This window comes from Hyperoodon ampullatus, assembly GCF_949752795.1.
Source record: "Hyperoodon ampullatus genome assembly, chromosome: 4".
Classification (NCBI taxonomy): Eukaryota; Metazoa; Chordata; class Mammalia; order Artiodactyla; family Ziphiidae; genus Hyperoodon; species Hyperoodon ampullatus.
The window spans coordinates 126,675,210-126,819,388 of record NC_136917.1 but is presented as its reverse complement, the minus strand read 5'-3'; the positions used below and the strand labels follow the sequence as shown (position 1 = coordinate 126,819,388).

General features: G+C 37.8%; 2 protein-coding genes and 1 pseudogene across 6 annotated transcripts; 2 read left to right on the top strand and 1 right to left on the bottom strand.

The window, feature by feature from the left end:
- Window positions 1-60,767: 60,767 nt before the first annotated feature.
- Window positions 60,768-129,549, top strand: KIF2A (kinesin family member 2A; the record flags this gene model as incomplete). Of its 4 annotated transcripts, none has more annotated exons than XM_079702350.1 (21): window positions 60,768-60,831; window positions 95,246-95,340; window positions 95,731-95,850; window positions 103,864-103,918; window positions 104,903-104,968; window positions 105,588-105,688; window positions 107,456-107,551; window positions 109,423-109,477; window positions 109,858-110,020; window positions 112,529-112,619; window positions 112,719-112,782; window positions 113,355-113,446; window positions 113,810-113,952; window positions 114,265-114,469; window positions 115,212-115,322; window positions 116,352-116,419; window positions 119,741-119,854; window positions 120,880-121,030; window positions 124,249-124,350; window positions 126,811-126,946; window positions 129,426-129,549. In XM_079702350.1, 21 exons carry the CDS (start codon window positions 60,768-60,770, stop codon window positions 129,509-129,511), a joined length of 2,178 nt encoding a protein of 725 aa, XP_079558476.1. In that variant the 3' UTR covers window positions 129,512-129,549. The 4 variants fall into 4 exon arrangements, with proteins under 4 accessions (XP_079558476.1, XP_079558475.1, XP_079558478.1 ...); XM_079702349.1 differs by having other exon boundaries at window positions 104,903-105,025; XM_079702352.1 differs by lacking the exon at window positions 119,741-119,854.
- Window positions 98,730-101,851, top strand: LOC307052406 (poly(A) polymerase alpha-like; annotated as a pseudogene). Its single transcript has 4 exons — window positions 98,730-99,626; window positions 99,835-100,162; window positions 100,392-101,275; window positions 101,615-101,851. The product of its transcript is annotated as a poly(A) polymerase alpha-like (transcript).
- Window positions 129,550-132,287: 2,738 nt separating the features above from the next.
- DIMT1 (DIM1 rRNA methyltransferase and ribosome maturation factor) lies at window positions 132,288-143,473 on the bottom strand. The gene is made up of 12 exons (XM_079703457.1): window positions 143,334-143,473; window positions 142,902-142,975; window positions 141,673-141,759; window positions 139,854-139,915; window positions 139,676-139,769; window positions 139,537-139,586; window positions 137,552-137,675; window positions 137,323-137,415; window positions 136,395-136,459; window positions 135,691-135,754; window positions 134,352-134,458; window positions 132,288-132,827 (listed from the first exon to the last, which is right to left on the bottom strand). The coding sequence occupies exons 1-12, from the start codon at window positions 143,410-143,412 to the stop codon at window positions 132,785-132,787; spliced, it is 942 nt and encodes a 313-aa protein (XP_079559583.1). The 5' UTR covers window positions 143,413-143,473; the 3' UTR covers window positions 132,288-132,784.
- Between the last annotated feature and the right edge of the window lie 706 nt (window positions 143,474-144,179).

Genomic DNA, 144,179 nt, shown 5'->3' with positions numbered 1-144,179 from the left:
TGGTTATCACTTGATGGCAGGTAGGACTGTGGTCAGCATAGGCAGAGGTCAATGCATGGCCAACTTGACGAAAACCTGAGTCACAAATCTGGCCTGAACAGAATCAAGAAACAGACCAATGCCCAAGGTAGGCACCATTAGGAAGACCTAAAAAAATCCTAGAAATAAGACATGCTACATGATTTCTTTAAAAAAAATATCAGGAGGAAAAGGTAAAAAGTTAAAAGGATGCTGGTGATGGCTGTACAATAATGTGAATGTACTTAATGTCACTGAACTGTACACTTAAAAATGGTTAAAATTGCAAATTGTATTGTATGTATATTTTTACCACAGTTTTTGAAAAATCATGAGGTAACTCATGTTGACCTAGTTCTCTCTACCTCAGAGGCAGACCCTTCTGGGTCAAAAAGAATCCAAATCTGTTAAAGCAGTGGTTGGGGTGAAATAGGGGAAATGTACCCTCCTAAGGGGACATTTTGTAATTTTGTGGATGTTTCTGAGTCACACAATGAATAGGGTATAACTGGCCAAGGTCCTGGGATTAGCGATATCCAACAATCTGTGAGTCAGTCACACAAAGAGCCGTCCATATCAGAGATGAGCTTTGAATGTCCTTCCTAGGTGAAAAACCTGTTTACAAAGATCTGAGCCTAAAACATAACTTTATTTTACACATAAAACACAGAATATTTTTGAATAGTTTTAAATGCACTGTATTTTCTAGGAATGCAACTACCACATAAATGCAAGGAAGATTGGATATTGTCTCATTCATAACTTCACTCAGAATTATTTATCATTTGAAAAAATCACTTCACCAACGATGGTGCCATGTGTGGTATTTGAATCATTAATACAACATTCCAGTATCAGTCTGCATTTGTAGCTGTCACAGTCACAATGATTCTATAAGTGCCAGCATCTGACTACAATGCATGTTTCTTTATTATAAATTACATTCTTTAATTTCTCCTTTATGTTATACTTAGGCCACCATCCTGTAAAATTATGTGTGGGATTAGATTATATTATCTATTCATTTTATTATAGAATAAAAGATATTTGCAATAGAAAATGGGTGCTGAGACTGCTGAGATGTATCTACATCTGGCCAAGATGTCTTGGCATTCAAAAACATGAGTGATTTTCCAAACACTTTGGGGGAACCTGCTGTCTGAACATAGACTACCACTTTATCATTGGCCTCCAATATCCCTTTTGTGCTGGATCAAGAATCTAGCCTTGGGCTTCCCTGGTGGCGCAGTGGTTGAGAGTCCGCCTGCCAATGCAGGGTACACGGGTTTGTGCCCCGGTCCGGGAAGATCCCCCATGCCATGGAGCGGCTGGGCCCATGAGCCATGACCACTCAGCCTGCGCGTCCGGAGCCTGTGCTCCGCAACGGGAGAGGCCACAACAGTGAGAGGCCCGTGTACCACAAAAAAAAAAAAAGAATCTAGCCTTGTTCAGACAAGCCAGAAATATCTTTTCCACTAGTGTGCAACATCTTCATTGGGGAAGAAGAATTTCGGGTATTTGACTACTAGAGGCCTGACGAGGGTACCTAGCACAGAGTGTAGTTAGTAAGAATTCTCAGGAAGAGGACAATGATCAGCCAAAAAAAGAGTATACAATATGTTGTCTGGCCCCAAGGATTGCTTCTAAATTAAGCAAAAACATTAAAAGATGTATGCAAAAGATTCATTGTACACTATCGAAAGGAAGTTGAACTTAACTACGATTGCAATTATTCACAAGGTTGATCAGCTCCTAGATCATTTTGAAGAGTTGATCACATTTTTTATGCTCCTTGGGGAAACATTGAGACAATCATTAAAGCAAAGGAATCTCATTGGGAAACACGGTCTCTGTCCTTACTGAAAACAGAGGGTGACTCAACTCACAGATAGTTTCCACACTTGCTTTTAATGGCCATACCAATTTCCTTTATAATTATTTTCCTCTGATACATATTTACATCAGTTTATTTTCCTTCATGACATTTAATTCACTTGAGAATTAAAGAGGACATTATATATTTCTTTCAGAGCACTTTAAAAACAACTCTTCTTTGTACAACCATTTTATAAAAGCAAAGCATGCCTAAACTTGAAAGTGTATACACCAAAATGTTACAAGTCATTCTAAGATTGTATTTGGGTAACAGCAATAATTTTTTGTACGTGTCTGTCTGTATTTTCTAAATTTTCTGCAAATATATCTCTTTTGCAATAAAAAAATAAGCCTTATCAAAATAAATAAATACATTTAACTTTTATTGACAGCCAATATTTTCTCTGGGGCTCTCGTATTTTTTCTAAGGCAACAATAAACTAAGCAACTAGAATAGGAGGTAAAAAAGCTAAGCTCATTTTCTTTAATAGTTACTCTTGGCCATCATTATCCAAGCTCATCACCCCCAAATTCCAAACTATTCCCCAGGATCCCTTTCTCATGAATGGTATCACCCAGCTAGCTGCTCAAGTGAGAATTCTTTTCCTTTACCCCCAGATCCACGTGCCCACTTCTGTCTAATGGTTTCTCCCTAATAGCTCCCAATCTAACCCTCTCCTGCCCCATTCCTATCTTCTTGCCCCATGACTGCAGCAAGCCTTCTAACTCCCCTCCCCACCTCCAGTCTTGTCCTGACCCAGACTTGCCCACATTGCTGTCCTAGTGAGCTTTTTAAAATTCTGGGCTGGTCGTAGCATTCCCTGCTTATACTCCTTCCTATGCTTCCACAGCCTTCAGGTAAAGGGATAAACAAAGCCCTTCAGATTTGGAGCTTACTTATCCCTCCAGCCCCATCTCTCACCACTCTTCTATTAAGAATCTTCCTACCATAATGAGCTATTACTATCCTTCCAACATGAACTGCTCTCTCACACCCCTCTTCCTTTGAACACATGGATTCTTTTTTTTTTTTTTTTTTGCGGTACGCAGGCCTCTCACTGTTGTGGCCTCTCCCACTGCGGAGCACAGGCTCTGGACGCGCAGGCCCAGCGGCCATGGCTCAAGGGCCCAGCCACTCCGCGGCACGTGGGATCTTCCCAGACCGGGGCACGAACCTGTGTGCCCTGCATCAGCAGGCGGACTCTCAACCACTGCGCCACCAGGGAAGCCCTGAACACATGGATTCTTCTGCTTGGTCCACCCTTCCCAGTCCGCTGACTGACTTACTCTTCAGACCTTCAAAATGCATGACTATCCTTTACTACCCTGTGAAGCACCTTCTGGCCACAAGCTCTATGCAGGGGAGCTTAAACCACAAGCTCATCTTTTGTAATAGAAATCACAGACTCTAGAGTGAAACAAGCCTGGTTCTGTTCTGCCACTGCCTGTCAAGACTGTGATTTGGGCAAGGTCTTTTAAACACCAAGGCTTAGCTTCCTCATCAATAAATGAGGATAAAATTACAATCTTGTAAGGCTGTTCTGAGAGCAAATGTGATAGTGTATATAAAGGGCAAATAAGCTCATCCCACGTTTTATCTGAGTTTCTTTATATTCTGCTATGTGTATTTCTTAAGCAAATCCTCTTACTTCCTTTTTTAGGACGCAGCAGGATGGATATAAATAAATGGATTGTGAAATTGTGAAACTCCTGCTCACCCTTCAGAACTCAGATTGTGTTACCTCCTCCAGGAAGTCTTCCTGAACCACCTTCACCCTCTCTGCCTGAGTCTCACTTAGATGATCTCCTGTATACTCACATATCATCTCTGCACAACTCTATAATCACAAGGCAAAACAATGACTTGCTTCCTTGGCTACCTTTTCCATTTGCTTTCCTTAAGGGAAAAGATAGCATCTTACTTTACTTGGCATCAGCAGATCCAGAGCAGTGCCTGACACATACCAAGCCCTCAACAAATGCTTGTTGAAGAAATGAATAAATGGCTAGTCACAACTCATGCCTCGTACAAACCAATTAATTCCCTTTAGACACTTCCATAGGTAATATCCTGGGACAGTTCTGAAATTTTTGAAAATCTTTGAAGGGTCTCCAGCCCTCCTACCAGGGGAAGATGTGTTTCATGTTGACACCTATGCTCTTTTCATGCCATTCACCCAAAGAAGGCCTACTTCTCCTTGCAACTGTGGCTTTGATTTTGGTGCCACTGAAAACCTTTCCCCTTCCATAAATCCTTTTTCAAATTCTTCCAGTTCACTGTGATCTTTCATCCTTCGAATTCCTTTAACATCTAGGGTCTATAACCATTAATCCAACAATCAACATGTACTGCTAAACACCTCTTTTATATTGCTGAACTCAACTGTTATTTTCCTTCACTATTATAGTTTAACTTTCTTAAGTTTATTTCTTGTTCCGCCAACAAGGAGAGTGTATTCCTTGAAGCAGCTGCCAAATCTTGCTCATTGTGGCCTTTCCTGCAGTGTTTTGCATGTGTGTGCCCACAGATGTTTCTTAATCGACTTGAAGACAGGAGACTCTATTTAAGAAGCTAGTCTCTGTTTGCCAGTTCCCACTGATCCCCGACTCCCTGACTCCCTCAATCCATCCTCTGCCTTTTTCTGCCCTTTCTCTGAGGGAAGCTAACACCTTCCAACTTTCTCACCAGGGCTCCTTTGCCTTTTGGCTTCCATTTGTTTTCAGCCAATAGGAGGCACAGTCAGGAGACCACTGATAGGAGGACAGAGTGGTAAGGAATTTCTTTTCTTTCTTGGCCAGTTCTGTAGTGTTTGAGTCCTTCTAAGACCATGGCTTCTCTAGGGCTGACCCTCTTCAAAGGTTCTACCTCTCACATGGGCTCCCATAACATCATTTCCACCCTTTATTTCAGGCCTGATACCTTAACATCCTTTCTTGATTCCCTTAACCTTGACCACACTTCAGTAAATAATCCCTTCATTGAGATCTCTTCAAACCCCTAGTGTTTTGTTTCTTGCATAGGAGATTTCAGTATAGTTGGGGTAAGACTGTGGTAACCTTGTAAGTTATCATCCAAACCAGGACACTTTTGAGAGTGAAAGGGGCACTATTATTAATTACGCCATGCCAACAGGTATAAATCAGAGCTGCCTCAGGCCACCTGGAATGAATGGAGATCCTAGGTAAATCAGACATGTAAAAAGAGAACTGTTATAATGAAGAGATAAAACATTTCTGAAAGAGATATTATTACAGGATAGCATAAGATAAGTGCCAAAGGGTGGAACAGACTTTCAGTGCTACAGCCATTCCAAGAAAAGAGAGATCATTTCTCCTAGGGGAAGACATCTGAGTTCAGTGTGGTGCTCAGCACTCCTTCTCCAACTAAATGAAGTCACGCAATCCATGTATGCTTGGCCAGTTTTGTAGGTTTTCTCCAAGAAATTTCATTCCCAGTTTAGACCCATCTCCTTCCCCCACACATACCCAGCATAACTCTCACCATTTCTTTTTGTTGCTCAGCTCTGGGTTTTTAGGGAAAGCAGATAATTTAAATTTTAGTCAATTATTCCTTTTTTAAAAACATCAAATGCTTTCCTGATTCAGCTATAAAACACGTATGTTATTTTTGATTCTTTAAAAATCATCTTTTAGCTTCATTTTGCAAACATATATGAGAAGTGACTTATAAGCTTTACTTGCAAACTCAAGCATTCTTACTAAAAATAACATAAAGCCTAATAAGTAACCAAGGAATGTTTTTAATGTATGTGTGTATATTTTGCCTCTCTAAGCAAAGGATTGGACAATTAACAAATACTCTAAAACCTTATCACCCTCAGCAAAGGGCATCCAGACTCATTGTTCCCCCAATTCTAGCTGATTCAAAGCCACTTGGCAAGGAAGTGTTTCTAATCCTCATGTTGCTAGTAGAAGCAAGTTGCTATGAGCCCCAGTGTGTGACTTCAGGCTTGCCAAATCACTGCTTTGTTAGGCATTTCATATTAATGAGAATAGTTCATAAAAACACTCATACCTCTACCCAGGAGCAGAGAGGACGATGCAGGTTAGTAGCAAGAGTTTCTTTTCTCCTACTTCCCAACCAGCACAGGCTGGTTGGAATTAGACTGGTGAAAAATGGGGCTTGAAGAGAGCCCTCCTGAGAGATTCAGAAAGGGTCCTACAAGACCAAGACAAACAGGAGAGGAAAGCAGTAACTGGAGGTAAAGAACAGGCGCAGACTTTTGAAGGAAATGGTATATATTGATGCAGATGGGTGGGAGTAAAGAGAGAAAGTCACTGAAGAGATGTAAGAGATAGAATAGTCACATGGCAGCTTCTCATTCCACGCTGGTAAGCCATTAAGATCTGAAGGGAGCAGTGCACATAGAGCAATTTTAGCAGGATGCAAGTTTCAGGCGTGAGACAAGAAAATGCCGCAGTGTGCCTTTGATAGCAGAAAAATTAGAACTGACCTAAGTGGTTTTACAGATTTGTTCCATTTCAGGTCCCATTCAAATTCTTTTAAAACACTTTCAGCCTTCTGCTCACCTCATCATCAGGGAAGATCTCCAGTTGCTGTGCTGATGGATAGAGAACTTCTCTCTCTCCTGGTGCTCAGTACCTGTCATATTCTGTAGGAGGAAACTCCCTGATGAGAATATTCTGGGTCCATATGGAGTGTAACATTCTATCAGCCTGTGAATTTTAAAAACCACCCTAAGGCTCAAAATTAATCCTTCAATTATGGGCCATTGCCTGCTGTGCTTTGCATGCATTATGTGAAATGGATTATAACTAATTTTTCAAAGTTAGCAGATTGTTATTTACCCATATGTTGACAATCAGTTTGAAGAGGCAGAGACTGTGTGTCAGCTACTCCATGAAAAACACTACACCTACTCAAAAGTCCTCATTAGCAACATGTAGATTATTAGCCAATGTAGATCATTAGCCAATGTAGACTGGCTTTTCTTTTCAAAACTATGTTAAAATAATTTTATATTGCATTTAAAATTACCTATAATAATAGTTTTTTAAAATTATCTATATAAATAATTTTATAACACATATTATATAGCTATAGAAATCTATATTAAAAATATACAATAAGGACTTCCCTGGGGGATGCAGCTTAACTTCCCTGACTAAGAATCTGCCTGCCAATGCAGGGGACACAGGTTCGATCCCTGGTCCGGGAAGATCCCACATGTCGCAGAGCAACTAAGCCTGCGAGCCACAACTACTGAGACCGCATGCCACAACTACTGAAGCCCACGCACCTAGAGCCCGTGCTCTGCAACAAGAGTAGTCGCCGCAATGAGAAGCCCACGCACAGCAACGGAGAGCGTAGCCCCTGCTCACTACAACTAGAGAAAGCCTGCATGCAGCAATGAAGACCCAATGCAACCAAAAAATATATATATATACATATACAATAAATAATAAAGTATATAAGGTATACGTTATTATATATAAATGTCATAATATCTAGAAATAATTTATATTATATAATATATAAATATAATAAAGCATATACTATAAAATTATCTGAAAATAATTTTATATTACATATAATTTATATATCAATAATTTTGTTATAGATAATTTTTAAAGTAAAAGCCAATGTAAATTCTGCTAATCTGTGTGTGTGTGATACATAGTATTGATAAAAACCTTTTCTAAAATGTGCCAAGAGTTGACATGGTAAAATGTCAATATGTGCATGTGCATTTTACAAATCTACCATTACAATGGTTCATTGAAAAGTAAGTACTTTTTTTTTTTTTTTTGCGGTACACGGGCCTCTCACTGTTGTGGCCTCTCCCGCTGTGGAGCACAGGCTCCGGACGTGCAGGCCCAGCGGCCATGGCCCACGGGCCCAACCGCTCCGCGGCATGTGGGATCCTCCCGGACCGGGGCACGAACCCATGTCCCCTACATCGGCAGGCGGACTCTCAACCATTGCGCCACCAGGGAAGCCCAAGTAAGTACATTTTTAAACAACTTCATTTCCATTCATCTCACAAACACATTATGAAGCCTACTATGTGATAGGCACTATGCTATATATCCTGATATAAACTCTTATAAAGTATAACCCCTGTTCTCAAAGAGTTTTGTAGACCAGTTTGAATGAACAAATCCCTTCACAATATGATAAATGCCTTGATAGATATGTGCTCAGGTGTGAGGGGAGAAGGGTCTGGGAAGAACTTTCCAAAAGTGGTCTCAGCAGGAGCTGAGTTTTGAAGGATGGGGAAGAGCCAGTTGAAGAGGATAAGGGGGAACAGAAAGCATATTCCTTTTTTTTTTTTTTTACATCTTTATTGGATTATAATTGCTATACAATGGTGTGTTAGTTTCTGCACTACAACAAAGTGAATCAGTTATACATATACACACGTTCCCATATCTCTTCCCTCTTGCGTCTCCCTCCCTCCCACCCTCCCTATCCCACCCCTCCAGGCAGTCACAAAGCAAGCACCGAGCTGATCTCCCTGTGCTATGTGGCTGCTTCCCACTAGCTATCTATTTCACGTTTGGTAGTGTATATAGGTCCATGCCTCTCTCTCGCTTTGTCACAGCTTACCCTTCCCCCTCCCCATATCCTCAAGTCTATTCTCTAGTATGTCTGTGTCTTTATTCCTGTCTTACCCCTAGGTTCTTCATGACATTTTTTTTCTTAGATTCCATATATATGTGTTAGCATACGGTATTTGTCTTTCTCTTTCTGACTTACTTCATGCTGTACTACAGACCCTAGGTCCATCCACCTCATTACAAGTAGCTCAATTTCGTTTCTTTTTATGGCTGAGTAATATTCCATTGTATATATGTACCACATCTTCTTTATCCATTCATTCGATGATGGACACTTAGGTTGTTTCCATCTCCTGGCTATTGTAAATAGAGCTGCAATGAACATTTTGGTACATGATTCTTTTTGAATTATGGTTTTCTCAGGGTATATGCCCAGTAGTGGGATTGCTGGGTCATATGGCAGAGGGCAGAAGGAACCGCATCTTGCTAAGGCACCAGAACGTGGCTCTGACTGATGTGTTTATCCCCAGGGCTCAGGGTAGACCCTGAAAAATGACTGACAATGAGACTAGATAGATAAGGCCCATATCATTAAGGACCTTGTGTGTTAAGCTGGCAGCCATGAGATTTTCAGCAGTGACATAGCTTGATCAGATGGTAGAGAAAAAAAGGATGGGTTTAAGGAGAAGGGCTATAGGACTATCTATATTGGAGACTTTAAGCCACCCATGGAAGAGAGGATAAAAGACAGTGGAAAGAAAGAGGTGAAATGACTCAAGTTGATTAGAAGGGAGAATCTAAGGTCTCAGGACTGCTTGGATATGGAGAGATTCTGGGAGGAAGTCTAGGTTGTTTCCCATATTTCAAGCTAAGATCACAGGGTGAGTAGCGGTACTATTCATGGATACAGGACTATTGGAGGATGAATGTGTTGCCATTGTTCATTATTTACATTTTGGGGTGTTTTGGAAGGAAGGATGTGGAGATAAAACATTCCATTCGGGGTATTTTTGTTTGGGGAAATTATATGGCTCTGGAGCTCAGCGACAAGGCCTGAATCATAAACTCGAAAATGGACATAACCAGCGTCTAAGCAGATGTTGAAGTCATGTGATAAGTGTTCTGGGAAAAGTGACTAGAAAAGCAAAGGCCAAGAACAGAATCTTGGGGTACAGCATCATAAAGCAGGCAGCAAGCACCAATTATAATGGAACAGTCAGAAGTATGTTTTTTTCTTTTAAATGAAAGGGAAAAGGTTTAAGGACAGAGGGGCTTAGAGAGTCAGATGCTACAATGAAGTCGAGAAAGGTTTTTTTTTTTAAAGAGTACTGTTTTAGCAATGCATTTCAGTATGTTGAGAAACATTAAATTTCTGGTATCTAACTAATTGATAAATTTTAATGTGTCAATTTAATAATGAAAGTCATCAATGGACTTTTAACTCAACATACAGTCTACTTCCAAACAATGGCTGAAAGATCATCCCCCCAGAAGTAGAACTGTTTTAAGGTGATTCACTTTATATGGTGTCACAGGCTGGGTTCTCTACAAGCAGATGCTGAGAAATGCAGGGATGGAATCTGGGATGTAAGGTGTTTATGAGAGATCAGCACTGAAAGGAAGGGGAAGGAGGAAGGTTGAGCAGAGGGAGAGCTCTAGAGGGAGACTTGCCCCGCAGAGTCTCCCATACCAGGCTGAGTGCTGGGTCTTTGTACCCCTCTTCACTCAGTCCCTGGAATGGCATGGCATCATGAGGTTGTCTCTACAGCTGAGGCAGATCCTGAAGGAGCAAACGGCTGGAGTGCCCTCCCACAGCTGGGCAACAAGCCCTTCCCTGAAGGAAATCTGGGCACATTTGTTCCAACCTCACATAGCTTGCAGCATCTTTGGCCAAACATGTGAAGCAGAGCCTCATCCAGCTATAATTACGGGTACTTGAAGTAGCCAACTATTAGCTCTTTGTCTCTTTTTGGCATTATAAAGCCATTTCTCTGTCATTACTAATATGAAACAATTTTTGATAGTAAAAGACATTAAATTATGGTCCTATTACATTGTTATGTGGGTATAAAAGTCTAGACTGGACAAGAATGTCATAATTACATTTATTTTTGAAATTAAGTACTGGATATATTTTATATTGAAGAAAATAAATTGAAGTATAAGACAATAAGGCAGTTGAGCTGTTCCAATAATATTTAAAATAAAGTTGAGGGGAAAATCATTTAATAAACACTTTACCAAAAATGCTCTGTAATTGGACAGCCCTGAGAAAATAGAATGAGGCAATCATATATGGTTTTATATTGCATTTATACCACTTGACATCTCCCCCTTTGCAAAATAAATTTCCTCTGTACCAGCTGTAATTAGGCGCTGAGATAAAGCTGCCTTAATATTCTGCATATTTGATCAGAGCTGCCAGCAGCTGTCAGATCACTGGCTGTGTTCTCATGTACAATGAAAACATCAAAGACATCTGTGGTTTGCCCTAAAATTAGTGCCAGAATTGGCCTCTCTCCTTTATTGTGTAACCAGATTGACTGTTTGCATAACTAACAAGGGAACCTCCAGACATTGCTTCTGGGTCTGTGAAGGAAAACAACCAAAGGAAGACTCTGGAAAGTGGCCAATATGTCCTTGTGCCCAGTGTAAGACTTCAGTGTCTGGTGTTTAGAGTCACAAAGACCTCGGGTTCAGACCTCAGTACTTACTACTTACTTGTGACTTTAGTCAAGTTATATAAACTCTCTCAGCCATAATGTCTTCCCTGGTAAAATGGGAATGATAATAGAACCTACTTCATAGGATTGTTTTGAAGAACAATGAAGATAACTTATGTAAAGCACTTAGCATATGCCCAGGGCTTAGTGAGCACTCACTGACATTAGCCATCTTCATTCCTTCATCTAGTGCCTTTTCAAGAAATAATAAATGCAGTGGCTTTGAAACATTCATTTGTACTGATAAGACAAAAGTACGAAAAGAGCTCTCCATTAAGTTTAAAATCATGAATACATAACACACACGCTCACAGTTGTCTTCAGAATTTCTAAAAGTTATGGAAACCTCTTGAAGCTTTCCCTAACAAACAATGGAAGTCCTTTTACAATTTTGTGACAGAGTCTAAACAAGACCTTTCATTTCCTTCTTAGAACCATGCACTTTCTATCAAGACACTGCCATCAGGTGATTTGTGGGGACTTTTCTTAGGAAAGTATCAGATAGTTGGCTTTTAACTGCAAGTAACAGAAAGCTTGACTCGACTGCCTTAAACAATGAACATTTATTATATCACATAAGACAGGCAGCCCCAGGGCTGCTCCATTCAATTGCTCAGGGTCCCATGAAGGATGCAAGTACTTCCCAGCTCTGTTCTCTACCATTCTCTCATGTTGACTTTGTCTTCAGTCTAGTTGCCTCATGGTTGCAAGATGGCTGCCATATATGAATAATTATATCTGTTCTTCCAGTGCCTCTTTTTAAGAAGAAGGAAACCTGTCTCCGAAACTTCCCTGCCAGTGTCTCCTCAAATCTCAGTGGCTCAGAACTGAATCACATAGCTATTCCTAAACCAATCAGTAGCAATAGAAACAGAATTACCAAGACTGGCTTCATGAAGCGCAAGGTAGAGTGGAAGAAGATAAATTACCTACAAAAATTGGGGTTTTATAATAAAAGACGAAGGTGGAATATGTGTTTATCTCCTACAGTATCTGTACAGTATATAACTGTATATAGCTATTTCAGAGCTGAAAATCAAAATTCTGCTTTTCTCCCAGTCTTCCAGAAAGTACTACACCAAAAAATAAAATAAAATAAGACACCTAGTGTACTCCAGCAAGACACCCAGACACCTATCCCTGCAGTCCTCCAATATTTAAAATTAGAGCTATCAAATGTTCTCCTCCCTCAGCCTCTGAGTTCAATACTGGGGTTCCTTACTCTCCCAGGTTGTTAACCTGGGAGAGTAAGGAACCCCAGATAGGTAGCTTAATGTCAAATCAGCCTTTCCAATTGTTCTTTGACCATGTCAATGACCCAGCATTTACCTCTACAGCACAGTCCTTTCTGGGCATCCCAGAACCCTCCTACTAACAAATTGATTTTATGTCTTTGAATCCCAGCCTGCCTATGACTGGGAGTTAACACTGCCACCAGATCTTTCCAAAGCTGAGAGCCTATGGAAAATGTATGCCATTGACAGAAACATGTCTTATAAAGACACCATTTTCAAAGGCATGTGGTTGATCTAAAAAAGCACCAGAATCACTTGTCATCACTGCACTTGTCAGCTAGGTTTGCATGTGTTCCCAGTCTGATAAGAATATCTATAAGAATTAACTTGGGATTTTATTAAAGGTAATTATAGGATTAATTGAGAATCCAGCCCACACTGAGAAAATAAGACCCATGTACAATTTGCAATATAGTCATTTTAAAAATATATATATATATACACGCACATTTAGAATTCCAATTTTAACTTCCATTTTTTTCTCACTAGGATTTAATAAATCCTTCTGGCAGATGTTGAGTAGGGAATGGAATCTGCTCTGGTCTAGTTCTCTTTTCCTTTATGTATTTGATGAGTTTCTGCTGATTATTTCTTCTTTAAAGACATGATTACCTTCTTGAATTGTACTGGCCAGTACTGACTGTGGAAAATAATCAATCAATTCCTGCTTTTGGTTGTCTATATTTTCTTCTGAATTTTGAACAAATTCAGACAAAGTGTTCCTCAGTTGATTTCTAAAAAATCTTTGCTTTTCACCAAGACACTTCTGCAAAATGTCTGCTACTAGTGAGCTGCTATGTTGGGATTGTTTCTCTATCTATTCATTCAGTCCTACAGCTCTTAGTGCTTTGAGGGCTCTCTGCCCCTAACGCACTATTCTATCTGTGTTATGATGATAGGATTACTTCTAAAGCCTGCTAGAGGCAAAAAGAGTAGAAGTACAACTTCTAGATTGAGACAAGCTAGAAAAGATTCTTCTATTGACATATATGAAGTCCATGATATTTTATGAGGGGCACCATTGAATACACAGCATTTAGCCACTTGAAATCCACAACACATCAGGCTAGTGGTTTCCAAACCTGGCATCAGAATCACCTAGAGAGCTCTTTAACTAAATGCAGATACTCTCTCACCCCCATCAACACTGGCAACCAATAATCTTTTAGACAATACAAATCTGTATATTTACCATTTAAACCTTTAATGTCATTGCAATGTTAAAGCTTTAATATTTTTTTTAGATTCCACTTTAATTACTCCTTCATACCTATTTTATAAAATAAATAGAAGAGATATTTTCATTCTCCTTGCCCATTTTCATGCTTTTATGGAGGGAGTATAAGCTAATGTACACTTTTTGGAGAACAAACTGACAATAAATGTCAAATTTTAAATATTTAGGCCATTTAGGCTTAGTGATTCTCAAAATTCATCCTACAAAAATAGATGCCTCTAATGCTTCTGTGTAGAAGCATAGATATGTGCGTATTATTTAGGATAGACAAACTGAAGCGAAAAATATCCTTTAAAATCTCAGTGGCTCAATATAATGTGTGTATTTTGTGCTCATATCACAGGCCCAATGCAAGTCAACAGGGGGGCTCTGCTCACACGTCATTTAGAGAGCTACGTGGTGACTCCATTCTTCTCTAGGTCCTTGGAGTCCCCTCCATTAAGTTGGAAGTTGGGGAAAGAGAACATACAGAGGATGGTGTGGGAGATGTTTATGGACCAGGTCTAGAAGTGGAAAACAACACTTTGACCCGTATTGTTTGTCAGAACTGGATGACGAGAACTTGCTCTCTCTACCTGGAAAGGAGCCTGGGAAATGTAGACTAGCTGTGTGCTCTGGAGAAAAAGAAATAAGGTGTGGTGAACACTACCACAGGGAATTGGAGGGAGATGTCCATCACACTATTGCTTATGAAAGCAAAAGACTACCAAAAACCAAGTGCTCATAAACAAAGGTGTGGTTGGGTGAATTATGGCACATTCATATTATAAAATGTGAAGGCTGTGATTTTTTTAAAAAGTGGTAGCTCTGTGGGCACTAATATGGAAGAATGCCCACTATATATTGATGGGTCAAAAAAGACAGTTATATAATAGTAATCCTGATATGGTATAATTTTTTACCACACATAATATAACTGGAATGCAAATAATGTAGCCTCAGGATAAGGGCTTGTTTAAAAAAAAATTAACCCTATTCACATAATGGAATGCTATGCAGATATTAAAAAGAATGAACTGCTCTATCTATACTGGTATAGATAGAAATATCTCCAAGAGGGGCTGTTAAGAGAAAATACAAGCTGCTGAGCAGTGGATAAAAAATGCTAACTTTGGGGCTTCCCTGGTGGCACAGTGGTTGAGAGTCCACCTGCCGATGCAGGGGACACGGGTTCATGCCCTGGTCCGGGAAGATCCCACATGCCGCGGAGTGGCTGGGCCCGTGAGCCATGGCCGCTGAGCCTGCACGTCCAGAGCCTGTGCTCCGCAACGGGAGAGACCACAGCAGTGAGAGGCCCACGTATCGCAAAAAAAAAAAGCTAACTTTTATGTAAAATTTAAAAATATAAAAATGTATATTCACATATATTCGTATGTGCAAAGAAGATAAAAATTCAGACAATGTTTTAGGGAAGGAAAACTCGATAGGGAACAGGGAAACAAAACCTGGGTTAGGACAGGAACATCTTTTACAATGATTAACCTTTTGTACCTTTTATGTTTTGTAACATGTGGATTGACTATGCAAAATATAATTTTTAAATCCCTAGTCCTGGGAAAGGAGAGATCAGGCAATTAGAGGAGAGGGGGTTAAGTCGAGACCTCTGTTTCAGACATGTTGACTTTGAGATGTCTATTAGACAACCCAGGGGTGATGTCAGGGAGCAGTTGGCAAATAAGTCTGGACCTCAGGAGAGAAGTCAGAGCTAGAAATGTAAATGTGGGAGTTTTCAGCATATGGATGATGTTCAAACCCGTGCGAATGGATGAGATCACCTAGAGGGAGTAAAGATAAAGAAAGGAAAAGGATCTAGGCCCAAGACTGAGTTACTGTAAAATAATGCATCTTTATGGCCAGAAGTTTGGAAAATGCTAAAAAGCACAAAATAAGAAATAAAAGTCAGCTATAATTCCATTTTCTAGAAATTAAATCAGTGAACATTTTTTTATATCTCCTTCTAGTTTTTTTCTCTGCACCTAAGGATATGCCATAATGAACCTCCTTGTATAAAAATCCCTGTACATATTTGAAGGGAAAAAAGTAAACCAGCATTCCAACAAAACCAGAATATTTGAAAAAGAAACAGTGTCTTGTAACCATTAAAGAGCATTCAATTTATAATCTGTGGCAACTTTCTTTAAAATCTCTTTTATCTCTCTCTCTCTCTCTCTCTCTCTCACACACACACACACACACACACGCACACACACATGCACACACACACACACATGCACACACACACACACACACACACACACACACACACCCCAGCACCAGCAGCAACAGCATAGTGATCTGTCACTAAAGGATCTTCTGCTTTCTCTAAATACCCCAACCCCTCTTTTTCTTTTCATACAGGGCTCTGGCAATGTTTTCCGTCACTTCTCCTGCCTGCTAAGATATATATTTTCAGAAACACGTTGCGCTGGATATCCTCCAGTTGCCCCTCCAGCCTCCTTTGCTCTCCTGCTCTGTGGCCTGCTCTGAGGCTGACCTAAATGGATGATATCACCAGGCCCCTTTGCCTTCTGGCTTCCAACTGAGCTGGGCCAGTGGGAAGACTTGGCAGGAAGTAGAAGGAAGCGAGGAGAGGGAGGTCAAGTGCTTTTACCCCTCAGATCGCTCCCTGCTGAGTTGTCAGCCTGGGTCCCAGCAGCAACAGCCAGCACTCCTTGCCCCATGTGGCTGGAGGTGGTAGCAGCTCCCAGGTGTTATTAGCCCCGGGGTACTTCCACACCTCTGGGTAGCTTCTTTAAACCCTGCCCACCCCTCTGTAAACAGTCCTTCAATTAAGCTCTTCTCTGTGCCCCAGCTTGAGTGTGCCATCTGATTCCTGCCAGGATCCTGACTGATAGAATCATCTCAGGCTCCTTCAAGTTCGATGTCTCCTTTAGCTCATTTTCTAGCAACCAAAATCCTGAGTTCCAAGTAGGCAAAAATTCTTTTTTTCATGGTGAGAAGAGTGGGAAATGCATAGGGAAACCTTGTGAATACTACTTCACAATTTTTTTATCCTGTATGAGACATTAATATAGATAATACAAATACATTTTTATAGGCACAAACAAAATCTATCAGGAGTAGCTAATCCTAGGGCCTTGGGGGTGGGGTAGAAAGAGGAAGGTAGGCTTTCAGTTTTGTCTTCATGCATATTCTTGTTTCATTTTCACTTCAAGAGGCATAGGCAGGTACTACTTCTGCAAAAAATAAATACATATATGTATGTGTGTGTATATATATAATACTTTATATACATATATATACACACACACATACACACACGTGTATATATATATATATATAAAATACATTTTTATCTTAAGGGACAAAATACTGATTCCAGGACCCTACCCCCAGAAACTGTGAATCAGTGGGTATGTACCGGGGTCCTAGGATGAGAACTAATGATGTGGTGATACACTGATGCAATTGCTCTGGCAGAGCCACTGTGCACATTTGTGTAGTTGGGTCCCACATGTGGGCCCTGGTTTTTGGAAGCTGACATCAGCCTACAATTCACTCACCAGTCCTTGAGACTTGACATTGAGCACCATCTCCCAGAAGAAGGGGTGGCTTTTACTAATTTGCACCAAAGCACCTTAAAGACCAGGGTGGCTCTCTCCTACTTGTCTGGATCTGTGTTGATTTTCTGCCACTTGGAACTTTTGGCTGTTGTCTTCACAGCTTTTACTAAGACTGAAACCTGAACTTGGGGTTTGAATTGAAACTATGCTCTTGATACTTAGATCTTGCCTATCTTTTTTCCTCACTCCACCTCCAAACCCTACTTGGACTAATCCCCTATCCTTTGGCCTTATTCTAGGGTTCTTTACTAGACAACATTTCTTTTTTTTTTTTATATGATTTTTAAAGATTACTTTCCATTTACTGTTATGACAAAATATTGGCTATAGTCTCCATGTTGTACAATATATCCTTGAGCTTACCTTACACACAAAAGTCTGTGCCTCCTGCTCCCCCAGCCCTATATTGCCCCTCCCCCACCACAGGTAACTGCTAGTTTGTTCTCTATATCTGTGAGCATACTTTTTTGTTATATTCACTAGTTTGTTAGGTTTTTTTTGACATCTTTATTGGAGTATAATTGCTTTACAATGGTGTGTTAGTTTCTGCTTTATAACAAAGTGAATCAGTTATACTTATACATATGTCCCCATATCTCCTCCCTCTTGCATCTCCCTCCCTCCCACCCTCCCCATTCCACCCCTCTAGGTGGTCACAAAGCACCTAGCTGATCTCCCTGTGCTATGCAGCTGCTTCCCACTAGCTATCTATTTTACATTTGGTAGTGTATATGTGTCCATGCCAATCTCTCACTTTGTCCCAGCTTACCCTTCCCACTCCCTGTGTCCTCAAGTCATTCTCTACGTCTGCATCTTTATTCCTGTCCTGCTCCTAGGTTCTTCAGAGACTTTTTTTTTTTTTAAGATTCCATATATATGTGTTAGCACACAGTATTTGCTTTTCTGTTTCTGATTTACTTCACTCCATGTGACAGACTCTAGGTCCATCCACCTCACTGCAAATAACTCAATTTCATTTCTTTTTATGGCTGAGTATAATATTCCATTGCATATATGTGCCACATCTTCTTTATCCATTCATCTGTCAATGGACACTTAGGTTGTTCCATGTCTTGGCTATTGTAAATAGAGCAGCAATGAACATTGTGGTACATGACTCTTTATGAATTATGGTTTTCTCCGGGTATATGTCCAGTAGTGGGATTGCTGGGTCGTAAGGTAGTTCTATTTTTAGTTTTTTAAGGAACCTCGATACTGTTCTCCATAGTGGCTGTATCAGTTTACATTCCCACCAACAGTGCAAGAGGGTTCCCTTTTCTCCACACCCTCTCCAGCATTTATTGTTTGTAGATTTTTTCATGATGGCCATTCTGACTGGTATGAGATGACACCTCACTGTAATTTTGATTTGCATTTCTCTAACGATTAGTGATGTTGAGCATCCTTTCATGTGTTTGTTGGCAATCTGTATATCTTCTTTGGAGAAATGTCTCTTTAGGTCTTCTGCCCATTTTTCGATTGGGTTGTTTGTTTTTCTGGTATTGAGCTGCATGAGCTGCTTGTAAATTTTGGAGATTAATCCTTTGTCAGTTGCTTCATTTGCAAATATTTTCTCCCATTCTGAGGGTTGTCTTTTCCTCTTGTTTATACTTTCCTTTGCTTTGCAAAAGCTTTTAAGTTTCATTAGGTCCCATTTGTTTATTTTTGTTTTTATTTCCATTTCTCTCGGAGGTGGGTCAAAAAGTATCTTGCTGTGATTTATGTCATAGAGTGTTTTGCCTATGTTTTCCTCTAAGAGTTTTATAGTGTCTGGCCTTACATTTAGGTCTTTAATCCATTTTGAGTTTATTTTTGTGTATGGTGTTAGGAAGTGTTCTAATTTCACTCTTTTACATGTAGCTGTCCAGTTTTCCCAGCACCACTTATTGAAGAAACTGTCTTTTCTCCATTGTATATCCTTTCCTCCTTTTTCATAGATTAATTGACCATAGGTGCGTGGGTTTATCTCTGGGCTTTCTATCCTGTTCCATTGATCTATATTTCTGTTTTTGTGCCAGTACCATACTGTCTTGATTACTGTAGCTTTGTAGTATAGTCTGAAGCCAGGGAGCCTGATTCCTCCAGCTCCGTTTTTCTTTCTCAAGATTGCTTTGGCTATTCAGGGTCTTTTTTGTTTCCATACAAATTGTGAAATGTTTTGTTCTAGTTCTGTGAAAAATGTCATTGGTAGTTTGATAGGGATTGCACTGAATCTGTAGATTGCTTTAGGTATTATAGTCATTTTCACAATGTTGATTCCTCCAGTCCAAGAACATGGTATTTCTCTCCATCTGTTTGTATCATCTTCCATTTCTTCCATCAGTGTCTTATATCTGCATACAGGTCTTTTGTCTCCTTAGATAGGTTTATTCCTAGGTATTTTATTCGTTTTGTTGCAGTGGTAAATGGGAGTGTTTCCTTAATTTCTCTTTCAGGTTTTTCATCATTAGTCTATAAGAATACAAGAGATTTCTGTGCATTAATTTTGTATCCTGCTACTTTATCAAATTCATTGATTAGCTCTAGTAGTATTCTGGTAGCATCTTTAGGATTCTCTATGTATAGTATCATGTCATCTGCAAACAGTGACAGCTTTACTTCTTCTTTTCCAATTTGGATTCCTTTTATTTCTTTTTCTTCTCTGATTGTTTGGCTAAAACTTCCAAAACTATGTTCAATAATAGTGGTGAGAGTGACAACCTTGTCTTGTAGAACAGATTTCTGCCCCCTAATTTTCCTGGTTTGGCCCAATCCGTCATTCCTCGAGCCCCAGCTTAGAAACTGCCATAATTCTCTTAGAAATTTTCTCCAGTGTTTAAATGGCTGTTTAACACTTCTCTGCCACTAACTAAGTTACCAAGAGTTGTTTAACCTTATTTTAACTTGATTTTCAATCTGTATCCGTATCTGACCTTTTTTTTTTTCTTGAGTAGCTGCCATTTGAAGACATTGGAGTATTTCCTTATTTCCTCACCTTAATGGCCATGACATATGATGTCACCACCTCAGCCATTTCTAAAACAGTCCCATCTGCCCCAACCCTGACTCAGCAAACTGACTGTTTAATAAGCCATTCTATTTTGAACTATATGTTATAATTTCAAAGTAGTCATTGAAAATTGAATATACATTTAAAAATAAGGAAGAATCCCTTAAGGTCCCTTTACTCTACAGTGAAATTTTTTTAATGATGAATACCACGTCCATGGCTGTCTCCAATTTTCTAAAGTGTTCCAGAGTGAGCTGAGGTTCTGTTATGTTTTACAGTAGTACTCTCTGGCACAGTTCCATTTGACTCTCCCTGAAACAAAGTGGGTGTGTCAGGGCCAACCACATCTCCTCCTAGTCTGTGATTCACCTACAGAAGTTGCCTCACCACTTCTGGAAGCTCAGACATCAAATAAACTGAAGCTCCATTCACCCTTGGTTCAGCAGACTCATATTCCATTATCCTTCCCTCCCACTCAGGAGCAAGATTTAGTTACTCATTAATTTTTGGGATTTCCTAAGAGACACCAGGAAAGATTACCTAGTGATATAGGCTGACAGCTATGAAAGCACTAACAAGGGAAGTCATAAAATCTCTTCCCTGAGAGTCTTTATGAAAAGCAAAATCAAATTAGTTTTGTTGAGAAGCTGTATTAGAAGGATGTGGATGACTTGAAACAGGTGAAGTGTCATGTGATTCTATGATTTTGTAGTAACAGTTGGACTGGTAATTCAAAATAAGCAACAATCAAGTGACAGATTTTGTGATTCCCACATTCCATGAGTCTTTTAACCACAGATTTAGTTAACTACATTCTCGCCTTCTTCAGGCTTAATAAAATGTCTACCTGAGTTGCAGTGCAGTGTTAACCATTACACAAATAGCTAGTTTAATTTGCTATTTGATATCTGATAGTAACCTATCTCCCTCCTCCCGTGTAGTTCCAATATCTGGTAGAACACAAAGATTTTCTGATGTGGGTAGAATGTAGGATGTGGCTCTTTCTTTTTTTGTTTTTTTGGCTGTGTTGGGTCTTCGTTGTTGTGCGTGGTCTTTCTCTAGTTGTGGTGAGTGGGGGATACTCTTCCTTGCGGTGCATGGGCTTCTTATTGCGGTGGCTTCTCTTGTTATGGAGCACGGGCTCCAGGTGTGCAGGTTTCAGTAGTTGCAGCATGCAGGCTCAGTAGTGGTGGCACACAGGCCCTAAAGCACGTGGGCTCAGTAGTTGTGGCTCGTGGGCTCTAGAGAGCAGGCTCAGTAGTTGTGGTGTACGGGTTTAGTTTGCTCCACGGCATGTGGGATCTTCCCAGACCAGGGCTCAAACCTGTTTCCCCTGCATTAGCAGATGGATTCTTAACCACTGTGCCACCAGGAAAGTCCTAGGATGTGGCTCTTTATTATCCAAGTTCCCTTCAGCTCACTCTCTCTACCCTCCTTGTATAGGAGAGGATGAACCATGAATACAGCTTGCCCATGTCTCTTTTTAAATCAAAACAGAATTCAGCTTTGACACAAGCACTGTTTCCATACCTGATTTCTCCATACAATTTACTGTTGTAATCACATGCATTAACCAAATTGTTGCCATCCAGTGAACACAGCAGCAATCCTTAACTTTACCTGAGAAGTCAAATATTTTTATCATTCATATGTTTTATAGGTTTGCTTATGGTAAGCCCATCACCAATATGTACAAATGTCCCTGCAGAGCCATGTATCTGTGTTTTTCTTTTCAGGACTTTGTTACTACAGTGCAGATGATTTTAAACTATTCAAGTAAAAGAATGTTATATATGTTATAATAGATGAGTTTCAAAAGCCAAGTAACTGCTGAGGAGAAGAATCAGGGGAAGACTCAAGTGCTGCAAACCAGAGCCATCCTGGCCCCTCCATCTCTGGGGCCCTTTTCCAGAACTTTTTCCAGTGCCACAGCAGAGATGTGGAGCTATATTTATTTATTGTACACCTAGTATATACCAAATATTGTTCTAAGTGCTTTACTGTATACCTCATTTAAGTCTCATAACAACCCCATGAAATACTCCTACTATTATCTCCATATTACAGTGAGGAAAAAGAAACAATGAGGTTGAATAACTTGCTAAATGTCACAAGCAAGGGAGTAGTGGAGCCACAATAAACCACTTGAGATCCAAGTAAGCTTTTATTATCCAAAACGGCTTTTGTGTCCAGAAAAGCATATTGCTATGTTTTGATTACTATTCAGTTTATTAAAATATATTTTTAAATCTATTTTTCTTTATGAACTTTTATACCCAAATAAGAACAATCATTTATACTTCTCCTTTGATTGATGCTTATATATTGCTTATATTTGGTACCTCTTATAAATATTTAGCTATTTATACATTTAATTAATCAGATTCTCTTAGACATCCTAAATTACAATGACAAAAAACTCACCTGACAAGTCAGTACAAAAAACAAGAAAAATCTTTCTCATAAGCAATTTTATATATCTAATAAACCAAATCTTTAAATTTAGGAGCTCAAATCCTCTTAAGCCTAAAATGCAAATGGAATATATAAAAGTGGCTTGATTACAAGCCTAGTTACTAAATGTTTTCCTAGATTTAAAATAAAAATATTAAACTATAAGTTTTTGATTTATCAGTTCATTATTTCTTCCTGGGGTTACAAATCTATTTACCCAAGCCAAGAAAACAGTTACCCCTCTAAAACTGTGTCATAGGGGCACAGAGTGTGGGTGCCTCTTCCAAGATTAAGCCAGTAAATATTCGGGTGTGCTTCAGTTTGTGGTTGGACTTTATCTCCACATCTTCCGGGCTTCCTAAACCTGTCCTTCCAGCTTGAATAGTTATATGTTTACAATCCCCCATCCCTTAAATTATTGGGGCCTTTCCAGGCCCTCAGCTTTTAATTCCCTTTTGATTAACTATAGACTGTTTCATTAAGGCCTGGTTAATAATGAACATTTGAACCTGTTACTCAGATTTCAATTTCCTCCTTTCATTTTTGTCTTTCCCATCAACCACAATTTTATGGTAATATTTCCCCTGTTCTAATTGCCCTAAAAACCTTTCTATGCTTTCTGTAGTATCTCTACCTCTGGGAATGAGTTTCTGACCATTACTATCTTCAACAGCAAAGCACGTTGTTGGAACACTTCTTTTTCACTATATTAGTCTTACTGTAGTGTCAGGCTGTGCCTCCAGGAAGTACAGAACTGAATTGTCCTGTTCAGAGTTCCACATGAAAGTAGCATAAAGTATTTTTCCCATCAGAATGTGGTCAGAGCATAAAAATACCAAGAAACATTCAAAAAGACCATGAATGTGACCCAAAAGTCCCTGGCCCCAGCCTGTGATTACTAAGTCAGGACAATTTACAAAAACACAAACCACTTCAGCTTAGTTGCTAGAAACTAACTCTCTTCAAACCGTCCCCCAGCTACCCCTGAGTTTCCCAAACACTGTCTCAAATGTGCTCAGGAATACATCTTTGTATTTGGCCTCTTCAACTTCCCACCGTGCTGGGATAGTGGTAATGGCCTCTTGAGAATGACACTCCCCTGGGCACTAATGAGCCCTCCCTATGGTCGCTCTGCCCTCAAGAGAAGAGGACACTAATTTCTTCCTTGCCTCTACCCAATTCCTCAAGTTTAGGAAGAATGAGAAGGAAAAATAACCTGCCAATCGAAGGGGCAATCAGAGACCAGGGGCTGCAACCCCAAGAGTACATATTCTATTTCCTTGCTTGGGGGCCAGCTCACTTCTACCTCTAAGAATGACCCCAATATTTCCACAACTTAGATTCCTGGACAAACTGTCAAGTCCAAAAGAGGGAATGGAGATTTCTCTTCTGCCCCAGTCTAAGGCTTACATTTGAAGCCCTCCTTTTCTGCCATGGGACTGACTTCTTCCCTAGATGATCCATTTTCTTCAAGGGGGCACTGTTCTTATGCCACAGCCTCCAAAAGTCATCAGAACCATCTCTGTCCCCCATCAGCACATTTCCCATGATCTACCAGTCTACCTGCTCCAAGCTGGGTCACAGCAAGCCGGCCAGAAGTCCCTCCCCCAACAGAAAGTTAAAATGTCAGCCCTAAGTATAACCCTACAGTTGTGGAGGGTTCTACTGCTGGTATCCTGAGGGGAATTTCTTGGATAGAAAAACATATACACACGTAGAGGTACAAACTATACATATTTTAAACAAGGCCTTAACATAATTCTTCTGTATATTAAGGTGTGAGAGCTACCACTCTGAGGGCAGCCCCACCTCTAACATTTGTGGTACCCAGGGCAAGAGTACACATGGAGACCCCTGGCTCACCCCTTTTCTCCTTTGACTCAGCTCCATCCTGTACCGTAAAAGACCTCACGAGTGGTCAAACCACGTTGCTCCTTTAAGCTCTTTCCATACATGCCTGGGCCTAAAAGTCTTCTCAAGAAATCAGACTCAGTAAAGAGACCCTGGGATCAGGGTAAGGGATGTCTGAGCAGGAAATTAAGGGGTTCTTGATACCTAGAATGTGGTCAACAAGTGGGAGAGCAGCTTCCAAGAGGTCATGTCCCACTGGCCCTTTGGACTCCTCACCCTATGGAGAGTGGTAGGCCCAAAGAGGGTCAGAATGGAGGCCTAGATCCATTTCTAAGGAAAATAACAGTGCTGGAGACACGAGTTTCCTGAAAGGTGTACCCAGTTTATTTTACTAAACAAAGCTGCTCTGTTGGATGCATCTGTTCCTGAATAACTCCTTTGCATTAAGTTTTTTTCCCAAGAACAATGGGAAAGAACTTTATTCGCCTTGCAGTGTAGCTCTTCCCAAAATAAAGGAACTGTTTGTTCCACAGGTAAGTTTAAGTCTCAACCCTTAGAAAGTAAAAAATGCTCACAACTATAAAATGGCAAGCTTTAAAAGCTGCCACACCCATGACGTTTTCCCCAAAAACTGATGTTTTGAGTACCCCTTACACCACAGCACCCTGTTACCTGAACTTCAAACTTTCTAGAGTCAAACTAGACTTAAGAGGGGGAAATGCAGAATGGATATTATCTTATCTTTGACGGTGTACAGAGTTGGTACTGTTGACACCCGGGAACGGATATTGTGCTCTGTACCAAATGTTGTCTCTAAGACAGAAAGTCTTGAAATATAAAGCTATTTCCAGCTCACCATTAATGCAAACTTTTCACCATCAGTAGGATAAACATTTCTAGAATAAAGGCTCCAGTTCACTGCCTCCTTGATATCACCACTGCCTAGGACCCTGGACATTTTCCTTTTAGTGAATGGCACTGTGGTGGCCACACATGAAGGTGTCAGCCTAGACCCTCTTCTCTGGGGATTGCTCCCACCCTGGATTGTTTCCCAGAAGCCAAGTTTGTGTTATATAACTCTGCAGCCCTGGCAACACTTTCTTGGACTGGGGCACCTGATTCCAACTGGGTCAGCTTGATTACCTTTGTATTAGGAGAGAAAGAGAGAATGTTTCTCTATGTAGCTGAACCTGAAGTAGGCAAATTTGGGAGCTGGGGGCCATTGATGAATTGTTCCTTGGAGGTTGGGAGCCAAGGAAGCCCACCTGCCTAGAGACAAGTGAACCAAATGTTCAGAGAAGAGAAAGAAATATTTCCTGTGTTCCTATAGCAGCTACATTCCTGGCTTTGGGTTCTGTGGGTCACTATTGGAACCTTACAATAAATTCTTTGGGAGAGCTTAAGTTAACTCATAAGGGTTTTTGTTACTTGCAACGGTTCTACCTAGAAGGGAGCCACTAGTGATGCATTTACTTGCCTTGAATCCAGTCTATCCTTTAGGCCCTATCCAAACAGTCAGGAGGAATTCCAATCCATTTTAACACTTAATACTTCTTTCTATTTCCGCTGCCACACCTTAATTTAGGTGCACAACTTGAAGTCTTATAGGCTTCAAGTCCCAGCCTTGCCACTTACTAATTGTGTGACCTTGAGCAAGTTACTGAACCTTCCTAAAATAGGGATGATAGTAGTATTTGCCTCATGAGATTGTTGTAAGTATTGAACAAGAGTGCATACAACAAAATGCATGGCCCATAACGTCCAATAAATGTCTATCATTACTGCTGTACCTCTACTGGCTTTATTTATATTATACTATTATTAAAGGAGAAAGTTTAAGTTACTTAGAGACCCCAGCTCAATTGCTAATAGACCCAATCATATTTCTTTTAGGAATCTATGTTTATCTTAATGACTGTAATCATGTATATAAGGACTTTTGCTTTATTAGACTATATCTAGGGTTATTTTCATTTAATTCAGGTCTTTAAAAGGTAGGAAAATATTAATAATTATAGTGGACTTGATGTATCAGGTACTCTAATAAGCATTTTATATACATTTTCTAACTTAATTTACAAAAGGTGATACTATTTCTATTTTAAAGATGGCAAAACAGAGGCTCACAAACATTAACTTACCAAGAGACAGGAAAAAAGAGATAGATATGGAGTTCAAATCCAAGTCTGTCTGACTCCAAAGTCCATACTCTTTGTACAGTACTATTTAATTCCCTGATTCCTGGGTATATTTTTATATTAGACAGACATCTAGGAAGATTCATGACAATTGTGGTATACGATTTTACAAACATATCATTTCAACCTAGTGTGATAGCTACCAAGAATCTATTTTTAAGGAAATAATCATCTGAACATGTTGAGTACCCTGAAACTCTGTTATCCCTATCTTGAACCCCTTAACTCCACCTTGCACATTAACTTGAAATGACAGTACTAACCGTTTAGTTGGCACTCTGGGCAGCTTAAAAATAAGCAGAAATCTAAACTGTTGATGTAACACATATGAAGAGTCTGTCAATATAACAAATGTTATAGAGACATAGATATAAAGATATAGATGGAAATAGATATGGATTCACAAGATATTTCACTTCACAAGGCTTTTATAATAGGTAATTAACATGAATTTGGAATACATAATATTTTTCCTCTTTGTAAGAAAATTTAGAATACTGTAACCTTTTTCAGAAATATCTCTTTTTTGATGGGAACTATGAATGTGGACATGTTTACAACTCTTATTAGTGTTTGAGTGTGCATATTACTTTCAGATAAACTCAAGAAAAAGGAAACAAATTCAAAGGACTTTTGATGCATAAAAAATTAAAAATAAGTGAACAAAAAAGGTATTTCTTTGCTTTTATCATTTCAAATATTTTTGATGTTCTGAAAGTTATAAAAATGAGTGACACTGTAAGAAAATATTCTCTCCTTAAATACAAATTCAGATGAAATAAAAATAAAATATTAAAAAATATGTGCTAGATGTTCAAAAAATCACTGTCATGTTCAATAAAAAAGTTTAATGTGCTTCAATGCAAGAAGGAAAACACATAGTTCATCTCATTCTTTAAAACCTGACTAGTAGGCAAGTCACTTGGCCTAATGTAAAGAGAATATAATTTCTCCTACACAATGTTTTATGTTGAATCCTGAGAATGTCTTGCAACACAGACTACCATTTGTGTCTTCCCTAAACCAAAAAATGTTTGAGAGTGCACTTTTACTGTGGTGTTAAAATTCTCGGGGATATTTTAAAACAAGAAAATACCTTTAGTTAAGCATGTTGATTATATTGCTACTACCGGTATTTCCTAATCGTACTTCCCCCCCTCCACATGCTTCTTCAGTGTACATTTTCTGCTAAAATTGAGGGTCAAAAGAGAATCACATTTCTGGTTCCTGCTGATAGTGTGAACCCAAAATAGCAGCCAATGAAGGCAAACATCTGTGAAAGCTTAGTCAGAGCAGTTACTCACTAGAATATCTCCTAAAGTGCCATTGCTTTTACTCTCAGAAAAAAATTTTGATGTGCTTGTTCAGTGTTTTGACCAACATCCTCTAATAACCAAAGCAATCTTCTAGGGAAAGGATGTGTACAGAAAAATAACTTTCCTGCCAAAACTGAAGTGGGAGGTAATGCACACCACCAAAAGTTATGAGAACTTACTAGTATAGTCATCAATCAATAAAATGGGATATAGAAGTCAGTTTTTCAAATTCAAAACATTTTAAAGAAATATTTTAAGGCAAAGTCATAATTTTCGTTGAATATAATCAAATGTATTGATACAATTGGTGGTTTTCACTAGGTAAACGTCACTGGTTAAGTGTGACATGTTAATATTTAAATTTATCAATAATCCATCAAATAAAAAGTTTATTTCTTAGTTTTAAGGATACTGATGCAAGGACTGAATGCAAAAGAAATGACACTAATTCTCCCTTGGAGATGACCCATCCAGGAAAAAATACCTTGGAAAAGCAAAGCTATAAATGGTGTTAGATTTCCTAACATAGATTCCTAGTGGTGTGGCAAAGTTCCTTCTTAAAACACTTTTGCTTACCACCTTGTAACAGTGAGGGAAAGCACAAACTGTCCCACCACAGCCTCTAGAAATATCACGATACCCATGAAATCCATTCATTCATCCAGCGAATATTTACTGAGCAAAAGCTTCACTGATTATTAAAATATTATTAAGAAAAATGTTGTAGAAAGTCTTTTTGACGATTTTTCATACATCACTACTGGAACTGACTGCTTTCTTGTACTTCTAGTAGTGTTACAAACATCCATTTCACTACAGCATCTATCTCATCCTGAATCTGAAATTATATATTTGGATTTCATTATCTTGTGAATAATTAGGGTCGCTAGAAGTCAAATGACAGACACTCTTTGCTCCTGGGCCTTGTTTTGATACATTTTGCATGGCAAGACCTATCGAGGTCAATTTCTTACAGACTCTCTGCCTCATATGATTGAATCTGCAAAGAAATCTACTAAAAATGTGGATATAACATTCTTGATATATCTCCCATCCCCATTCTGTAGACTGTGTAATTTGCACATTATACTAACCCATTTCAAAGAACTCCACCTGCATTTTTCAGATAGAACTTTTATCAGAAACTGCTCATGAAATTAAGAGAAGTCAAAGAAGGAGTTGCCTGTTGCAAAAGGATATTGTGGTAGGTAAAAAAATGACTCCCTGAAGATTTGCCCACATCCTAATCTCCAGAACCTGTGAATGTTACCTTTAGGTGAGATTACCCTGGATTACCTGGGTGGCCTTAATGGCAACATGAGAGAAATACAGAGGGAAATTTGACACAGATACATAGAGGAGAAGGCGATGTGAAGATGGAGGCAAAACTTGGAGTGATGGGACCACAGACCAAGGAAGATGAAGAATGCTAACAGCCACCAGAAGCTGGAGGATGCAAGGAAGAAATTGCCCTTAAAGACTCTAGAGAGAAGTCCTTGATTTTGGAACTTCCGGCCTCCAGAACTGATGGAGAATAAATTTCTTTTGTTTTAAGCCACAAAATTTGAGGTAATTTATTACAGAAGCCCTAGGAAGCTAACACAAGTACCTTACTCAATTCATCAACTCAACTTTGCTGGTCCTGAAAATTCAATTTCATTAGTTCAATCATACACGCACTGGTTCTGGATGACTACGTCCCACTAACCAAATTCACAAGAAATGAATTGAAAAGCAGATTATGAATCTATTCACTTACCAAGGAAAATATCCATGTTTTAATAACTGGAACTAATGATGTGCTTAGAATATGTTCTATGTTTAGAAGGATCAAGATTCCTCAGACTCAGGCACTAGACTTTATGGGACCTCATCAAATTAGTCTGGGGAGAAGACAGAAGAAAACTAGAAACAATGGGAGAGGTTAGGAGAAAAATGATCCTGCTGCAGAGCTGGTGCCAGCAAATGCCGCTGGAAAATAAAATGTCCAGTATTCCAAGAAATTGAAAAAATCATGTTTGGGACAGGCATGTATAGACAGTGATGGGGACAGATCCAAATAACATGACAGTGGGAGAAGCCCAAACAAAGAAACAAAACTCAAAGTCAGGGGGTAAACTCATTTAGGTTCAGGACAATGAATCTGTATTAGGCTCTACGGAGAAATAGAACCATTAGGACGGAAAGAGAGAGAGATTTTAAGGAAGTTGCTCACACAACTGTGGAGGCTGGCAAGTATGAAATGCGCAGGGTGAGCCAGCAGGCTAGAGACCCATAAGGCAGTCCAGAGGCAGAACTCCTTCTTCCTCAGTCTTTTCTTTCAAGGCCTTCAACCAATCGGATGAGGTCCACCCATACATAATGGAGGGCAATCTACTTTATTCAAAGTGTACTGATTTAAATGTTAATCACATCTTTAAAATACCTGCACAACAATATCTGGCCTGATGTTGGACCTAACAACTGGATACCATAGCCTACCCAAGTTGACACATAAAATTAACCATCACACTGTCTATTCATGATAGGACTCCAACCAACAGAAAGAGATCACAAAATGCAGGATCCAGCTCTCCAGAGAAGGAAGCAAGGGAGTGGAGTGAAGAACCCAGCGAAACCAAGCCTGGGAATTATTAAAGATTATGAAGATAAGTAAAGAGTGCGAAGGATTGAACCCTGGGAATATCTATAATGTTTAAAGTGCGGCCAAGTCTTAGATAAAACAGTTTGTTTTGAGCTTTACTGTAAAATATAGTTGCAACATACTGACCCCTCTACATTTGGTATTAAGATGTAGGTGGCTGCCCAGTAAGTCTAGAAGCAGCTGGAACCATCATTCCAGCCAGCTGAGTAAGAGCACAACTTCTGGGTTGTGATGTCAGTAAATACAGGGAGAGACAATCAATATAAATTCTAAAATTCTAAAACCAGAATGACTGGAAACAAATCCAAAATAAATAAGATGATGTTGTCATCTAAAGAATTGAAACCACACAGGGTGAAAGACAAAAATCAGAACTATGTCTTTAAGATTTTGTTGACTGGAGGGCAGGCAGGAAGTGGTGAATTAACATTCCTTCACTTGTCTGAAGTATCACTTATTCCTCTGGAGAGGATGGGAATAGGGGAACTTCTGAGGGTTGCTTGCAGGAGACGAAAGGCAAAGAGCAAAAGTCTGAAGGGTCAACCATCGTGAGAGACTTTCAGAAACTCTGGATATAAATAGGGTTACTTTGGGCCCCAGGTTAGAAAGGACACAGACCCAGAGTCATGGAGTAGATGCCAACAACATCAGGAGATGGCACCTTTAGCACAGACACTGTCACCAATGGAAATTTCAGATATTTTCATACCTCATTACAGTTGTTGCAGATATCTCAAAAAATCATTATATTCATCATTATGTACTTCAAAATTATGGTAGTTATTGGATACAATCACTTAATTTAATGTATTGATAAAGAAATCCATGTATTATTTTTTTCTCAGTTTTCAGAAATACTTAATTTCTCCAAGATATTTCATTTCCTTTGTAATCTTATGTATTTTATTTTATACATTACAAACATTATTCTGAGAAGGGTCCATAGGCTTCATTAGACTGCCAAAGAAATCCAGTCACAAAAATAAAAGAAGCTATTATTCTGTCCAATTTATATTCATTCATTTAACAAATATTTATTGGAACTTACTTTGTTCCATGCACAAATTCCTAAGTCAAAAGTGTTTGGGAGGAATTTGGGGGAACGAGTTTAAAAAGGAAACACAGAACATAGTAAAGTATTAATTTAAACCACAACATAAACGCTACAAAAATAATGACATGACAAAAGCCATGAATTTAGGGACAAATCCATTTGAAGGGTTTCTTAGCACTATGTAATTTGTTGCTACTAAGCTTCTGATTACTATATAATCAGGCTGACAGATGACTAATACTGGAAAGGTCCAAACATGTGAATTGCAGTTTAGTTTGGGACTCTGTCTCCCCATCTTTGTGCAGAGTCTTACAGAGTGTAGTGGTCCTACCTCCCTTTGGGTTGTCTGTCTCTCTGTAGGACTGACAAAAGCTTTATAATTTTTCTCATCTAGACTACAGACATTGGATGGATTAATTACCCAGAAGCTGAGAACACATTTACTTTGTCTATTATTCACTTAAAAAATTATATTCACGAGTGGAGAGAATACACAGATATTACAAAAATGTGAAACATTTTGATAATAAAATACCTGAAAAGAAAGAGAAGACAGAAAAAATGTAAATCTGCCAAAATTCATAGAAATTGCTTTTAGGAGTTGATCATTGATTATGTAAAGGAAATAGAATCGTAATTAAAACGAGCAGTAAATGCTGGCATTGATGAGTTTGACTGAGAAGAGCATTACATCAAAATTTGAACCTCAAAGTAGAAACCAAATCAATGAATGACAAGCCTTCACTAGACCTTAATGGAAAGAGCTAGTGGCATTAATCATAGTCCCGGCAATGTGAAAAAGCCTAAAGTCAGGAAACCCAGGGAAAAAAAATGAGCAAGGTAACTTAATAGGCAGTGGAGGAGGTTGGTATATGCTTCCTCCTCCCTCAGCCCATGCAAAGGCAGGAATGAACAGAGAACACTAATGTTGTGGAGATCATGTTTCCCTGGTTCTAACTCTGACTTCAGTGGTACTACCAAAAGAAAGGGGAGTGTGGTATATGATAAACAATAAAGTAGAAAGTGTTGATTTGGGAGCATTGGAGAAATGATCTAAGAATAGACTTCATCCTTCCCAGTCCCTCCCCTCATAGCACAACACACACACACACACACACACACACACAATATCCCTGCTGATTAGAAGCCATTCACTTGATAGTAACTGCTATGGTTTAAATGTTTATGTTCCACCCAAATTAATACATTGAAATCCTAACCTCCAAGGTGATGGTATTAGGAGGTAGAATCTTTGGGAAGTGATTATCTCATGAAAGCAAAGCCCTCACCCATGGAATTAGTGCCTTTTTAAAAGAGACCCTGGGCATGCTGTGTGCAACCCACAGCCAACATCGTCCTCAATGGTGAAAAACTGAAACCATTTCCTCCAAGATCAGGAACAAGACAAGGTTGCCCACTCTCACCACTATTATTCAACATAGTTTTGGAAGTTTTAGCCAAGCAATCAGAGAAGAAAAAGAAATAAAGGAATCCAAATTGGAAAAGAAGAAGTAAAGCTGTCACTGTTTGCAGATGACATGATACTATACATAGAGAATCCTAAAGATGCTACCAGAATACTACTAGCACTAATCAATGAATCTGGTAAAGTAGCAGGATACAAAATTAATGCACAGAAATCTCTTGCATTCCTATACACTAATGATGAAAAATCTGAAAGTGAAATTAAGAAAACACTCCCATTTACCATTGCAACAAAAAGAATAAAGTACCTAGGAATAAACCTACCTAAGGAGACAAAAGACTTGTATGCAGAAAATTATAAGACACTGATGAAAGAAATTAAAGATGATAAAAATAGATGGAAAGGTATACCATGTTCTTGAATTGGAAGAATCAACATTGTGAAAATGACTACACTACCCAAAGCAATCTACAGATTCAGTGCAATCCCTATCAAACTACCAATGGCATTTTTCACAGAACTAGAACAAAACATTTCATAATTTGTATGGAAACACAAAAGACCCCGAATAGCCAAAGCAATCTTGAGAAAGAAAAATGGAGCTGGAGGAATCAGGCTCCCTGGCTTCAGACTATACTACAAAGCTACAGTAATCAAGACAGTATGGTACTGGCACAAAAACAGAAATATAGATCAATAGAACAGGCTAGAAAGCCCAGAGATAAACCCACGCACATATGGTCACCTTAACTTTGATAAAGGAGGCAAGAATATACAGTGGAGGAAAGACAGCCTCTTCAATAGTGGTGCTGGGAAAACTGGACAGCTACATGTAAAAGAATGAAATTAGAACACTCCCTAACACCATACACAAAAATAAACTCAAAATGGATTAAAGACCTAAATGTAATGCCAGATACTGTAAAGCACTTAGAGGAAAACATAAGCAGAACATTCTATGACATAAATCACAGCAAGGTCCTTTTTGACCCACCTCCTAGGGAAATGGAAATAAAAACAAAAATAAACAAATGGGACCTAATGAAACTTAAAAGCTTTTGCACAGCAAAGGAAAACACACAAGAGGAAAAGACAACCCTCAGAATGGGAGAAAATATTTGCAAATGAAGCAACTGACAAAGGATTAATCTCCAAAATTTACCCACATCTCATGCAGCTCAATATCAAAAAAAAAAACAACCCAATCCAAAAATGGGCAGAAGACCTAAATAGACATTTCTCCAAAGAAGATATACAGATTGCCAACAAACACATGAAAGGATCCTCAACATCACTAATCATTAGAGAAATGTAAGTCAAAACTACAATGAGGTGTCACCTCATACCAGTCAGAATGGCCATCATGAAAAAATCTACAAACAATAAATGCTGCTGGTGAGGGTGTGGAGAAAAGGGAACCCTCTTGCACTGTTGGTGGGAATGTAAATTGATACAGCCACTATGGAGAACAGTATGGAGTTCCTTAAAAAACTAAAAATAGAACTACCATATGACCCAGCAATCCCACTACTGGGCATATACCCTGAGAAAACCATAATTCACAAAGAGTCATGTACCAAAATATTCATTGCAGCTCTATTTACAATAGCCAGGAGATGGAAGCAACCTAAATGTCCATCGACAGATGAATGGATAAAGAAGATGTGGCACATATATACAATGGAATATTATTCAGCCATAAAAAGAAACGAATTTGAGTTATTTGTAGTGAGATGGATGGACCTAGAGTCTGTCATACAGAGTGAAGTAAGTCAGAAAGAGGCAAAACTAATACTGTATGCTAACACATATATATGGAATCTAAAAAAAAAAAAATGGTCATGAAGAACCTAGGGGCAAGATGGGAATAAAGATGCAGACCTTCTAGAGAATGGACTTGTGGATATGGGGAGTGGGAAGGGTAAGCTGGGACAAAGTGAGAGAGTGGCATGGACATATATACACTACCAAACGTAAAATAGATAGCTAGTGGGAAGCAGCTGCATAGCACAGGGAGATCAACTAGGTGCTTTGTGACCACCTAGAGGGGTGGAATGGGGAGGGTGGGAGGGAGGGAGACGCAAGAGGGAGGAGATATGGGGATATATGTATATATATAGCTGATTCACTTTGTTATAAAGCAGAAATTAACACACCACTGTAAAACAATTATACTCCAATAAAGATGTTAAAAATAAAATAAAAATAAATAAATAAGAGAGACCCTGAAAGCTTCCTTGCCCCTTCTGCCATGTGAGGTTATGACAAAAAGACAGCCATCAAAGACGCCAGCTCTCACCAGACACTGAATCTGCTAGTGCCTTGATCTTGGGCTTCCCATCCTTCAGAAATGTGAAATTTCTGTTGTTTGTAAGCTACCAGGCTCTGGTATTTTGTTATAACAGTACAAACAGACCAAGAAAGTAATGTATTACAGAGGTAACTTCACTCTGATCATAATTTCTCTTCCTTTTAAAAACTAGATCAAGAACATATTCTTCCATACTTTTCACATTCAATAGTCTTATATTTTCCATTTTTACTATAATAACCACATTTGTAATGGCAGTCTTAAAACCTTTTAGAGACACTTTCTTTTTTGCCAAAGTACACGAAACAAAAGACTAGGTAGCATCAAAAAACATTTGTGTTTAAACATAGGCATTAAACTCCCAGATGCTGAAGTCAGTTATTAGCAAATCTACTACTGTTGTCACCAAAACCTTAGAAGGAAGTATGTGTTATAAAAGCCATCTGAATCCTCCTTTATGGATAAATAATGTAGTTAAAGCTGTAATCTATAGCTAATCTCTTCTGACACCTTCCTCAATACGTCAGCAAAGGAAATTAAAATCTTAATTAAACCCTTTTCATTACATGTAGCAATGCAGACAATGTTTTCACCCTGGCCAGGACAATGTTGTAATAATGACCAGAACATGAGAAATGTTACCCTGCCTCAGACCAAGATTCCAGCCAATCATTTCTTACAATGACACTGAAGCTATCTCGTGATTTCATATCAAGCTCCAGAGACTGTGTTGGACCTTGAATAAACTTCGTGTTTTAGAATGAATATGTCATCCCTTAACATCTAAATCTTCATGGAACAGATACCTATTGTTTTGTATACCCAGGAGCTATTTTCCAGGAACTGCCCCCACCCCATTGTCCAACCTCTAGGGTTACAGCAGGTTTTGCAATATTTTTATAATGTGACAATGCCCCCCAAGCATCATCAGTTAGTTTTGGGAGTGGTCAGTTGACCTTAAATGAGTCTATTGGTCACTTCCCAGGAATTTTAAAACTGGAACTGAGAGGAACAGATCATCTCTCTCTAGTGGCTGCACTATAAATGCTAACTTGAGAACTTTTCTTACTGGCATGTGGTTTGCAAACAAGAAAACTGGTCTACACTGAGAAAGTGAAGCAGATGTGGAGAGAGAGTAGAGATAAGGGTCACACGGAGAAGAATTTCTGCGTTTCCTTTTGTGCTACAGTTAGTGTTTCTATTCTTGAGGATCTGGTGCCTCTTGGATTCCACTAACTACTCCGGTTACTTTCCAATAAATCCACCCTCTTTTTATTGTTAAGCTAGTTTGAGCTGGCTTCTGTTCCTGGCACCAAGAAATAAAAGTCCCAACTAATGTTCATTTATTCAATAAATTGTATTTATTTAATATCTAACATAAATTATTCATACTTTAGCCTGTTCTACCTTTTGAAGATACAAACTTCAAAAACTTTTAACTCATTTCATCTAAAGAGCATGTCTTTCAAGTGTCAGGAAATGCCTTCTAATTTGAGATTTGATGTTGATTTTGTGCTCACCCTAACCATATCTTTAATTATTTAAGAACTTTGCTCATGTCCTCATCTGTTTAGTTCAGTTCAGTTCACATATATTTGGTGGTCCACTTTGTTCCAGACAACATACATGGTGATGTAAACTCAAAGATGAAGGAAGAGATCTCATAATCTAGTAGCAGAGAAATATTTGTAAATTTATGATTGGGATGTAGTATGCCAAGTGGTACCACAGAGGTGCATTCAAAAACTCTCTTGTTCAAGGGAGTTTTCAACACTGTGACTAGTAATCGACACATCTTTTTCCCAGCATTCTTCCCCCAATTTTTCTAGATATTTCTTCGTCACCTTCTCCATCCACATAGTGCCTCTTCTCTTCCCTCAAAGGAGTTGAATGTTCTCACATGATCTCATATTTATCTTCACTCTGGCCATATAGTCTAGGAACCTAACGCAAGCTGTGAAAATTACAATGCCCTTGGGATCCAGCCCCCCAGATTACCCCCAGTGAATTTCACCTCCTGTCATTCACACACTTGTGTAGTCTCCTCCCACACCAAATGAGGATGACCTATATAACTATTAGGATATTAAGGAAAAACAGACTATGACTTCTATGTCTAGGTCATAAAAAATATTACAGCTTTATAATATATTATTATATATATTATACCTCAATAAAAAATATAAATAAATTTAAGAAACAAGACAGGCAGTGTCTGTCTTGCTCCTTTAGATCATTCACTCTGGGGGAAACCAGATACCATGTCATGAGAACATATATATACATACATATACATATATATATATATATATATATATATATATATATATATATATATATAGAGAGAGAGAGAGAGAGAGAGAGAGAGAGAGAGAGAGAGAGAAAGTAATAAGATTTTGAAGGATAAAAAGGTTTTCATGAGGTGGAAGAGAGGTGAGGGAGGAAAATGCTCCAAGCCAAGGAACTAGCATATTCAAAGACAAAGAAGTATGAATCGGCTTATTAGGAAACATGTGTTTCCTAGAACACAAATGGCAGAGGTAGTGGTAGGACAAAAAAATTAAAGAGGCAATAGAAGCCAAATGTTAAAGAGCCTTGTATACCCTGAAAAGGATTTTAGACTTATCTTACAGATTAACATTCACACAAAAAATTTGTGCATAAAAACCACTTTCTAAAACTACAAGTTAAAAATGCAGACTTCAGAGTTCCATCCCCAGAGATTCTAAGTCTTTAATAAGGCCTAAGAATTTGTATTTCTAATATGCCATACAAGTGATTCTAGTCAAACGTGTTCTAAGGACCACATGTGATAAACACCATAGTACAGTGGGGAGCTGCTGGAGGGTTTTAGGCAGGAGTATCACTTCATGAGGTCTGAATTTTAGAAAGATTATACTAGATGCAGTATGCAAAATGGATTTGAGGAAGGTAAATCTGGATATAGAGAGATTTATTAGAAAGTTGTTGTAATAATCCAAATAGGAGGTAGTAGTAGCCTCAACTAAAGCAATAGAAATAGCGATGAGATTCTGGAGAGAAGTAAAATCTAAAATATAAAATCTGGTGATTGACTGGGACGGTAGGGAGGCCAAGGAGGATCCAAGATGATTCCCAGATTTTTTTCCCTGAGTAATTAGGTGGATGGTTAGATTTTAAAAAAATACAGTTGGAAATACAGATTATGAGATTGGAATGTATTTGAAAATAATGAGTTCAGTATGATAGATTTTTAAGTTCAATATGCCTATGTGACATATTTAAGTGTAGTTGTATAGTAAGTAGATAGTTACATATAAACTATTAATCAGGAACATTTTTCCCTCACACTTGATGTTTCCATGCCATGGAAGTTCCATTAGAGTAACAATTCAGTCCTCCTTTTTCCTCATCACTCACTGCCTTCCACAGAGGAGAGAGGCACCTGATCAATGAATTTGGAGGAAGAAATTAAAGTATGTGCAATTCAACCCTTCTTTCCTCTTCCTCTGAGATCTGCCTGCCTGTAGAATGCAAATGTTGTATGTATGTGCAATTAACATGTAGAAAATGTAATATTGAAGGAGCCTTGAAGACAGAAGCTATAAGCCTGTCCAGGCAGCCACCAGCTAAAACAGGTGATGTTCTTTCAGAGACAGTCTTGGGAGTCATCCTATTCTGCTCAGACTGCTGTAACAGAATACTATGGACTGGGTGGCTTATGAACAACAAAAATTTCCCACAGGTCGGGAGGCTGGGAGACATTGGGAAGTCCAAGATCAAGGCACTGGTAGATTCGGTGTCTGGTGAGGACCTGCTGCCTGATCCATAGCTGGCCATCTTCACATTACATCCTCACATGGTGGAAGGGATGAGGGAGCTCTCTGGATTGTCTTTTATAACAGCACTAATCCCCCTCATGACTGCTCCACTTTCAAGACCTAATCACTTCTCAAAGGTCCAACCTCCTAATGCCATCACACTGGGGGTTAGGATTTCAACATATAAATTGGGGGTGGGGGACATAAACTTTCAGTCCTTAACAGGAGTAGAGGATGAAAGAGGTACTTACCATCAGAGGGGGCCAAGATGACTCTGAGAAGTACCCAGAGAAAATCTTACTCACCATTTACAAGGCAGAAGCCATTACCTGGCAGAGTCCAGCTACAGAGAACAGGTCCAGATAGAGCCAGAGGAAGACCAGTTATACAAGCCAATCCTACCTTTCCTCCTAGAGAACCCCCACCCAGTGAATGAGAAGAGAGAGGGGAGGAAGAGTCAAAGAGCTGACTTTGATGGAACTTAGACCATGGGTCAAGCCTCAGTTGGTGGAAAAGTAGAAATGTGGTTAGAGTTTTCAGTGGAGTCCACTGCTGTTTAATAACTGAAAGAGCTTAGCAAGCTGTGGGCTCTTCCTGACACACCATGAAGGACCTATCTAGTAAGGGACAGTTGATATAACATAGCTGAAGACAGAGATGGGAGAAAAATAAAATCTGTAATATTTGTATTCCATTAAGTTATTCTATTCAATACATTGGTGATGTTTATATGGACACTTTTCTGTGGTTTAAGGTCGTCATATTCTCAAAGAGTTATATGACCCAATAAAGGAAAAGAATGCACAGTGATTCATTGTGAAAAAAGAAGAAGACTAAGGGCAGAACCCAGGAAGAATCTCAACTTTAAAGGGTCAAGAATGGGAAGAAGAGCCAGTAAAGAAGACTGAAAAGTCAGGAGAGGCAAGCCAAGGGAGGGGTCAAGAAGGAAGTAGTTCTATAGTAATTTATGCTGTATTAATACCTCCCGACTGATCCCAAGCCCCACCAGCCTATGGATACAAATCTTTTCACATTCATTCCCAGACTTCACAGGCCTGATCCTTTATCTGTATAGCTGCTATCACCCTTCTCCCCTAAAGTCTTCTTTTCTATGAGCTCTTCAAGATAATATTGTCTCTTTGCTGCCTCTCAATTCCCCAATACCCCAAATCATGAAATCCCGAATAAGCTAAAAGGACTGCATTTCATTTATTCTTCCATGAGGTGAAGCCACATTCTCTTCCCTACAAAAATAGGGAGTATGATAGTAGCAGAGACTGCTAATTGTACTTTGATATCCTTCTTGCCTGTTTGTTTGCTGTCCTAGTCCACCAAGAATAAAGGCTACATAACCTAGCTTTCCTTGAAGCTAGATATGGCAATGGGATTAGATTCTCTCAACAGACTGAGCAGAAGTAGCACATGCAACTACTGGGATATTTCCTTTTCATTCTCTCCCTTTTTCCAGCTGGTTGGAATACTGGCGTTACATCAGCCGTCATGGACCACAGGTGACCTTGGGAATGAAGAGGCCATGGAGACTGATACTGAGATGTACCTCCCAGCAATTTCTTCAATGAATGCTGCTAGGAGTGATGGTAGTAGATAGCCCACAGCTCTCAGCCCCCTCCGCTGCAGAGAGCCACCTTGCTCAAGGTCACAGCCATTCCAGGGTGGCCCACATCCATTGACAGATCACCGTGGGAGTATAAAGGCCTGACCATTTTGGCCTAAATCAAGACAACTCTGAGGGATTGGCCACGGCTGCATCACAGCTTGACTTGTGCCTCTGCTCACTCCTGCTCTTCCTCAAACCAACCAGACAGGCCTTCGTGTGGCTGCTCCCTCAGGCTGCGGTGCTCTTTGCCCACGTAGTCACAGAGCTAAATTCCTTCATCTCTTTCTGGTCTTTGTTCACAACACACTATCCCAATGAGTCTTGCCCTGACTCTCCTACTTAATCCTGTAGAGTATCTGCCCCACCAACACTTCTGATCCTTTTCATCCTGCTCTACTTTTTCTTTTTTCCGTATACCTATCACCCTCTAATATACTATATCACTTAGTTATTTATTATGTTTTTATCTATTTTCTTTACAGTAGGATGTAAGATCCCAATAGCATGAGGACAAGGATCTTGGTTTTGTACAATAATGTGTCCCATGCACCTACAATACTGCCTGGCACAGAGCAGGCATTCAGTAAATATTTGTTGAATGGGTGAATAAGTGAATAATTCTCAAGGAGAATTCTGCAGAATTCACTCTTCAGGACCCCCAATTCCAGAAATAGTTTGAAAAGAATTCCTTGGCAGCAGATTCACTAATATTATATATTCTATACAATCCAATAAGAAAAAATTGGTCATGTATTTTTATGGAGTACCCTAAATCACTCCTTTTATAGTTTACATTCATTAGCATTTCATATATACACACACACACTATCTCTCTCTCAATTTCACACACACACACACACACACACACATACACATCTATAAAGATTATAATGCTTTATTTCATATGTAAGGCCTGTGATTTCTGTTCCAATGAGATGACAATGGAAAAAGATTGATTTTCCCGAGAATAGGAAACTTACAGAAAGCAAACCTGAATTTCTCAAGTGTGGTAATCCAGGACAGTTTGCTGGGCTACATGATAGGGTATAGTTACTTCTAACAGGAACCGTCTGTTCTCAAGTACAATTCATTGCAACTGAGTTTGGAAACTTTGTTTTGCTTCATATTACCAGCTTCTGAAAGAGGTCAGTATTTGTGAGGTTTCAGGAAGTTTACTTTGAAGTCAGCACTCCAATAGAAACATAAACTAGATCAACTGAGCACCCATGGAGTTGGCCTGAGGATTTATTTCTGTAGCTCTGAACTCTTAGGGGGCTTTCCTCTCATGGGCAAGTTCTCACTTTTTCATTTGTCTTAAGAGTTAGCAAAGGTTGTCTAAATGTCATTGTGTGAATTAGAAAGATAGTAATGGGGTTATGATTGAGTATAATTCAAATCAATCATTTTTATAAAAAATAAAGAACATAATTTAAAAACATTTGCAAGTAAAAACAATCTTTGACTATGAATAAAATGCTAATTGTTATTATTTACTAATTATTAGTTATTAATAAGTGGTGGTGAGTGTACAGGTGTTAATTATATTCTCTTTTTGTTTGGGGTGGGTATGTTAATAACTGAGGAAAAAGGTAGATACTCCATCACGGCAGTTCTTTTGTTACCCCTGGAGTAATGTTGCCCTCGATCAGTCTACCCCTCACTCATTCTGGCTTTGTGAAGCAAGTAGAGATTGGGATGTAATTTTAAAACATTAGACTTAACACTCTAAATGGAGTTTATCTTTGGGCAGCTTTTCTACCCTTTCAAGACATTGTTCTGCAACAAATAATAAAGATTCATTAAGAGAAATATTGCCTTCTTTAAAAATGTATTAAGAATCAAGTTTTAAAGACCTCACTGAACCCCTGTTTTGATCATTTTTATAGCCTCCAACTGGTTTTCAACGAGACTTGATAATTATCATCACATGGATAATCAGAAAGTCAGTGGAGGGTAACAATTAGAAGCTGTATTTTAGTTCATGCAGTTACCTTTAGCCTGGTCTCTCTCTTGGTTAAAACCTCCAGGAATATTCTCTTACTTCCTCCATCTACCATCTTCTGGCGTCTTAATATTATTTTCTCAAACTCCTTGGCATTCAATACAGACTTTACTAATCCCTTGGCCTCAGTAGGCAGTCTTCTTCATAAACAATAAATAGCTCCTTGGCCTATTCATTAAAAGCATATTGCGGGGCTTCCCTGGTGGCGCAGTGGTTAAGAATCCGCCTGCCAATGCGGGAGACATGGGTTCGAGCTGGGTCTGGGAAGATCCCACATGCCGCGGAGCAACTAAGCCCCGTGCCACAACTACTGAAGCCCATGAGCTTAGAGCCCGTGCTCCGCAACAAGACAAGCCACCGCAATGAGAAGCCCGCGCACCACAACAAAGAGTAGCCCACACTCTCCACAACTAGAGAAGGCCCACGTACACCAATGAAGACCCAATGCAGCCAAAAATAAATAAAATAAATAAATTATTAAAAAAAAAAAAGAAAGAAAGAAAAGCATATTGTTACTCACAAACCAGCTCCTGGAATATTCCTGAAGTGGGCATGTGTTGCACTGCCCAGACCCATCTTTAAAACCAAGGCATTAATTTCCCCAGTTATAGGAGTGTTGGCTACTAAGGACTCACAGCTGAATTCCTTGTCAGGAGCTGCCTCATCTAACATCTACTCCCCTCCCCCAGGAGTACCCATAGGCAAAAATTGGCCCACGTAAAGGAGTACAATTGCTTCCTCATTTCAACTTCAGAAACTTTGAAAGACTATCCTAGCTCTAAAGCTATCCAGGCAATTGCAGTGGACTTTGTCACCGCATCACAGTTCAACTCTCCTTCCACCCAGTCCCGTTTCTTTCACTCTCCCAAAGGTATTGATCCCAAAGCCACTTCCCAGTAAATTTCCTACATGCTAATATCTATTTCAGAGTCTGCTTCCTAGTAAACTTGTGACCTGTGAGAATTCTCTTGGTCATAATCAAACCACCACTTTTAGTTATCATTTAATAAAATAAAATTTTGATGGTGACTTGTGTATTAGTCATAACAGACTAACTTCTGTAATAAACAATCTCAAAATGTTAGTGGCTTAACCCAATAAAAATCTGCTTCTTACTCATCCCATGGTGCATTGCAGTTCAGTGGGGAGAGGGTCAGTCATTCAGGGATCCAGACTCCTTCCGGCTTTTGGCTCCACCCTTTCCTAGGAGTTCTGTCCTTCAGCTGACAGATGAGGAAAGAAAATGAGAAAAATGCGTAGAAGGTTTGATGGCTTGAAAGAGTGCACATCAATTCTACTAACATTCCATTGGCCAGAACTCTGTCATATGGCCACACTAAGACAAGGAAGGCTGAGGATCACTAGCAGTCTCTGCTACTCATTTAAAGAACACCTGTGACTTTCAAATCTTCCATTTTCCATGACATGTGACATTCTTGTACCAACCTTCAACCTGCAAGGACTGAAAATTCCATCTTTATTAAAGATCTTAAAAGATTCATGGTCTCTCTACTTTAATAAAAGTCTCTGTAGGGTGTGTGTGCATGTGTGTGCATGTGTTTGTGTGTGTGTGTGTATCTTTAGTAAATAAGGGATTTTTTAAATATGGGATTTAAAAAAAAAGAACAGTGATATCATTTTCATACCCAATAAAATTAATGACAATCCTTTAATATATCTAATATCCAGTATGTGTACACATTCTGGTTGTTCCTCAAAAGTCTCTTTCTGAAGTTCTTTTAATTCCTGGACAGGTACTGATAATTATGTCATAGTTCCAGCAACTGACCATGACAATACTCCACCTAAACGTTCCCAAAACTCCTGAAGGATCCACTTACTTTTTCTCTTTGAACTGCTCTGACTGCCTTTGTCACAATCACAGCCATGCCTGTTTCAAAACCATAAACTAAACCTTCATGGATTCTCTGACATCAACTGATGTTTTATCAATACTTGTATTTTCTTTTCTTTTTTTCAGATAGTCTTCATTTCCTTAGTTATCACTCTTTAACCATGGCACTGGCTAGCCCTTCAACAGCAACTCTTACAAATACCACAAGGCTTGGGGCCACTCCTGCTATCGTTTCTTCAGGACCAACATGACTTATAGGAAACTGCTCCTAAATTCTGAGAAAAATCATTTCTTTAAAAAGATTTCCCAAATCTTCAAGTTCAATAATAAGGACATATGTTTACTCAATGACTTGTTTCAAATAGCACCTTATATCTTCAGATTGTAGTTGGGATCTTATGTAAAACCAAGTGAGTTGATTTCAAAACGAAACCTTAAATTTCTCATGTTTTTACATCTTTTAATGCAGTGTAAATTCTTCTCATCAAGAGATTAGAAAATAAACTAAAATTACACAAACTGCTTTACATCTTTAGCTCCACCTCTTCTAGTACTTGTTTAAATGGTAAGATGAAGCTTGATAGGAGATTTCTGAAAATAATTTCTAGAAGCCAACTTGTAATAAATCTACTGAGACTATTTTAACTTCTGCTAAAGATTCTATATCCCTTTGGGAATGTGCACCTTAGTGACTTCAGCTTCCGCTATAAACTCTGTCAAAGCACAAATTCAACCCCTAACCTGACATCCATTTCCTGTACATGACACATACTGACAATGTCCTACAGAGCTCAGAACAAGTACCCAGTTTCTCTTCCTCAAAAGTTTGGCTCTGCTTCGTCAACGTTAACTCCATTTTTACCAGGTCCTCACTTTCTGGTCACAAAGATGGTTGCTAACAACTTTGGAGCTACTTTCTTCAGGTCCATTTTCTAGCAGAAAAGTGAGAGTTTGCTTCCCCAATTACTCAAACCAATTCTGAGAAAGGAGACTCTTTTCACCTTACTGGAATGTCTTCATCTATGAACCAATCATTGAGTCAGGGGGATGAAATACACTGACAGGCTTACGCTAATCAGGGCCTACCCTTGGAACTGTTGGAGAAGGGGTCAATCCCACTCAAACCATATAATTGAGAAATTCAAGGTATTACTAGGAAGAAAGAAGAGATTATTGAGAAGGAAGCAACAAATGTTCACTGCAGTACTGAATCTAAAGTGACTGACTTGGACATTCTATCAAAATAAAATATAAATTGTAGCTTTAAATAAATTGGTTTTTGCTTTGTCATACCTGTCCTCAAAGGAATTCCCACCGATGTCCCTACCAAGGATGAATGTCTCTGCATGGCATTCAAAGCCCACCATAATGATATCCACCTAAAGATTTTTTTAGTTACTTTCAAGCTGTACATCTCTTATCAGATATGTCTCTTCAGTCTCCCTCCCGTAAATGTTTGTGATCCTACAGTTTTGCGAAAAAAATCTTGATTATAAAAACAGTACATATTGGGACTTACCTGGTGGCACAGTGGTTAAGAATCCGCCTGCCAGTGCAGGGCACATGGGTTTGAGCCCTGGTCTAGGAAGACCTCACATGTCGCAGAGCAACTAAGCCCACGAGCCACACTACTGAAGCCCGTGCACCTAGAGCCTGTGCTCCGCAAGAACAGAAGCCACCACAATGAGAAGCGTGCGCACCGCAATGAAGAGTAACTCCTGCTCACCGCAACTAGAGAAAGCCTGAACGCAGCAACGAAGACCCAATGCAGCCAAAACTTAATTAATTAATTAATTAATTTTTTAAAAAGTCTGGGAAAAAAAGCGGTACATGCTAACTTAAAGGTCAAGCAATATAAAAGTGACTAAAGTAGAAAATGGAAGTCCACCATATTTAGAGTGAACATTAGAGGTAGAATACAGGTTATAGATGTCTGGTTGCACACATTACTTGGATTTAAAAAGGAAATTGTGACTTTTACATTTTAACTGGGCTGTCCTGCCTGGCATCAAAATGGCTTCATCAAAGTAGTCATGTGAAAAATTCCCTACTTCTGTTTTGTTTGTTTGTTTGTTTGCCATGTTTGCTTTCTTTTGTTTGCCATGTTTGCTTTCTTCTCTGCTAGCTGTCTATTTAGATCTCAGTCATCTTTCAGGGCCTACCTGAAATCACACCTCTTGATCCCTACTCTCCTTTTAAAACTGAACTTCTTCAATGCTCATAAACAAAACATAAAAACAAAAAGAGCATTAAAAAAATCTTTCCTAACTGCTCTAGTTCTCATTGACTTTCCTCTCTACTTAGAGCCTACACCACACAATTAGCACATAACTACAAATTGTTAATATTGTTTGTTATTGTTCCATATGTATAAGAGTAGGTGAGAAGAATGTGGGTGGAATTGTTTTATGGAGCCCTGGGCTGGGGTGGGGACTTACAGAATCATGATATAGCAATGAGTGCAAGGGAGGCATGGAAACAGCTAGCCCTGGAAAATTACAGAAAATTGGGCTGTGAATTTAGAGCAGGGGTCTGGAGCAACTCCTGAGGCAGGCTTTGTACAAAGGCTAGAAGTCAAAACAAGGCAGTATGTCAAGGCCAAGAATTTGGTTAGAGATCTACAGGAATGAGAGAGGGTATATCAGGGCATGGATTAACAATAAAAATGATGATATACTATGCTTAGTTCAAATAATGTGTGAAATATAATTGATGTATAACATCAAAAACATCAAAATAACATCAAAACAAAAAAAATTGCTCAATTTTACGAAAATTGTAAATGTGACTATCCTTTGGCTCAGCAATTCCACTTCTAGGATGTTATCCTAAAGAAGTATTCAAATAACTGCACAAAGTGAATGTAATAAATACTGTTGATAAGAGCAAGAGATAAAAATGGAAACAACCAAAATAGCTATCTAAATGCCAGTTTGCTTACACTTTCCTCTAATATTCACATATACAGTAGAATAATAACCAGCTATTAAAAGAGAGATAGATCTATGAACACTAGCATGGAAAGAGGTCCAAAATATATTTTATTATTATTATTTTTTTTTGTGGTACACGGGCCTCTCACTGTTGTGGCCTCTCCCGTTGCGGAGCACAGGCTCTGGAAGCGCAGGCTCAGCAGCCAAGGCTCACAGGCCTAGCCACTCCGCAGCATGTGGGATCTTCCCGGACCGGGGCACGAACCCACGCCCCCTGCATCGGCAGGCGGACTCCCAACCACTGCGCCACCAGGGAAGCCCCCAAAATATATTTTAAAAGAAACTTTCAGAATAGTATATTCAGCATGATTTCTTTAAAATATAGACTACACAGGTATTATTACATATATTTAATGACATTTTAAAAGAATTTTTCGAAGCATTACCATCTGACTATTTGTATAAAAATCACCTAGAGTACATGTTAAAAATACATATTCCTGAACTTCATACTAGATCTACTGATCTACTGATCTACTAGATCATACTACTGAACTAGTATACTAAACCTACAGAATCACAGTCTCTGGTGATTGAACCCCAGACTCTTCATAACAATCAGCCCACATGAATCTTGTGCCCAATACAGTTTGAGGATTATTGGATTAATATGGTATTAACAAGGGTTCTACTCAGGCCAGGGAACTTGGAGGGCAAGCAAGCGTGGGGAGTGTGTGAGGGGCGGGTTGGTGGAGGACCGGGAGTTTTCCCTTTCATTTTACTTTATACTCTTCTGCATTTTAAAACTCTTTATGAGGGAGAGACCTTCAAGATGGCAGAGGAGTAAGACGTGGAGATCAGCTTCCTCGCCATAAATACACCAGAAATACATCTACATGTGGAACAGCTCCTACAGAACACTTACTGAACGCTGGCAGAAGACCTCAGACTTCCCAAAAGGCAAGAAACTCCACACATACCTGGCCATGTGGCTGACAGGGTCTTGGTGCTCTGGCCGGGTGTCAGGCCTGTGCCTCTGAGGTGGGAGAGCTGAGTTCAGGACATTGGTCCACCAGAGACCTCCCGGCTCCACGTAATATCAAACAGCAAAAGCTCTCCAAGAGATCTCCATCTCAATGTTACGATCCAGCTCCACTCAACGACCAGGAAGCTACAGTGCTGGACACCCAATGCCAAACAACTACCAAGAGAGGAACACAACCCTACCCATTATCAGAGAGGCTGTCTAAAATCATAATAAGGTCACAGACGCCCCAAAACACACCACAGGACGTGGTCCCACCCACCAGAAAGACAAGATCCAGCCTCATCCACCAGAACACAGTCACCAGTCCACTCCACCAGAAAGCCTACACAAGCAACAGAACCAAACTTAGCCACTGAGGCAGACACCAAAAACAATGGGAACTACGAACCTGCAGCCTGCGAAACGGAGACCCCAAACACAGTAAGTTAAGCAAAATGAGAAGACAGAGAAACACACAGCAGATGAAGGAGCAAGGTAAAAACCCACCAGACCAAAGAAATGAAGAGGAAATAGGCAGACTACCTGAAAAAGAATTCAGGGTAATGATAGTAAAAATGATCCAAAATCTTGAAAGTAGAATGGAGAAAATATAAGAAACATTTCACAAGGAGCTAGAAGAACTACAGAGCAAACAAACAATGATGAACAACAAAATAAATGAAATTTAAAGTTCTCTAGAAGGAATCAATAGCAGAATAACTGAGGCAGAAGAATGGATAAGTGACCTGGAAGATAAAATAGTGGAAATAACTACCGCAGAGCAGAATAAAGAGAAAAGAAAGAAAAGAATAGAGGACAGCTTCAGAGACCTCTGGGACAACACTAAACGCACCAACATTTGAATTATAGGGGTCCCAGAAGAAGAAGAGAAAAAGAAAGGGACTGAGAAAATATTTGAAGAGAATATAGTTGAAAACTTCCCTAATATGGGAAAGGAAATAGTCAACCAAGTCCAGGAAGCACAGAGTCCCATACAGGATAAACCCAAGGGGAAAAACGCCAAGACATATTAATCAAACTATCAAAAATTAAATACATAGAAAAAATATGAAAAGCAGCAATGGAAAAACAACACATAATATACAAGGGAATCCCCATAAGGTTAACAGCTGATCTTTCAGCAGAAACTCTGCAAGCCAGAGGGAGTGGCAAGACATATTTAAAGTGAGGAAAGGGAAAAACCTACAACAAAGATTACTCTATCCAGCAAGGATCTCATTCAGGTTCGATGGAGAAATTAAAACCTTTACAGACAAGCAAAAGTTAAGGGAATTCAGCACCATCAAACCAGCTTTACAACAAATGCTAAAGGAACTTCTCTAGGCAGGAAGTACAGGGAAGGAAAACACCTACAACAACAAACCCAAAACAATTAAGAAAATGAGAATAGGAACATACACATAGATAACTACCCTAAATGTAAATGGATTAAATGCTCCAACCAAAAGACGTAGACTGGCTGAAGGGATACAAAAACAAGACACGTATATATGCTGTCTACAAGAGACCCACTTCAGACCTAGGGACACATACAGACTGAAAGTGAGGGGATGGAAAAAGATATTCCATGCAAATAGAAATCAAAAGAAAGCTGGAGTAACAATTACCATATCAGACAAAATAGACTTTAAAATAAAGACTATTAGAAGAGACAAAGAAGGACACTACATAACGATCAAGGGATCAATCCAAGAAAAAGATATAACAAATGTAAATATTTATGCACCCAACATAGGAGCACCTCAATACATAAGGCAAATGCTAACAGCCATAAAAGGGGAAATTGACAGGAACACAATAAGAGTAGGGGACTTTAACACCCCACTTTCACCAATGGACAGCTCATCCAAAATGAAAATAAATCAGAAAACACAAGTTTTAAATGATACATTAAACAAGATGGACTTAATTGCTATTTATAGGACATTCCATCCAAAAACAACAGAATACACTTACTTCTCAAGTGCTCATGGAACATTCTCCAGGATAGATCATATTTTGGGTCACAAATCAAGCCTTGGTAAATTTAAGAAAATTAAAATTGTATCAAGTATCTTTTCCAACCACAATGCTATGAGACTAGATATCAATTACAGGAAAAAAATCTGTAAAAAATACAAAAACAAACATGGAGGGTAAACAATACACTACTAAATAACCAAGAAGTCACTAAGGAAATCAAAGAGGAAATCAAAGAATACCTAGAAACAAATGACAATGAAAACAAGATGACCTAAAACCTAGGGGATTCAGCAAAAGCCGTTCTAAGAGGGAAGTTTATAGCAGTACAATCCTACCTAAAGAAACAAGAAATATCTCAAATAAACAACCTAGACTTACACCAAAAGCAATTGGAGAAAGAACAAAAAACCCCCAAAGTTAGCAGAAGGAAAGAAATCATATAGATCAGATCAGAAATAAATGAAAAAGAAATGAAGGAAACAATAGCAAGGATCAATAAAACTAAAACCTGTTTCTTTGAGAAAATAAACAAAATTGATAAACCATTAGCTAGACTCATCAAGAAGAAAAGGGAGAGGACTGGGTTTCCCTGGTGGCGCAGTGGTTGAGAGTCCACCTGCCGATGCAGGGGACACGGGTTCGTGCCCTGATCTGGGAGGATCCCACATGCCGCGGAGCGCCTAGGCCCGTGAGCCATGGCCGTTGAGCCTGCGCATCTGGAGCCTGTGCTCCGCAACGGGAGAGGTCACAACAGTGAGCGGCCCGCGTACTACAAAAAGAAAAAAAAAAAAAGGGAGAGGACTCAAATCAATAGAATTAGAAATGAAAAAGGAGAAGTAAGAACTGACACTGCAGAAATACAAAGAATCATGAGAGATTACTATAAGCAACTATATGCCAATAAAACGGACAACCTGGAAGAAATGGACAAATTCTTAGAAACGCACAACCTTCCGAGATTGAACCAGGAAGAAAGAGAAAGTATAAACAGACCAATAACAAGCACTGAAATTGAGACTGTGATTAAAAATCTTCCAACAAACAAAAACCCAGGACCAGATGGCTTCACAGGTGAATTCTATCAAACATTTAGAGAAGAGCTAACACCTATCCTTCTCAAACTCTTCCAAAATATAGCAGAGGGAGGAACACCCCCAAACTCATTCTACAAGGCCACCATCACCCTGATACCAAAACCAGACAAAGATGTCACAAAGAAAGAAAACTACAGACCAATATCACTGATGAACATAGATGCAAAAATCCTCAACAAAATACTAGCAAAAAGAATCCAACAGCACATTAAAAGGATCATACACCATGGTCAAGTAGGATTTATCCCAGGGATGCAAGAATTCTTCAGTATACACAAATCAATCAATGTGATAAACCATATTAACAAATTGAAAGAGGAAAACAATATGATCATCTCAATAGATGCAGAAAAAGTTTTCGACAAAATTCAACACCCATTTATGATAAAAACCCTCCAGAAAGTAGACACAGAGGGAACTTACCTCAACATAATAAAGGCCATATATGACAAACCCACAGCCAACATCATTCTCAATGGTGAAAAACTGAAACCATTTCCTCCAAGATCAGAAACAAGACAAGGTTGTCCACCCTCACCACTATTACTCAACATAGTTTTGGATGTTTTAGCCACAGCAATCAGAGAAGAAAAAAAAATGAAAGGATTCCAAATCAGAAAAGAAGAAGTAAAGCTGTCACTGTTTGCAGATGACAGACTATACATAGAAAATCTTAAAGACGCTACCAGAAAACTACTAGAGCTAATCAATGAATTTAGTAAAGTAGCAGGATACAAAATTAATGCACAGAAATTTCAGGCATTCCTATACACTAATCATGAAAAATCTGAAAGAGAAATTAAGGAAACACTACCATTTACCATTGCAACAAAACGAATAAAATACCTAGGGATAAACCTACCTAAGGGGACAAAAGACCTGTATGCAGAAAACTATAAGACACTGAGGAAAGAAATGAAAGATGATACAAACACATGGAGAGATATACCATGTTCTTGGATTGGAAGAATCAACATTGTGAAAATGACTATACTACTCAAAGCAATCTACAGATTCAATGCAATCCCTATCAAACTACCAATGGCATTTTTCACAGAGCTAGAATAAAAAATTTCACAATTTCTATGGACACACAAAAGAGCACGAGTAGCCAAAGCAATCTTGAGAAAGAAAAACGGAGCTGGAGGAATCAGGCTCCCTGGCTTCGGACTATACTACAAAGCTACAGTAATCAAGACAGTATGGTACTGGCACAGAAACAGAAATATAGATCAATGGAACAGGATAGAAAGTCCAGAGATAAACCACGCACATGTGGTCACCTTATGTTTGATAAAGGAGGCAAGAATATACAATGGAGAAAAGACAGCCTCCTCAATAAGTGGTGCTGGGAAAACTGGACAGCTACATGTAAAAGAATGAAATTAGAACACTCTCTAACACCATACACAAAAATAAACTCAAAATGGATTAAAAACCTAAATGTAAGGCCAGATACTATAAAACTCTTAGTAGGAAACATAGGCAGAACACTCTATGACATAATTCACAGCAAGATCCTTTTTGAGCCACCTCCTAGAGAAATGGAAATAAAAACAAAAATAAACAAATGGGATCTAATGAAACTTCAAAGCTTTTGCACAGCAAAGGAAACCATAAACAAGATGAAAATACAACCCTCAGAATGGGAGAAAATATTTGCAAATGAAGCAAGTGACAAAGGATCAACCTCCAAATTTTACAAGCATCTCATGAAGCTCAGTATCAAAAAAACAAACAACCCAATCGAAAAAAGGGCAGAAGACCTAAATAGACATTTATCCAAAGAGGATATACAGATTGCCAACAAACACATGAAAGGATTCTCAACATCACTAATCATTAGAGAAATGCAAATCAAAACTACAATGAGGTATCACTTCACACCGGTCAGAATGGCCATCATCAAAAAATTTACAAACAATAAATGCTGCTGGTGAGGGTGTGGAGAAAAGGGAACCCTCTTACACTGTTGGTAGGAATGTAAATTGATACAGCCACTATGGAGAACAGTATGGAGGTTCCTTCAAAAACTAAAAACAGAACTACCATATGACCCAGCAATCCCACTACTGGGCATATGCCTGGAGAAAACCATAATTCAAAAAGAGTCATGTACCACAGTGTTCATCGCAGTTCTATTTACAATAGCCAGGACATGGAAGCAACCTAAATGTCCATTGACAGATGAATGGATAAAGAAGATGTGGCACATATATACAATGGAATATTACTCAGCCATAAAAAGAAATGAAATTGAGTTATTTGTAGTGAGGTGGATGGACCTAGAGTCTGTCATACAGAGTGAAGTAAGTCAGAAAGAGGAAAACAAGTACTGTATGCTAACACATATATATGGAACCTAAAAAAAAAAAAGAAAAAAAATGGTTCTGAAGAACCTAGGGGCAGGACAGGAATAACGACAAAGACAGAGAATGGACTTGAGGACACAGGGAGTGGGAAAGTGAGAGAGTGGCATGGACATATATACGCTACCAAATGTAAAATAGATAGCTAGTGGGAAGCAGCCATATAGCACAGGGAGATCAGCTCGGTGCTTTGTGACCACCTAGGGAGGTGGGATAGGGAGGATGGGAGGGAGACGCAAGAGGGAGGAGATATGGGGATATATGTATATGTACAGCTGATTCACTTTGTTATAAAGCAGAAACTAACACACCATTTTAAAGCAATTATACTCCAATAAAGATGATAAAAAAATTAAAAATAAAATGAAAATAATAAAAAAGGAAATCAACTATACTTTAAAATGAAATAAAAATTAAATCAAAAAAATAAAATAAAATTATGAGAATTTATTACTTATGTAATAATCTATATCTACTAGAGATTGTGAGATTTAGAAGATGGAAACATTAAATTTTGATTTTCTAGGTCATGTAAATGAGGAAATACATTACCAGTTTAGCTCATTCAAGAAAAGAAAAGACTATCAAATCAAAGAGTATAAATTTGACAATATAAAACAGAGTTAAACTTCCTTCATTTATTCAACAAATATTTGCTGAGCATGTGTGTTCCAGGTACTGTTCTATGTGCTGAAGATGTAACAAAGAACATTAGACAAGGTTCCTACCCTCAGGGAGCTTACTTTAGAATGGGGGAGGAGACAGATCAAAAAGTAAATAATGGAGCAAGGTAATTTGAAGGTGGTGTTAAGTTACAGAGTGATAGAGAGTAAAGTGGGGGTGCGGTGAGGGGTAAGGGAAGACTTTTTTCAGGAGGTGCTTTTTGGCTAAGACGCGAAAGATGACAAGAAGCAATCATATGAAAAGTTGAGCAAGAGCCACAATCTTGACCTGGGGAAGAGTTTGACATATTTAAGGGAAAGAAAAGAACTCAGTGAGGCTAGAGCAGAATGAGCAGGAGTGTGGTACCAGCCAAGGGTGGAGAGGTAGCCAAAGCTAGATAATGCATAGCTCTGTAAAGAATTTAGATTGTATTCTAGGAAGCTGGTGATTGATTTTAAGAAGGATGTGATGTTATCTCTTTTACATTTTAAGTATAACTTTCATATCCTTTGACCTGATATTTTCATTTAGAGGAATTTTCCCACAAAAAAAGGTTTACAAAGATGTTCATAATTAGAATTTTATATTGAAGATAACCCAACAATACAGTGAATGTGTAAGCAAAAAATGATTTAGAAATCTATCAAATAGTATGGGAATTCCCTGGCGGGCCAGTGGTTAGGACTCTGCTTCCACTGTAAGGGACATGTTTGGATCCCTGGTTGGGGAACTAAGATTCCGCATTCCATGCAGCAATGTCAAAAAAAAAAAAAAAAAAAAAAAAGAAATATATGGAATAGTATATGGCTATTAAAAATGATAAGTATATAGACATATGGACTATAAAGACACACTGAAATAGTCATAAGAAGTGAAGTCAAGCAAAACAATTATTTTAAGAGACTAAATCTATAATGAAAAATGTCTTTATTTCCACTGTTGTAAAATGTATTTACTATGGCCTAGCTAGGCTCCACTCACAGTATATAACATATATTTTCAACTTAAAGAAGGAATTCATACAGCCATAAAAGTAAGTATGCATATTAACAAAGATTAGGGAAATAAGGTATGTTTGGGACCTTAATATTTACTGGAAAATTTGCTTTCTGTAAAGTTGATTACATCAAAACAGCAACCAAAAAATCAAGTGCTATCCTTTAACAACAAGAAATATTTCAGGGAAACCTGTTCTCTCTAGTTATACTTGACTTAGACTGAATACATTGAAAAAACTAACACCTGCCATAGTTTTTTAAAATAATGAGGATGTGTAGCACACCATCAATCATTTTGTTTTACATCACTGATGCTCCATGACAACTCTATAAAAGAGTTTACTAAGCTCCCAAATTAATAAGAACTATTTAAGGATATATAAATGATTCTCAATTTGGATATATTACTACAAATGGTGAAAAGACCACCTCCTGTTACTTATGAGTTCATACTCATCAAATTACTGAAAATCTGGTGTAAGGGGAAACCTCTACACTTCCTATACTTGAGAGGAATTAGTTATGTAAATGAAAATTAAGGCAAACATTTCATTAATAAGTATAAAGATTAGGAATACCTCAATGTAGACAATGATGGAATATGACACCGCATTATTTGATATTTCTATATAGATCTAAGTTCAATATGGACCTTAAAAGGCTTTGTAAATTAGCTTTGTACCAAAAGCTTACTGTTAATACAATCCAATACACTATCAAAAGGTATAAGTGAAAGTATACTATCAAAATAAGTTTCATAAGTAGACTATCAAAAAGTATACATGAAAGAATTATAATGAAGAAGGTGGACTAGGTAAATAACCAATCAATGTCTATTCAGTACCCAGTCCCTACGTGGGCAATGTATAGAAAATATCAAATTATGGAAATTCAAGGGTAATCAACTGGTTCTTAACCAGTTATATATACACCTCAGAATCTCCTGATGAGTTTTTAAAAAACAGACCACATTAAGCTCCCTCCTGGAAATTTTAAACTGTTATGCCTGGAGTAGAGTTTGTGCTTACGTATTTTTATTAAAATATTTTTAAGTGCTTCTGATGATCATGGCTGGGGGGAGAATCACCCAGAGGGGACAGTCATTATAGATTAGAGTGGGTGGAGAAAGCACCATAAAGAAGGGAGACTACAGCTGTGCCTTGCCACATAGAAAGGCTTTAAATAGGGCAGAGTAAGGGACTTCCCTGGTGGTCTAGTGGTTAGGACTCTGTGCTTCCACTGCAGGGGGCATGGATTCAATCCCTTGTCAGGGAACTAAGATCCCTCAAGCCATGTGGCACAGCCAAAAATAAAAATAGAGGAGAGTAAATCACTTACTATATGAGCAGAAACTGAGGCAGGAATGGTATTGTTGGGGAGAGAGCAGGTAGGCCATTCTTCAATGAATTCAAGGCAAATAAAGATGGTAGTGTAGCGGGAAAAGCAGGGCGGGGAGTGATGGTGGTAGTGGTGGGATGAATTGGGAGATTGGGATTGGCATATATACACTAATGTGTATAAAATAGATAACTAATAAGAACCTGCTGTATAAAAAATAAATAAATAAAATTCAAAAATAAGATGGTAGGGCTTCCCTGGTGGCGCAGTGGTTGAGAGTCCACCTGCCGATGCAGGGGACGCGGGTTCGTGCCCCGGTCAGGGAAGATCCCACATGCCGCGGAGCGGCTGGGCCCGTGAGCCATGGCCGCTGAGCCTGCGCGTCCAGAGCCTGTGTCCCGCAACGGGAGAGGCCACAACAGTGAGAGGCCTGCGTACTGCAAAAAAAAAAAAAAAAAAAAAAAAGATGGCAGTGTATACTGAATGAGGTAATTACAAGTAACTGTTGACTTTAAAAAATATAATTCAGTAGAGGATTGAATCCAGATTTAGGGGTAAAAAATATAATTCAGTAGAGGATTGAATCCAGATTTAGGGGTTAGGAAATGAATGAGTGATGGGGAATCAAGGTAGTGGGTATTTAAAGCAGTCATTTGAGAATTTGGCAGGGGAAGGAAAGTAAAAAATAGAATGGAATTTAAATAGGAAGAGAAGGATCAAAAGAAGATTTTTTTTCCAAGACAAAGGAGCCTGAAAATATTTGCAGGCAGGAAGAGAAATCCAACAGAGAAGAAAAGAGCAAATATTCAGAGCGGGTAAAATTGGGATTTATATCTCCCAGGTGTTTTTAATGTATTTGTTTAAGGACTAAAATATATTACAATAAAATTACACCAGTTTAATTAGAATTAAAATTTGAGTAAATTTAATGGGAATGGGAAACACTGACAACCGAAGTCTCCAAAACAGCACAGGACAGAAAGGAGACAACAAAGTCAAAGAGTTTCTGTCAACTGTATCCATTTCCTTCATTTGATCCTAGATCCACAAACTTTGTGTAATTGAGAATAGATGCAAACACTGAATGGAAAACTTCAAGTAAGAAGATGTAGACACGTACGTATAATTTGACCTACAACTGGAGCCAAGTCATGCCTCTGCTCTTCCCCAGAGGAGCAGGTAACTGGTTAAGGTGAGTGTTGGCTTCTGCTTCAAATCCTGCTCACTGGCTTAACAGCCTCTTCCTTGCAATAATCTCTTAACGTTTATGTACTAATGACCCCAAAGCAGAGAAAAAAAAATTTTAATCTAGGCCTTATAAAGAGATTGGCTTGGCTCTATGACAGTAACTATGATTGTTTTTGAAACGGTTTATCAATTCAGGATAGGGTAGGACAACAGCAGCCACTATTAATAGGATATGACTTGATGGGAACTATCCTTAAGCAAGATTATTCTGTCAGTTAAGTTAGGATGGACTCGAGTGGGTAAAAGAATATAGACAGGTCTGTAAAGCTCTTGCTATCCTCTCAAATGTGAGGTGCTGAGGGCCAGAGGCAAATTGCAAAATGTGTTTAATTGTACATCACTGGATATAAAATTTGAATTAATGATTTGAAGATTACAGTAGAGTACTAGGTTATTTTTTGTAGGGTGGTTTACTTTGTTTTTTAACTTGATTATAAATACAAAGTACTATCACATTTTATTTCACTTGACCCTCATGAAAACTTCCCACAGGGTGCAAAGTACGTGTCAGCAACCATGATAATACATAATATTTTATGAAGCAATTTTAAATTTAATAGCTGTATAGCTTGATTTCTTTGTATTCTTTAAAGAATTTGCAAGCAAATAAATAGATGCTGTATACCTCAGTCATAGAGACATCAGGGAATGAGTTTTACTAGACAGAAGCTCAAAGAGTTCAGATAAAACTCTCAAGATTATTAAAAAAAAAACCAAAAACTGAATCTTGATTTGGTCAAATCTTATTCTGAAACAGAGGTCCTGAATTGAGATTTACAGTAATGTCATTTCTGGAATGTAAAAGCCGGTTATTTTCTAACTTGTCTACCCAGTGTTTTTTTCATAGACATTATTTTTACTTTAGATTGGATCTAAGAAACTTTCTTCTTTTGACAACTATGCCTTTAATATATTCAAATTACAAACGTAGTCTGAATCTTTCAACAATTCTTTTAGGATCTATTTGACTTGATTACTTATATTAGGTTGAAAACTCTAGCCATTTGCATATATCCACACACGCACTTAACACGCATATATCCAGTTTCCAATTTTTAAATTTTAAAACTGTTAAGTTTTTAGTTAATATTACAGGGAGATTAACAATGACTAGAGAAAGTAGGGCACGATAAGTGTGTTTCCTCCATATGAAGTCCTAATACTAGAAGCAAAAGTCATACGTTTGGAGGTTTTACACAGTCCTGTAAACATAGTTTCTATGGTCCCTGTCCACATGGCCTTCCTGCTCTGCCAGGATGAAGAATCCCGCTCTCCACATGCTGATGTGGTCAGACTAAGTGACTGCAGGAAAGGCACCTTCCTTAGTCAACCTTGTTGTCTGCCCTCTGTCCTTGAATCATAGTTACTGGTTTTATGGTCCAGTGCAAATAGTCTTGAACCCTACAGTAGAGACAAGACACCAGCATCGGATGCATCATAAACTGAGCAGTCAAGCCCCTCCCCCCCGCCCCCATACCACAGGGTTTCTTTTTGAGTGGCGATGAGCTATAAGTCAAAGCAATGAAAAGAGGACCTTCATTCTGACCTAGGGTGGGTGACACCTCAAAGGTGTTTCTTCTTTTCTTCCACAACTGGATGGGAAACCTTGGGACGGTTACTTGGACAGGCCACCTCTAAGTAGCAACAGAGGTGACACTCTCAGATGAAACACTGAACCCATGCTGTCAATGGCCGACCCCTAAATTCATCCCTCAGCCACGAGCTCCAGCCGGAACTCCCAGAAACCACAGGGTCCTTAATCCATTCCAGCAACAGCGCCAATTTTTGGATGCCAGAGAGGCCGGATGGCACCGGGGCTCGGGTTCCTGCCTCTTCCAGGCCGCACGCCGAAATCAACCGAGACGCAGGCTCGCTGCGACCCGTAGGGCCAGCGTTCCGCTCCCTCTGCCGACCTCACTGCGGGCGGGGCCGCCTCGAGGCAGCGGGGAAAGGCAGGCAGTGGAGGAAGAGACGCGGGAGGAGCGGTCTGCGCAGGCGCGCGGCGCCCCGCCTCCCCAGCGTCTGCTCCAGGGCGGGCGGCGCGGGCCCTCCCACTTTCGCCCGCGCCGCCTCACGGCCCCGGCCCTCGCTTCACCCCGACGCCCCGGCGTGCGCGTCCTCCCGCCGGCCTGCAGGCCCGGGGCCTCCGCCTGCCAGCCCGCCGCTGCTCTTCGCGGCCCCGGCTTGCGTTCACGCTGTCGCCCGGGCCGGCGCGGCCGCGGGCAACCGCTCCCCCTCCCACACCTACCCCGTCCCCTCCCCGCCTTTTCCGCCCTCGCGTCCCCCTCCCTCGGCCAGCCGCCGCTGCTCCAGATGAGGTGATGGCAACGGCCAACTTCGGCAAGATCCAGATCGGGATTTACGTGGAGATCAAGCGGAGCGATGGTGAGCCTCGTCGCCGCCCCTGCCGCCCGGGCCCCGCATTCGGGCGTGCACGGAGGGGACGCGGGCGCCTGCTGCCTCATTGATTACTCCGCCGCGCAGTGGGGGCGGGAAGGCGGCGGCGGCGGCGCTTTTGTGTGTGGCGTGTGTGCGAGTGAGGCCAGCTTGGGGTCCGCCCTGGGTGCCGCTGCAGTGCCGGGGCGGGGAGGGGCCCTTCGGGGGGCTGGGCCGGGGGAGGCCGGCGGGGAAGGGCCCTGGTGTAGCGGGCTGCGACTCTGGGGGCTTCGGGCGGGCGCGCTGGCGGGTCCCGGGCCGGGAGCCCTCGCGCCTCCCGCGATCTCCATCCTCCCCGGGGACGCCAGCCCGGGGGGTGGGGGCAGCGGGCTCCGTTAGGGTTGACCCAGCCTTGCGTCTCACCCCGGCCTTTTCATTTTCCGGCCTCATCTCTGCGGGGGTGGGGAGAGCGTGAAGACCAGAGATTTCAGTATTTAGGGAACCGACTGCTGGTTGCAGGCTGAGGTGGGGGAGAAAGGCCAACCCCGCTGGTTTAAAGTGTCTGGCTGTCACGTTTCTTCGTCTGTCGTTTCTCGAGCATGCCTCTTTCTTTTTTGCTAGTCCCTTCCTTGGAAGAAGAATGCGGAGCTTGTGCTCAGCCATGAATAAGGGTGCGGATATAAATGGGGAGAAGTATTCGATAAGCTTCTCAAAGGTGATGAGGCTGAAAGGGAAGGAGCGGGATGAACCTAGTCAGTGCGAGGCACTACTGAGAGGGTGGGGCTGGGGGACCGTCTGTTGATATTTTCACACCCTCCGGAGAGGTAACCTAGAGGAAAGTGTAAGACGAGGCACGGGCTTAATTAAAAGGAGAGAGAAAGCCCTAGGCTTCTGTATCTTTCTATAGGTTTCTCTTGGGGAAAATGTTTTATGTCACTAGCCAGCCAGGCTTGGAAATAATTTATATTGTAAAGGAGAAACCGCATGGAGGGGGATAAATTATTTTCTTTCAATACAAGCATTGAAGAAAGTAGAGGTGTGTAATATCGAGAGGTGTGCGGTGTTCCTTATACCGTACCTTTAATTTGTGGCTTATCGTTTAGCCTAGTCGGTGGTAACTGTCGCTGGTACATCCACACCCTCTTGGTTTCTACCAGGTTTGACCAAGTTATGTGAAGCTGAGATTGACTTTCATGTTATCTATGTGATGTATTGGAAGACCTTGTATAGCTGATGATTTTTTCCCCTTCGTTATATTTGACATAATTTGTGTTAACAACTGGAAGCATTATTATCCTGTATGTGAAAAGATGAATTATACCACTTAGAGCTTTAGAAGTGACCAGCAACACTAGTGGGAAAGAGATGTCTCTTGTACTTGGGTTGGGGTTTCTTTATATTTTCTCTTCAAATAACTTTTCTTAAGCAGTGCTGTTGACTGCAGTTTCTTTTTTAGGTAAATGCAGGTTCACCGTATACTAGCAAGAGTAGGGTTTATATGTTATTTTAATTTGGGGGGAGGGGCATAAAAATGAGTAAGTTCTTTACATTCTAAGCCTTTAACTATGATTATAGGTGTTACTGTAGAGTCTATCAGAAGTATGATATTTGAAAGGTTTGGATAATTTTATATTTTCTGGGGTAACACCTTTTTATTTAAACGTATCAGACTGGAAACAATTTTGGTTTGGGGGGGTGGTTCTAGGATAGAGGCTTTTAATACTGTTTCTGCCTTAACCTTCTGCCTGTACTAGAAACCCAGACATGTAAGAGCTTTGTGTTCTTACATAAGTGCAAGTAACCTAAAATCACATTTCAAAGCAGTTTGCCCTTGAGAAATAATGGAAATCATTACAATGTATATCATCTCAACTTATAGTCATGTACATATTTATGCTCCTCAGATACATGGTAGAGTTGAAGGTAACAGATAAGCAGAGAGCTTGAAAAGAAGGGAATGATCATTTGCATTGGGTGGTGGTGTTTTACAGTAGAAATTGATGTCTGGGAGACGCCCCCCAAGCTTTCCCTTTTTCACTTTAAAGAAGCTGTTTTGTTTCTTCCCATTTCTATAGCGTATGTGTTTTAGATAAAACAGTAGTGGTCATTGTAACAGAAATAAACTTTGTAGTTGGTTGAGCACGAATGTAATGCCTGAGACAGTGGAAACCACAGGATGAAGAAGGGCTGCTAGACTGCTGTTAACTGGTGACTTGATGTTTTTCTGCATGCTTGCTAATGGTGATCCTTGTCCTTGTTTCCGAGCATGCTTCTCCCATCCGTTATGTTATATTAAAAAATATATATTCCCAGGTAACTAAAGTAGACTTGTTACTCTCTTTCAATACCCTGCTCAAAACTAATCCCTGATAAGTCTTCATTGATTACTAAAGCTGGATGGCCAGTCAGCCACTGAATTCCTAAGTCATTAGGAGACTCGTGAGACAGCATATTTCCTTAAGTATTAATATTTGGGTACATTTTTCTTAATATTATGTTTTCACACTGACCAGACAAGGGGTAGTGTGGAGAACGCAATTGAGGGATGGCAGCCTCCCCGTGCCCACTTCAACCAGAGCCAGAGCATTAAGGAATTTTAAATTCCCTGAATTCATCTGTGTATCCAATCATGTTCCTAGCTGAGTTCCCTGTATTTAGTTTTTGAGCAAATCATTCATTATTGGATTTTGGTTTTCGAACATTATTTTCATTAACCATTAAGATGAAGTCTTACCTGGAAGGGAGACCCTTGCCTCTGTGCTTATCCTGTGAGCCACTTCCCTCTCTACCCCCCATGCCCACCACACCTCATACAGGCCTCTTATTCAAGACTCCCAGAGTTGTTTGAAACTGAGTGATCTGTGAAGGCTTGCTGACTTTTTTGGTATTCTAAGATAGAAGTGACAGAGGTTAGGCTTGGACTCCTCAGATTATCCCTAGCCACGGGAGATAACCTGGTGTGAAATTGGACTGCTTTCTGGAAGTGAACACTCATGTTTATTTTCTTGCATGTGTCTTCCTATTATCTTTCTGATTCAGTTTCTTTTTGTAATCTAATGACCCTGAAAACTGCATTCTTAACTGTTGTGTAACTAGGTAGTTTTCATTGGGAGATGCCCGCCCCCCCCAAAAAAGAAAACCACCGTGCACTGTTAAAACATTCCTTATTCGTTCTACAGTACCTGTGACTATTGTTTGCGGGCTGGGGGAGTGATGAGATACGTTTTGAATATTTCAAAGCTGCAGCTATGATGGGATTGTTCTTTGGGGTTTCTTAGTTGCAGGATTGATAAATGTGATCTGAAGAGAATCATACACTATTTCAACCAGACAGATCCTTGGAGATGATCTAGTTCTCATAGGTGTGGAAACTGAGTCCCAAGTCACTATAAATGACTTGTCTAGATTCATACACCTTCATACAGTGGCAGCCAGGAACCTGGCTTACATAGCATAGAAACCATACTATCAAGAACTGTGACAGTAGAGGAAGAATTCTCTATTATTTGGGAACCATATACAGCTTTCTACAGCCCAGTAAAGATGTAGGAAATTGCTTCTCACTCATGGGAAAGCCACTAGAGAGCAGTATTATAGAGCCCAATTGGAATGATCCAGTAAAAACTGTTATGGTATGTTTACTAGAAGGTCACAAAATTCAGAATTGTGGGAGAAAAAAGATTCCTGTGTCTTAATTAAATGCTGAAAAGAGTGCTTTAATTAAGCATCTGAAATCCAGAGGAAAGTGAATATTTGAAAGGACCCATCAGGAATCTTTGAGTTTGAGGCAGGCAATCTTTAGAAAAGATTTCAATGACTTAATTCTCTACCTACTTTGCCACATATATTCTTCTGCTAGTTCATCTTTACATGTCGTTATATAGGCTTTTGGAGAACAGACTGAATTTAGGTAATAAAAATGAACCACATAACAATATAGTTCCTTTTGGTACAGTTATGTGATTTTGATTATGAAGTGGGTAGAATGGAGGAAATTGTGGACTAGTGATTTCTTTTTACATGGTGATTAGCATGATGATGGTTCTATATATATATATATATATATATATATATATATATATATATATGTGTGTTTAGGTCTTCATAGTTTTCCAAATAGTTATCTAATTGAATCCTCACATAAACCCTGTGAGGTGAGTAGGGTAGGGGGTGGCAGATTCATTGTTTTATAGGTGAAGAATCTGAGGTTGGATTACTTGCAAGATCACATGGTTAATAAGAGGCATAGCCTGGACCAAAAACAAAGTCCCTTTACTCCTAGCTCTCTTCAAATGCTGGCACATGTTTGCTGATGATGGTATGAAGTTGATCACTTTGTGTACTTTGATTTTCTTTTTTTTTTCTTTTTTGAGATATGAAAGCCCCTTTTGCTCAGATAACCTACAATTAATAATGTTGCTTAAATTTGCCCTATTGGAGAGATCAAATCGATGTCTGATATTTTATTAACTATAAGCATTAGGATTCAGCAATCTAAGGCTTTAAAGCCCTTTTCTATAGTCAATCACTTGTTGCTTCCAGAACTACCACAGAAAGAAATCTATATTCATTGCCTAGTCACTTGATTCTTATGACAGAAATTTTGGAACTGTGGGGAAAGGCATGTTAACAAGGTTAACTTGTTTGTGTGTCAAAAATCTAGAGAAAATAGCAAAGAGCCAGTTAAGCTTGTGTCCCTTCAAATAGGGAAGGAGGCACAAGTTTGGAAAATCCAGAAAAAGATTCCTTGAGAGCTCATCCAGACCCATTCTTTCTAGTCACAAGTATACTTGTCGTTAATATTACATTAATTTTTTGCAAGGCTTAATTTTTGGAATTAACCACCAACCTTGCTTTTAACAGCTCTATCCTGTAACCTAAAATAATCTTTTAAGGTGTTTGTTTGTTTTGATATTGTAGTTTTGAGCTTGAGAATAGATAAAATTTTTAAGCCCTGAGTAAAACTAATTTTCGCTTTTCTGGTCCAATTGTGGAGCAATTGTGGGAAGGTTGCTCTTCTATCACACACCAGCTCTTTTAATTAAAGTAGTACTAATGGTATTGTACTGCCTAAGTGAAAATAGACATTAGAACCTCACCATATTAAATATTTAAGTGCTTGATTACACATAGTGTATGTTGTGCCATGTACGAGAACTAAATACAAGTTCATGGTGATTGGGATTTGTCTGGTGAAAACTTATGCAAAATGAAATGGAGTATCATTTCATTGTTGGTTAACCTTAAGTTTAACTTTTTGCTTCTATCTCCCAAGAGTAAAATGAGGGGAGAGGTGTCCCTTTTAAAAGTTGTGCTTCTAGATCTAGTCCTGGGCTTTCCCATTTTGGGTACTGCTTGTTTTTCTCACTACCTACCTACTGCAATCAAGCTTGCAGTTCAAATGGGCATTTATTAGGGTGTGAGAGTATTTTGGTGTATAGACCTTAAGTGTTTATGTCATATCACAAAATAATGTGATCTCATAATTCTCTGTTTTCTTATTATAGAGTTAATTAAGTATACTTTTGTTAACAGTCTGTTAAATATAGGTCATTCTGATGCATGTTGGAGATACAAAAAAGAATAAGATACACGCACTTCCTGCCCTCAGAAATACATGATTGATAACATAGTATGATTAGTACTGATAGAACTATGCCATTCTGTGTGTACATCATTACCACTTACCTTTTTAGGTTTAGACTCTTAAGACTCTTGAAGTTATGAGTCTTCTGGATGGAAAATACATGTCATACATGCTGTCCTTTTCACCTCCTTTTCCCATGACCAATATCCATTATCTCTCGTGGCATGCCTTCCTGATAAACCCATATATTCAGTCTCAGAATTCTTCTTAAAAGACAGCACCACCAGTCCTGGTAGGCCTTGTCACTCAATTGAAATTGGCATCATTTGTCATTACTGGCCTATTTTCTGTTCTCTAATACTCATTTGAGTTTTCACTTTATAACTTTTAACCTTTGTTTTGATACTTAAAGGAATAAGGTTTATTCCATTTTAAATTTCTGGCAGACCAGTCCCTGGCAGCAGATTCCTCTCTAGATATCCTTTGTTGGGGTGCTTGTAAACGCAGGGACGAAGGAAGCAGATAGAGCCAGCTGATGGTGCTTCTGTGTAATTTGGGAACAGCCTCTTCACACAGTGTGGCCAAGGGACTATGAGAACCAGGCACCTCCCTGGGCTATATTTTACTTACTTTCAAAGACTTTTTCTCCAGGTTTTTATTGGTTTTGGCATTAATTTTAACCAGATTTCACCTATATAAAATTTTTTAAAGGAAGGGTTGGATCAGGATGGGATACACTTCTGGTGAAATTTGTTGAGTGTCTACATTATGCAAAGAATGACCCCTTTGATTAGAACTCTTGGCCAGGAGCTATCTACTCAGCCTCGTCCAGATAACTTGTATCTTCCATACTGCCACTTGAGTTTTGTTTCTTTCTTAAAAAGTGAATCCAGGTGTTAATCTTGATACCTGAAGGGATTTAACATTTGTGTCCTTTATAAGTCAGTTGCTTTGCTAAATCCAGTATCTCGTTTGACTTTCATGACAACCCTATAATGTAGACAGTATCTTCCCATTTTACAAGAGAAACCCTGTGCTCAAGTGTATAAACTACTGTAAAGTGTTTAAGCCTCATGAAGGAGCATTTTAGATATTTACATTATATATATTGGTCAAGGCTATGTGGTAAGTGTATTTTTGGAATGTGGGATATGGATATATTTAGAGAACATATTGGATAAATGTTATGGGAGTTCTGTTTCTAGCCTGGGTAGGATTAGTGTAGTGGTTCACAGCCCTGACTGCTTATTAGAATCACCTGTGGGGCTTTGGAAACAAACAACCAAACATAAACAACTCCCCACCTATCACTACCGGTATCTGGGTCCTTTGCCTAGAGATTCTATTTTAATTGGTCTGATATGGAGCCAGGGCCTCAGTATTTTATTTTAAGACACCCCATACGCTGGTGAAACTTAACTTCACACACTGGTGATTTCAGTGTGCACCCAGGGTTGTGATCCATTATTTTAGAAAAAGTAGCATCTCCTAACAGTAATCTGACAAAGCCTCATGGCAAGTGAAGTTTTAATGATGGGAGGAAGATGACCAGTAGATTGCCTTGGGGGGAAGGAAGCATTCTAGGCCTGTGGCACAACATGTGAACTGCAAATGGAGGGCTGTCAGGTAAAGGGCATTTAAAACAGGCATACCAGAGGGTGATAGATGAGGAAAGGAAGGAAGGAGGAGTAATCTGGGACACCTTATTAAAGACTTGGCAACGAAGGTAAGGTAAGGCATCTTGGAATTAATTTCTAGGACACTTGGAAACTACTGTAGACTTAATCTCCTAAGAGCAGTAATAGGAGTTAGCTAGTGATTAGTGATAGATTAGAGGGAGAGTAGTACTGAAAATGAGAGCTAGAAAGGATAAGATTGCATTAGTCAAGGAGGGTAAGCAGTGGTTAAGGAACAGATGAAATACAGAACACTGTAAAAAGAATTGATGCTATAGTCAATATATCACTTGTGCTGAATAAAGGGCAGATGTGTTGAAAGGAATAGACTTAACATTTGGGAAGGCTGAGTGTCGGTTATAAAATTTCTTCAATCTGTTTAATCAAGCTAATCCTATTCACGAATACAGCCTAGAGGACTGCAGAGCCAGTGTACAATGTGCTATCAAAGAGCATCCAACTCAAGACTGTTCATAGTTTTTGCCATTAGTATCTTAAAAATAAGTGAGCCTAAGGTATGAGTCACTTCCAATAAATGTTTATATGTAGATCAGGAATTTACTTAAGCTGTAACGCTTTGCCTACTTAAGAAGACTCAGTTACAGTATATTAGCCAAGACCCTCTCAGAACTCCTAGAAGAGAATGGGAAGGAAAAACAGTACTTAAAGGATCTGGCTTCGGCTCTTTAAGGGATGGAGTGTTTTGATTCTTAAAATGTACCTGCTCTCCTTTACTTCTCCTTTGCTCTTATTTTTGGCCTATTTTTTTCTGCCCTGGCTTTTGCCTTCCCTTTTCATCCTCAAGATTCTGAATGTCATTTCAGCATTTAGAATCTCTTAACTACTATTTGCAATTTAGGACTTAAAAATGGGTAAGCAAAGGATGAGTAGATAGAGCCCAGTGGATTTTTAGGGCAGTGAAATTATTCCTTATACTGTAATGGTGAATACATGTTGTAAATTTGTCAAAACTCAAAGAAGATACACCACCAAGAATGCACTCTAATGTAAAATATGTACTTTGAGTATTAATGACATGTCAGTATAGGTTCGTTGATTGTAATAAGTGTACCCTGTGTGGGATGTTGATAGTATGGGAGGCTGTGGGTATGTGGGGACAAGGGATATATGGGAATTTTCTGTACCTTCTGTCTAATTTTGCCACGAACCTAAAACTGCTCTTAAAAAACATCTACTTTTAAAAGGGAGGGAGGTATGCAAACTTCGGGCGTTAAAAGTCAGAGCTACTCTCTAAATAATGGACCAACTAGTGACAAGAATTTATAATATTTTACGAATCAGGATCAACCCAGTAGGGTTGCAGTTAAGGTAAATTTTTGCTCCTCATTTTTGTTATCCTTAGTCTGTTGGCCAATATGAGATACTTAGGGTTTGCTGACAAAATTTTTAAATGAGCTGTAGTGCAATGAGAGGATTCAGATAAGCTTAGCAACTTTACCTCCATCTCTTTACTTTGGCCCATGGACATTTTGAGTTTATAGCTCAAATAGCATGACAAATGTCCAAGCATTGTATTAGAAGCTTCATCCTTGAAATTGACCAGGGTTTAATTTAAACAAGAGTTTACCTGTTCTAGTTAAACTATAGGTAATTCTTGATGTAAGATATGCATATGAAATCTAATTATGTCATCCTATGAAAAGTGAGTTGGGAACGCAAACAGCATTAAATTTTGCGGGGTGGGGAAGGTAGTATTTTTAAGCCTGTAGTTTACTATGGACTGCTAAAGGGAAATGGATATAGTGATTTACCTATATGGTTTTTAGGAAATTAGAACCAATTTGAGGCCCTAATTAATGAGGTAAGTCTTAGAATTTAGCCACAGACAGCTCTCTGATGAAATACTGCTATTGGTCAAAACTTGCTTATATTTCTACAGTGAGGAAATTGACTTGTCCAAGGTCATACATAAAGTCGCAAATATGACATCAGAACATAGATTATCTGCCTCTAAAGTCCTGTACATTCTAATTCCTTTAGAGTTCTTTGTGTACTATGAATGTTCCAGGCATTGGAAGTCAGGTCATTAATTAAATAATACTTTCTTTTTTTTTCTATAGTATAGATTGCCTTCAGGTGTTTTTATTAATCCAGCTAGCATTTGCAGCATGACCATTATTATGAGTCCCTTCATCTGATGCCTTTGAGGGAATAGGTATAGGACTTTCCCCTAGAATAGGCTACTTTGTCAGTTACAACAGAATATTAAATAGCTATTGTACTCAGTGCAGGTACTCTGGCTATATAATTTCTTTTGAAAAAAAAGTTCTAGGGACTTTCTTGGTGGTCCAGTGGTTAAGATGCTGTGCTTCCAGTGCAAGGGGCATGGGTTCGATCCCTGGTCGGGGGACTAAGATCCTACATGCCACGCGGCCAAAAAAAAAAAAAAAAAAAGTTCTAGACTATTCGAGTCTGTCTGCGTTGCCTAAGTTTAGGCCCTCGCTCCCAGATTTTCCAAAGTTTGGACAAGTACATACGCTAGCATGTGAAAGAATGCTTCTTATTAGATGAGCAACTTTATTGTCAGGAAAATACAATATTAGACCTACTTGCTAGGAGTCCACTGGTATTATTGATTAATTGGGGCGCCTGTCTAGATTCAGTGATCTTTATTTTTATGAAACTGTTCTTTGAAATTGTTTTGGGATAATATGTGTGTTGCATTTTTACAAATTGTTTTCCAGTTATAGGTGATATCGAGAGTTGATTACAATATGGCCCTAGACGTTGGGATGTATGTAGTTTTATTGAGTGATACACATCAGAAAGTCTACAAACAATAAATGCTGGAGAGGGTGTGGAGAAAAGGGAACCCTCCTACACTATTGGTGGGAATGTAAATTGGTGCAGCCACTATGGAAAACAGTATGGAGGTTCCTTAAAAACTAAAAATTAACACAACATTGTAAATCAACTATACTTCATTTAAAAAAAACAAAATGAAACTGAAAGTAGAGTTACCATATGACCCAGCAATCCCACTCCTGTGCGTATATCCAGAAAAGGCAAAAACTCTAACTTGATGCATCCCAGTGTTCATAGCAGCACTATTTACAATAGCCAAGACATGGAAGCAATCTAAAGTGTCCATAAACAGATGAATGGTCAAAGAAGTTGTGTGTGTGTGTGTGTGTGTGTGTGTGTGTGTGTGTGTGTGTGTATGTACACACAGAATGGAATATTAATCAGCCATAAAAGAGAATGAAATATTGCCATTTGCAGCAACTTGGATGGACCTAGAAATTAACATACTGGGCAATTCCCTGGTGGTCCAGTGGTTGGGACTCAGTGCTTTCACTCCGTTGTCCTGGGTTCAATCCCTGGTTGGGGAACTAAGATACCACAAGCCATGCGGCACAGCCAAAAAAAGAAATAATCATACTAAATGAAGTAAGTCAGACAGAGAAAGACAAATATTATATGATATCACTTATATGTGGAATCTAAAAACCAACACAAATGAACTTATTTACAGACTCACAGACATAGGTAAAACTTATGGTTACCACAGGGGAAGGTAGGGGGAGGATAAATTAGGTGTATGGGATTAACAGAAACACATCACTATATATAAAATAGATAAACGACAAGGATTTACTGTATAGCACAGTGAACTATATTCAATGTCTTGTAATAAGCTATGATGGGAAAGAATCTGAAAAAGAATATATATGTATGTATAACAGAATCACTTTGCTGTATACCTGAAACTAGCACAATGTTGTAAATCACCTATAGTTAACAAGAAAAGAAAAATTCTTGGTGTAAAACTAAAATGTCACTACGGTTTAAAAAAAAAAAAAAGAGTGATACATTTCTTGTAACCTTACATGCCCTTTCGGGTTTAATTAAGAGCCATTTCTTAACGAAATTAAAATTAAATAAAACTTATTTTCCTCCTACCACTCATACCTTTCCTTCTTAATCTATGCAGTTGCATCCTTATCTCTCCATTTTCTAAATGTTGGTGTTCTTCAGGGCTTGGTCCTAACCCTGCAGTACTTCTTGCACAGTATTCTCTCTGGGTGAACTAAATGCTTCTCTTCACCTCAGGCTAGTTGAAGACACATTCTGTTTGTATGTCTAATGAATTACTAATTATCTCCACTTGGATAGCTCATAAATACCTCAAATACAGCATGTCCAAAATTGAACCCATTCCCCATTCCCCAAATCTATTCCTTCAGTATCTCTCATTACTTTCATTCACCGTGTTACCCCAGTCAGAAACCTAGATGTCTTCCTTGACTCCTTGTTCTGTCTTGACCTCGTTTCTTCTCATCAGGTTCTCTTCACTGCTCAAGTACCTCTTCAGTCCTTACATTTTCCCATCCCTCTACTATACTTTGGTCAGGCTAGCATTATGTCTCATCTGTACTGCTGCAGCAAATTCCTAATAAATTCTTAAGGTCTCTCTACCTTTGGTTGATTACTCTTTCAGAATAACCTTTCAAACATGGTCACCTGCTTAAAACTTTCTGATAACTTCCTTTACCTCTCTTACCCTTTGGATAAAAAAAAACCCAGCTCTGTAACATAGGTTACTGTAGACCCTGAACAATCTGACTTTCCTCTCCAGTCTCATTTCTTGCCACTTACCTGAGGCACTCCAGACACTGAGCTCTTATAACTTGTACCTAACCTATCTAACTGCTGTTGCTTTTTTGTGTATGTTAAACACTTCATCCTTCTTTGATTCCTAGACCAGGATGGGTCCCCTGCTTTATGTTCTCTGAGTCCCCTCTATTTACTCTGTCAGAACACTCATGGGACAGTATTATGTGTTTAATTGTCTCTGGTCAGACTCAAGTTTCATCATATCCCCAGTGCCTAGCAGAGGATCTCTACACCCTTAATAAATTATCTGTTTGCTGAACCAGTGATTAAATGAATATCTAGCTGTGCTATTCTTTCACTACTCTGTCTATTCAAATTTTGACATTCTGGTAAAAATTGATTTGTGTTCATCCTCCAGGCATCAAAAGTATGACATAACAAAGTATGTGTCATTGCTTTTAACGTATACTTTCTTTTTTAAATTTAATTACCTGTTTTGAGTAGCAACGTGTGTAAATGTGTACCTTTTCCCTACAGACGGCATATTGTACACACTGGTGCTTCTTAATTTTATTTTCACTTAATAATAACAACAATATCTTAGAGATCCTTTCAGTACATAAATAACAGTCTCATTCTTTTTCTTTTTTTTAAATTTTTATTTTATATTGGGAGTATAGTTGATTAACAATGTTGTGTTAGTTTCAGGTGTACAGCAGAGTGTTTCAGTTATACATGTACATGTATTATTCTTTTTCAAATTCTTTCCCCATTTAGGTTATTACAGAATATTAAACAGAGTTCCTTGTACTATACAGTAGGTCCTTGTTGGTTATCTATTTTAAATATAGCAGTGTGTACATGTCAATCCCAAACTCCCAATCTGTCCCTCCCCCGCTTCCTCCCTGGTAACCGTAAATTCGCTCTCTAAGTCTGTGAGTTTGTTTCTGTTTTGTAAATAAGTTCATTTCTATCATTTTTTTAGATTCTGCATATAAGCGATATCATATGATATTTGTCTTTATCTGACTTACTTCACTTACTCATTCTTTTTCATAGCTGCATTTTATTAGTGATTATATATACCACAATTAAGATTATGCCCATTCTTTAGCTACTGTACAGCTAGTACTGTACTGAATAATCTTGAGCTTATGTCATTTTTTACATACATGACTACATCTGTAGGATAAAGTCCTAGAAGGAGAATTGCTGGGTCAGAGAATTGTACATTTTAAATTTTGGTAGATCTTGCCAGTTTGCTTCTATAGAGAGTGTGTGAATTTACCTTCCTATCTGCAGAAGTGCCTGTTTCCTCATATCCTTGTCCATACAGTGTACAAACATACGTTTTTGAGGTTAGCTTGGATTATGAAGTTCATACTGTGCCTATAGAATGTTTGTTTTTTTTTTTTTCCTTAAGTTAAATGGCCCTTAAAAGATAACAGGTTTGGGCTTCCCTGGTGGCGCAGTGGTTGAGAGTCCGCTTGCCGATGCAGAGGACACGGGTTCATGCCTCGGTCTGGGAAGATCCCACATGCCGCGGAGCGGCTGGGCCCGTGAGCCATGGCCGCTGAGCCTGCGCGTCCGGAGCCTGTGCTCCGCAACGGGAGAGGCCACAACAGTGAGAGGCCCGCGTACCGCAAAAAAAAGAATCTGCCTGCCAATGCAGGGGACACGGGTTCAAGCCCTGGTCCGGGAAGATCCCATGTGCCGCGGGGCAACTAAGCCCCTGCGCCACAGCTACTGAGCCTGCACTCTAGAGCCCAGATGCTGCAACTACTGAAAGCCCTCGCGCCTAAAGCCCGTGCTCCGCAAGAAAGAGAAGCCACCACAGTGAGAAGCCCGTGCACTGCAGCGAAGAGGAGCCCCAGCTCGCTGCTACTAGAGAAAGCCTGCATGCAGCAACGAAGACCCAACGCAGCCAAAAATAAATAAGTAAATTTATTAAAAAAAAAAATAACAGGTTTAATTTTTAAAGTGTTTATGAGGTCTGGACATATAATGAAAAACATTCAAGTTCTAGTGTGTGATTATGAGAAGAAAGTGATTTTTTTAATTAAAAAATTTGAAAAATGGACATTATAGTTTTTTTTTTTTTTTTTTTTTACGGTACGCGGGCCTCTCACTATTGCGGGCTCTCCCGTTGCGGAGCACAGGCTCCGGACGCACAGGCTCAGCGGCCATGGCTCATGGGCCCAGCTGCTCCGCGGCATGTGGGATCCTCCCAGATCAGGGCACGAACCCGCGTCCCCTGCACCGGCAGGCGGACTCTCAACCACTTCGCCACCAGAGAAGCCCACATTATAGTTTTTAACCTAATAAACTTGAACAGCCTTACTAAATAATAGTTTAGATTGGGAGCTTTGAGACTCTGAATACAGTTAAATAGTTTATGCTAATGAAGTACTTGCCTGTATTTCTGTCAGTTTGTACTTAGTTAACTCCCTTAAGTAAATTGTCTCGCTATTGAGGGCAGAATCAATAAACTTAATCTCTGTAGAGACAGAAAGTAGATTAGTGATTGCTTATGATTGTTAGTGATTATTGGAGGAAGGGGAGGGTAATAGCTCAAGGATAACAGTGTCTTTTTGAGGTGATTAAAATGTTATAAAATTGACTATGGTAATGGCTATAAATATCTGAATATGCTAAAAACATTAAATTGTATGCTTTAAGCGATGAATTGTATGTTATGTGAGTTATACCTCAATAAAGTTTTTTTTTAAACCTTTTCTTAGGCCAAAATGGTGAATTGTTACTTAAATTTGCATTATTATTGGTAAAGGTGAAGTTTTTTTTTTTTTTTTTTTTTTGCTAATTGTAATCTCCTCCTGTTTCTAAAATGGTTTTCTTGGGCTTGATCGTACTGTGTTATATGAGTTCTCTTCTTTTTGAACTATTCTTCTTAATCTCCTAAATTCATGCTCCTTATCAACTTCTTAAATGTTAATGTTTCCCAGAGTTCTGTTATTGGTCATCTCCTATTTCCCTGTGTTCTTTTTAGTTAGTTACCTTTTTCAAAAAACTGAGATGTAATTCACATAGCGTAAAATTCACCCTTTTTAGGCAACAAAACAAAAGTAAACAAGTGGGACTACATCAAACTAAAAACCTTCTGCACAGCAAAAGAAAGCATCAACAAAATGAAAAGACAACCTACGGAACGGGAGAAAATATTTACAAACCATATATCTGATAAGGATTTAATATCCAAAATATTTAAAGAATTTAATAGCAAAAAATAAATCTGTTTAAAAAATGAGCCAAGGATTTGAACAGACGTTTTCCTAAAGAAGACATCTGTATAGATGGCCAACAGGTACATGAAAAGATGTTCAGTATCACTAATTATTAGGGAAATGCAAATCAAAACTACAATGAGATATCACCTTACCTGTTAGCATGACTATTATCAAAAAGTCAAGAAATAAGTGTTGGTGAGGATGTAGAAAAAAGGAAACCCTCGTGTACTGTTGGTGGGAATGTAAATTGGTGTGGCCACTATGGAAAACAGTATGGAGGTTCCTTAAAAAATTAAAAATAAAACTACCATATGATCTAGCAATTCTACTTCTGTGTATTTGTTGGAAGGAAACAAAATTCTATCTCAAAAAAAATATCTGTATCCCTATGTTCATTGCAACTTTTTACAATAGCCAAGACATGGAATCAACTAAAGTGTCCATCAGTGGTTGGATGGATAAAGAAGATACAAGGTGTGTGTGTGTATATACATAATACACAATGGAATATTACTCCACCGTAAAAAAAGAATGAAGTCTTGCCTTTTAGTATATGTGCTGCCGAAGCGAGCTGAAGTCTTGCCTTTTGCAACAACATGGATGGACCTTGAGGGCGCTATGTGAAGTGAAATAAGACAGTGAAAGACAAATACCATATGATCTCACTTATATGTGAAATCTAAAAACAAAACAAAGCAAAAAACCAAACTCAGGTGCCTAAAACAGATTGGTAGTTGCTAGAAGTGGGAGGTGGTGGGGAATGAGGGGGTAGGTGAAGGGGGAGAAGGGAATCAAAAGGTACAAACTTACAGTTATTCAATAAATGTCATAGGATATAATGTACAGCATGGTGACTATAGTTAATAATACTGTATTGTATATTTGAAAGTTGCTAAGACTGTAGATTTAAAAGTTCTCATCACAAGAAAAAAAATTTGTAGCTGTGTGTGGTGATGGATGTCAACTTATTGTGGTGATCATATCACAATATATACAGATCATTATGTTGTACACCTGAAACTAATATAGTGTTATATATCAATTATATCTCCGTAAAGAAAAGGAAAAAAATTAAATTCCAGATGAGGGGAAAAAATTCGCCTTTTTAAAGGGTACAATTCAGTGATTTTAAGTATATTCCCAAAGTTGTGTGACTATTATCACTGATTTCAGAACATTTGCATCGCTCCAAAAAGAAACCCATACCCATTAGCAGTCACTCTGCATTCCTCCTTCACTCCAGCCCCTAACATCTACTAATCAACTTTCTGTCTTTATGGATTTGCATGTTCTGGACATTACATATAGGTGGAACCATACGATATGTTACCTTTAATGTCTAACTTCTTTCACTTAGCATAGTCTGTGCTCAGAGTTTATCCATGTTGTAGCATGTTTCAGTATTTTATTCTTTTCTGTGCCTGAATAACAAACCATTTTACTTATTCATTCATCAGTTGATATTTGAGTTGTTTACAGTTTTTTTTGCTATTGTGAGTAGCATTCACCTATAAATTTTTGTGTGGACGTATGTTTTTTAGTTTCCTTGGGTGTATATATATATACCTAGGAGTGGAATTGCTGGGTCATGTGGTAACTCTATGTTTAACATTTTGAGGAAGTGTCATACTGTTTTCCATGGCTACACCATTTTACACTCTAACCAATAATATTTGAGGGTTCCAGTTTCTCCACATCCTTGCCAAAACTTGTTACTGTCTTTTATTATAGCTATTCTCATGGGTGTGAATGTGCTTACTAGCCATTTGTATATCTTCTTTAGAGAAACGTCTCCTCAAATTCTTTGCCCATTTAAAAAATTAGGTTATTTATCTTTTTATTGTTGAGCTGTAAAAATTCTTTAAATATTCTGGAAACTGTTTTATATGCATTGCAGATATTTTCACCCATTGCACGGGTTGTCTTTTCTCTTTCTTGATTAGTATCCTTTGAAGCACAACAGTTTTTAATTTTGATGAAGTCCAATTTATCGTTCTTTTCTTTTGTTGCTCTGCTTTTGTTATATCTAAGAAACCATTGCCTAATTCAAAATGTGATCTACTTTTATGTCCTTTTACCTCTGTAGTCCTTTCCATGACCTATATCACCTAAAATATTTACATATGTTCTTCCTTGATCCTAACACCCATTCTTGACCTTTGAACATAGAGAGCAGATTATTTTAGCATTGTTAGCAAGTATACTGCAGTTTTTTGATACAGGATTAATAAGGCTTTGGGATGTATTGGAATCCTAGTTGTGAAGTCATCTGTCTTTGTTACAAGAGTTGAAGGGTTCCTATTATATGTGTAGGTGTGCATATGTAGTATAATATGTCTGGGATTTAGAGGAACCATAGTAAGACAGCACAAAATCAGGCATAGAGAGCTACGTGGGAAGTAGAGTTTAAACTTGAATTACGGTAAAGATGATTTATTTTGGTTTGGTTTCTTTCATGATCATATCCTCAATATTATTTTAAAACAGATCAATGGCATGTAGTTCAGTTTATTAAAAACCCTTCCAGCTATACTAAATTGTCTGGGAAAAGAGGAAAATAAATTCATAAGAAGGTATTTCTTTTTAAAAAGAGAATGTAAAAACCGCGTAAAATTACATCTGCATACATACTGAAGTTAAATATGGATGAATTGATATGATATCTGGGATTTGCTTCAAAGTAATACAGTCGTGGTGGGAGGAATGGCAGTAGGATTGGCCATGTGTTAAAATTAATGAAACTAAATGAAGAGTATTTGGTATTTATAGTATGTTTGTAATTTTCATAATAGATTTAAAATTTTTAAATAAAAACTTTTTAAAATGCCCCCTCAAACCTAATCTTTCTCTTTAGTTTCAGATCCACCTTCTAGATACTACCACATGGATTTCCTGCTGGTATTTCTAACTAAACTCATCAAAATGGAATCCATTGCCTTTATCTCCAGATTTCTACATTTTTGTGTTCCTTATATTGGTTAATAGAAGCACCATATACCTGGTTTCCCAAGATAGAAACTTCAGACATTGCCAACTTCCCTAATTCCTTGAAGATTTTTGCTCCTGACTCACTGTTATTCTCTCCTACCCTATTCCTATCATATTTTTTGGTAATTGCATCATTCCTATATAGATGATCTTTCTAGTACCCTCTCCTCTCAGTTCTTTGAATTGCTTTCCTCCCTCCCTCCTTCACTCCCTCTCTCCTTCCCTCCCTCCCCCTTGCCCCCCCCTTCCTTCCTTCTTTCCAGTGATCTTACCCTTGGCCTTAATTAGCACACTATATTCCTGACATCTTCATAATCTCAGTTTCATGCATCCCAGTTTTCAGTCACCATTCTGTCTTTCCAGCGTATTCCCTCTAGTCTCCTGACTCCACTAATCTTTTGACTCCACCAGGATTTATAATCCTACTACTTTTTATTGTTCCTATCTTTCCCTCATGAACTCACTTTCTAATAAACCCTCCCTTATATGTGTAACTTATACTCCCTTGCCCCCTCTCTTGATCGGCAAAACCTCAGATCACTCCCTTCTACATGTTTTAAACCTCCTTGCCCTTTCTAGGTTGTCTGAAAATGACTGGAGGGAAAAAATCATAATTATGCTACTGGTCACAATTTAAATTCATGGCTACTTTCCTTGAATGAGCAATCATATCTCTAGCCCATTCACTCTTTCCTAGCTAACTTTTGTCATAAAATCCTTAGTGTTTATTTACTCACCCACACTCTCAGCAGATGACCTTGCTTCCCTTTTCCCCACTGAGAAATATAAGCAATCAGAAAAGAACTTTTACAAATCTGCTGTATCTAACCAAGTACCAGTATCTGCACCTGTAAATCTGCCTTCCTTACTTTGCCATGGATAAACTTTTTCTGTTCCCATTTTAGGCCAATTTCCTTTACTTGTTCACTAGATCCTATGCCTTTTCACCTGTCCAAAATTACTACTTCATCAGTTCTCTCTTTGTGCTGTATCTATCTATCTATCTATCTTTTTTTTTTTTTTTTTTTTTTTTTTTGTGGTACGCGGGCCTCTCACTGTTGTGGCCTCTCCCGCTGCGGAGCACAGGCTCCAGACGCGCAGGCCCAGTGTCCATAGCTCACGGGCCCAGCCGCTCCGTGGCACGTGGGATTTTCCCGGAGCGGGGCACGAACCCGTGTTCCCTGCATCGGCAGGCAGACTCTCAACCACTGCGCCACCAGGGAAGCCCAATATTTTCTTTTTTACTGAATTATTTCCATCAGCATATTGGAATGTTATTTCTCTCATCTGAAAAAGTGATAACTCTTAATCGCACTTTCACTTTTAGACATTGCTTTTGTTTCACTTGATCTGTTAACGGCATTTGACACAGTTGATTCATTCTCTCTTCCTTGAAATACCTTCTTCACTTGACTTTTAAGACTTTACTCTTTGGATTTTTCTTATTTTCTCTGGCAACTTCTCGATCTTCTTTGCTGGTATCTCATTAACTCTCTGACTCTATACATTGAAGACCAGGATGTCTACCCTCATTCTCTTGGTGATCACATCCACTTTCCTTGCCTAAAGTACTGTCTATATCAGTGTTTTTCAGACCTTTTTTTCATTATTGCCCTTCTCCAAAGAGCTGTTTTAAATTTTTTCCCCTAATCACACTGTCCCATGAAACTTTGATACTACATATACTCTGTATTTGTTTATGTGTTATGTGCTTCTATGACTCTACTTTTCTTTGTATACCTTTTGCTCTAGCCACACTGAATTTGCTATTCCACATTTTACCTTAGTGGTAAAAGGGTTTAAAGGAGTGATTATCTGTTCTCTTAATCCACATTGGCCAGGCATTAAAAGTAGAAATTTCCCTGGGTTAGAGCCGCTACCATCATAGGTTTCCATAGTAGAGTGGAGCAGAGATTGGTTGTGATGACAGATTCCTGGGAGAAGTAGTGACATTGCAATCATGGATTGAGATTTTGGCACAGGACGGGGAATGTACCTTGTTTATCTTTGTATTCCTACTTCCTGATTATGTCCTCTACCATTTGAAAGAGGACACATTAGTCTGCATACGCTGCTATAACAAATAATGTTATAATGCTTTATAATGTTATAGTGTTAACTAATGTTATAATGTTACAATGTTTTATAATGTTTTTGGCAGCTTTCTGAGTTATGTTTAAATTTTGTTAATAAATATATGCACAGATCTACATTACCTGGGTTACTGCTGTTGGAAACGGTTGAAAAACATTCCAAAATATCCCTAGCTCTTGTTAGGATGTATTTAAGCATAACAGAAGATGATATGTACATGTAGATATAAAAAGTTCCCAGAATAATGCAGCTGTACTGGTATGGAATTCCCTTTTGAGTAAATAGGAATTTAAGCCAGAGAGCAATTAGATAGCATTGCTCAATATATGCAGCAGGTATTTGTGAAAAGTAGTTCTTCAAAACTTTGGATTAGTTCTTGCTTCGGGAGCATGTATCCTAAAAGACTTTGGACTGTCAGCAACATGTTATTTTAACACCACCACTATAAAACTTTGCAAGTCTTTTATTGTTAAACAAATGAATAAAGGTGTATTTTGGATATTCTGTCACCTAGGAGAATGATCTTTTAATTAAAATGTATTGAGATATATTTAGTTATTAAACTTTAGTTCATAAACTTAATGAAGTTTTTTTAAGTGCTGTTTTCTAAGGTTGGTTTGTTTGTTTACATTTTCACTAATTCAGCTAGAACCCTAATCAGATAACTTATGATTTTAGAAATTCAGTTTTTATGTTTTCTTTACTAGTGGTTTTGGACACTTTTTAAACCCTCTCTTCCCCCAACCCCAAATATGCATAATAATATCAGGAAACTACAGTGATTTAATACTTTTTAATGGGATCATGGCCCCTTTGTGACATTTTTTTATTATCCGTGTAGGTAAATAAGGATGGAAATTTTCTTAAAAGCTGCATGATGGGCCCTTCTAAATGATAATTTTACCCAAATTGTTAGCGTGCAGTGTGGTTCAATCATTGCTGTAAAAACCCAACAAGATCTGAAATTCCCTGTCGGCCCAGAGAAACTGGGCAGTATTGAATTTTCACATCCTTTTTCAAAACAATGGACATACGAGTTAAGACTTTGAAAATTTGTAGTTTGTTTACAGTATTAATGACGTTTGTCCCATTTTTAAGTTGTATTTTCTTCGTGAAAATTCTTAGCCGTACCATTCCCATTTTTCAGAATTCCAGCTTTGTATTTAAAGTGTAAGAAAGGAAATGCTAAAACTTTTAAATTTAGTTATAAACAGTAACATCTTAAATGTGATAAACCAAAACAAAAAGGTCTCTATGTTTGGCAAAGTCACATTCCCCAGGGATTTACTAAACAGCAACAGCACTGTTAACCACTGTCAGCTGAGGCATTATTTGTGCCCTTCTCTAATGGCTCCTTGTTCCACCAGAGCTGTTGAAGAAGGTGTGACGCTTACATAGTCCTCGTTAAGGATTCTTTTCATCACTGCTTAGATTAGCTAACAAAACCTGGATATCAGAGTTTGGGAGTGTGACTTCTACTGGATCTGCTGTAATGATCTCTGAAAAATCACCAGATTATTGTCTGTCCTCATTTATTGGTCAGTGGCATATAGGAACATTGACATTTACTGTTGTAGAGAATATAAATAATAAATTATAAACAGCTTTGAGGTAGCTGGCAAGACAAAAAATAACGTATGAATATTACTGTGTATTTAACATTTTTCATTTTCCAAAGAATGCTCGTAGTAACATCCTTTGATTGTCATATTCTACTTTAAAGCAGCATTGTGGAAATCTCCATTTTTCCCAATTTTTTCCCATTGGAATATCTTCATGTTCCTGAAGGAGCATCCTTTTAATAAGTTGAAGAAAGGAATTGTATGTTTTAAAAGACAGCTTTAAAACAAACCTCCTTAGACAACAAACGTTAATTAACGTAATACATTTTGCTATGACTCTACTTGGAAAGATGCACTCAAATTTGCATTCTACACTGGCACTGGTTCTTATAACTATACAGTTGATTTATTTTACTGGAATCAATATTTTATACAAAATTTAAGAAATAATAAGAAGCCTATTTAAGATGGATTTTAATCACATGATACGAAGTTTCAAGAGTTTTGAGGTTAGTGTGTTTTAAGAAAATTTATCAGGATTCTCTTCTGGTAGGAACTGACTTGCAAGAAAGTGCTTCTTTCAGATATTTATTTACCAACTACTTTGACTTGAGTAAGCATATGTATTTTACTCACCCTCTGGAAGCAACATCATGCCAAGCACTTGTTCTGAATGTGTGATTTTATAATTCAGAGTAATATTTAATTTTTTGTTCTTCCTAGTATGGATGTTTATACTTTTCCTCTTAGTCCCTGTTTGCAGAGAGGAGAAAAGTAGTTTTTCTTACCGTTTTTTAAAAAGTCAGTAAAAAAAAAAAAAAAAAGCCTTTCAAATTATGCAGTGGTGTTCTGATTGAAAACTGAGGTTAGTAAATGTTTTATCAAGAATAGATATACTAGGGCTTCCCTGGTGGCGCAGTGGTTAAGAGTCCGCCTGCCGATGCAGGGGACACAGGTTCGTGCCCCGGTCCGGGAAGGTCCCACATGCCGCGGAGCGGCTAGGCCCGTGAGCCATGGCCGCTGAGCCTGCGCGTCCGGAGCCTGTTTTCCGCAACGGGAGAGGCCACAACAGTGAGAGGCCCGTGTACCGCAAAAAAAAAAAAAAAAAAAAAAAAAAAAAAGAATAGATATACTAGAGAACTATTTAATTTATTAGCATATAATCTAGATTTGTTTTCCTTGCATGGCTATGTGCACATGAATGACCAGTGACTACTGGTTTATCCAAAGTTTGTGTAAAAATTTTTAATATTTTTAGCTAATGATATTTATAAAGCATTGATTTTTGTCAGTGTCTTTAAATTTATCAAACTTTAAACAAAAATAGATACTAACTTCTAAAGGTTTGTAAATAGCCATTAGAAACAATCACAATTCAAGTTTTATTTTCACTAATCATTTTAGTTGTGTTATTCTTTCATGTTTCAGTTTTGAAAACTTTATTTGCATCTTACTATTTTAGAAATATGAAAAGAAAATTTTATGGAAACAGCTCAAGAGGAACTGATAAAAATAATGTTTACTTTTTAGGAAGACTTGTTGCATGTATGCTTATGTATACCTCAACTCTATGATTAGGGTAATTAGAAATAGAAAAAAAACATGGAGTTTGTAATCCTAGGTATGTCACAAACAGCTGCAACCTCTGTAAAAACAGCATGGGTCTGAAAAGAATTGATTGTCACTTTTTCATATTTTTCCTTACCTTCTACCACTATACCCTTTTAATAATGTATATATATTTGTCAGCATTTTAAATATTCCGACTTTAAATACTTGTAATGATATTTTATTAGTATTCTTGACTGCTTTATTTTAGCTCTTGCCTTCTGCATTTGCAGCCAAATTATACTTTATGTGCTAGACAAGGTTTATGCCAGCCTAATTGGTTGCTGGCATTTCTTAGCCTCACAGCTGCTGTGAATTCAGCTGTGAACTAGGAAACATATAATAGGATCCTGTTTTCAAAGACCAAAGGCAATTGTCAACATGTAAAAGTTGTTTTTGACAGCTAAATAAATAGATGAGATTTTATGGCAAGTTAAATAGCACCAATAGCAATCTTAAGTAGCCATCTTAATTTTAAAGATTAGAAAGTCCTGAAATATAGAATGCACATATTTGTTATTTTTGTTCACTGGGGCAAAGGTGGCTTGAATTCAGGTGTTTGTTCTTCTGTTCAGTCATTTGTGGGGTTTTTTCTTTTTAAAAAATCACTTGTCTTAATATTTACTAACAGATTTTTAAAATTTGAGATATGGACTTTCTCCCTTTGATTTCACCATAACGAAAAGTTGAGGCTTAAATGATGTAAAGATATTTCTTAAAGTGAACTAAACATAAATGGCTTTGAAATAAAGATTATGATTTCAAAATATTTTATATATTTACATTATTTGATTTAGTAGATATTATTTTTATAAATTATCCTGACATCTAAATTTGGGGTGAAATTTACATTTCTCTTAGGTTTAACCATATGAAATTGTCTTTTTTTTAGGTTAAAAATGGTCAAATATAGACTGTTGATTTTTTTCTTATAGTTACGGTGGTTCTCATATGATTTAATTATATGTAAAAGTCTGTTAGTTCTCAATAGTAGAAACCAAGAGGATCCTGTTTTTAAACAATACATTCATCTCCCACTGAGGTCAGGAATCTGTTCCTAAAAATCAGATGTTTTATGTGGAAAATGCTGCCTGGGAATCTGTTTGCCTTTATTTTAAATAGGAAAAAATCGAAACAGTAGTCATCAACTCAAACTTCCTAATCAATTTCAAAAATGTAACAGACACTGTAAATTCACCTACATATAAGTAAAATATTGTAATGTTTAACAAACAAAAAATAAGGGTAACAAATCCATTTCATATACAGTAAAATCTTTTCTTCCATTATAATTGCTTTTTCCCCATCCTCAGTATTTTCCTTCAACATTTTCTTAAATATTTTGGGACTCATTCAACACTGGGGAAAACAGGATGAAATAAATATAAAAGGCTGTGGAAATACATTTAGGACAAGTACACGGTCTCAGGAAGTGGCTGACACTGAGTATTATGCCTGTGTTTTGTATCCCTTTGATACTTGGCATGCTTTTTTAATTGTGATTCTGACCATCTATCAGTTATATTTGGAATGTAACTCAGAACTTTTCTTTGCACACTCTTGTTTAAAATGCGAATTGAGTTTTGGCATGGACAAATATAAATCTTTTCCTATTTAAACATTGGCCAAAATATCTTACATTGAGAAATAATTTTTATGAAGTTTGTGTATTAAAAACCAAGACGTGTTCTACTGGGAAAATGATTGGGGAGATGTTCTGCAGGTTTTCTCTGTGTTTCTCAAAACTCTTTGCAACTGTTTTTTTATTTCACTCTCAACAGATGACATTTTCTGCACTGTAATTTATCTTTACAAGTAGGTTGAAGTAAAGCTGAAAACTTTTAAATCTGTCTCTAGATTTTTAAGTTTTAAAAAATAGAGTTTTGAGGGCTTCCCTGGTGGCGCAGTGGTTGAGAGTCCGTCTGCCGATGCAGGGGACACGGGTTCGTGCCCCGGTCCGGGAAGATCCCACGTGCCGCGGAGCAGCTGGGCCCGTCATCCATGGCCCCTGAGCCTGCGTGTCCGGAGCCTGTGCTCCGCAACGGGAGAGGCCCACGTACCACAAAAAAAAAACAAAACAAAAATAGAGTTTTGAAACTGTAACAGTTATCATTAATTTATATAATAGTGTTGATTTTATATTACAGTGTGAACTTAACAGTTTTCAAATCTCACTTTCATTTTCTGTGAACATGAAATAGGACTTAAAGATGAATTGGCACTTCTGGTCAAAATAGTATAATAAAGTTCATGTATTGACATCCATCTGCCCTAGACATATAAGAGAAAACCTTTAAAAAGGAATAGTGAGCTCAAGAACAAGATATCACCATGGAGTAGAAATGGATCAGAAATACTGAGGGATGAGTGAGGCTGAGCAGGCAAGGTTTGACTCCTGAAGGATGACTCCTGAAAAATTTGACTCCTGAAGGATGATGGGGGACTAAAAAACAAAAAGAACCAGAGTCAGGTTCACTGTTTGAAGACAAAGACTTGTGGCTCCTCTTTAAAGATGCTGATCAAAAATTCCTGCTGGTTTGCTTCCCAGAGCTAAGTTGATAGGAAATTTTCCTCCAAGGGAGGCAGTCCAGTGTCATTAAGGTAGAAATACAGGGGTGATACTCAGCCACTGTGCACTGGGTGAGTCATACCAATTATCTGTGGCTTTATCTGTTCTGATTGGTGATGTATCTCACCTTTAGAAACCAGTAACAGGATACCGAGAGTCAAAGAATCATAAAGAAAATCAGAAAATAATTTGAACTGCACAATGACAAAAATACTACCTATGAAAATGTTTAAGATGCTACTAAAGCTGTTCTTGGGGAGAAATTTGTAGCTTTAATTGCTTATAAGGAAAAAGATAAAGATGAATGAGCTAAAGCATTCACCTTAAGAATTTAAGAACCAGCAAAATATGCCCATAGTAAGTTGAAAGAAAGAAATAAGAAGGACTAAATGCAGTAATTAAGTATTTAATAACATATAATAAAGGGGCTCAACAAACCCGTGTTGTTCTTGGAAAAGACAAAATTGACAAATCTCAGGTGAGATTTTATCAAGGAAAAAAGGTTGAAAAATTAGGAATAAGAAGTGATTATCATTACAGATGCCACAGGCATTCAACATAATTATGAACAACTTTATGCCCCAAATGTGAAAACTTAATATGAATCTCCTAGAAAAATATAATTATCAAAACAGTAAAGAATAGAAAACTACAGTAATCCTATATTAAGGAGATTGAATCATCTCACAAATAAAACCCTAAGCCAAGATGGTTTTAGCCAGTGTCTACCAAACACTTAAGTTTCAAATAATTCTTATTTTATACCAACTATTCCAGAATAAGGTTGGTATGAGAAAGAAAAGCTGCTGGCTAGTATTACTCTTGATAATGATGTAAAAATCTAAAACAAAATATTCAATGCAATTCTAACAGAATCCTAACAGGTGGGGTTTTTTTATTGTTATTTTATTTTTGGAACTTGACAAGCTGATTCCAAAATTTATACAGATCTGCAAAAGACTAAGAAGATCAAAGAAAATCTTAAAGAACAGTAAGGCGGGGCAGATAAGCAGAAGGAAGGGCTTTTCAGGAAGTGGTGCTGGAAAAATTTGTTTTCCATGGGGAAAAAATGGAAATTGTGTTACCATACACAAAGATCAAAATGACAGTGGGTTACAGTCCTGAATATAAAAGGCTTTGTAAAACTTTATTTTTTTAAAAAAATTTTATTAGACTATAGTTGATTTACAATGTTGCATTAGTTTCTGCTGTATAGCAAAGTGTATCAGTTATACATATACATATAACCACTCTTTTTCAGATTCTTTTCTCATACAGGTCATTACACAGAGTATTGAGAACAGTTCCCTGTGCTATACAGTAAGTTCTGTAAAACTTTAGAAGAAAATATAAGAAACTATCTTAATGACCTAAGTCTCAGGAAGAATATTATGACATAAAAAGCCATAATTGAGAAATATATATATGTATTTGACTACATTTAAATTAAAAACTCATCAAATTCATCAGAAGACACCATAAAGAAACTGAAAAGATAAGCCACAACTTTGGAGAAAGTATTTGGTACAACATATAACAGAAGATTATTAGCAAGAATATATAGAGAATTTTTGTAGAGAAGTAGTAAAAAAAATAAAATAAAATAACACATGAAAGGCCCAAATGGCCAAAGGAACTCAAAATGGGCGTAACCTCATTTAGTCAGAGAAATTAGAACCACATATGATATATTAAATCTGACAGATACTAAGTATTATTGTGAATGTGAAGTAATTGCTAGTTGGACTGCAAAACTTTGCAGTTACAGTTACTATAGGAGACATCATAACGCTAACTAGAAAAGTTATAGATGTTCCTACTCTGTATTTCTTCTCATTGTATATTCCAGAAATACTTGTGTGTTTCTATCAGTACACATGTATAGGAATGCCTACAGCACCATTGTTCCTAACAGCAAAAACATAAAAACAGATGTCCATCGACAGAATAGATAAATTTTGGCATATTCATATGTAGTGAAAATGAGTGAACATAAATGGGTAAACATAAATGAGTGAACAGCAACATAAGTGAATCTCAGAAAGATAGTGTTGTCCGAAAGAAAGAGGTCTTACAAGTAGTGTCTATTTATGTACAGTTTAAAAGTAGGCAAACTTTAAATTTTTGTATGTGTTACATTTATAAATGAAAAAAGTATAGAGAAAAGCCACAGTATGATTATCTCAACTATCAGGGTATTGGTTACTTCTGTTGGAGGGGAAAAGGAGAGGGAGAGGGAGGTTCACTTAGGGAGGGGGACATACGGGGTTTCAAAGGTATTGTTTCTTAACCTGGCTCATGGTGGATACACAGGTGTTGGCTCTGTTGTTTTTTTAAAGTGTAGATGTGTGTATGATATAACTTACAATAAAGTCGATGGGGAATCAGAGTCAAAGGACAACAAATTAGGATGGAGTATAAGAATTTTCTCAAATCAGAGAAATAGGATGGTATTTGGAGGGCCACATGGGAAGATTGTCACAGGTTCTAGGGAAAGATATTTCTAACACTGAGCTTGTAATTCTGTATCTGTAGTTGTCTTAATAACACCAGTGCATGATTGTAATTAACAACATAGACTCAGGAGAAAGTATATCATTGTTCTACCACTAGTAGCATCATTTTCCCAGTCATCCAGGCTCAAAATTTTCCTATGATACCTATATATTATTTATCACTAAATCATAATGATTTTTTTCCTTTGAAAAATCTCATATCTGTCCCTCTTTTTATTTTATTATTTAACATCTTTGTTAACAGGTGATTACCATTTGACTTTTGAAAAAATCAAATTGTAAATTTTTACTACAATTAAAAATGAGATATTTGAGTATCTCAGCTGAGCCATATATAAAACAAACAAAAACCTTTAAAGGCATATTGGGAAAATTCAGTCTTAGAAATTTTTTTTCAGAGACATCATTCGGTAAAAATAATAAAGCCCCCAATGCTGCATAGGTACTCCAGATATTTCTAGTTACCTGATCCACTGGCAAAAAAGCAAACACTTAACACTTCATTTATTCATTCAGATCCAGTCTTTTTATTCATTTCTTATTGCTGGAATTTCACACTCATTTCTTTTTTTTTTTAACATCTTTATTGGAGTATAATTGTTTTACAGTGGTGTGTTAGTTTCTGCTTTATAACAAAGTGAATCAGTTATACATATACATATGTTCCCATATCTCTTCCCTCTTGCATCTCCCTCCCTCCCACCCTCCCTATCCCACCCCTCTAGGTGGTCATAAACCACCTAGCTGATCTCCCTGTGCTATGAGGCTGCTTCCCACTAGCTATCTATTTTATGTTTGGTAGTGTATATATGTCCATGCCACTCTCTCACTTTGTCACAGCTTACCCTTCCCCCTCCCCATATCCTCAGGTCCATGCTCTAGTAGGTCTGTGTCTTTATTCCCATCTTACTCCTAGGTACCTCATGACCTTTTTTTTTTTTTTCCCTTAGATTCTATATATATGTGTTAGCATATGGTATTTGTTTTTCTCTTTCTGACTTACTTCACTCTGTGTGACAGACTCTAGGTCCATCCACCTCAATTTCACAATTTGTATGGAAACACAAAAGACCCCGAATAGCAAAAGCAATCTTGAGAACGAAAAATGGAGCTGGAGGAATCAGACTCCCTGGCTTCAGACTATACTACAAAGCTACAGTAATCAAGACAGTATGGTACTGGCACAAAAACAGAAATATAGATCAATGGAACAGGATAGAAGCCCAGAGTTACACCCACATACATATGGTCACCTTATCTTTGATAAAGGAGGCAAGAATATACAGTGGAGAAAAGACAGCCTCTTCAATAAGTGGTGCTGGGAAAACTGGACAGGTACATGTGAAAATATGAAATTAGAACACTCCCTAACACCATACACAAAAATAAACTCAAAATGGATTAGAGACCTAAATGTAAGGCCAGACACTATCAAACTCTTAGAGGAAAACATAGGGAGAACGCTCTATGACATAAATCACAGCAAGATCCTTTTTGACCCACCTCCTAGAGAAATGGAAATAAAAACAAAATAAACAAATGGGACCTAATGAAACTTCAAAGCTTTTGCACAGCAAAGGAAACCATAAACAACACACTCATTTCTTGTTGGTTGAGTAAACTGGACTATGGTAGAGATAAGCCAACATTTTCTCAGTCCTGCCCTACTACATGTCTAGAGCTTCATCTTAACTGGTGGATCAGCTGCTTTTGACTCTCCCAACTTGTGGCTTAAGGCTTTCTGGGTGTTTGCATTAGTAATGGAAGTTGTGGAGGTACCATTGTTGAGAGGACTGCTGATACTGGGTGTTATCTCTGTGATTTTCTTTATCCTTTTCCTTGCTGATCTCTCTAAGGCTGTCTTTCAAGATTAAAGTCCCTGTGAAATCGTAATCTGTGATCCTAATATAGAGACATTGTCCCACTGGTCTGCCTCTCCTCACACACTTAGTTATCAGTACACTAAGTCACTTCTCCCTCCTTAGGAATGTTGGAATATTGTGTTAGATGCTTAACAGTAAGAATGGTGGTGTTGGTCTTGCCTTTTGAAACATGCATGTGGTTTTCTCTATTCTCATTATTGTGGTAGTTCTGTTGGGAATTGCATGGAGACCTCTATCTGTACTCTTCTTCAACAACCTCAACCACAGCCTCTCCATTCCCTACTGGAAGTTATTCTTTATGGTAGTCCAGTGTTCAAATGCATCTTCTTTGGGGTCATTTCCTATTGATGAAATCGTGTCAATGTGTTATATTAAACCACTTCACTTTTCCCAAAAGCTTTGTAGCAATAATCTTCTTGTCCCCACTAGTGGGTGTTACTGTTGTGTGGCTGCCAAGGGTGGTGGGGTGGGGGAGGAGTGGCTACTGGGTCTCAGCCTCACTACTCGTGTTATGGAGATGGTGGTAAATTAGTGGCTTGATGCAAGCAGTGGTAGCTCCTCTTAGATTGTGATGCTGGATAGCAGGGCAGCTCATGGCTCTCTGGGGTCTACTGTCCGCTTCCATTACCAGTTAAACTCAATCTTTCTCATGTTCACATCCTGTGGCAATCATAGATACACTGCTTGGATCTCCCTTTGAAAAAGAACTTCTTCAGCTTCAGGGAGTACATTTAGCTGACAGCCTCAGCTGTTAATATCGTCAAGGCTCCATAGTTTTTGAGCTGAGGCCTTGTGTTTCCTAGGAAACCTCCAGCTAGTGACTGAGCATGGTGTGAGTACTAGGCCCAGTGTGGCACTCCTCTAATGGTCAGTCTTTGCTCTGGAGCTCCCTGATGGGTTGGCCAAGACTGTCAGATCCGCATCAAGGTCTGAGGCTTTCTTTGCTCAATCCTGCTTTATGTCCCCTTTCTTTCAGAGATTTCAGATAGGCATCATGGTCTGAAAGTTTTCCATGACCAGTCCTGTTTCCTTCTCCTTTTATCTTTCACAATAAACCTCTTGTCCTCATAGCTGTCTCAACATCTGTTTCCCAGAGGACCCAACTGACATATACTATTTGTACTGGTTATTTACCTGATTTCTGTCCAAATCAAATTTCAGTGAGCATTATCTGATTTCCCTTTTTTAAATCCTCTTCCTTGAATCCTGTCAGTCTTTTCCAGCTCATCGTTTCCCCACCCCCAACACTTGCTTCTCCTCTAATGTACACTTAATCTGAGTAAATGGCACCGCGAGTTACTCAGTTGCTTTTACATTTGTCTTTCACATTTTAGTCCTTGACCCACTTAGAACTTTTTTGGAGGGAGGGAGAATACTGTGTGAGATAGGGATCAGTCAGTAAAACTGGAGAATTACCGTAGTCAGGGATGAACGAGGTCACAGAGGTAATGGGGGGTCAGATCATGTAGGTCTTTGTTATATGACATTAAAAGGCCTTTGGAAGGACTTTGGCTTTTACTCTGTGTGAGATGGGGAGCCACTGGAAAGTTTTGAGCAAAGGAATAATCTGACTTAGTTATTACCAGGAATGTTTAGGCTGTTCTATGGAGAATAGGCAGTAGGGCAAATCTGGTAGAAGAGAGAGAGTAGTTGGGAGAGAATTGCAGTAATCCAAGATCAAGGCCTTGGTGGCTTACAACAAGGTGATTTCCGTGGAACTGGTAAGAAATGACAGTATCTGGGGGTAAAACTCGGGCATCATCATTTTATTTTGTAAAAAGTCTCCCTAGGAGTTGCTGGTGCACAGTGAGGGTTGAGAGTCTATGCTACGGTTTATGAATTTTTACAGGGGTATTTGGAATTTAAGCCACACAGGCTTCTTCCTCATCAGCTTGATTTAGGAGAGAAGAGAAGCATAGTGATAGTAGCAAGTGCTTTTGCATCTGACTGAGGTTCAAATCCGTGTTAGTTATTAGCTGTATAACCATGAGCTTCAGTTTCTTCATTTTAAAAAGGGAGGTAGCTACTTCATAGTTATGTTTGTTATGTTGAATGAACCAATGTAGATTAAATGAGCCAGTCTCTGACATACATGTGCTCACAAAGTAGTAGCTTAAAGAAAGATCTAGTCTATCATATTGGTAAAAATATTTTAAATTGATGATGCTCAGTGTTGATAGGGTATAGAGGAATAGGTCCCATTGTTGGTGGGAATATAAATGGAGAGCAATTTTCAAATATCTATCAAAATTTCAATCTCCTTAACCCAGTCTGCTTCTAGAAATTTTATTTATGAAAACAATTACACCTATGTACATATACTCAGTGCAGCATCTTGTAATGGCAAACAATCGGAAACAATTTAAATTACTTCTAGTAAAGGAATAAATTATGATGCATTCCTTTTATGGAATGCTATGAAGTTGTTAAAATTAATGTTGATCTGTCATGGAAAGATTGCCAGTACATATTTTAGCTTTTAAAAAAGCACCAGGGCTTCCCTGGTGGCACTGTGGTTAAGAATCTGCCTGCCAATGCAGGGGACATGGGTTCGATCCCTGGTCCGGGAAGATCCCACATGCTGCAGAGCAACTAAGCCCAAGCACCACAACTACTGAGCCTGCGCTCTAGAGCCCACGAGCCACAACTACTGAGCCCATGCACCACAACTACTGAAGCCCGCATGCCTAGAGCCCGTGCTCCGCAACAAGAGAAGCCACTGCAGCGAGAAGCCCGTGCACCGCAACGAAGAGTAGTCCCCGCTCACCGCAACTAGAGAAAGCCCACGTGCAGCAACGAAGATCCAACTCAACCAAAAATAAATAAATAAATAAATAAAATTTATAAAAAAACAAACAAAAAACATAAAAAAGCAGCAGTATTAAAGCTGAGAGTATGTACTTAAATCTTCAGTTTGAATTTTTAACAAGATTATATTTATTTATTTCTTCTTCAAATTTTTATATGAGCCCATATAGAAAAAATATTGATTGACAGTAACTTCATACATAGACAGTAATACTTATAAAATTATTAGTATTCATATTTTCTTTAAAGATACTGTATGCCTTGTTATTACAGTAACATTGTTTTATGTACTATATATCTGGATTTTAAAAAGATTTTAAAGAGCTGTAAATTATTCTAAGATAAATTATAGATGCCTCAAAGATTTCATTTAGGAAATACATATGAAAATTCCATATGTTCAGCATTTTATTAGATAATATTGAAGATGCAGGTGTATAACAAATAGTTCCTATCCTTACTTGACTAATAATCAAATGGGTGGGTAAGATGAAAACAGATGAAATAAGTGAAAAAAATACACACACACATACACACGCAGTACTCATACTCCTGTGTGTGTATATATCTATATCTATATCTATCTATATATATATATATACATGTGTTGATCTGTGCAATGGCAAGTGCATGACAGCATGTGCAATAGTATTTTTTGCAATGTTTATAATAGAAAAAAAAAGTTGCACAAACCTAACTGACCATCAATAGGTATTAAATAAGTTGTGATAAACATAATGGAATATTATGTAAAAATGTAAAATATTTAGATCTATAGTTATTAACAGGTAAGATCCACAGTCTATTAGGAGAGAGAAAACAAGTTTAATACATAATATATAATGTCTTCTCTGTATAGATGGTAAATACTGGAGTCGTCAAAGAAAGTAAGGAGTGGAATGGATTTAGAGAACATTTTTGATTAGTATTTCCCAAACTTTTTGGACTCAGATTCCTTTTCTTAATAATTTTAAAACAATTTGATCAATTGTACAATATATGATAGTGAAATTTAAGTTAAAAGTATTTATATCTATATAGTATTAAAAATTGCTTCATTAATTTTTGTTCTGTGTTCTTCAGAATCACTGTTGGCTCGTAGTGAGTTCCTGGTCTTGACAATTGGCAAATTGATTTATGGTCCCATAGATAAAGTTCATTCCCTAATCCTGAGAATCTGTGGAAATCCCTTGTAAGGAAAGTAGTATCATAGTTTTGTAAGTTTGTAAATTATAAAATTGTTTTTGATAGTGTTTAGGAATACCATAATTTGTGGCATTTTAAAAGTGTATATTTTATTCTCACTTAGGCCGAATACATCAAGCAATGGTAACATCTTTAAATGAAGATAATGAAAGTGTAACTGTTGAATGGATAGAAAATGGAGATACAAAAGGCAAAGAGGTATGATCACTGGGTTGAACTTTATTTCTAGTCTTATAATCAAGATTCTGAATATGAAACAAAACAAAACTGTATAGTTTAATATAGTGCATGTATCCTTTATCATTCTTGAAAAACTTTGAAGTGATTAAAAAATTTCACTGAAAGAAAGGTAGATTCCTCCTGCATATCTTATGTGATTGGACATATAATCAAGACCACAAAGTACTACCTTAAGAGAGATTCTTTTAAATATATGTGGGTTATGATTCTAGATAATTTAATTTTCAAGGTAATAATGTTCCTTAGGCTGAAATTGTTTAACATTTATTCTCTGTGTATAAATTTATTTGAAAATGAAAGGTTAATTGTCCAAATTCACTGTCAAAATATATGCATTTTATCAAACAGATTGACCTGGAGAGCATCTTTTCACTTAACCCTGACCTTGTACCAGATGAAGAAATTGAGCCCAGTCCAGAGACACCCCCACCTCCAGCATCCTCAGCCAAAGTAAACAAAATTGTAAAGGTTAGTGATGCAAACTCAGAGCAGGGTGTGTGTGTATTCTGGTTTGAAATGGGACTGTGAAGAGTATGTTTAAGTATTTGTTTGCTTTTTTAGAAAAACCTTAATTCTTTCTGCCATCTACATGCGTGTATGTACACACATACTTTCAAGGATCGAACAGTTGTCTAATTCACAATTATGACGATCATTAGGTAAGATCCTAGAAATTCCATGCCTGATTAGGATTTTTCTTAAGACTAATTGTTTCTTAGGAGACATGGGTCAAAACCATTTGCTTGCTAGTATTTGTTGAGTGAATACATACGACTTTGATAAAAAAAAAAATGAGTTTCTTATTCATAATAAATTCCCATTTTAGTAGTCTTTTGAAATAGTAATTCTGCTATTTACATTTATTTAAAAAAATGGGAAATGACAGATTGTAGTGTAACTATTTCTGTATTATCTCTGAAGAATAATTTATTTATAAATTTTAAAACCATGCTATGCCCCTTAACAGTTTTATCTTCACAAAAATAAAAGACACGTGATTTTTATTATTTTAAAAGATAATTCCTCTTCCTCTCTATTGAAATGTCTCTGTGTTAAAACTTTGTATCAGAATACAACTCTTTAAATCAGATAGTCGCTCACAGTTGTTAAATCTGCAATTCTTTGTGTTCAAAATTCTTACTACATGGACTTCCCTGGTGGTGCAGTGGTTAAGAATTTGCTTGCCAATGCAGGGGACATGGGTTCGAGCCCTGGTCTGCGAAGATCCCACATGGTGTGGGGCAACTAAGCCCTTGTGCCACAACTACTGAGCTTGCGCTCTAGAGCCCGAGAGCCACAACTACTGAGCCCACATGCCACTACTAAAGCCCGTGCGCCTAGAGCCTGTGCTCTGAAACAAGAGAAGCCACCGCAATGAAAAGCCCACGCACCACAATGAAGAGTAACCCCCACTTGCTGCAACTAGAGAAAGCCCGGATGCAGCAATGAAGACCCAGTGCAGCCAAAAATAAATAAAATAAATTAATCAAAAATTCTTACTACATTGTTGATTTTATCTTCTACAAAGATTAATATGACATGACTTTAGCCCTATAGGAACTCACTATTTTGCAGGGAAGACATACATAAGCATCCACATATAATACGATAGAAACTCAACAATATCAACAAAACATTGTGCTTTTTAAACCATGCATATGACCATAAGACAGATTTTCAATTTATATAAATTCAACATATTGAGAGTCACTGCTTACAGGTCATTAGTTAGTTACCCCTTGTTAGTGGACTGTTTTTCATACTTGGCTTCACAACCTTGAAGGATCTTCATAGTTTATCCTTCTTGGAATGTCATTAGCAACCTTTGGTGTGCATTAGAATCACCTGGAAATTTTTTAGAATATATTGATTCCTAGACCCACTCGCAGAGATTCAGTTTTATTTTATCTAAAGGGCGGCCCTGGGATTTCCCTGGTGGCTCAGTGGTTAAGAATCCACCTGCCGGGCTTCCCTGGTGGCGCAGTGGTTGAGGGTCTGCCTGCCGATGCAGAGGACACGGGTTCGTGCCCCGGTCCAGGAAGATCCCACATGCCGCGGAGCGGCTGGGCCCGTGAGCCATGGCCGCTGAGCCTGTGCGTCTGGAGCCTGTACTCCACAACGGGAGAGGCCACAACAGTGAGAGGGCCCGCGTACCGCACAAAAAAAAAAAAAAAAAAAGAATCCACCTGCCAATGCAGGGGACACGGGTTCAAGCCCTGGTCCAGGAAGATCCCACATGCCGCGGAGCAGCTAAGCCTGTGCGCCACAACACTGAGCCTACGCTCTAGAGCCCATGAGCCACAACTACTGAGCCCATGTGCCACAACTACTGAAGCCCGTGTTGCTAGAGCCTATGCTGTACAACAAGAGAAGCCACCACAATGAGAAGCCCATGCATGGCAGCAAAGAGTAGCCCCCACTCTCTGCAACTAGAGAAAGCCTGCTCGTGCACAGCAATGAAGACCCAGTGCAGCCATAAAATAGATAGATAGATAGATTAAAAAAAAAAAAAGGGTGGCCCTAGCATCAATATCCTTTTAACAGTACCTATCTGATTTGAACGTGCAGTTAGCATTGAGACCCACTGCATTATTTGATATCTTTTTTTTAGGTGAATAAAATAAAGTCTTGGTAAATAAATAATAGGACCAAAAACTTGCTGCCCTATCTATGCAGTGTTGAAGTCTTTGAAAGTCTAATGAAACCTTTTAGTAAAAACCGACAGTGTGCATTTCATAGTATTTTGATGTTTCATTTTAACAATGGGCTGTAAGTTGTCTAAAACTAGTATTTTGTTATTTACCCCTGACATCCAAAGATGAAATGTATTACATGATTTTGGCAGGATAGCATGATAATTAAAAAGCACACACTTTAATGAAATTACTTAATCCTTCTTTGCTTCACTTTCCTCATCTGTGAAACCAGAATAGCAATAATAATGATGTCACAGGGTTGTTGTGAAGATTAAATGGATTAATACATATAAGGTCCTTAGAACAGTGCCTGGCTCGTTTTCATTCCTGAATATTTTGGGGCAGTGGCGGGATACTAATATAAAAAAAACTTGAATATTGATGGTATTAGTGGTAGTTTATCAGAAGATAATTTTAGTTTTTCATCATTTATTTTTTCCCTTTTTTCATTTAGTTTTATATTATTGTATGTCTACCCACTTATGTTTAATTAAAGGAAGCTGAGGCCATGTTAGGATGAAGGGGAAGGAGGAGAAGCGCTTAAACATTCCCCCACCCCCCCACCTCGCCTCAGTGGATCTTGCCCAGGATGGCAGCGGTTTCAGGGGGGGTGTGGGGGGGAGTGACTGGGCAGTGCCAGTGCAGGAGACGATGCCATTTCCAGTTACAGCGCAGGGATCACTGCAAACACAGCCACCACAGAACCACTGTGGCATTACCTCTCCCATCAGCTTAGCAGCCCCCAAGGAGACTGACTCCCTACTTACACAGAAACTGTTTGAGACTCTGAAGCCCTCTAGCATTGTTGAAGAGGAAGAGGAACTTTCTTTTTGAAGAGGAAGAGGACTTTAATTTTGGGAAAATTAAATAACCTGGTAAAAGAGTGGATATGAGAAATCAGTGAAAGCAAGACTCTTCCACGACCTGTAGTTGAAAAGGTTGGTGGAAAAATTTTTACATTTGGATCTTATAGATTGGGAGTACATACAGAAGGTGCCGATATTGATGCGTTGTGTGTTGCACCAAGACATGTTGATCGAAGGGACTTTTTCACCTCATTCTATAAGTTGAAATGACAGGAAGAAGTACAAGATTTAAGAGCTGTTGAAGAGGCACTTGTACCAGTTATCAAACTGTGTTTTGATGGGATAGAGATTGATATTTTGTTTGCAAGATTAGCACTGTTCCAGAAGACCTGGACTTAAGAGATGACAGTCTGCTTAAAAATTTAGATATAAGATGCATAGGAAGTCTTAACGGTTGCAGGGTAACCGATGAAATTTTACATCTAGTACCAAACATTGACAACTTCAGGTTAACCCTGAGAGCTATCAAACTGTGGGCCAAACGCCACAACATCTATTCCAATATATTAGGTTTCCTCGGTGGTGTTTCCTGGGCTATGCTAGTAGGAAGAACTTGCCAGCTTTATCCAAATGCAATAGCATCAACTCTTGTACATAAATTTTTCTTGGTATTTTCTAAATGGGAATGGCCAAATCCAGTCCTATTGAAACAGCCTGAAGAATGCAGTCTTGGGCTTCCCTGGTGGCGCAGTGGTTGAGAGTCCGCCTGCTGATGCAGGGGATGCGGGTTCGTGCCCCGGTCCGGGAGGATCCCACATGCTGCGGAGCGGCTGGGCCTGTGAGCCATGGCCGCTGAGCCTGCGCGTCCGGAGCCTGTCCTCCGCAGCGGGAGAGGCCACAACAGTGAGAGGCCCGTGTACCACAAAAAAAAAAAAAAAAAAAGAATGCAGTCTTAATTTGCCTGTATGGGACCCAAGGGTAAACCCCAGTGATAGGTACCATCTTATGCCTATAATTACACCCATACCCACAACAGAACTCCATGTACAATGTGTCCGTTTCAACACGGATGGTCATGGTTGAGGAATTTAAACAAGGTCTTGCTATCACAGATGAAATTTTGCTGAGTAAGGCAGAGTGGTCCAAACTTTCTGAAGCGCCAACTTCTTTCAAAAGAACAAGCATTATATTGTACTTTAGCAAGTGCACCAACTGAAAAACAACGCCTAAAATGGGTGGGCTTGGTGGAATCAAAAATCCGAATCCTGGGCTTCCCTGGTGGCGCAGTGGTTGAGAGTCTGCCTGCCAATGCAGGGGACACGGTTTCATGCCCTGGTCTGGGAAGATCCCACATGCCGCGGAGCGGCTAGGCCCGTGAGCCATGGCCGCTGAGCCTGCGCGTCCAGAGCCTGTGCTCCGCAACGGGAGAGGCCACAACAGTGAGAGGCCCGTGTACTGCAAAAAAAAAAAAAAAAAAAAAAAAAAAAATCCGAATCCTGGTTGGAAGTTTGGAGAAGAATGAATTTATTACACTGGCTCATGTGAATCCCCAGTCACTTCCAGCACCCAAAGAAAATCCTGACAAGAATTTTGCACGATGTGGGTGATTGGGTTAGTGTTTAAAAAAACAGAAAACTCTGAAAGTCTCAGTGTTGGTCTCACCTACGACATTCAGTCTTTATAGGCAAGCAATAAACAGCAAGATGTTTGAGGTGGACATGAAAATTGCTGCAATGCATGCAAGAAGAAAGCAACTCCATCAACTACTGCCTAATCATGTGCTTGGCAGAAAAAGAAAAAGTGTTCAACAAAAGGTGTCAGGTTGACACCTCTGAATGACAGCAGCCTCGACTTGTCTATGGACAGTGATAACGGCATGTCTGTGTCTTCACCTACCAGTGCTATGAAGACCAGTCCATTGAACAGTTCTAGCATTTCTCAGAGCAGAAACAGTCCTGCTCCAGCTGTAATAGCAGCATCTGTGACCAACATACAGGCTACTGAAGTTTCTGTGCCACAGGTAAATTCCAGTGAAAGCTCAGGGGGTACATCGAGTGAAAGCATTCCTCAGACTGCCACACAACCAGCCATTTCATCACCACCAAAGCCTACGGTCTCCAGAGTTGTTTCTTCAACACGTCTGGTAAATCCACCACCAAGACCTTCAGGAAATGCAGCAACAAAAACACCTAATCGTATAGTAGGAGTCAAGAGGACATTCTCACCTCATAAAGAAGAGAGTCCCAAGAAAACCAAAACGGAAGAGGATGAGACAAATGAAGATGCTGCCTTGCTTTGAGTGGACATGATAAAACAGAAAGGAAGAACTTGATACAGAGACAAGTACAACTCAATCAGAAACCATTCAGATTGGGCTTCCCTGGTGGCACAGTGGTTAAGAACTCCCTGCCAATGCAGGGGACACCGATTTGAGCCCTGGTCTGGGAAGATCCCACATGCGCGGAGCAACTAAGCCCGTGCGCCACAACTACTGAGCCTGCGCTCTAGAGCCCACGAGCCACAACTACTAAAGCCTGTGCACCTAGAGCCTGTGCCCCGCAACAAAAGAAGCCCCCGCAATGAGAAGCCCATGCACCACAATGAAGAGTAGCCCCCGCTCACTGCAACTAGAGAAAGCCTGTGTGCAGCAACAAAGACCCAATGCAGCCAAAAATATAAAATAAATTTATTTAAAAAAAAGAAAAGAAAAAAAGGAAACCATTCAGACAGCGGCTTCTCTGTTGGCCTCTCAGAAAACATCCAGTACAGACCTTTCTGATAGCCCTGCTCTCCCTGCAAAGCCTATTCCTGTTATCAGGAATTCAATAAAACTGAGATTGAATTGGTAAAAACAACCTCAGGGGTCCATAAACAATATCTGCCAACTCAACCTGTTGTCTTCAAATGCTAAAAAAGGAGAATGGAGGGTACAAGACTAGACATGACTGAAAATGGATTTAGGTTTTTTTTGTGACCTCCCTTACTGGGCTAATCAGCACTTGATTGGAAGTCCAGGTTAGTATGTGAAGCCAGGAGTACTGTGATTATTGTGTTAGAAACAGTTGCATTAACTATTTCAAAAAATTACTGCCAAAAAAACCCCTCAAGCTGTATTTGTATTCATAATTGACATGTGGACTGGGTTTATGTTTGCTGCATTGTTTGGAAAATTTGCAATACAAGCTGGCATAAGAATTCCTTATTCTGATGATGCACTTTTATGTATTTTTTTAATTAGAAAGTAGAACTAATTTTAGATTTTCAGCTTGATAGATTTTCATTTTTTCCTGAAGAATTTCCTTTACCATTAGTTTTCAAACTGGATGCCATTGTGCAGTGGTGTACTGTTGTACTTCAGAGAAAGGATAAGAGTACATCTAGTTCAGTCCCTATGAGGTAGCTGTAACCTTTAAAAATGAAATGTCAACTCTAGGGTATATATTTGACATTGAAAGAATAATTAGGAGATACTTCATTTTGATGGGGTCATGATTAAGAAATGCTATATTGGTTTTATTTATAGAATTGTTTAGAATGCATCCAAATCAGTGATCAGCCAGCGAATATTTTTCTTTGAGCTTGTTAAAGCTCCACATTCTTTTACCTTCAGTATCTTGTCTTTGAAACAAAGGTTTTGCTCCCTCCCCGTTCATTTTCTTTTCCCCTTTTTGCTTGTATGCATAAGGTAGGACTTCTTTCATAAAAAACAAAATGCCAGTATTTTCTTAAGCCATGATGTGAAACCAGTGACCCTGTGGCCACATGGCACAGAACACTAAATTTTGGTCCCATGGCTGAAATTTTAGGGTGACTAAAAATAATGCCTGTGAAACATGATATCTATCTTGGATAGCCATTTGATCTCTAAATATGAGGATTTTGTACACTCCACAAAACTCCTGTCTATAGTAAAGTTGATTTTCAATTTTAAACATGTGGGCAAAAAGGCATTTTCTCCAAGAATTTTAAACACATTTTTATTTTTAAATGGTTGACTAATATTTGTCAGTAAATTTTACATGTAGAAACATTTAAAAATCATTTCTAGCAAAAGCCCTTGACATCTAGTCAGCTCTCTACTCCTTTTTTCATTTTGTTTTATCCTATCAATAAATAATTCCACGTAAGTAAGCAGCAGAGCATTCATCTTTACAGAATATGAGGGATGCCAGATGTTGATAAGCTTAGTTATTCTTTCTTAATCTGGGCAAAGCAAACCTAACAGGTTTTTCTGATGAGCATGTTTTATGAATCCTCCATTGTGTTCCATTCTATCACACGTACATTTTTCATGTTAAACTGCAATTACTTAAACGCTTCCCCTGTCCTTCTAAATTAATTTTCCAAAGTTGGAGTGTAGTCTTTTCCCCCTTAGACTATGCATTAATTGAGGCTTTCTTTTCACCATACTTTGTAATGTCTAGTGTACAGTACTTCTACGTTCCACATCTTTGCTCTGCACAGTCACCTTGCCCTTCCTCCTACCACCTAAGAAGAAAAGATGGTCAGACTAACAGGTGAAGTCTACAAGGTGTCTGTGTAGCTTCAGAGTTAGATTGAAATTGCCAGGTACAGATTTAGTCTTGTCATTTTGTTTACACATTGGGGAAAAAGAATTCAGTTTATTAAACATTTCATGTAACTGCACCCAAGTTTTTGCCAAGCTGGGAACTTGGACCTTTTCTGTGTAATGACTTTTTAATTCTAGTTTTCATAACTTGGAGATCAGACTGTTGGTTTCGCATGATGTATGTAGTGTCTCATGACTGGAGTTTGCTTTGTTTTATAGTATCTGTACTCCTTGTATTTTTCAAGAGCTATTTTGTGATCAGATGATGTATTTCTCCATTGAAACCACAATAAAAAAAAAACACAGCAAAAAAATAAATAAATAAATAAAAATAAAGGAAGCTGATTATGATAGACATATATATGAGGAGTAAAGAGAGAAAGTAAAATGAATATTTTCTCTTTTATAGAATCGACGGACTGTGGCTTCTATTAAGAATGATCCTCCTCCAAGAGATAATAGAGGTAAAAATTTACCTATTAATTTTGCCTATTGCCCTGACAAGGTAAATCAAAAGTAAATATTACCCTTGACGTTATTATTCATTTAAACTTTACATGGCTAATTTTAAGATTGATATCGTCTTGATTTCCCAACACAATAATGTCAGTGATATAAAAAAATGATTTATAAAGGTATGTGATGAATGTGAAACTCCATGATATATGCCATTTTGAGGCGTCTTATTTACCCAATAATTTTTCAGATTTGAGGAGAGTATTATGAGAAAGAAAGGAATGGGGAAGTAGTCAGTTAATTGATTTCACAAGGGTAAATTTAACCATTGTGACATTTTTACATTATTTTCTGGCTAACAAACTTTCAAAAAGTGTCATGGATAACTTTGAAGACAAGTCGAACAGGTATCAATTGCAGTTAATTTCAAGTCTCTCATATGTTTTCAGCTAGGTGATACAAAGCACAGTTAATTTCTTTTCTACTGTTCAGCAGTTCAGAATGGTCCTTTCTCATAGTGATGTTTCCTCTGTATGTATGGATGGTGAGGCAGTACAGGTGTAGGTATTAGAGGAAAGATTGGAGGTAGAGGGAAAGTCCTGCACTTTCAGCACTATTCTTTGAGTCTTGTGAAAATTTATATTTCTTTGTGAAATGTGATATTTATATTTAACTTAATATTGCTTTTTCCACTTTTGTAACATCCACAGTGGGAAATTCTCTGTTGAGGATTTGCATATTTGACAAGCAAAGAGTAGGATTTAGAACAAAAGGAGGGTTGAAGGACTTTTATGTTTTTACTTGCTGTATTTCTGAATTGTTTAAGTTTTTCAGAATGAGAATGCGTATAAAATCTGTATTTTGCACACTTTTAAAAAATTATTATTTAAAATCAAGCTTGGCTTTGGTTTTTATAAATTATTCAGATTGAGTTTTGTTTATTGAACAGAATTGATTATTACGTATATTTTAAAATTTTGTTTCACTTTCAGTGGTTGGTTCTGCACGTGCGCGGCCTAGTCAACTTCCTGAACAGTCTTCCTCTGCACAACAGAATGGTAGTGTTTCAGATATATCTCCAGTTCAAGCTGCAAAAAAGGAATTTGGACCCCCTTGTATGTAAATCATGTATCAAGGATTCAGTCATTTTAGGCATACATGTATTTTCTCTTGGTCAACTTTATAAGTCCCCAAATTGCAAACTTAATTGCAGATTTTATTTTTACCATTGTGGAAAATTTTTTTTGTTGTTAGTTTAGTCTTAATTGGGTTTTTAATGTATATTTTGGAGGAAATAATTTATAAATATAAAACTGTAACAATGTTTCAGTTGCTTTGAATTTAAAATTATGGCCAGATAATTTTGACAGATGTTATAAAAGAAATTCTTATGCTTCTTGATCCTTTCCAATTCAAAGATCTTTGATTCTAAACCAAGAGATGACATGTATCAATATGTTAGAGTCATTTTTCATGACTCTTATTTGTATATTGTCCTGTTCCTAGCTTTGTTAAAGCAGCTCATAAGTAAAGTTCACATATTTGTCATAGGCATGTTTTGTCACTGTGTACCTTTTTTTGGTGTGTGTGGTAAAATTTCATACATAAAATTTTTGTGTATAAGTATGGTACTCTAAAAAGAAAACTAGGCTTCTACAGCTCATCTGTTTCTTCCAGCACGTAGAAAATCTAATTGTGTGAAAGAAGTAGAGAAATTGCAAGAAAAACGGGAAAAAAGGAGACTACAACAGCAAGAACTTAGAGAAAAAAGAGCACAGGTTTGTAACAGAAACATATTTTGTTTATGCACCAACCAAATATTGGACTGTGTCAGTGAAAGTGATTGGCTTATGAAAAAATAATTGAGGCATTCATTTAAAGATTTCAGTATAGTTCCTTAAATTGATATTGAGGAATAATATAAACTCTTGGGGAAATAAGTTATCGTAACAGACTTTTTACTACATAAACTTTTCAAGTTTTAGTGGGTATGTGTTAGTCCTAAAGCTTGTTCCATTTTGAATAGTAAGCCATTGTGTTACAGAATTCTAATGGATGTATAACATCGAGAATAATAGGATTTTGACTTTTTAAAAAGGACTAAAAATACATTCAGAAAAACATCAAGTTAAGGTATATGGTTATACTATCCATTTTATTGTTTTTCCATAGTTAATAAGTTCAGCATGTCACAATGAAAGGGTGGAAATTCATTGTGTGTTGATTTATACTAGATGTTGAGAGTATCTCTGATGTGCCCCTCTTCTCACATTTCCTTTAGATAGTAGCAAAACTTTACTAGCAATGGAAAACTTGCGTAGAAGACTCGTCTTTTATCTCTCTACAGGTCTTAACATATTAGGAATTCTGCTATTGTACAAATAATTCCTCCATTGTGCTTGTATCTATTATATTCTCAGAACTTGTTTCCTATAATAAAATACCAGGATTGTCTCCTTATTTAGGAGTATATTCAAATGCCCTTAATCATAAAGGTGTTGTGTTGTGGAATTGTGGAATCAGTATAATATTCAACCTGAATAAATCAACTTATACCTGAAAGTGACCTGAGAATGACCAGTTGGGTTTTGAAATGAATAATGCTTGTAGCTACTGATACTTAGTACAGATGCCACCTGGTGTTTCCTATGGGTACTTCATAATATTTTTACATCTCTTTGTGACCTCTTCTTTACATTCTGCTTCTCAGTTGACATAGTTGGTGTTATTTCCCAAAAGGTTAATTGAAAGTATGTTACATTAACAGTTTTGAAATTTAGTTGTACTCAAAGCAAGTCTGCATATAGTATTATGGGAAAAAGAACCTGACCTAAAATGTTTAATAATTTATACTCATAGCTAGGAGAGGCTGTTAACTGTTGCTATTTGTATCTTAATCTGAATTTTCTCAGTTTTGAAGCAAAATAGTAAATTGCAGTTAGCATGCAGTAATTTGAATTTTAAAGATTTCAAAAATTATCTTGGCTTTTGATTCCTTTAAATTCTATGTCCTATTGATTTGGGGCTGTATTATACCATGCCTTAGTTTTTTTTAGAGAGTCATTAATAATAGAAAATGAACATAAATGAATCCATAGTTCTACTTTGCTGAAACATTGAATTAGGAATTGGGAAGGAGAATCTGATTAAATGCATTTTTCTAAGAATTTCAGCTTTTCTAGAGTTCTTTATTGATGTTTAGGATGAGCACTTTTTGTTTTGCTCAATTTTCTAGGAGAATTAAGGTATACATATAACATATTTGAAATAGGTCAAAGGTGGTTTTAATAAGGAGTATTTTGTTTGGAGTTAACAGAATGCATGTAGACTAACAGAATTGTGTTTTTAATATAAAAGTGATTCCTAGGCGTACTATTAATCTTGAACTCTGAAACTATATCACATCTCAGGTTTCAGTTTGGGCTTGGCTGTTACAAATGACACAACCTATTTAATTTTAATTTTCAAACCATATATAACATAAATGCAACAAATACTACTTTATTGTAATTATAATAAATGATGAATTCTCTGTCTTCTTACAGGATGTTGATGCTACAAACCCAAATTATGAAATTATGTGTATGATCAGAGACTTTAGAGGAAGTTTGGATTATAGACCATTAACAACAGCAGATCCTGTAAGATTCGTTGTTAACAGTTGCTCTGGAACTTTTTATGCTGTAAATAAAAACATGTTTGATACCCCCTAAGTTAATACTGTATTTAGCTCTGTAATTTTTTTCCCTCTTTATGGGTGCTCCTTCTCCATATTTTAAGAAGATCAAGAAACCGTTGGGGGCTTCCCTGGTGGCGCAGTGGTTGAGAGTCCGCCTGCCGATGCAGGGGACACGGGCTCGTGCCCCGATCCCGGAAGATCCCACATGCCGCGGAGCGGCTGGGCCCGCGAGCCATGGCCGCGGAGCCTGTGTGTCTGGAGCCTGTGCTCCGCAACGGGAGAGGCCACAGCAGTGAGAGGCCCGTGTACAGCAAAAAAAAAAAAAAAAAAGAAACCGTTGGGAGTTCCCTGGAGGTCCAGTGGTTAGGACTCTGAGCTCTTACTCCCAAAGGCTCGGGTTCAGTCGCTGGTCTGGGAACTAAGATCCCACAAGCCACATGATGCATCCAAAAAAAAGAAAGAAAGAAAGAAACCACTCACACTTACCCTTATTTTCTCATTATTTCCCATAATTTGATACGTTAGACATGCTCTCACAAAGATAATCCACTTCAAAACAAAGCTTCTGTGTCCTTGGTAGGACAGAGCAACAGTCAAAGATGATGTCAGAAGACCCAGTTTCCTTTCTGACCATCACTTATACTTTTATCTCAATTCCAAGTTTGTTTCCTCTTGGCTTGGGCTGTAGATCCCACCATCATTCCAACTTACTACTAATTTATTTTAAAATAAATGTTACTCTGGCTTTTAACAATAAGTGATGGTTGTTGAGGACTGCTGTAAACCAGAAATCTAGTGCTTGAAGAATGTTCTGTCTTATGCACCTCCTTTCCTATTGAAGAATGGGAATTTATTGGACAGGGAATACTTTTGTGAGTAATTTGTATTTATGAAAAATAATCCATCTGACCTGGTGTATACAGAATGTATTGGGTACACAAAATACATATAATACACTTGTGTTAAGGCAGGTGTATTATATACGATTTAATAGAGTAGTTCATAACATTTGCATCTCATATATTTTACTCCTTGCTACCCTTTCATTTGTTTAACCTACATCTGAGCTCATACTTTATGACAGTGACTGGAAAACTTTTTCTGAAAAGCGCCTGATATTTTTGGCTTTGAACCATATGGTCTTTGTTACAACTACTCAATTCTGCCTTTGTAGTATGAAAAGCAGCCATAGACAATACATAAATGAATAGGTATGGCTGTTTCAGTAAAACTTTACAAAAGTGGGTAGTGGCTTGGATTAGGCTTTCAGGCCGTACTTTGCCAATTCCTGCTTTGTATTAAATATCATTAGAAGGCAAGTATTGGGAACATTAATTTTATGAAAAAATTTAATGTCTAAGAATTGGCATATTATAAAATTGTTCAAATTATTTTGGCCAATAATCTTCTGAGAACTGTGTTTCTTGTCTACAGCTAGTTATCTTTGCATATAATTTTCCCTAAAATCAACCTGAAAATATGCCACTTGGTAGGAAATTTTACTTTTGTTGTATACAGCACATCTTGAAGTGAATAAGGTAGTTTCTTAACGTGAACCTATTGCTACTAAGAGCGGTAGTGTCCTCTACAAAGTTATTTCCTAGTGGTTTACCAAATGACAAAATAAGTGAGTTTCCATTATACTTAGAATTTTTGAAATAATTGTGTCTGATGACTATTAAAATTTCTTCAAGCTAATTTGTTTTTTAAGCTTACTTATCCTATTTATGTTATGCATAAATTTCTAAAACCTCGGGAGGAAATATTGCATAATTAACTTTTCAGTGTTTTATATACCACTGATAATCACTGGAAAAAATATTTTATTTCTAGATTGATGAACATAGGATATGTGTTTGTGTAAGAAAACGACCACTCAATAAAAAAGGTATGCTTATTGAGCTCTAATCAAGGGTTGATTTTTGTCCTGTTTGCAATTTATTTTGATAATAGCAGAAATCAAATTGGTTTGGAAGAGTTAAATGTAAATCATTTCATTTGTACATAACCATTATGTAGATTTCTATGGTTAGGTCTGTTGATGTGTTACTGCTCTAAGAATCTTTGCCATTCCTGGCTTTACAGAAATCTTGATTTTTTTACTTTGTTGTTGAAATATTCTGTTTACTTGAATGGCATATTTATGGGATATTTATATTTATAGGACTTACTACTTTTATCGAAATTCTTACTACTTAAAATAATTTTTGTGCATTAATTCAAATACTGTGAAAATTACTGGGCACTGATTTTCATTTATTCTTTTAGAAACTCAAATGAAAGATCTTGATGTAATTACAATCCCTAGTAAAGATGTTGTGATGGTACATGAACCAAAACAAAAAGTAGATTTAACAAGGTACCTAGAAAACCAAACATTTCGTTTTGATTATGCCTTTGATGACTCCGCTCCTAATGAAATGGTTTACAGGTAGGTAAATTTGTTTTAAATCAGAATTTTGTTCTTATACTGTGTGTTCACCACCACCACTGAAACTTATGTTGATCTTGGCATATCTCTCCAGAGGTGTAATATCCTTTTCTTTTCCCCGAGTTTAAACAAGTAAGAATATTTAATAAACACGATAATGAATTTTAACACTTGTTTTCTTTAATGCTCCCCAAATCAGTTTTCATTAATGATTAACTTCATACACTATATAACACACCATATGTATGGATAAGAAAACATTTTCTGTACCTCTAGAGGTGGGATGTGGCTATTTTTTACTTTTTGATCTCTGCATTAGTGAAGAAATTTGAAATAACTGTTATACATCTGTCACTTATTTGTCTAAATCTTTATTTAGCACGTATGGCCACTTAAGGAAAAAAAAGTTCCGTAAATCTACTTGCATTTCCCTAGTTTTATCATTTCTAAGCTTTGGAATAGTTTTAGTACATGAAATTCTTGCATGTTCACATGTTCAACTTACAAACAACTCAAACTTGCATGTATTGTGTGTTGATATCCCATATTTTTATCCAAATTTAGATTTTTTTTTTTTTTTTTTGCGGTAACGCGGGCCTCTCACCGCTGTGGCCTCTCCCGTCGCGGAGCACAGGCTCCGGACGTGCAGGCCCAGCGGCCATGGCCCACGGGCCCAGCCGCTCCGCGGCATGTGGGATCCTCCAGGACCAGGGCACGAACCTGTGTCCCCTGCATCGGCAGGCGGACTCAAACACTGCACCACCAGGGAAGCCCTAAATTTAGATTTTTATACATAGTTTGTAAACATTTACTTCTCATTATTTAATAGGTCAGTTTTAGCAGCATTGTTATTTCAGTCTATATTAAATTGTCTTGGCAGTTACTTGAATGCTATGTTTCATTGCCCTTTTATTTTATAAATTTGACTGGAAAACAAAGTTAAAGGGTTAATAATAATCCTAAGAATTGAAGATGTTATAAATGAGATAAGACCAACTCCACTGGTCTTAAGCCAGTAAACTGGGAGTTCAGCTGTAAAGAAAGAGGACAAAACTAAAGAACATGTGAATGCTAGATAGAGGTATTGTGAAAAATTTGTTTTGAAAGGGAATTATAATTATAAATTGTGTATTTTTTACCTTTTTGAGAACTGAGTCCTGTCCTCCCCCCTCACCTCACTCCCTTCTCTGCTTCCATTCCTGTCTCATAAAATATGTCTGCCTGACTTTTATAGTCATTTTCAAGAAATCACTATAAATAAAAGTATGTTTCTGTGTATGTGCTAGATTTAGTAAACATTTTGTGTTTCACCCTGTATTTATGCTTCTTAATTTTACCAATATTGATTCTCTCCCCTTATCCTTAACTTTTATGGATTGAGAAGTTAGGCTTTTTTTTTTTTTTTTGTCTGATCACTCTTCAGACTCATTTCCAGTTCTTTTTGATTAGAACATTTTTCTGCTCCTTTTGTTCTGTACTTTCTCCAGTTGTGCCTTAAAAAAAAAAATCAATAGAGCTGTATAAAGTGTTCTACATATATTCTTTTGAAGCCTGTGTAAAAAGTAGGTTTGTTTTCTATCATGCTTTTAGGCCTCTGCTCAAAGAAGTATTTTTTTGCCCTCCCTACCTTTTTATTTTAACTCCAGCAATGATTATGCCAATACATAATATTTGGGCATCCTTTTCCTGAATCAAGACTATCAACTCAGAATTCATTGTCTTATAAGCATAATTTTTATTTATTTACATTCAAGGAAATTTTACCACTTTTATACTTGTTTAGATAATGTTTTTGTACTTTTTTCCCCTCTAGCTTTTCTGTATTGAGATTACCACTCTTTTTTTTTTTTGTGGTACGCGGGCCTCTCACTGTTGTGGCCTCTCCCGTTGCGGAGCACAGGCTCCGGACGCACATGCTCAGCGGCCATGGCTCACGGGCCTAGCCATCCGCGGCATGTGGGATCTTCCCGGACCGGGGCACGAACCCGTGTCACCTGCATCGGCAGGCGGACTCTGAACCACTGCGCCACTAGGGAAGCCCGAGATTACCACTCTTGATTCTGTTTTTGTTGAAACCTTTGATACTTTTTTTGGGTTGGGTTGGGGTTTTTAGTTTTGGTTTTGGTTTTCATATCTGTCCTACTTGTCTGGCTGATATTACCATATTTTGTTGTTATTTTTTAAAACTTTCCTACTGTCTTCTATATATTATGTTTTTAGCTCAGTTACTATTAGGTTTTTTTCCCTGTCCATTATTATTGTGGCCCTTGTTTATTTTGGAATTACTGCTTGAAAATATGCTTTAAAGGGCTTTAAGCAATTCTAGGACATGGGTATTTAAAATTTTAAATCAGTAGGGTCAATTGTGGCCTCGCAGTTGATCCCACTGATTTGTTAAAAATCTTGGTATAAGATTTGCTTATAATAACACTTGATATTAGTTTTATTGCTTATTTGTTTAATTTAAATATTAACTGTATGTTCTGACTGGTACATTTTATTTTTAAGGTTTACAGCTAGACCACTAGTGGAAACTATATTTGAAAGGGGAATGGCTACATGCTTTGCTTATGGGCAGACTGGAAGTGGAAAGACTCATGTAAGTAATTCATTACAGTTACATCCTGGTATGAAGCCAGTTTATTTTCCTTATAGCGTAATTCTAAGACCTAAATTCTATTTTCTTTTTAACATATAGACAATGGGAGGTGACTTTTCAGGAAAGAACCAAGACTGTTCTAAAGGAATTTATGCATTAGCAGGTAACTCCCCTTTTTGCATATTATTTATAATATTCTTCTTGAATATTATTCAGGTGGCTTGGAAATAAGATTTGGAAGTACTGCCCAGAATTTTAAGGGTAACTAATGCTATACTACTATATATTATGTCAGTTTTAGATTAGCGGACTGTTTTGAAAAGAACTGTGCTTTGGGGGCAAAAATCTTGATTGTGTTGTAATCTGGCACATTGTTGGAGTTTAGCGTTTGTTGTTGAATAACTGCTTTGTGAAAAGTTTCCATTTGGTATGATTATGAAAGTAACCTTATTATGACCGCCTATAATTGTATGCTGTTTATAAAGATAAGTAGTAGCATTCTCTTCTTGAATATGAAGGAGAGTGGCCTCTAAACTTTAAATGTAGAAAAACTATTACTACTTTTTTTTGGAAAATTAATATCCACTTTAATCTTCATTTTTCTTATTGATACTATCATTCTAGGTAAACATTAGTTGATTTGAATTGCTTTTTAAAAACAGAAAATTTGAATTGCTTTTTAAAAACAATATTTGTTGCATCTTAATAAATTTTCTCCATATGAATTATTGACAGCTCGAGATGTTTTTTTAATGCTAAAGAAGCCAAACTATAAGAAGTTAGAACTTCAAGTGTATGCAACCTTTTTTGAAATTTATAGTGGTAAGGTAAGTGGAAACTTAAAAAAAAATTTTTTTTTTTTAGTTTTTAAAATTATGGTTAAAAAATGCATAACATAAAATTTACCATTCTAACCATTTCTAAGCATAGAAGTTCATCAACATTCACATTGTTGGGCAGTCATTGCCACCACATAATTGTTATATGTATTTGGAATATTATGTTAAAGTTCTGTGATGAGATTTTTAAAAATTCCCTTTGAAACTCTTTAACTTCAGTATCGATCATTATTATTCTAATAACATTATTACTAGAATTCTCTGAAATAATTTTCAGATCTGAATGACTCATTTTTATAGAACTATTCTTTTTTTATTTTTAAAGCTAGCTTTCTTTCTTTTTTTTTTTAGGTTTTTGACTTGCTAAACAGGAAAACAAAATTAAGAGTGCTCGAAGATGGAAAACAGCAGGTTCAAGTGGTGGGATTACAGGAACGGGAGGTCAAATGTGTTGAAGATGTACTGAAACTCATTGACATAGGCAACAGTTGCAGGTAGCTCTCATTTTAATTAAGAGAGCAAAACAGTTTCATGATCAGTTTTAGATACTTTGGGTATAACAAAAGCAAAGCAAGGATGTTATTCAATGCATTTTGGACGTAAAAATCATTATTCATAAAAACTTTTGAAGTATGCCAGATTAAATTGTATTAATCTGGTTATGTTTGTGTTGTTAATTCAAAATGTCTCTTTTGTATTAAAATAGTAAAAACTGAATAGTTTTTTCTTTTTTTAATGAAAATATTGTGGTTTGCACATACAAATTGAACTTTTTACATATCAGAATGTTCTTAATTACATTGTAGAACCTCCGGTCAAACATCTGCAAATGCACATTCATCTCGGAGTCATGCAGTGTTTCAGATTATTCTTAGAAGGAAAGGAAAACTACATGGCAAATTTTCTCTCATCGATTTGGCTGGAAATGAAAGAGGAGCTGATACTTCCAGTGCAGACAGGCAAACTAGGCTTGAAGGTGCTGAAATTAATAAAAGCCTTTTAGCACTCAAGGTAAATAAAGTGCATTTAATTGTGAAAAGTCTTTTACTTTTGACTTCATTTTTGTTTCCTCAGTTACAAAATTATAGTATTTGTTTTTTCTAATAAGTAAGAGAGGTATCAAAATTTAGTTGTTTATGTTTGCAGTTATTGATTTATATTGTACCCAGAAATTTTCTTTACACATATTATTTATTCTTTTTAAGGTAGATAAAGATCTGTTAGTTAGCAGGCCAATTCCAATGCTGCTTACGGAGATTCCAGAGGGCCTTAATCATTAATCAGTCTTTTTTTCTTGAAGGAGGGCAAGGAACCAAAAAACTGAGCTAAGGAAGTTTCTCAGAAAAATGTGGAATGGCTTTCAAAAAGCTAGGCTACTATTATATATCTTCCTTGATTAGCAAAAGCAAAGAAAGCATTCTGTTTTTTTCTTTTGTAGTACCACTTTAAAAGTTTAACTTTTTACAGTTATCCTACTGCCTGTTACTTCTAAACACTAATCATAGTCTCCAGAAGAATCTTTTGGAATTAATAAAGTAGTCTTTTGGATTTGGTTTTTTTTGTTTTCCCAATTTCATTTTCTTGAATTAGGATTTATGGGAACATTTCTACTATGCTGTAAATCTCTTAATAGAATTTTCAGAGCTGATCAGATCTTAAATGTTAGGGTTATGGTAAGAGATGTTTTAAATATTTTCATTAAGATTACTCTATAAGAAGTAAAATCTGTGAAATTTGCTTTCTTAATTTTCAGGAGTGCATCAGAGCCTTAGGTAGAAATAAACCTCATACTCCTTTCCGAGCAAGTAAACTCACTCAGGTGTTAAGAGATTCATTCATAGGTGAAAACTCTCGTACCTGCATGGTAAGTTTGTTTGTTTGTTTGTTTTGTTTTAATCTTAAATGAATAATTATGTAGTCTATATGGGAAAATTATAAAATACATTAATGACAGTCATTTAAAGTCTATTGTGAGAGATACAGTGATACTTGAAAATGTGGTCCCTGCCAGTCTGATAGGATTATATTGTAGTTATAATGCATTCTACTAATTCCAACATCTGAGTCTTCCTGAGATTGGTTTTCATTGATTTCTGTTTTCCTTGCATTATTGGTCATACTTTTCTGTTTCTTCATATACCTAGAATTTTGGATTATATAATTTTCATTATGAATGAATATTTTATGGACACCCTGGATTCTGTTATGTTCTTCTAAAGATTATTGATTTTGTTATTGTTGTTATTTTAGCTGGAAGTTAACTTAGCTGAACTCCAAACTCTTGTCTCCCCAGCTGTGGGCATCAACTGACCTTGAAATCTCTGTTTAGCTCTTTTAGACTTAGCTGTGTTTCTTGCAGTCAACCTGGTGTTCAGGGGTCAGCCAGAGATTTGGGTAGTATAAATATATATGTAGAATATGAGTTTCTTCCTCTGTGGTTATTTCTCTTCTGGGACAAACTTCACTTCCCAGCTGCTATGGTGCCTACCTCCAAACTCCATCCTTTAGTTTAACCAGTGAAACTCCAGATTTCTATTGAAGTTTTAGTTGTCCTGTGTGACAGCAGCAGAGTTTGCCCTTAGGCAAAAAAAGTTATCAAAAGTAGGGGTGGACAGTCACTCAGTGTAACTCCCTTCTTCTAGGTGTTGACCTCCATTTTCTGCCTGATATTTGATCATTTTGTGGTGCCGTCAGAGTTGTTTATATTTTAACTGGAGTTTATAATTATTCTTTGATTATGGGTATGAGATAGTGAATTATCTTGGAACTAAGGTATCATTAATAATTCTTTTTTTAGATGACCATATTAAAATTAGACCTGACTGAGCCATATGTCAGTATTACTTGTCATCATTTATAACATTTTCTTTACCTTTGCATTTTTCCCCCATAGATTGCCACAATCTCTCCAGGCATGGCATCCTGTGAAAATACTCTCAATACATTAAGATATGCAAATAGGTATGAGAAATGGTTGTTTATTTTGAAATTTGAAAGGAATAAAACAATATATGGTTTGATTTAATATCTGATAGGGTAAATCTTACTGCATTGCTCTTTACATTTTCAAAAAAAATTTGCATGTTATTCATTGAAATGATGTCTAGAATCATTTTGTCATATTCTAAAAATAATTGGAAATGTGTTGTGTAATTTGGGAAGACATATTTTTAGTAGAATAGGTCTTATAATCATAGAACATGATTGTATTTTTCCATTAACCAAGTTATATTTCATAATATTTTAATATATTTAAATCAGGAAAATTCTTATTATTATATTAAGACTCAAAAGTAAGTGAGTATCAGGAGCCAGTCCGTATTTCTTAAATTGTTTTGCATATGCTGAAAATTATTTCTGATAATCTTAAATATTATACATGGGGAAGCTAGGGTTTAAATAGTGATAGCACAGTTCTTTCTGGTGTTCTGTATGGGTTACATTTTATTATTTATGGCAATAGTGTTACAAACGTTAATAGACAATTGCATTATTACAAATGAGAGGACAAAAAGCGTTACACATTATTAAAGCAGTTTATTCCTTATACTCACAAAATGCCCTTGGAATTTTGGATTGTAATAGGCATGTTTGTATTTGTTCCAGAGATTTCCCATTGCTCTTGTTTTGAATGACTATATATATAGTTTTAAATTTGTATTATCACATATTGCATTTGTGATTTTAACCTAGAGATAAAATTCCTCTTTGTATTCCATTTCTAGTGTGGAGAATCTCTTAATTTTGCTAAACATGAGTATTTGTACTATTTTTTTGTTTTAATCACTATGGAAATTTTATTTTTAATCTTTCATTAAAGTATGAAATACATATGCATACAGAAAAGTACCCAAAACACAAGTGAATAATTTAATGAATATTTACAAAGTGAAAATTCCTGTCATCAGACCGGGAAATAAAACATTTCCAGTCCCCCAGAAAATTCCCCATGTGTCCCTTTCTGATCACAAATCCTGAATAACATGCCTAAATCCATTAATTTCTACCCCAAGGTAGCCATTGTCCTGACTTTTGTGGAATAAATTTCTCAATTTTCTTTCTCTCTTTTTAAAAATAGTTTTACTACCTATGAATGTATCCCTGAACAATATAGGTAGCTGTATTTGAACTTCACATAAATGAGATCATACGCTTTGTTCTTTTGTATTTTGCATTTGCTTCAACTAAAGAGATTTTTAAAAATCATCAGTAAAAACTGTTGGAAAGTATAAACTTATTGACCTTTTGTAAAGATATTAAAAATAATAACTTTTAAAAATAATTGAACTTTATTTTTAAATTTAATACCCTTTAAACTTTGAGTTATAAGATTCTAGCTATGAACCTTTATAGTACTTTTTAATCATTCTTTGTAGTGAACATTTTTGGTATTGTGGGGGTTTTTTCATTAATTTAAAATGCTTCTTGTTTCAGAATTGTTCATGGGAGAGATGAGGAACAGCTTAGTGTAGTAAAATGATTGCCGTGTTGTACAATTAAAACCCTCCATGTCTTCAGACTTCTGGCTGCAAAGGAATCCCCCTAATGTGAAAATGCTGTATCTGGTTATTCCTCTAGTTCATTTAGGTCCAAGTAAAATATTTTAATTTATTATCACGTAATGTGATTCATTTGCAACCATTACTAACCATCTAGGACAAATAATTCTGTCTTTTATTTCCATATCTTTAGGAATAAAGATTTTCAACCTCATTTTATAGCTCATTTGAGGAGTATAATTCCTGCATATAGAATAGTTTAGGTTGGGCAAGAGATCTTTGAATAGAGGAAAAATGTGTGGTTAGGGGCTAATAGGTATCTAAATTTGGAGATTCTGTAAGAATAAGTAATGGGGTTGGGAGTAAAAAGAGTTATTAAGTCAGTATTAGAAATTTAGGTTTGTCAGCACGTGTGTAAATAAGCTTTCCAAAAGGATAAAGGCAAAGGAATCTGGTATTGAACCTTTGAGAGTAAATATTACCAATAGGTCAAAGAAAGATTCTAAGTAAAAGAAATTATTAGTTTGATCTATGTGACTATTTTTTTTTCTTTTTTTTATTAGTTTCTGCTTTATAACAAAGTGAATCAGTCATACATATACATCTGTTCCCACATCCCCTCCCTCATGCATCTCCCTCCCTCCCACCCTCCCCATCCCACCCCTCCAGGCGGTCATAAAGCACCGAGCTGATCTCCCTGTGCTCTGCGGCTGCTTCCCACTATCTATCTACCTTACGTTTGGTAGTGTATATATGTCCATGCCTCTCTTTCCCTTTGTATGTGACTATTTTTGATGTATAACAATAGTAATTTCATTTAGTTCAACCTAAGAGAAGTAATGAGAAAAACAGAGAATATGGTTAGTATATTGAAGTGTTTAAACATAAGGTTTGTACTCACAGCTAGGTTTGAACCTCAGTTATGCCACATTCTCATTGAATGAACTTGGGTAAGATACTTTATTGCTCTGAACCTATTTCTCATCTGTAAAGTGGTGATAATAATATCACAATATTGTCGTGATGATTAAATAATATAATGTCTAAAAATATTAATCATAATATCTGATATATAGGAAGTAATTAATAAATATTGCCTACTGTTATGAAATGGGATTGGCCTAAAGAGGACATAGGGAGTCACAAAAATTGGGTCATAAAAGCCATGATTTAGTTAAATATAATTGTTAGAGACATTAGCAAAGGCAATTTAAATTCCATTGCTAAAGGATTTTTTTCACCATGGTTCGTCACCTGAATCACCAAACACAGAAAATTATCTGAGTGACTGTTTTCTCAGTTTGTTCGAGGATTGCTTTATAGCTAATACCATTCTAGGTGCATAGGAAAGAAGTTAATTCATTATAAACGGTGTATGCCATTAGGACTTAATTCTCTTGTGTCCTGTTTGAAAAGACTGCAAGAGTGTTGAGGACTCATTAATGCTAATAAAATATTCATGGTATTGACTACACAAGGAAATTAGACATGAGTGGTCATGTAGCTAAATACAGGGCATTTCAAATTTAGGTGATGGACTCATTAAACTTCTAGAAAGATCATGAGAAAAGGAAGGACTATGGAGTGGGGAGTGAATAGAACAGAGGGGTTCAGAAGCCTCTTCACATTGATTATTTTTAAGATAGTGTAAATACATTGTCATAACAACGTTGATCCTTTCCTAAACAAATTTTAAACTGAGTACTAAATGCAAACTTGAAATGTGCATTGCTGTCTTTACAAGAGCATTTTCTTTTAATTTGTTGCTGTTTTGGTGCTGCAGAGTAAAGGAGTTTGGAATTAGTCCATCAGACATTCCCTTCTCACAGGGTAGTGGCAGTCGCCCTGATCTCTCTCCTTCTTATGAGTATGACGACTTTTCTCCTTCAATTACCAGGTCTACTTCATTCTATACATAAGATGTTTATTTTAATAGTTTCTTTTGGATTGTGCTATGTATAACTGTTTTATAGCATTTACTTTCATAGCATATACTTTTGTCCTGAGCCATTTTATTTTTCATTTTCATTTTGTTTGGCAGATGGTGGTTATACTGCATGATCTTCATTTTTATGTACTTTATTAATTTGCTTTAAAATGTTGATTTAGAATTCAGGCTTCCTTTTCCCCTCTCATCTTTTTAAGGATGATGTCATCTTTGCATATTTACCATTGAAGGATAAACTGTCTTATTTAAAATGAACAGTTTACATTCTTTCTGTCTGCAAGGAAATTACAAGGCTCCTCTTGACTTAAAAAGTGTACCCTCTCCCAAATATGTAAATTGAAGTTTAAGGGGTAAACTTTTTTTAATGATAGAAATTTACAGCTTATAATCTTTATAGATTAGAAATATTTCACATGTAGCTGTTTTAATTGAGCCTTCTAACTACCAAATCTGCAAAGTGTATTAAATTCTTTGATTTTGGGGGACTTCCCTGGCGGTCCAGTGGTTAAGACTCCGCGCTTCCACTGCAGGGTGCGCAGGTTCGATCCCTGGTCAGGGAACTGAGATCCCGTGTGACACACGGTGCGGCCAAAAAAAAAAAGATTTTTGACTGTGATTCATTTATTGATCTAAGTGCCATTGTTAGCATTTTTCTGTTCAGCAATTTAGTTGCAACAAGTGTCTCTTATTTATTCTGAAATACTGAATCTGCATACTTTGTTGATTCTCAATTTGTTATGCACAGTAATTATGTTTGAAGTAATTGTAAAGTTATATACCTAAGTAAATTCCTAAAGCTTCACAGCTAAACATACCTTTAGTATTTCTACAGATTTCAGTTAGATTTGATCTGGAAAGCTGACATCATCAATATTAATATGTTTATTGAATTGCTTTTATATTAAATTAGTTGATATTTCTTGTTCCTCTGCATGAATCTTTGTTAATTATAGATACCTCTTATGTGTTTATAGGGTGAAAGAATTGACTGTGGATCCAGCTGCCGCTGGTGATGCCCGTCCAATAATGCACCATCCACCAAATCAGATTGATGATTTAGAGGCACAGTGGGGTGTGGGGAGTTCCCCTCAGAGGGATGATCTAAAACTTCTTTGTGAACAAAATGTAAGTGACATAATATGGTTGTAATTATCTAATCTTAGTCATTTCATCCATAGCAGAAAAAGTGAAAACTATCATCTAAATCAGGGATCAGCAAACTACAGCCTCTGGGCCTGCCATCTGTTTTTACAAATAAGGTTTTGTTGAAACATGGCCCTGCTCATTAAGACCAGAGGTGACAAAGATTGTATGGCTCACAACCCCAAAATATGTACTAAAGTTCACTGACCCCTGATCTAACTATTCTTTTTTCCAGATTTTATACTGATGTTAAAATTTGGGGATTTTAAAAGTAATACAGGGAAAAAACAAGTTTAAGAGTTGTACATACAATATATCACATATATAAAGCTTAGAAACAAGATTATGGACACATGCACATGTATTAAAAGGATTCATGAACTGTATCAAAAATGGAAAAAAATCTGACATTTGTTAAATCTGGTTGCTTTCTGTATTTTTGAATGTTTGGTGACATTTCATAAATTTAAAATTTTGATTCCCCTGTTGCTTAAAAATAATAATATGTGCCCACTGCATAAGGACAATGAGGTATAAAGAAAGAACAAAAAAGCACAAACACATTTTCATATAGTTATTTAACTTCATTTTTTTTTTTTTTTTTTTTTTTTTTTGCGGTACGCGGGCCTCTCACTGTTGTGGCCTCTCCCATTGCGGAGCACAGGCTCCGGACGCGCAGGCTCAGCGGCCATGGCTCACGGGCCCAGCCGCTCCGCGGCATGTGGGATCCTCCCAGACCGGGGCACGAACCCGTGTCCCCTGCATTGGCAGGCGGACTCTCAACCACTGCGCCACCAGGGAAGCCCTAACTTCATTTTTTAAATGTATAATCTATATAGTTTTGTATCATTCTTTTCCCACTAAGAATCCTATAGTGGCATTTTCTTATAATGATAAAAGGTAGCATTTATTAGTTGCTTACTTCATGACATATATTTGCTAGGCATCTAATGATCTGATAGAGTCCTCACAGTTTCAGTGTGGTAGGTACTATAATTATCCCTGTTTTTCACTTGACTAAGATCATACAAGTAGTAAGTACTGAAGCCCAGCAGGATTGAAATCTGGGTCTTTCTAATACCAGAGTGAAATCTTAGGTCAGCTAAATTGATTGCTTGCTGCAATAAGATATTCTTTGGAAACAGTATAACTTAAGTTAATGTTTTTATACTTTCCAGCAGGTATTTTAAAGTCCAAAATATTCTAGAGTAAACAAACAGATATCCTACTTTTTGTTATCATGTTTCAAAATACTCTACAAGGTAGGACTCAATGCAGCAGTTCTCAACCAGGAGTGACTTGGCCCCTCTCCAGGGAAAAATGTATGGAGACAGTTTTGGTCATCACAGGTGGGATAGTGTTGCTAACATCCAGTGGGTTGAGGCCAGGGATGATGCTAAACATCATACAATGCACAGGGACAGCCTTCCTCCTCCCCGCCAAATTGTCTGTAGTGTCGAAGTTAAGAAACCTGGTTTAAAATAAGAGTTCTGAACTTTGAACCATAGAGGATAAAGAACTAAAAGTGAAATCCTGGTATTAGTCTATCCCCTGTCCCCAAAACGTTTGAAAGAGACTGCAGTTGCTTTTTAAATCCTTAAAGCAAAAAAAAATAAAAATCCTTAAAGCAAACCCTGCATTGCTCCTAGATACAGTGCCTCCAGAGATATGGAAAACCAGAACAAGATAGGCACTCCCTATAGCAGATCTCTCACATTTTATTCTTGCATCTATTGGGTCTTTGCAGGACCCTAATTTGGAGAGGTTGGCTAGGTGACCAGAACTAATCCAGAGGCTTTAAGCATGACATCATGGGTTCTTGCAACCTCCCTTATATATGAGAGAGTGGATTTCTTTCAACTTTGCCTTCCCCAAGGAACTGTCTTGAGATGGTTCAGCATTAGCCTTTAGTTAAGTATTGGTGCATGTGTACATATTCTTATTGCTATATTAAATTTTAACAAGGTAGATTAAAATGGGATAGTGTCCAGGACATGCCCTGGAGATAAAAGTAATACAGGTAGACAAACTAGAGGACAATCAAGTGCATTAGAATTCCATAAGTAGTTGTATAAACAAAAAGTATTCTGAGTGGGCTGCATGGAAGTGATAGGAGTTTGCATAATATCTTGAAGCAGAGAAAAGACAGGACATTCTCGGATTGGCAGGGAAGTGGGCAGATAAAATGAGTAAAGGTGGTTGACTGTGTGTTTACCAGAAGGACAGAGAATATGAGAGAATCATGCCTGCATGTCCTGATTAAAAGCAGATGGCTCTTTTCCCAAAGAGAAAATAAAAAATTCTTTAGCCAACTTGATTATACAAACTTTTAGGGATGGCAGCTTATTGATGAAAGAGCCAAATAAGTCAAAGTCTACTTATAATATTTAATTTAACGAAAATACACACATATTTAGAATTGTGTATTTTATTTGAAAAATGTTGCTTTTCCTACTGACATTTTATAAAACAATTTTAAGGGTACTTCTCAATCACTACAGCCACATTTTGAGGAAATAAATCATTAGATGTTAGAGTTGGGAAGGAAGCTCAAAAAAGAAAGCAAGGCCAGAGAAGTTTGACTTGATGTAGGACCAAAATATATGTTGCATATACATATGTTGAGTTTTTGTTGATAAAGTTGTGAATTGTCCATTAAAATTTCTGTAAAAACCAGTAAGTAAATTGTAGAATGCAATTCAGAAATTAAAATTTAGTAAGAGTTGAATCCTTCAGAATACCAATTTGATAGTCACAGTCATGAAAGATATTATGTTTACATCTCTCTTCTAGTGAAAAGAAATATAAGACATATGTGAATTAAATTGTTAGGGAAAGTAAACAACACTGAGGAAATATTTCAGTGTATTTCTAGCCTGTGATGAATGTATTTTTGAAAAGTTGCACTCCAAAAGAGATTGCTTTTTTACAGTAATTCTGCAGTAAAGCTCGGGATAAGTGAAAACTGTCTCTTACTGATGTGTTTAAGCTTGTCTTACTGAGTGTTATGTTAAATATTTTTGACCCATAAAAAGAAATTGTGGCTTTGCCTTTCATGTTTTGTTTTAGTTGTCTTTAACATTCAAGCGTCCTCAATTTCTAAGTTGCATTTTTGTAGATGACACAGAAAAACTACTTTTTTATTATAACATTTAAAATATAAACTTATGTCATAATTTTTAAACTATTTTTATTTTAAGGAAGAAGAGGTTTCTCCACAGTTGTTTACTTTCCACGAAGCTGTCTCACAAATGGTAGAAATGGAAGAACAAGTTGTAGAAGATCACAGGGCAGTGTTCCAGGTAAAGTAAGACAGAATCTTTAATCAAATGTTTCTCTAGAAAAATTAACTACCAACTTTTGTAATTCTTTGAGTATCACACTAATCTAAAAATAATACTTGTTTATGTGTAAGTATATGTGTATTTGTAGGGCATATGACACAGTAAATTTTGAATAGAATGAATGATCACTACAAACAAACTTTCTTTGCAGCTGTGATGGAAAGATCTAGTTTATTTCTTCTGTTCTCCCAATTCATTTGCTTTTGTCAGTTGTCCGTTTATAGAGGAGTTGAACTTCTACCCTCTACTACCCCTTTTTTCATGGTAGGCCAGTTTGTTTGACAGCAGTAGGAAAAACTCTTCTAAAGGGTATCAGAACAATTGAGGAAGAGTCAGTCTTGGCAGGAAAGGGGGAGTATTTCAGGAGAGTTACTGTAGTGACTGAGCTGTCAGTGGCAGATGACTGAGGGGTATTATATCCCTTCCTATAGCAGTAACTCCTTAGGTATTTATCCCATTGTGTGTTAAACCTATTTAAAAAAACCTTTTACCATATGATCCTCCCCTCTCCCTTTTTATAAACAAGAAAATATTCTGGGGACTTCCCTGGTGGCGCAGTGGTTAAGAAAACGCCTGCCAATGCAGGGGACACGGGTTTGAGCCCTGGTCTGGGAAGATCCCACATGCCGTGGAGCAACTAAGCCCATGTGCCACAACTACTGAGCCTGCGCTCTAGAGCCTGTGAGCCACAACTACTGAGCCCACGTGCCACAACTGCTGAGCCTGCGCAAATAGAGCCCGTGCTCCCCAACAAGAGAAGCCACTGCAATGAGAAGCCCACGCACTGCAACAAAGAGTAGCCCCTGCTCACCCACGCATGCAGCAACAAACACCCAACGCAGCCAAAAATTAAAATAAAATAAATTTATTTTTTTAAAAAAAGAGGAAATATTCTGGAGGGTGATACCTTTGAGGAAGTGAAGATAATTTTGAACATTTTTATGGAGACTGTACAGTCAGGTTGCCCCCCGCCCCCTTCCCACAGTATATAAATCCTTCGTCCTGTTAACCTATATTCCTTCTCTGATGTTGAAGAAATCTTCATTTATCTGTAAACAAACATTAACATTCCTCAGCTCTCGCCATTCAAGCACTTGGATGAAGGTCTCAAAAACATAAGAGAACTGTTTATAACTTCAGAATAGGGTATACATTGATTAAAACTGTTGCAGTTTTAGTCAAATCCGTATTATGGGAATCTCTTCAGAGGCCTAGGTATTTAGATTAAATCAAAAAAGGACACTTGTAATTTAAGAAAATTGTTAGAACAATATGGACACCCATAAAACTCAGTCAGGTGAGGCCTTCAAACTCAAATTTATACTTGATGAGTCAGAACTAAATTGGTACATTTATAGAACAGTTGTGTGTGCAGCACAATTGAATTGTCTTGGAATCCAGCAGTAGACTTGTGAATGCCTTGTTAGAATGAGGTATGCGCAACAACTACTGAGCCTGCACTCTGGAGCCCGCGAGCCACAACTACTGAGCCTGTGTGCTGCAACTACTGAAGCTCGCGCACCTAGAGCCCATGCTCTACAACGAGAGAAGCCACCGCAATTAGAAGCCCGGGCACTGCAACGAAGAGTAGCCCCCGCTCGCCGCAACTAGAGAAAGCCTGCACACAGCAACGAAGACCCAACGTAGCCAAACATAGCTAATTAATTAATTAATTATTTTTTAAAAAAAGGAATGGTTTTCTTGAAGCATTTATGAATAGTACTAAGTAGCTACTGTTTAGTGGTTCATTTGACTCTTCTAAAATGGGCTATCCTGGGAATTCCCTGGCAGTCCAGTGGTTAGGACTCTGCGCTTTCACTGTGGAGGGCGCGGGTTCAATACCTGGTCAGGGAGCTGAGATTCTGCAAGCCACATGGTGTGGCCAAAAAAAAAGGGCTATCCAGTGTTCCCTTACAGTCAATAATATTGAAGAGCTAGTGTGTAGAATTTAGGATTACCTCTTGGCTCAACCACTGTGAGGCCCCAAATGGATATGTTAATTCCAGATGATTTACAAGTTCTGGGCTCTCATAGGCCTCATCAGATTGATCAGTAACTTTATTATTACACCCGTTGTCGCTCTGTTTTAGGGACAGCTGTTGAAGTTTGAGACTTACTCTGCTCATTGGTGTGTGTGTGTGTGTGTGTGATTCATTCCCTCCCCCAAGCCCCACTCAAAGTTTTAACAATAGGAAAATGAAGTCATCTTGCTTGGCCTGTCACAGTGGTGTTTGTGTTCAAATTTAAGGAAATATTTCTTAATTTTACTCTATAAGTAAAGATGTTTTATGGTTATTAATATTTTAGAGAATACCATCTTGAGTATGTTTGGTTATATTAACATGAAATTTATTAATTGGTTTCTGTCTTATAAATTGGCTCATTGGATTATTGATTTCTTTTTCTTCGTCATTTTAGGAATCTATTCGATGGTTAGAAGATGAAAAGGCTCTCCTAGAGATGACTGAAGAAGTAGACTATGATGTAGATTCATATGCTACACAACTTGAAGCTATTCTTGAGCAAAAAATAGACATTTTAACTGAGCTGCGGGGTAATTCTTTTTTCATTTTAGTGTTTGAAATCTGCCTAATATTTGTATGTAATTAGTGGGAGGATTTCATATTGTAAGAAGATATCTGAAGTGAAAATTACGGGTACATTTAACATCTTTGTAGAGGTACTGAAGACCAACGAACCATTCTGATTTTTCTAAAAATGAAACATGAAAAACATTTCAAGTGCTCTCTAGTCATCTTTTCTTTTAGTCTTTGGAGAAGGTAAAGACCTCTTATGATTAAAGAGGGACAATATATTTTAACAAGTTTGTAAATTTTGTATACCCATTCAGAGTTTTAGTTTGGTGGGCCGATGCTTTTCAGAATTATTTTCCTTGGTTTAGGTCTATTACGGGTCATCTTTCTATAGCCTCCAATGTGCACCTCCTTTCTGTGCATATTGTCATGTTTTTCCTTTGAACACTTGTTTTAAAAAATGAAGGGGAAGGTTTCAAAACAACTCTTTCTACTTTGCTTATGAAGGGAGGCATGTGGTTTACCTACATGCCATGGCTTCTTTCTTGGCTTTTTAATTAGCTTATCTCTGCAGCTTCAGATAAGCATGTATTGTATGTGATTTCTTAGGCTTTGGCAAATTAGCTATGTTCATTTATATGCAAGTAGGTTTCTTTGTATGTGCATGCAATGCAACATGAAACCAGACTGAAGTTGCTAGTTTTTAGCATCAAACAAGCTGCTTCAAAATTTTTAAACTAGGTTCTTTGTAAAGTTGGTTATTTGAAATCATATCCTATAGTCAGCAGTGACCGTTTTGCCAATTTAGAATTGTTTGTGCAGATGTAGGGTTTCTAAAATTTGCTGGTTTTCATGTTCTTCATATTCAAGCCTTGATTTAAAGTGTTTTGATCATTTTTCTAATCTGTCATAATGCACAAGCAGCTTTTTCGGTATGCATTTTATTCAGAAGACAGATCACAATGCATCCTAATTTTTTTTCTTTGTAAGATGTAGCTTTCAGCTTAGTTCCTTTCCTTAATTTTCTCAGGGTTCATGTATAAGCAAGCATATCCAAACTTTGAAGAAATTACTACCTAGATATTATTCAGTCCTTCCTTAGAAAAAAAAATTTTTTTTTTTACCATCCAGAGATAATTTTGTTATTAACATAAGAAGTTTGAGAGCTATTATATTACCAGGCATCAAATCCAGAAGTCCTTAAATTCCTTTCTTTTTTCTTTTTTATTAGTTTGGCTGTGCTGGGTCTTCATTGCGGCACACGGGCTTCTCTCTAGTTGCGGTGCAGGCTTAGTTGCCCTATGGCATGTGGGATCTTAGTTCCCCAACCAGAGATCTAACCCGTGTCCCCTGCATTGGAAGCCAGATTCTTAGCCACTGGACCACTGGGGAAGTCCCCTTAAATTCCTTTCTAAATTTCAGAAAAGTCAACTTTTTTTTTTTTAATAACCACAATTTATTGATAGAAAAACTAGTTACAGAGTTGAAGTGATTAACCACAGTGTATCAGCAAGTCCTATTACTCAGGTGTTTTGTTTTTAAAATGACCTATTTATTCAATTTAATGCTGGAAAGAACTAGTAAAATTTACTTCAGTCTCCTTAATTCCTTGAGAGAAAAAAGTCAACTTTTTCAACATCGTTTTACTTAGGAAGAGGGGAAAGAAATTGAGATTCCAACTTTGTATCTCCCCTTTTTTCTGAAAGCCATAATCTTTGCACATTTTAAGTTGGGAAACTGTTGGAAGGTGCTGTCTCTTGTGCATTGTGTGATGCTTACAAACATCCCTGGTCTCTATTGACTAGATGACAGTAGTACCACCCCAATGTGACAATCAAAAATGTCTGTAGACATTACCAAATGTCCCCGGGAGGGGAGCGAAAATCACTCCCAAATTGAGAACCACTGTTATAGAAAGATTTCTCATCTTCACACAGCTATTATTTGCCTCCTCCAATTTTTACTTATGTATTTCTTACTCTTAAGTGACTGAATCAGTGCACGATAGACAGTAGGACAGAATTGTAAGGCCAAGAAATGTGTGTCCTTTAATTTCCCTTCCCCATCATGCCCTTTTGCTATCCCTGATGAGGAAAAAATGACATGTTTTCTTAAAAACTCAATCTTAAAATTTCATAGCTTAAAAAGGTAAAATAGGAATTGGGAGTAGACATTTTCTAATACTGAGAGAAGAAATGTCTACTTTACACACATATATAGCCTCTTTACACTGCAAAAAGGAATTCAAATAAATTAAAATTGAATGCTGTAAAATGTGCCAAATAGAACAGAAATCTGTTGAAGATAACAAAAATAACCCACAAGTATTTCCAGGAATCTGAGTCTGTTGCTATAGTTGAGCACTGTTCTGAGTTTCCGGACAACAAAGAAGGAAAAATCCTGAGTTAATAAGAGAGCTGATTTGATAGGACCCATAAAGTTGTGTGCTGCATTGCATGTAATGCAAAACTTATTCCCTTGTTCTTTTCTTTTTCCAAGATAAAGTGAAATCTTTTCGTGCAGCTCTACAAGAGGAAGAACAGGCCAGCAAGCAAATCAACCCGAAGAGACCCCGTGCCCTTTAAATCAGCATTTGCTGCTAAAGGATTCCCAGAACCCTCGCTACTGTAACATACAATGGTTCAGCTGTAAGGGCCATTCGAAAGTTTGAAATTTTAAGTGTCTGTGGAAAATGTCTTGTCCCTTCAACCTGAATGACATTTCAATTTTGTGAAACACTCCTTTGTCTACAAGATGCTTCTAGTCCAGGCGGCACAACCAAGGTTTGGGAATAGTGAAGCATTTTGTTTCATTTACCCACATAGTGATTTACTTTTGAAGATCCTTGCCAATTTTATTTTCTGTATGATGAAATAAGATTGTGGACTTGATCCAGAGGTGACTAGTAGGGGGAAGCCACAGCATTTCCTTTTAACTCAGTTCAATTTTCATAGCAAGACTGAGTTTTAAATCCTTTGCGTGCATGCATACCTCATCAGTGATTGTACATACCTTGCCCACTTCTAGAAACAGCTGTGCTCACCTCTTCCTGCTTTGTGCCTTGACTAAGGCTACTGACCCTAAATTTCTGAAGCACAGCCAAGATAAATTACATTCCTTATTTGTCATTGTAAATTACCTTTATTGTGTGTACATTTTTACTGTAATTGAGACATTTTGTGTGTGTGACTAGATTTGCAGGATGTGCCATATCATTGAATGGAACTAAAGTCTGTGACAGTGGACATAGCTGCTGGACCATTCCATCTTATATGTAAAAAAATCTGGAATTATGATTTTAAAACCATATAACATGTGGTTATAATTTTCTTAGCATTTTCTTTGTAAAGAACTAAAATATAAACTAGTTGGTGTATAATAAAAAGTAATGAAATTCTGAAAAGAGTTTTATCTTAGGATAATACATATATATGCAGTGTGTGTTCCAGTGTGGTATTAACAAGACTAATAGTGCAATTTGATCTTTACCAATACCATTACTTAAGTTGAAGTGTCCATTAGCACCCCAAAATGTACCTTTTAAATGGTACTGTTAAAGGAAATTGGCTTCTGATGCATGAATATGTACATGTACATTGAAAGTAGTCCATAATAGAACTGTTAGTTTAAGCCAAGTATAGACAGTACATAACTCTCTTGAAAAAGAATTTAAGCTAAGAAAGAGATGACTTTGCCTTAAAAGGCAGATCTGACCCAAGTTCCACCCATTACCTAATGTATGATGTTTCACCATTATTTGATGAGAATCACTAAATTCTCACCCATCACTTCATCTAGGGCATGCTGCTTTTTAAATGGTGGCACTTATTTTTACAGATTGCTATTCCAAGGAAGAAAACTGGCCACTTCTCATGTAAATATTTTGTTAGAAGATTTATATCTCTCTCTAGGAGTTTTCCCTCAGTTCCCAGGATAGTGTCTAGGAGTACATTAACAACAAAAAAAAGTCTCCCAAGGGTGTCTTGTTTTGATTTACTCTAGGGAACTACCAGCTCATTCATATGGGCTAATGGGAAGCTATGAATAGAGTCACATGAGCCAGATTCCCTACTTCACTGTCCACAGAACTCAGAAGGTCGCTGTGGGAAATCCTAACACCATGGTGAAAAGCTCCTCTGTAAACTTGAAATCTAGAACAAGTGTAGATTTTCACAGTGTGCTTATTATTAAATCTATGGAATGAGTTTTCGAGACAGTTTACTTCAATACAATCACCTTTGTTTTGGAAAGGACTCAGGTTTTCTTGCAGCTGTAAGATGTTCTATTTGTGTTTATTTCAAGGAGAAGAGGAAGAATGGAGAACTGTTACCATTGACCTTACAGAGGCTGTTTAAAAAGGTAGTTTCTGAGCCTAACCGATCTTCAGAGGAGATAAAGAGATATGTGAATTTACTCATTTTAAAGCACAACAGATTAGTCTTAATTTATTATTTAAATTAGAAGGGTACTATCTCTAGAAGGTCTCCTCAGTTGGAAATGTACTGCCTTATACTATAATGGCTTCACTCTGATTAGTATTCAAGGTATATTAAAAATCAGTACCAGAAAAGATCTTGGTAGTATAATCCATTCCTTCAGTTTTACAGATAGGGAAATCTGAAGGTTATAAAAGGGACTGAAACTCAGCAGTCCATAGGAGGACAGGGAAATAAGAGGGAAAGCTGAATTAAATCTTAAATTTAAATTTTCCTTTAAGGATAGAGATGGTACAAGTGAACTTTGCTAATTAAGTAGTTTTGTGAGATTAAAAAAACCTACTCTTAATTATGTAGTATTTATGTAACAAAAGTGGCTTTGTGCAGTTATTATTTAAAGAATAACTTAAATTTTTTGGATCTGGATTAAACATTCTTTACTTTCTCAGACTTGAAAGCTGATATCCCTATTAATAATTAACTAAAAATATACATTATTTTAGTTATATAGGAATGTTTTAATATATCACTTTGAAGCCAGATTTCTAAAAAATCTGTTTATGCAAACAACCTGTCTTTTCCTTCTAGGTTCACTCAGTGTACCTCTGTTAAAATAATTTGGATTTTAACTTTAAAGCCAGTGTTGATTTATAAAACCCTTTGAAATTTTAAATCTATGACTATCTCCCTAAGAATAAACATACAGTCTTATAGTTCATTTCACTCTAGTTGAGTATCCTCATTTACAAGTAAGGAATGCCCAGAAGTAATATGCCTGGCACCATGTGGTGGCAGTAGCAGACTCAGGCTTACCTAGAACCCTAGCCTATTATGCTGCAGGATTGCTAAAGGGGTAGGCAGTGATAGAAATTATATAGGATAAACAGAGAAAGAATGAGAGAAGCAAAATAACATTTTAGGAAACAAGGAAACAATTGCTTTACTGTACACATGAATAACAAGAAGAAATGGTATGGGGAATATGTGACTAAATTAAGCATATTTTAACTTTATGACTTGAAGAACAAAGGCCTAAAGAGCTAAAATCCTAAAAAAAAAGGTTCTCACAGTAATATATAACATAGAAAATATTAGTGTAACATCTTTATATAATCCACTGTTAGAAATAACTTTTAAGTGTAAAGTTGTGCGTGTCTGCGGCTCTTAAACTTGAAGAGTATCATGTATAAATTGGACCCTGCCCTATGTTATATATTAAAATCAAACCAAAACCAAAAAAGAAACAACCTGTATAGTTAGAATTGACTTCCTTCCTTAAAAATTCAGAGTAATAAATGGTGACAACAGTAGTAAATCAAAAATAGTCAAGCACATAGTGTCCAAGCATAGTTCATCTTCTCAAATTATTAAGAATATATAATTCGACTTTGTTGAGTTTGGAAACTTCTCTTCTGCAGATACCTAAGAAAAATGGATACCTTCTGCATTGAATCCATGTAGCAATCTGAAAAAAGAAACCAAAATGGGATGGTATTGAAATGCTAGTTTGTAGCAAGTAACAGTGCATACATAGTCCCTATACCATGAATTCTAAAACACAAATACATCAGCAAACCTGTGAAGCCCACCCACTCCTAACACTAGTCATTAAAGAAACTTTATTCTTCAACTAAATTTATGAGATGTATATTGGTTAAAACCACATCATTTTGGTGCCTCTTCTGTCATAGCCTGTATGTCTTAAGGCATGATGAATTTAACTAAAATGATCTTAGACCTACACTATCCCTGGCCTAAGAGGACACTGGCCCTTGTTCCATTTCAACCTGGTAAGTGAATGTGAAGCTGTTTGGAATTAGAGGCAGGAGAGAGATGAATGGCTAATCTCATGTGTCCGTTCTTCCTCTCTGAGTTCACTGTTACTGAGTTTCAAATTAAATACTGCTTCTCTCTGGATACCTGTGTACTTATTAGATCCTAGTTAGCAAACTGCATGTTTAGTAACCTTGAAGAAGATTAATAAGAATGAAGGAAAATAAAATGAAATATTTCTACTTAGACCTCCTGCCTGAGATTATTTTCAGAATGGCCCATAAGAACCATCGAGATGGGTTAAGATATCTGAAAAAGGAAGATGGATACTTATGAATAATGTTCAACTCCTAGGATTAACATCTAATAAAGATTCAGTAGTACTGCTAGCCTGCCAATAAAATATAAGCACCATTTGTCTCAATTACATACAACTGTGTTTCTAGCATAGAAAAGTCAAACCAATGACTTTTATAACAATCTACCCTCTTTTTTATCAGCCTCTAGACCATGGAAGCTTTAAAAATGAATTGGATAAACAGGAAAAAAATTATGGTTTATTAGTTAGGAAATCAGAGTGTTAGTGATTAAAAACGATGAATACAGGTTAATAATTACCTGGGTAATTTGACGCCTTACTCTGCTTTCCTAAGACTTACTTGCTTAATCCAAGGAAAACAAATTTCGGTCTATATTGCCCGGTTAATTATGACACCCTTCTTTTGTTTCAGGTGTGTGGAACTTGCCTCAGTCCACAAAATAAGTTACTGAACCAGTTAGAAATGAACCAGATATGATTGTAACTAATATTTCATACTTAAAAGCTATTCTCAATAAAGAAAAAAGACCCAACTATATATATTATGATTCTTTTACCTTACAGGCTACTTTGAAGAGACAAACTGTTAAGACTAACTGTGAATGGGAGTTGGGGGAGGGGGCTAGAGGGGAGGAGCATGCACACCACCACACACATTGCCACAGAGGTTATCTCCAGGCTCGGACTGTTCTCCACCGCTGTTCTTACAGAAAGTGTTCGTTCTGCTGCAGCTAACTAGCCTCCGTCTTCTACACCAAATACTATTCCATACCATGGAAGTGCTATGCAATAACTCCCAGGTAGCACCTTATACCACTTAAAAGCCTTTAAATTTCTAAATCTGAAGGTGTCACAGTAAAGATATGTAAAAATGTAGGAAAAGGAAAATGTAGTTACCTGATGAAATCATCTATGTCCATGGAACGGGCCCGCTTGTCACTAAAGCCTGTGCTGGTTAGGATTTGCTGTATTTTATCTGCTATGCTGAAATCTTCTGGTATTATCTATTAATATAAGATTCAGAATAAATGAACAACATATCTTTAATGAAGTCACTTTGACTCTTTTTTTTTTTTTTTTTTCAGTAAGTCATAAACAGTCACCTTATCTGTTCATGATAGTTTTGGAAAGCCTGTTTGTGCAGATTAAGACTTGGATCTCATTAGTTAAGTGGTTGATTTTTTAGCATATACCAAATACACAGAAGACCTTGAATGAATTAAATCATGTATATTGCCCTTCTTCTTCTTAGAAATTCTGAAATAGTTGTTTCAGGTGTCACAAAGTACTTCATAACACAAAGTAATTAAAGCTATAAAATAAATTTTACAGCAATTGTTACTTCTTTAAAAGTAACATATTCTTGGTACAAATTTCATTTTACCAGCTAGTTAAGTTTTTCTCATAGATGGCCTCTCCAACCCTTGAGAATATTTCATACTTTACATCTTTCATCTAAAAACTTTTCTTAATCCAGCATAGTATTTCCTATGTAGGTAGATGTTCAATGACTTTATTCATAAAATGGAGGTAGCAATGTGGTACATTAAACCATGTAAGATCTGAGTAAAAAAATACAAAGGAAATTTGCTTTTATCTGTCCTCTCCATTTAATTAGCTTGAAAGAACTAAAAAGTTATCAAACATCACAGTCATTATATATGGATATGTCTATGTGTGCTCACACACACAACTAGTTAAAGAACATGTTGCACAGATACTATAATACAGAGACATGAGTTCACAACCAGAAACCTACTATTTATCTCATACTTTGTTCTAATTATTTCAATTTCTGGGTACTAAAAAAAGTCACTGAGAAAATAGTAACTTTAAATTTGTAATTGCTACGTAAGCAACAAGCAAGAAGGGATGGCCACAATTCAAAGGCTAGCAAATGGTACACAATTATTTTAAGCTGAGTAAGTTACACAAGCTTAAAACTTTGAGAAAATTATGATTCAACTGAATCTTTTTATGGCAAAAAAAAAAAAACCTCAGAGGATGGAGTGGAGTATTCAAGGGTGTTCAGATATATTCTGCAAAATACATAGCAGCACTGACCTGTTAGAATTCAACTTCTAGTGCTAGTTAGACATGACATACTGTCTTTTAAGGATCCTATGGAATGTTCAAAATTAAGAATCTTGTAATGATATATGAAACAGAATAGGAAATAGAGGGACATTTTAGAACACAACAAATTATTGAAACAACAGAAACATTTTCTGCTTACAATATTATGGACCGAACAGTGAATTCTGTAGTTTTTTTCCAGTAGCTGTTGCACTGCACTTGACCTGTATTACATAAAGACATGATATCACTATTATTCCCAAATCAGATTATAAATAATTTTCTTTAAGTTTATTGTAAGATTAAATCTACGTTCCATATGGCGAAATTAAGGAACTAAAAAAGGTGCTGAATATTTAAACTTCTGAAATAATCGCAACTACTAATATTTAAAAAGTAAGTCCTGATAATCATCTCTCACATTCTTAAAGAAGTTCTAGACTCCACAAAACATCATCTACAAACATTTTTTTTCATTGTGGCTTTCACCTTTCTTTTGACCTTGGGCCCCAAATTGCTGTTATATTTTTCCAAGTTAAAATGCCATGAATCTTTCAAAAATGTGGAAGGGGTCCATCATCACCTCATCTTTCCAAGGAAAAACTAGGCAGGATGTGTGGTCAGTTTTTGGTTTTTTCCCATTTTGCAAAAAAAACCCTGATCTAATTCCCAAGTCCAGGAACTTTTCTTCACCAAATTCTCCTGCCTCCCAAAGTACAAAATTAAAAAGATAAAAATGCGTCTGGACATGGATCATGTTTATGCTTTAGGGTATCTGTTCAGGAAAAAGGACCAAATTCTAGCACTTAGCACAGTATCTGAAGCACTGATCCCTCATATATCATAAATTAGTAAAATACTTACTTAAATGCAGCAGACAGTGTCTTGTTTTTCCTAACAAAGGTGATCCTTACTAGGCCATCCCATTCCTGAAACAGTAGATGGATATTTTCTTACAGAATATTAAACCCTGCCTATACCTACTAGGTATTATTTTGTGTTAATATATAAAAATGAAAGGAGTGATGGAGTGATGAAAATGTTCTATATCTGGACTGATGAAAATGTTCTATACCTTGATCTGGCTGGCACACACATGCAAAAGTAAGATGCATACTTGATTTTCACACTTCTGTGCACCTCACTGAATATTTTACCCTCAATTTTAAAAATAGAAAAAAAATATATATTTGTTCCACATCTGAACAAAGAACATGGCATTTATTTAAGTATCATTTTCAAAAAACTCAAAACAGACATGATTTAGAATATAGCCTGTGCAATACACCTAAGTAAACCTTGCAGGAATAACTGACAACCACTCCACTGCCACCAGTTACTGACCACATAAGCAATCACATTTTTATCCCATGTGATTGCAGTAAGGTTTTACATCAAATCATCTGGCTTTCTTCTCTTTTAAATGGCAGAAATCAGAATTTTGATTAAAAAGTGTTACTTATACTATTTAACACAACTATTTTCATTTTATCTTGTTTCCCATGTCTTATTCAAATAGATGTATGTTTTCCATAGTTATAATCTTCAGCAAGTTGCAATGGCATTCTAATCTTTTTACCTTTTGCAAACATTTTCCATGCTCTTGAGGTCCTCAACAACTATCTTGGGTCATATAATTCCATCTACTCCATCACAGGGATGTATCATAATTAACATTCTCCTGTTTAGACATTTAGGTTGACTCATTACCTTTCTGTTGCTACAGACACACATCTTCCAGGTTGGACTTTTTTTTCCCCTTTACTGAATGACCTAGTTATTTTAACCTCACCTGAAAATTGATAGGTGGTGGTGGATTCTTAGGTTCTATCCTTACGACACTGGATTCCACCTTGGGTGGTGGTCTGAAGTTATTCTTTCCAACCTATTAATCAGAAAATGTTTAAGGAGTCCTCTCAAAAACAACTTTAAATAGTAATCAAATATGATTTCCTCCCAGAAGGCACAGCTAGATGCTCAAGGATGAGTTAAGCCACATTATTTCAACAACAGTCACATACTTTCATTAGATGGTCCACACGTGCTAATAGCTGTGTATTAATTGACAGTCTGCAGTATAACTTATCTCCAGGTTTTGCAACCAGCCGGAGAGCAAATTCTCTTTGAAACATAAGTACAGCACATCTGAAAAGACAGCAGAAAGGAATAAGGAACAAGGTCATTTTCAACTATAAATGTATTTTAACTGCAATGACTTTTCTTAAGTGGGAAATAGAGCAAAGCAATATCTGGGGTTAATAATTAGTCCAGCTGGCCAGAAGGGAGAACACTTTCAACCTGAGCTTTATTACCACAAAATGATCCAGCTGCCTTTGGTTTTCATTGTGTAATGGCCATAGCTCTAACTCCTTGCAAATGTAAGCCCTCAATGATCAGATGAGAAAGTATTTCAGATCAGCACTAGTCCATAAGCCCCTCCAGGAAAAACAAAACCCAGGGACTTCCCTGGTGGTCCAGTGGTTAAGAATCTGCCTTCTAATGCAGGGGATGCAGGTTCGATCCCTGGCTGGAGAACTAAGATCCCACTATGCCACCGGGCAACTAAGCCTGCACGCTCTGGCGCCCAGGTGCCACAACAAAAGATCCTATGTGCCTCAACTAGGACCCGACACAGCCAAATAAATATTTAAAAAACCGAAACAAACCCAAACGAACAAAATTGGTTCAGTAGCCGAACTGTATTCATGAGGTGGTAAACATCCCTGTGGAAGAGCTGAGGCAGATTGTGACATCAGTGTCCTCCTGATTTAACAGGTTAAGGAAAGTGGACTTTTTATTCAGCAAGCAAGGGGGAGGCTCCTGAACAGGAGAAGAGCACCTTCAAAGCTGGGACTTGACTTTCAAACTTTTTTGACAATAAGTCACACTAAGAAGTACATTTGACGTTGCAACACCTGCCACAAATCTCTCTCTATATATATGTTTAGGGAACTCAAACAAAAAGTTTCATGAAACTATAATCACCTCGATGACATGCGCTGAATGCCCTCTGATATATTCTATTCCATGTCAATTTTTTTCTAAATGACAGTCATGGGGCTTCCCTGGTGGCTCAGTGGTTAAGAGTCTGCCTGCCAATGCAGGGGACATGGGTTCGAGCCCTGGTCCGGGAAGATCCCACATGCCATGGAGCAACTGGGCCCGTGTGCCACAGCTGCTGAAGCCCGTGCACCTAGAACCTATGCTCCTCAACAAGAGAAACCACCGCAATGAGAGGTGCGCGCACCACAACGAAGAGTGGCCCCCGCTCGCCACGATTAGAGAAAGTCCACATGCAGCAACGAAGACCCAATGCAGCCAAAAATAAGTAAATTTAATAAATTTTTTAAAAATGACAGTCATGGCTCACTATATTTATTTTATAACTACAAAGGAGTTTTTTTTTTGTTTTTTGTTTTTTTTTTTTTGCGGTACGCGGGCCTCTCACTGTTGTGGCCTCTCCCGTTGTGGAGCACAGGCTCCGGACGCACAGGCTCAGCGGCCATGGCTCACGGGCCCAGCCGCTCCGCGGCATGTGGGATCTTCCCAGACCAGGGCACGAACCCGCGTCCCCTGCATCGGCAGGCGGACTCCCAACCACTGCGCCACCAGGGAAGCCCTACAAAGGAGTTTTTGACCTGCGATTTGAAAACTACTGGTACAGACTGTACTAGAAACCAGTTAGGAGGCCACTGTAAGAATCTAGACATAAGGTAATAAAAAGTTTGACCTGGGCTAATGGCAAGAGCATGAGAAAATAGGGAAACACCACCTGGTCTCAGGAGCAGGACTTAGACCACACCTCCCCCAAATAACTCTGGCAACTGAAAAAGAGAAAGAGAGAGAGGAAGAGAGAAAGCGGCACACAAATTGGTATTTTCTACAAAACAAATTCTCCAGTAGTTTTTCAGCTGAATTAACCTTAATCTTTGGCTGCCTGTGTTCATGGCCTAAACTGTCAATTTTCCTAAGATTTGGCAGTAACTTTGTTCTTCTTGTCACAAACCTGAAAAGAGGTCGGTGCAGCAACAGCTTGAAGACAAAAGGAGAAGAGATCTGTAAGAGAATTAACTAGTTAGTTTTGGGAAAGACACACCAGAAAACAATTTAGTATATATAATGTTCCCTACATTTTGAAAACATACCTGGTAAGGCAAATTTGCCACACAAGCATCAAAAAATGGCAAATCTGTTTTCAACACATCACCCACCATTACTTGAAGTTTGCTGGCCAGAGGCCTGATAATAAGAAAAGAAAAGCAATTAAAAAGAATATTGTTTCATGAGACTGAAATGCACTTTAATTCTATTATGTATACTCACGTGCCCTGAACTCTTTTGTGAAGTTCAGCTACTAGCCTTAGGTCAAGTTCACAGGCGATTACCTAAATTAAAACAAAAAAAATTTTTTTAGGTTAATTATGGAGTATAAATCTTTTCCTGTTATCTCAATGGAAACTTACATGATTTAAATGAATTAAACTCCTTTTCCCAATTCTACCATCAATATTCCTTCAATTGTACTCTACCAGCATATTTTAAAGAACTTATTTAAGAGAATTTAATGAAGAGAGTATTTACAAAATGTGGGAATGGGGCTAAGGGAACAACAACAAAAACACCACCCAGAGAAGTAGACAACCGGACTATGTGAGCATTCTACCCAAATAACTAACAGAATATTGTGCTCATAAAAACTCCACGCTTTGTAACTCAACTGATGACGAAAAAAATACACAATATGTCTTTGTAGTAAATGTTCTTAGAAGCACACAAAGCAACTGCTCCTGGAATGAGTATATCACTTCTCTCATCTCCTAAGATCCAGAACATACAGCACAGATAACTTCTCAAGTAAATGAAAAGGGATACCAGATAGGCTAAAATTTTAATTTTATTTCAATATAAGCTGAGGTTTTACTGACTTCCAGGAAGACCACATCTACAGAGTAGATACATGTGCCGTTTAGTCTGTTTAGCTCCCAGGTCCATTCTCCAGCTTTCTCTGTGCCTGTAGGGTGATACAGTTCAGCTCCGTTGCCCTTTGACTTCTGGTTGGGATTGGCTACTGAAAGGCAATGGCCTGATGAAAGGCATTACCGGTGCAAGGGGCAACGTTGAGTATTTCCTAATGTCTGCCCGTGCCTTGCACAAGTTTTGGCAGCGGCTGTGTTCTGCTACGAGTGGCCCCTGTTCGATGGCTCCTGCTCTTAACTGGGCTCCAGTAACACATTTCCCTCCTCTTGCCCCTTGAGGTCTTTGGATAGTAACTATTTCCTGTTGTTGCTAGTCCCTAGGTTTTTCACTAATGTTTACTGGTTCCCTTAACATTCCCACATTTTGTCAATGGTCTCTTCATTGAGCTCTCTTCAGATAAGTTCTTTAAAATGTGTTGCCTACTTCCATCAGAGACACAACAGTGGTCCAATTTAACTGGAACTAGGTAAGCCAAGAGACAAAGAAGGTACCAGCAGTGGCCAGGTGACACCCTAATCTCAGAGGCCTGTGCTAGATCTCCTCCAAAGTCCTAAGGTCCAATGACTCCAATTGCTGTGCTTTGTTCCCCTGAGCCTAGAGGTGGTAGCTGCTCTTTGGAATTACTACTATTACTACTATTGGGTTACCTCAGTGTTCCCATTTTTTCTCTTAGTCCTCTAGTAACCATGTAACCAATTCCCTGTATTAAATTCCCTGTATTGAAATATCCAATGTGGTTTGTTTTGCTGATTGATATACCCCATATTTTCTTTTTCTTTTAATCCATTTTTAAAAACGGAGATACAATTGACATATAACATTATATTAGTTTCATGTGTACAACATAATGATTAGATATATGTAACATTCATGACCACATAATTACAATTTTCTTTTCTTGTGATGAGAACTTTTACTCTCTTTAGCAACTTTCAAATATACTACACAGTACTGTTAACTACAGTCACCATGATGTCCATTACGTCCCACGGCTTACTTATTTTATAACTGGAAGTTGGTACCTTTTGACCTCCTTCACCCAGTTCGCTCGTATTTTCTAAGATAAAGTTTCTAGCAAAGGAGCAAGTAATTAAATAGATCTGTAAGCCACCCGAGCTTGCTCACATAGTAATTTCTGAAACCAAACACTAAATCCTCTTTTTACCTTTTTTGCCTTTTCTAGCAACTTTACAGTCATATTGCCAGTTCCAGGTCCAACTTCCAGCACCACATCAGTTGGTCTTAAGGCAGCCTACAAGCAAGCACAACCACTTTAGCTTTACAGGCACAACTGTTATAATTTAATTTACATCTGAATATCTTTACTCAAAAGTGCTCAGTTACATCTTATCCTGACTCCCTTTTTAGAAGATTCCTTCATGATCTATGTGCTTAACAAAATTATCTCATTAACATTAGGTGCAAGTGGAAATCTAACACCTCTCCTAACTTGGGGCAATAGTTAGGAGTCAGAAAAGCAGGAATAGCAGTTCTTTCTGAGAGTTGCAGTCTGCTTTCCACCTTTGAAATGATTCCAACAGCATCTTGTTACCAACTCTGTTACCACCAAGTTCAAACTGGAAAGGTCAAAATGATAACCTTGCCTGAGAACCATAACACGTTGTACCAGTATTTCTCAATTCTACATCCATGTATGGTTTCAGGGATGCAGGAGTATCCAGAAATCGTACACAAAACTTGGTGTCTGTATGCACACAGCTGCAGTTCATAGCCTTCACCAGATGCTCAAAGGAATCCATGAGCCAAAAAGGTTAAAAAGCTAGGCCAACTCTCATTTTGTAAACGGCACTAAGTCGAGATTACCTATGTAATGTTCTTTCTACAGTTCCAGGATGCTTCCTTTGCAATCCTGAAAGTAATTTGCACCACCTGTGTTTCTTGTCCTAGCACCCAATCATCCAAAACAATAAGAGAACATCAATAACCCATACAGGAAGAAAACTCCAAAGAGTTTATATGTGGCATTGGCTTATACCATATAGGTTTCTCTGGAGAACAAACTTCCAAAGGTGTCTGTTTAGACATAATTTTAGGGTCTGGAGTAAATAAAAACTAACAGTGATAGATGGTGCCTAGAAAAAGTGATTGGGAATAAAAGAATAATAATCTGGAATCGAACAAGTAGAAATGTCAAGCTAAGAAGTAAATAATCTACAGAAAGATAAAAGAATTTGGAGCCAGGAGAAGCCGAGACCCACAGAAGGAAGCAAATCATATTGAAGACAGCTTGTGAATCCTACACAGTTCCTCAATTCATTCAACAAGTATTTATACACCATCTATTTTGTGCCAGGCATCCTTTCTATGCTTAGATATTCCTAAGAATAAAATCAGTAACCCAATAACTCTCTCCCTCTCCTCTTCCACACCCACCTTATCGATAATGCTGTTAACAATGAGAGGATTTTTCAAAACGTGCTGCCCAATCCCCGTGTTGAACATGAGTCCTGGAAGAAAACATGAAATAGCCTTAATTTCCCAACTAAAATCAAATATTGGACCATCCCAGAGAAGAAAGCAGGATAGTTGGGTTAAAGTATGTGCGCCAACGAGAGCCACCAAACGTCACGCTTGGAGCCGGGATGACAGACTGTTTCAGTTCACCCCTTCTGCTGGAAAGGAAGCCAGAGGCTGCGCGCCGGGCCTGCGGCCCACGCTCCGGGAAACCCGGGACTTGCGCGGCTCCCAGAGCACGGGCCACGCCTGGTCTCACTGTCCCGGCCCAGAACTCCGTCATCGCCCCGGGTTCGGTCCTGCCGGAAGACCCAACCCGACGGACCCCAGCTCTCTCCCGGCTGTCCCCACCTCCTACGCTCTTCAGCTCCCGGCGTTGTTGTTGTCGCTCGCGGCGCCGGGCGCTCGCTCCTGACTTGATCTTCGGCATCTCTGCAGGCAGCAGGCCCACAGGCCGGGGAAGTTAGAGAAGACCGGAGCCTGCAACCGCGAGTCACCGAACCACGTGGGAATCGCCAGCCCGCACCAACGGCACAGGTTCTGGCCACGTCTGGGGAGGGGCGAGGCCCCGCCCACTGGTTTGCTCCGTGGTGCGCCCCCAGAAAGAGGGCCGACCTTGGGGCCCGCTGGCCGCCGGGAATTGAAGTCATAAGCTGAGAGAATGCCTGGCCTCGGAAGCCTACAGATCCCAGAAGACACCGCGCTACCGATTCTGGCAGCTTGGATTGGCTAATTTGGAATCGGGGGGGCGGGGCCTCGCCCCTACCCACACCGAATGTGTTAAACAGGTTTTGGTGCGGTACCTCAATGTTGTGGAGGAAGTTTGAGTTATATTAACGCAGTTAGGCCTGTGGATGCTTCATCAGGCCAGGTTCTGGAATCGCTGAAATCCAAAGAAGGTTTCTTTTTGTCACGTTCCTCGCTCCTGTTTCCCAGCCGATCGTAGGGTGAGAATCCCAGGAACTTGGGAAGAGGAGCTTGCTCCTCTAGGGGAGTGAGTTCTCCGCTGCTTGAGTTGTGGAAAGTAACTCTGAGAATGTAATTTTCTAGTTCCACTAGAGCTACTAGTTGCTTCGCTTCCTTCTGTGCCACGTCATTAATTTCCTAAACTTTTCCATATTGAGCTCTAGCTGTGTATTAAACACTATTGGGTGCTAGAGATTCAAAGTTAAATAGGAAACTGCTCTTCTCAAAGTT

Coding starts and splice junctions, on each gene's coding strand:
- DIMT1 (XM_079703457.1), bottom strand. CDS start 143,412: ATGCCGAAGATCAAGTCAGGAGCGAGCGCCCGGCGCCGCGAGCGACAA. Junction 136,460..137,322: donor CACCACCTATCAATTTTCAG/GTGAGGTTAAAA, acceptor CTACTGTTTCAG/GAATGGGATGGCCTAGTAAG. Junction 132,828..134,351: donor GACATAGATGATTTCATCAG/GTAACTACATTT, acceptor TTCTTTTTTCAG/ATTGCTACATGGATTCAATG.